General features: G+C 45.3%; 1 protein-coding gene across 1 annotated transcript; it reads right to left on the reverse strand.

Moving 5' to 3' along the window:
• Nucleotides 1–3415: 3415 nt before the first annotated feature.
• On the reverse strand, nt 3416–96490 carry DRC11 (dynein regulatory complex subunit 11; the record flags this gene model as incomplete). Its single annotated transcript, XM_080632072.1, has 22 exons — nt 3416–3514; nt 7403–7641; nt 11056–11233; nt 14161–14238; nt 22066–22265; nt 25800–25907; nt 27971–28053; nt 31232–31290; nt 36400–36495; nt 36704–36810; nt 40220–40295; nt 43804–43929; nt 49042–49126; nt 71215–71402; nt 81047–81118; nt 81811–81999; nt 84155–84268; nt 87719–88043; nt 93760–93814; nt 93954–94076; nt 95370–95535; nt 96485–96490. The coding sequence occupies 22 exons, from the start codon at nt 96488–96490 to the stop codon at nt 3416–3418; spliced, it is 2772 nt and encodes a 923-aa protein (XP_080488198.1).
• Nucleotides 96491–133483: the final 36993 nt, after the last annotated feature.

Here is a 133483-nt window from a genome sequence, read left to right on the forward strand (position 1 = left end):
TTGCCTCTAAGAGGGTGAAGTCACACTTTGCTCCCTCTTTCTCAGCTGTTCCTGAGTGTTTCAAAGGGGGGTTCCTGGTCAGTGTGGTTAAAGCAGGAGAATGGGGATGAGCACAAACACTTTTTAGAAGTCATGTCATATGTGGTTCTCCTGGGTTTGGAGGAAGCAATTAAGGCAATTAATTTATTGGTAAATTATCTTATGATGAAGTACAAAATAACTGCAGTGAAACGCTGACATTCACATTAATACCAAATTAGTTCCTGTATTATGACTGTTCTTACAATGAATGCCCAGTAATTTAATAGTAATGGGACATTTAAATAATTTAGCTTATAATTCTCTAGATCACTTACATATATAAATGAGTGTGACAGCTTCTTTCCCAACTTTGCTGGTGATGCTGGAAGCACAGCAGCCTGGCACCCCTCTCTGCTGCCCCTCCAAAACTCACCTTTTCCTGGTGAGTATGGGCTGGGATCCAACCTGGACTGTTCTGTGATTCCATATAGCCAAGGGGATTTTCTTCCCTCATCAGATTTTGGGATTGCTGTGGCTGGGCTTAGCAAAGAACACTATTTAGCCTCACAGTGGGATGGGTGTTGGAGATGCAGCCAGGGCTGCTGAACTGAGTAGCTCAGCCATTGACACTGAAATCACCGTGAGTTGGCTCTGCTTGATGCGTCACTTCACTTTCTGTAATAATAAACGGCATTAAAACTGCTCCTCATTCTATCCCCCCGATAAGGTTCTAAAGGAGAGCAAGGGCTTGGCAGCTACACAGGGCAGAGTTTGTCCACTCTATTGCCTCTTCCTACCCACAGAGCTGTTTGTAGATACACCAGCTGAGGCTTCCAGATCCCCATGGGGAAAAGCAAGTTTACGCTGAGTGCAGCCAGTGCTGCAAGCTACCCCTGAAGGATGAATTGCCCCAATGCCTTTTCCTATAGACTGGTGGATACTGGCATAAAACTGCAGGCTTCTGCCCTGCACGGCTGGGATGGGGAGAGGTCCCTGCATCCTCCCTGCACGGGGTTGGTGTGCCCTGGAGATGGATGTTGCCAGTCAGCGTGTTACTTTGCTACTGAGATTGCATTGAACCAGCTGAAATATGAGTTAATGGGCTTGCTTACGTCCAGCCTAAATGTGGTCTTTTCATCACGTTGTGTTCTGCTGTCAAACCTGTTGTGGAGAGGAGGATTCCACTGTCGGCAAGATTGAGGACAGAATTACCCAAATTAGTTTCCTTGCAGATGAGAGCAGAGATGAGGTTTTAACACAAGCCCTGCACCTCTGGGAGCCTGGCTCTTTTCTCCCAGGGTGAAGCTGAAAAGGACCTTTCCTAATGGGGATGTGCTGCCAAATCTATGAAGTCAGGTGCCTGCTGCAAGCAAAGAAAGGCCAAATAAAGTAAAGCTGGTTTGTAGCTGCTCTGTTGCAAGTGAATTAAATCCAGGGGCTGGCAGCTCATACTTGTGGTGACCCATGATGAGGGTCCAGCAGCTGGATCAGTCCTGGGGTGGCTTCGGGAAAGACTTGTGTCCATCAGGAATGTGCTGAGGTGTTACAAAGATGATGTCTACCACGTGCTCCCTTTGGCAGGGCTGGAGATGCTGCCTCAAGGTTGAAAGGCTGCAACCCAGGGGAGCCCTGTATCAGACAGTAGCACAGAAAGCCTGAGCTGGGGTGCTCTATAACCTGGGCTGTGATGGCATGGCAGCCTGTTCTTCCCTTGGGGAGAAAACTCACTTTAACCATAGCCAGCTCCCTCTGCTGTGCTCAATGATATGGATCATTTTCTGTGCAGTGAGTTGACTGTAGGAATCTGTCCAGGTTTTTGTACTCACCATCCAGGTGAAGTCACTTGCCACCATATTTTGGATGAAATAGCCCTGTTCTAGCAGGGGGGAGGAAAGGAATGGGATATTATAAAGATGCAGAAACATTTATAATGTGGTCAACTGTTTTTATGTAGAAGACACACAGGGAAGACCTCAATAATCAGTGAGCAGAGCTACACTTGGAGTGAATTGTAACTGGCAGGGTACGTGTGACGTTACCCTCACCCAAGGGCAGGTTGGCCTGGCCTGTGCTGGAGGAAACCTGAGCAGCTTCCTTCAGCAGTGCAGCCCTCCTTGTATCTCCCAGCCTGTCTATACCGAAGGTACAGAGAGGTCCTTTAGCTCCCTGGGGCTGATGTGCCCTGTGTTTCCAGTTAAGTAGGTATTGCGCGTTACCCGTTGTCAAGCCAACATAGGTATGCTGCAATTAGAGGTGAAAACAGGTAATTGTGGCTTTTATTTGCAGAAGAGCCTGGTGAATGAAATCCTATATGGGACTGCCCTGGTCCAAGTGCAGGACCTCGCACTTGGTCTTGTTGAACTCCGTGGTTCGCACGGTCCCACTTCTCCAGCCTGTCCAGGTTCCTCTGGATCCCATCCCTTCTCTCCAGTGTGTCACTGCACCACACAGCTCGTTGTCATCAGCAAACGTGCTGAGGGTGCCTCAGTCTCACTGTCTCTATTGCCAATAAAGATGCTGAACAGCACCGATCCCAATCCCGACCCCTGAGTAATGTCACTCAGAAGGTTTAGTTCTTGCTCTTGCTGTTTGTGATATCTGGGTAATAGGCCTAATGCTCTATTCTGCTGTATGTGTTGGGGGTTTCTTCAGCAACAGACATTGCTCTTTGTGTAAACAGGGTAACTGGGCATTGTTTTCAAGTGCAAAAGAGGTTCTTGGGGCACTGACCAAAATGAACCCCTCCTGGCTGCTTTGCTTTTGTTCTGCTTATTTGTGTTTTCTGCTAAGATCCACATAATAGGAATTCTTCCATGATAAGGTATCAGAAGGTGGAACAGTGCTGGTCCTCATGGGGCTGTGTAAATATTCAGCTTGTGGTACATTGCATTAAGTGTCTTATAATCCATCCCAATTAAAAAGCAGTCTTTATAGCTGTAATAGTTTTATTGAGGACTGTAACACATTAGACCTACAGATATATAAAGCAGTTAGTTTTATAAAGCATATAGGATATTAAAGTAATGAAAGACATTAATGTGACATCAATTTTTAAGGAGAGTTACTTGCTGAAATAAATGAGTACAGCCTAAAAGTTGATGACATGTTACAGTGCTGAGTAATGAACCCCTCTGCCCCCTAAAATCTCTGCAAATAAATAAGGCTCGAGCAAGCCAGTGGTCATTAACTCTTTACCCTCTGAGAGCTACATGTCACATTGATGTCTCAGCTGATGGGTTTTAGCTTTGTAAAACGCTTTCAGAAAGGAATTCTCTTTCTTGGAATACCTTTAACTTGGGGTGTATTATTCCGATGTGTTTGCTTTCCTCCCATCTTCCGTGCGGATGAAGCCGAGCTGTGACGGGTATTGCTAGCTGCAAAATCCTCGAGGATGCTACTTCTTCCCTTTACTTCCTTTCCCTTTTCCTGCTTTTGCGTTGCCTGCCAGGGCTCTGGTTCGTGCTCTGCCCAGCGGGGTCTTGGCATACCAAGCCTGAAGAGCCAAAACAGATGTGGACGTTTTAATAAACCTTGGAGGAGAAATAAAAGAGCACTTAAACTTTTTACTGGTACAATGGAGCATTCCTTTAAAAACACCAAACTCATAATCCTGGCTGGCTCGTGGAGAAGCAGAAACGAAATCCCTGTATCTCTTGAGAACGTTATTATAGCAAGAAGTATCACAATTGCTTGCTTGAGTTGTGCTTCATTAGCAGGAGTACTTAGCTGGGCCATTTGTGTTGCTATAGTTATGGATAATGTTAGAACTTCTACGATCAACCCTATTTCCAGGGTATACAGCTCTTGTCAAAACTCCCTCTGGTCTGAAACTTGGCAATAGACAAAGCATACACTTCTCCTGGCTCTGCAAATCAAACCAGACAGTTTTTACTTCAATGAGAGAGCTTCAGGAGCAAAGCAAACCCTGAACATTAAAAACCTGTTTATTGCTTTCAGATGCCTGTTCACAGTCCTGTGACTTGTAAATGATTTTGCTAGAGTCGCTCTGCGAGCTTGCCAAGCTCCTGGACTGTAATGTCAGCAAGGCAGTTCGAGGCCATGTGAAGATAATGTAAAGTGAAATGATTTAGTTAGAAGTAGGAGCTGCTCTTTCCCCATACATACATACAGGAACCTTTATCAGCAAAGTCCTGCCTACACCAGAGACTAAAATGCCACTAGGTGTTGACATGATTGATAAAATGCCTTCCTTGACCATATTCATTCATGTGCTGCCCCAGGAATGGATGTCTTTCCTCTGACCACAGAATGCTATTTAATGCTGCAGCCGTTGTCTTCTCTGCCCTCTGCTTGGGCCCCTGTCATCTTCAACCTTCCTACCAATGCAGCACCCTGTAAAGTCTGCCTTTTCCACAGGATCCATCCAAAATGCCACCTCCAGCTTGAGCCCTTAGAGTTCTACCTTGACCCGTTTCCCAGTATGTACAGGCAGCAGTAATTGAAGTAACTGGGAGAAAAGGTATTGGAAGCATATAAGGAGGAAAACCCCCTGTTGTTCCTTTCTTGGTCTCAGATGGTCCTTGGTGCCATGGTGCTTAAAAGCTTCCAGTGTCCCAGAAAAGGGCTGATGGCAGGCACCCAATGTGGATATCTTCTTGCAAATTAAATACTATCAGCAGGCAAATGAAGTCGGAGAGATGTCAAATGTCCAGCTGGGCAGCTTGATCACTGTGATCTCTGCTCCTATTGCCCTCCTTCAAGAACATGGACTTTGCTGACTAAAACATGATGCAATCTCTCCTGTATCTACATCTAGATGGTGTCATGGGAGGTGTTTGGGAGGAAGCCCTGTGCTCTCAGTGCAGCAGCCTCGGCAATTGCCTCAGGCCAAGCTATTCCTGTGTCATGGAGAACAGACATAGCTGATGCAGGAAGAGGTCTGGAGATGGCTGTTTCTGGTCCTTCACATGAGTGGGATAAGAAAGACACATGACTACATGTGATTAATGAAACCAGCTCCTCAGATACGGTTAAAAGAAAAGTAGAATTATCAGTAATGCCCCAGCATCTGAGCTGGGGATGTGAGTTACTGACAGTAAGTGACTGGTAGGAGTTAAAATGTTTGCTTGTTGGAGGAATGATGTCCAAATTCTTCGGTATGGGTTTTCTTACATGTTATAAGTATTCTGGCACAGTCACTGGCAGGCAGATCTAGTGTGCTTGTTGGACTGGCCTTTGCTCCCCTAGGATTAACGTTATTTCTGTGTCAGGATTTGTATCAATCACACTGGTGCAATAATTCATAATTTCACAAACTTGGATGTGTAATTGGGGCAGAAATTTGAGTGAATTGACTGAAGAAATCACATTATCACAACTTTTGCATTATTTATATTCATTTTAGAACACTGGCAGAATATAAATGTCAAACAGGGAGATTCATGCTTCCAGCAAAGGGAAATCAAAGATTCATCACAGCACTAATCTCCACTTTGAATACTGCATTTTAGCTGCCCCACTTCAGAAAAATCCAAAGCAACAGAAAAGGTCCGGCAATGGCAGTGATTAGAGGCTTAGAAAGAGAGGCTTCTGTGCAAGATGAAGATACTGGAGTTAATTAATGCACAAGGGCGTTTTACCAGCCCTCTTCCCCTGTGCCATATTACAGGTACTGGGGCAAGGTTCCATGACATTTAAGAGGAACAGATTTAAAACAGATAAAAGGAAATACTTTCTTAAGGGCTGTAATTAATGCAAGGAAATGATTGCCATGGGATGCTGAGGACAGGATCCTTTTAGCTGTGCTCAAAATGAAGTGCTGCCTGCATATTTTGTGCTGTGCAAGCCAGGCAAATTTATAGTAAGTGGAATAACATTTTCAAGTTGGGCTTCTACTAAATACTAGCTCTCATGTTTCAGGGTACAAATAGGTTACTGCTTGGAGCTGGGAATGATAGGGTTTTTTCCTTTGCTGCAACACTGAACCATTAGCCTTTCCCTGAGGAAAGATATTGGTTTAGATAGGGAGCATGAGGAAGAGAAGAGTAATTTGCCAAATATCACAAATGCTGCCTGTGTTGAGTGAGCCAAATGGCTCTAAATGGAAACTGGAAAGTATTCAAAAGGGCTGGGAGATATATGCACTATCATTAGGTTAGCAGTTGAAGACGACTTGGATGAAGTTGTTAGAAACAGCATCCTGTTTGTTGTGCAAGGAGCTGTGGGGATTCAAACCCAGAGGGGATTCGAAGAGCAGAATGAAATGGAAACCTTTCAGCTGGGAGAACTGGACAGTTAATAAGTGGGTCTGAGTAGAAGTTGTGTGGGATTCAGGGCTGAGAAAGCTCTTTAGGGGTCTTTTGGCTGCAGTACAGAAGTCCTATCCCATTTGGAGCCCCGGGTATGGGCTGCCTGCAGCTCCTTGGTACACAGCAGGGTTTCCTGTTTGGTGGCCAAGGCTTTCACCAGTGTTTAGTAGGCTTGAGGTGCCTTAGTCCAACGTTGTGCCATTCTTCTGGGGTGTCAGTACTGCTAAACCACAGTGTTGCACACTCTAGGTAGTTTGTGTCCAGCTCAGCTGTCCCTAAGCTACACTGAAGTCACTACAGTAAATAAGCTGCAGACCTGTACTTAAGCCTTATAAGCTGTTTCCATCAATAGGAAAACAAAAAGCAAGATGGTGAAAGCAGAATTAACCACTGAATAAAGATAATCCCAGTCCAGGGAAAGAAAGAGTAAATACTACTGAACTATGTGTGGGTAAAGTAGTTGTCTGCAGGGTGATCCATGTATATTTGAGGTACATGTTATGCATCTCAAATGCACTAGGTTTTGCTTTCAGGATTTTATAGCCTAGGGGGTGGGGAGATGGACGAAGTTTGAGGCAGAAACTAATTATTCTTTTAAACCCCAAAATGAAAACTCGTCTTACAAGAAAAATTACTGTTTGAAGTGGTTTAAACTAAGGACTTAGAACATGATACCTATGTGGAACACCCTGCAGACCCTGAATGTCCACTTTTTTTGCCTCCTCAAGATAACATAGCCAGGCTTGCTGAACGTGTCAGCTCTGAAAGAAAAAAGGACCAATGCGTTATACTAATGGCACCTGCATAATTTACCCATGCATGTGAAGACCATGTTCAACATGAGCTGGGTGCAGGCAGGAGGCTCAGTGAAGCACTATGCCAGGCTTGCTGCCTGTAATAATGACTGCTTGTCTGGCATGTCCAGCTGCCCAGCAGCATGGGCTGCCAAACAAATGGGGGCGATGGGTGTTTGATGCTGTTGAGCCATACATCATCATTTAAATAGTGATGTGGCAGCCCATGAGTGGAATTAGCAGGCCTCTAGATCAAATGGGCAAGGACATGGCAGGGGATGATGAAAGACAAGCAGTTAACATAGCTCTTAACGTCACCTTAAATACTTCCTCCTCCTCTCTGTACACTGGATCCTGTGTGGCCAGAAAACCTATGAACTCATCAGTCCTCAGCGGCTTCCTGCTCATCTGCAAGAGGCGCAGCTTGGTCAGCACAGCTTGCACTGCCCGGATGAGTTGTCCTGGGGTGAAACCATCAGAGACATTTGCCAGGCAGCTTATGTTCAGCAAGTTGGTGATCGCTCCCCCATTCTGCAGGATGATGTGTTTCCATAACACTGCTCATCAGGACACAAAAAAAGAGAGAATGCCAAAGACATGCATGAAGAGAAGCAGGAAAAATACATTTTGAAATTGAAACAGGAAAATAAGGGCTATCAGTCAGGAAAGCCAAGATTCCAATTCTTCTTGCTTGCTGTTTCTTTCATGTACAGATCTGTAGCAAAGTGGTCTTTAGGCACATCTGTTCTTAAACCATTAGTGATCTTTTGTTGGCTACCTGTAGGTACTTTTCAGAAAGTCATTAAGGGCACATATGTGCATATGTGTGTAAAAATGGCAAGAACTACTTAAATATGCTTGTGTGTACACAGAGGAAGAGAACCTGTCCAGAATGTTCCCATTTGGGTGTGTAGAGTTAAGTACTTCTATTAACAGGCTGTTTTTATTTCTGGGACCCTGATCACAGGTTCCTCCTGCTGAACTGAGGGCTGCTATGGGGCCTCAATGTCTGCTTTGGAAGCCAAAGGCTTCCAGCTATGCAGGCACATGTTGCAAAGGCCAGGTGTCGATTTCTGGGATTTGCTTCTTATTTAAATAGGAAACCTGTTTGTATCTTTTAGTTGTGGACCTCTGTGCTATGAAGATTTTCTTAATGTTTGTGAAGTGCCTGAGATTTTGCTTCCAAAAAGAAATTAATTGGAATTATAACATCTTTTGGTTTATCCTATGTAAAGTAACAGTCTGTCCAGGAGAAACTTGATAGAACTTCCATGCCATCTCACCATGCTTTCCTTTAGAGCCTTATATGAAACAAATTGGAAAGAAATGAAGTATTATGCACGGAGATTAGAAAGGTTCTTGAGTGAGACAGGCAATTTCTGATCCGAATGTCCTGTGTTTGAATGCTGACATGTAGTATGAAAGTATTGGGTGAAAATTAATGGTACCAAATGTTGGGGCAGTCATGTAATGGAGAAAACCTGCCTTACTCTTCCATCGATCGCAATGTCGATATCATGGACTTGTGCCCATAACTATTGACAACTTTGGACTACATTTTTCACTCAAGCAAACTGTGATCTTCCACTTGAATTATATCTCTGCTCAATAGTTATTGGCTGAATCACTAATTCATAACAAGGAATTGATGCACAAAAGGGCAAGCACAGCTATATATTGTGTGCGGCAGCTTCTGTTGCATGTAGGATCATGCGTGTTACAACGTACTAACTTGTGGGTGAATAATAGCAAGAAACCTGTATAGGATCATGAATCTTCCAGTTGAATGATTTTCTTTGTATGTTTCCTGTTCCCATCATGCATAGATTGGGATATGCTGCTTTGTGACATAAGGGAGGGTTGCAGCAGACAAGTAGCTGTGCGCTGTGGCTATGAATCTTTGTTACGTCATGGCTCTGCTGTCAAAACAAGTTTCTTTAGTTCTCAAATTGGGTGTCAGGCACTGAAAATTTTCAGCATTGGAAGGCGAGAGCTCTGCATGGTAAAAATCATCTTTTCGTTGAACTTTGGTTCAGGCTGGAGCTAAAGAACAAGCTAGGTGCTGTCGTAACTGTGACCATGTCAAAGTAGTAAAGCTACAAGTTTAATCTGCTTTAAAGTGTCCAGAGTTCACTTTCTGGGACATTCCTAAGTTTGCAGCTGAAATCCCTTCAGTTGGCCTTGTGTTTTGTTTTGTTTTTTGACTCCAAATTAGTGGTGAGAATCCCAGCAAATGACAGCTCAATCCCCAGGAGTGAGCACAACTAAATTCAGCTGCTATCACCTCCTTTCCCTAGGTCTTATTTGTGTTGCTTATCTGTTAGCAATTTATCAGAGCTGTAACGTAACATGAAACATGTGTTAGCTTGCTTAGAGACCATTTCCCATCCACACTATGAAAATTACTGAAGGTGGAAGAGATTTACAGTGTGCTAGGCAGTCAAAACCTGTCTTGAGCTTGCCGTAATGTGCATCATCTCAGTACCTTGGCTGCCCCTGTGAAAGGCAGCATGAAACTGGACTTCGCAACCCAGTTGCATGGTTTTTGTAATAAGGTGACTATGGAGGTAATGCTGTAGTCAAGGTACAATTTGTGTAGCCAGGTCCCTGAACTGAATGTGTTTCCTTTACTAATGTATTCTTCTGGGACATGGTCTATGAGAGATCAGTGGCACGAAGGGAGTCTGTTTTCCTTGGTGTAGTGATCAGTATATTTGTGCTGGTAGAAGCACACCACTGAGAGTCCTAACTTGAAGTGTTATTCAGAATTCAGCCATTCTGAGTAGCTCCAGACCTTTTTCTTCTATATTACCTTTAGACTGAACTTAAACAGACCTTTTGCTCATGGGACCACTGCATCCAGATTCCTTAATACCCAGAAAGTGTATTAAATCACATGATACCTGTGATTAAACCACAGGCAAAAAAGCCCCTATGGAATCAGAGAATGGTTTGGGTTGGAAGGACCTTAAAGCTCATCCAGTTCCAATCCCCTTGCCGTGGGCAGGGACACCTTCCACTAGAGCAGGGTGCTCCAAGCCCCTGTGTCCAACCTGGCCTTGAACACTGCCAGGGATGGGGCAGCCACAGCTTCTCTGGGCACCCTGTGCCAGCGCCTCAGCACTCTCATGGGGAAGAACTGCCTAAATCTAATCTAAATTTACCATCTTTCAGCTCAAAGCCCTTCTACCAAACACATCTGAAGGATGCAGAGACGCTGCCTTTTTTTCTTGTAGTAATTGATTCACATTATTAAGCTTAATTTAGAGCATTTCTTCCTAGTCAGTGCTGAGCTATTGCAGACTTCAAGGTGATTCAAATCTGAAACCAAACTTGCATTTCTGGAAGTTTGTCTTTTTCTAGCCATATAAATTGGTCTATGAAAAGACACTGTTTTCCTTACGAACTCTGAATCTCAGCATATGGGGCACTCAGTGAATTTGTCAGGCTTCGGGAGGGCCTGTCCATCACTGTAAACATTTGATAGACTAGACATGCCAAACCTTGGATGCCTAGACAATGACTCTCACGATCTCTAAGTAGAAAAGTGGAATTTGATAGTGACAAAACTAAGTCCTCCCAAGATGGTTTTGTTTATGGAGAGGCCCTAAAGTGTGTTGTTTGGGGTATGGAAACTGGAGAGGAATAGCAGAAATACAGAATCCTTATGTAAAAGCTTGAAATAGAAAATGTGCACTGACATTCTTTCATACAGGGGAAAACCAGCTTGGGCTGAACTTGGTGCACACTGAACTCATGACAAAATGTGCATCACTGAACAGTGTTTTAAACTCTTCTAAATTCCCCGTTGCTTATTTGATCTTTGGGGTAGCCTGTATCAGTATTAACCTAAATATCCAGGAAGCAAGATGGTACCCAGGCTATGAATTGAAAGTCAGTTCTGAGGCTAACCAGGCAATAAGCACAGATTTAAACCACCACTACCAGTCCGGATGACTTGGAATACTTGCCAAATCGGGAAGCGTAGTCAGGCCTAGGAATCACAATGATTTTCTGGTAGACTTTGCAGAAAGGTTTAAGGTTGGCGTCGAAGGGGCGGTTGGTGGTTCCCACGAGCAGCACTCTGTCCGGTGCTCTCAGAGCCTTCAGGAATTTGGGGAGCATCTTTTCCAGTCTTTTTGGGCCCGTCTTCAGCACATACATGTGAATACAAGGAGGAAAGAGTTGTTAAGGAAGTCAGGTGAATGCTCAGTTTCTGCTTTTGCATGTGTGGGTTTGTGCTAGTGCCTTTTGCTACTGAATTTGCTGATCCTGTTAGTGAACAGCAGGAAGGAAGCAACTCATTTAAAGGAGGAAATCCTGATTTCCAGTTCAAGGAGAAATATTGCTTGGAGCTGTGCACCTGATAAACCTTAACAGATAGAAATAATGCCAGGGTATGTAGCCTAGTCTGGAATCCTCCTTGCTCTTGCAGGTTACAGTCTACCAACTCCTACTCATGGTTTACATGTGAAAAATACACTCCTTAATTCTTGCTGTGATTTCTAGCTTGCTGAGGCTCTAACCTGAGAACACAAGCTCTTTGAACTCAGGGTTAATTCCTGAGTGGATGAACGAATGCAGTAATTTACTGAGTGAATTATGCAATAATTTACTATTTGACTTTCTAAGAAACACTTAACTACTATTTACAGAACAGATAAGTATTGGGCAAAACCTGTTATAGGGTACTTATGTTTGATGATGTCCAAGTGAATATTGACTGGAGAAGCTTAATCCAATTGTTGTGGTGTCACTCTGCTGTCAATAAAGCTATAAGTGAATAACTGGGTTAGGATAGTGTATCAAAGATGACTACCGAGTTGGAAGCCTCTTGTCAGAAATGATTGAGACTTTAACATCCAAGGCTCCAGCACTCACTCACTTGCAGGCTTTACTAAATAGTAGGAGCTCCCTGAAAAACTTGAGTTTCCACTTTGGATCAGCCTTCCTTAATGTCAATAAGGAAGAAACTATGTCCTGTAAACCTTCTCAGGTGAAGGGCAATAATAAACACCCATAGATCTCCATTGAACGTACCATCTTTCTGTTGTCTGCCATAGCAGACAGAAAGAAGACAAAGCTCTTCTTCAGAGCAAAAGCTACAGCAGAGAGGAAATGGGAAAATCAGTAAAAAATCCCAACAGTCACATAGTTGTTTTCTAGGTAAACTTAATTACAATATGTTGGTTTTCTCATTCTTTTTGTTCTCAGGGTCATACTGTGCATCTAAGTTTGCCAATTGCTTATCATGATAACAAGTTGAGTGTGTCTTAGCACTAGGGCTTAGGTTCCACTTTGGAGCATGGGCATGTTGCTTGTCAGGCTAGTACATCTCACTCCTGGTTTTGCTCTTGGATGAACTATTCCTATGGCCATCACTCAGTGCCAGCTGCCATCTTTTCATCACCTCCTTGTGCCCACGCACCCAACGCTCCCAAGAGAGCAGGATGCCTGCTTCACCCTCAAGGAGCGTGCCTTGTTATCACAGTGGGTCTGCCCTGCAGCAAAGGAGAAGTCTTTGCTGTTCTCTTGCTCAAAAGAAAGGGAACAGCAAGGACTGCTCTGTCCACACCCAAACACTATGTTTGCTGTGACTTCAAATCACAAGATCTTCTCTAACCTTTGCCATTGCCTTGCTGGGAAGCTTTTGGTAATGAACTTGGCTTCTCTGAGGATAAAACAAGCTGCTATTACATAGCTACCTTGGAAGTTTTAGCCAACATTGCCACTTTTGCTCTGCTAGGGAGATCTGGTCATGGCAATGGCTGAAATGTGGATTTACTTTTATGCTGGCTAGTTGCCCTCTGTGATGTATACATCTATTGCTACTCATAGGCTGCAAGCTTTCCTCCTCTTCTTGTGAAGTACACCTTCTTCTTGAAGGAAGTACAAATATTTTCCAGGATGCAATGTTTCTAGAAAAGTGAGAATTATCACATTATTTTAGGTTTGGAGGTAGGGGTGGTTGGGGAATTCCATCTCACTGAAATGACTGAGAGTAGATAGTGGTTGCTACAAGTGAGCGGAGATGAGTGATTTAAAGCCTGGAGCCATCCTTTCCCACCAACACAAGACCTTTAGTCAAATACCTGCAGGTCTCTGGATGCGAGAGCAGGCAAAGAGGTGGGAAGGACGAGAAGCTTTTCCACACCGGTGGCTATCAAAGCAGACAAGGATCATGAGCACCCCAGGCAATCTTTGGCCTTTAATCTTAATTTTAATCCCCACCTGCATTTGCTGTCAAGGTTCGAGCCCAAGAGAAAGGTTCCCTTTCGCTGTGGTGACCACTAGAGGGCATCAATCACTGCACATTCACCAGCTCACAGAAACAACAGCCTCATCCAAAGGGATGCTTCCATGGTCTTTTGAAATGCAGGCTTGTGTCTGTCCCACAGACTGCATGTACAGGGCTCACCTTAGAGAAACGAGGTTTAATTTTTCTCACACGGAGCTTTAAAAGTAACCTATTTCGCAAGCAACATGAGTCTGATGAGGGTTTCAGGTGAGTTGCTCTCTGCTCCAGGGGTTGAGTTGCTGTGCCTATTGAGCAGTGTTTGAATGTTCTTTCTATTGGGGAAGCTACACAAGAGAGGAAGGAATGGAAGCAGTGGAAGCCCCAAGAAAATAATCTGTAACTTATCTGTTTAACACAGGCTCTTTCTTTTCACTGTAGAAATTTACCCTTGTCACTTTATTGTTCACTTTGGCTCCATCCGATTGCTCACATTCATAGAGCTGAATGATTAAAGCTCAGCTTAACTTTTAGTTTCTTGCCTTGCGTTTTGAAAGCCTCCATTATTCTTTTCTACTTTCCAGTGCACTGAAAACTGGACTATTTTTATATAAAGCAAGTACAGGTGTAGGAGAGAAATGTGACCTCTTGGGGGCTCTGAAGAAGTCACAAGACTCTCTAAAAAGCAGAAAATGTTAGCGAGCAAGCTATTATCAAGGAAGCTTTGCCAAGTCCGGTCACACCGGTATGTGCTAAGCTGAGAAATACACTTGTTCCTTTATGTCTGTTGTAATGCAACAGAAGAAATTATCTGGAGTGAAATAGAAAGGGAGCACCTTACCTCTCTGTCAGCTGCTTTAGAGAATATCTTTTCTGTGTCTCCAATCCACACGACTGAAGGCTGCAATTGCTTGGCCACCTAAGAGAGAATGGGGAGAGAAGGCAAGAAGTTGATTAAAATGGCTACAATTTCATATAAATTATGCTTTTGAATCTGTGTTTCTGCTGTTAAAATGAGCCTGGGTTATTTGTCTTCCAGAAATGTTCAGCACTCATGGATAGCACTGGCTCTGCTTAGCAGCCTTGGCAAACTGAAGCGTTCCTAGTTGGGAATCTATCATTTAGAACCCAATCCAAATGGGATTGCTTTGACTGCTATGCTTATCTGTCATTTCTCAACCCAAATTCAGCTGCAGTTCTGCAAAAGGAAGCCTGGACTGGAAGTGCAATGGCAAGCAATGGACCACCACCAGCTTTAGACTGGTGGCCCTTGCCTGTAGGATCCCTCCCTGGTTTTCCAAGGGCGATAGAGATGGGGAGGCAGGCAAGACATGGCTGTCGCATGGGAAGGGATGGTACTAAGCTTTAAGCAAAATAGGCTGATGTGCAATCTTCTGGCTTACGAAATAGCATTTAATTTGCAGATAGCCCATGAATTTAAGCGGAAGCTGCTAAATCTGAAGGGGAAGTGTGTGTGTGTGTGTGTGTGTGTGTCTACATAAATGGACTTTCTGGTTCCAAAGTCAGAGGCACTATACCTCTGCTTCACAGCAGGATGGCAGCAATGCTACAGGCTTTTTCCCATCACTCTCCCTATTGCTATAGAAACGCCAGTGGGTTTAGACATTCTGCTGCCAAATTTTAATCACTTTCCAGTGGCTCTCGGAGCCGTGTTAGTTTGTTCAGCAACAAAAGTGATGGCTTGAGGAGTCAATGGGCATCGAGAGGCACAGCAGTCTTCTGTCCTGCTTTTTACCTCCTCACGTTGAAGCTGCTGCTTCTAGGAAGGATGCTTACAAAATCAATAGGTTGTACACATCAGAAGCGCAGTGTTTGATTGACAGTGCAGGAAGAATTAAGTCAGGAACATCTTTCTTCCAAGCAGCACAGTTCATTATTATAGACACACTTCCAAAGCACCAAGCTCGTGTGTGTGTCTGTAGTGTAGAAATGGACTGAAGACGAGGAAAAGAATAGTAGATGAGGGATGTCAAACTTGTTTGCTGTGCTGCTGATGGGGTGAAGTGGAAACAGTGCTGTCTTTGGCATGTGACACTTTATTTATGGTAACTCCTCAGTCCTATAATATGTCAAGTGGTACCTCCAAGTTCAGAACAGTTTAATGGGGGAAAGCTGAGCTTTTTCCTTCGGAAGGCAGGGATTTGAGTGTTTAGCTTTAATAATGGGGATTTAGAAAAGAAAAACTTCATATCATGAAAGATAATGTGAAAATCCTACAGAAACTGATATGCGGACCTAGGCAGTTATGTGGATGTTTATCTGCATGTACAACTTAAGGGGTGACTTTTCAGTCCAGCAGTGTATTGAGTATACAAGCGAGAATGACTTAACATATAAATTTGTACAGCAATAATAGCTGCAGTTTTAAGGGCAAATGCTTTATTTTATGCATCTCCTATTTGTCTATTTTCAGAGGTATGTCTGGCATATTCCTAGGGCTGCACGCACTCTGCAAGGTACACCTGAAGGGCAAGCTTGTGGCTCACAAAACTGAGCTGTACAGCAGCCTTGCATAGGGAGTTTCTGCTGAGTATCCTGCTAGTCAAGGGCTCAGACACCTGCAAAAGACACAAGTCAGTCCTACTCACTCACACTTGCAGGTGAATTCAGTTAGTGCCTGGGTGCCTGTAAATAGGCTCGGAGGCAAGAGGTGAAAGAAGCGTAAGGTGGTAGTGTGACCATGCAGCTGAGATGGGAGAACTGATGTTCTCTGTAACATTAAGACTTGGGAAGAAAAACAGAGGTGTGGTTTAAGTTGCTGAAAGAAACCCACAGCTTCTTAAAGAGCTGCTTTTGCATTCTGTGCACCCGCAACGGAATCTGCTGTGATGAGTGGAAGCTCTGAGTCGGAGACCCTTACCCAGCTCAGCACCGCTAATGAACGGATGATCAGCTGGGGCTTTCTGATGTTTGACTTTCACCTTCTGAAACCTAACAACCACTTTTCTCTCCTGCTCTGTGCATGCCTGGAGAGGGTGCCAGGAGGGAGATGAGGCAGTGGGTGGCTGTTTCCCTTGAAGCCTGCCTTTTCCTCCCGTGAAGCTTGAGCTGGTGGCATGCTGTCTGCTCAGGTTTACAGCCTGTGTGTGTGTGCACTACCACCCCAACAAGCCCTGTCACTGTAGGATCTATTATTCTTGTGCTTTTCTCCCCACTTTATCCTGATGAGGGTTGCTTCTCTTCTAATGCATGTGTTCATGTTGTTGCTTCCCAAGGAGAACAGTTCCCTTCTGATAGTGTGGATAATGCAGCTGTGTGGTGCCTGGGCAGCCACGTAGCTGTTCTGCAGTATACTCTCCATACCTGTGTGCCTGATGCTGCAGTGGGATGTGACGGGGGAATAAGGGTGGGGGAGGTTACAGAGGCTATAAAAGCTGTTGGCAGTGGTTGAACTCTGCTTGTGTACTTCAAAGGGAACCTGTGTTGCCCTTTCAGTGGGGCCAAAGCAGGCAGGGAGGTGCAGATCTTTCCCATTTGGCTGGGAGGTCACCTCTGTGGTTACCAGCCCTCTAAAATAGAACCTTAAGTTTTAAACCAGACTACACTTACATTTGAGCTCTTAAGGAAGAATGCTCACTGTTGTCGCATGTGTCATCTGGTGGTTTTTGTCCCTTTCATTTCCCCACCGAGGAGGTGGAAATACAATGAATAACCTCAGTTCTAGCACTTTCTTTGAGAGACTTTGCTGTGCTTTCTGTTTTGAGGTGATGCTCTAAACGTACAGAGCGGCCTGTGTATGTTGTTCTGGTGTTGATACGCACTGTGTGTATAGGCTTGGCTGTTTCTTTCCTGAAGACAGATCAGACACCCAGCATCCATCGGCGTCTCATTTAAATTGCTGGCAGAGCTGTAGCAGCCTGTCTATCCCCCGTGAAAGTGCTTCATTTGAATTATCCATGGGTAATTAAATGCACTGTACATAATTAATTTGTAATTGCAATGGTATGAACAATTTGCCGGAGCTGCCAGCAGATGGCTCCTTAACCCTTCTAATACCGCAGCGAGCCCGCGGCGCTCAATACCCTGCAGTTTATACTCACTGCATTGCTTCAGAGCAGCTTAAGCAGCAAGATGCTGAAAGGGCTGAATAGACCTTATCTGTGGGGGCCGTATAGGCAAATGCTCCAGTGATGATGCCACTGTATCCTGGTTTGTTAGGCAGAAAACAGCTATAAATACTGCCTTCCAACAGGATGCATTTCATTGTTTGACACCAGAGTAAATGTAGATTAAACTGATAGCGTAAAGCTGCTTTATCACAGAAATAACACTGTGTATTTGAGCACTGGTGTTATTTAACACTTCAAGGGTTTAGGCATCTAGCAGGCTGAACTGCGTCGAGAGGAAAGAATTGCTTTGGGATGCCTGGAAGAAAGGCGGACAGGACTGTTCCCAGATTTCAACTGTAATGGAAGAGTCTTGTGTGGCATGTTAATGCTAAATACACAGAGACTTCTGTCAATGTACTGAGGTAAACTGTACCTAGTTCTTCAGCCTGCCAGAAAAATTACCTTTCTGAAGGGACAACACAGCAGTGGTTATGGGTAAAGGAACCTGATTCAGTAGAAAAAGGTTAGTGACAGACTTCGAAATTGTATTGCCTCTGAATGCTGGGATTATATAAATTAATGTTAAATAAACTTCATTGCATTCCTTTGTTTGTATAACACTTTTATAGTCTTGCTAAATAGCATAATCAAATAGCCTGAGAGGAGTCTTCTAACAGTGACAGTGATTATTTCTGCAGCTTGCTGCCCTCTAAACCCCCTTGTTCAGTAGAAACAGCATAAACTGAGATGTTGATACACAGAGATGACTTCTCCGCTGGTATTTCCTCCTGGCCACCTCTTTCCCAACCTTTCAGCCTGGTCAGTGTTGCACTAATAACATGTTCCCATGTGTAGCTTTCTGTACAATGTGCTTTCTGTGTGCTGCTGCTGCTCTGGTAAAGGACCTGAGAGGGGTTGTCTCCCTCTGGTAGTGATTAACCTGATGGCTGCCTTATGGTTGCTAATGGAAGGCCAGTGCTTGTTGTTTTTATTGCCTTGGAGTTAAGCCTTATGAACTACCTGCATTTTCATACTTTCGTGTTGTGGAGTCGCGCATTATCCCTTTTCTCCTCAATCCTTTCTGGATTTAGTTTTGTTTCTATGCATCTTTCACTGTCCTTTATTATCCTTCATTATCCTTTTATTAGCATGTTTTATATAAGCTGTTGCACTATAGCAGTGGTTCGTGCCTTGATGGGAACACTGGCAAGCCAAGCCATTGGTTGGTATAAGCTGGCAGAGAGTTCAGGCTGGCTCAGTCCATGGAAAATGTGGTTTGATTGAAATATTCCAGCATATTCTGGCTCACACTTGAAGGATGAGTTTTGTTTTGGGGACTGCTGGGAAGTGCTTCTACATTAGAGACAGATTCTCTTTACCCTAAAGCAGAGCTGACCTGGCAGGCTGTGCTGTGTCTTTATGGAGAACACAAGTGCTCAGGCTTGGTGTTCACAGCTTTTTCCAATAGCGTTCCTATTTGATATTAATCTTCCTTACATTTCCTTTGAATAGGAGATTGAAACGTTGGTGTTTTCCTGTCCTAGTATGAGAAGTCATTTCCTCTGTATGACATTTAAAACGCCTGCTTTGAGTAACACGCAAGCCTCTCCTTTTGGATCAGGGCTGGTATGTCTCTTGGAAGTCTCCTCCCTAAATAAGGGAGGGGAAAAAGAAAGAACTTGGCTCTTGCATCTGAAACAAATTAAAGTTCCATTTCTTTCCATTGCTGTTCACTTGTTTAGGGTGTCTCCCACGAAACAACTGCCAGCAGCCAACGCTCGGTCATGGCCAGAAAGTTTCCTAATGGTCATTTTATGCTCTCCAGAGTTTCCTTTCATTACAGCAACTCTGTTTGCAGATGTGATAGGTAATTGGAAGTGCAAGGTTACTTCACCTTTATCACAGCACCATTAATTCTTAGATACTAAATGTAATTATATATTAAATCTTGGTGTTTAGCAATGGTCACATGGATCATAAGATAGCAGAATAAGAATGTTTCATTGTCATTCACTTACAACTATAAGTAGAAGTAGTGTATTCCGCTTGACTAACTCTATATAAAGGCACTTGTGAAAAGCTGATCGAAAGCTTGCTTGACAACAGGCACAGTTGCTGTTTGCAAAAACCATGACCAGAAGCATCTGATTATGGAGACGTGGTGAATCTTTCAGTGACCGTCTGCATGCAAGGTGTACTATGGTGTGTCAGATAGTAGACCGAGAGCATTAATAATACATGGCAGTGGCAAGATACCACTGGCTTTCATGGCATGTCTGCTCTATGTGCCTCTGTACACTGTAGCCTTACAATAGTGTCAGTGCCTATCTTGTTACAGGGTAGCAAAATACTGGACAGTGTCTGGCTGTGGTGTCATAAGTGCCAATTAGGATGGAATCAGTAATTGCTGTAAGAGGCCGGCTCTACTCCTGCTTATAGAGGCCAGCATTTGGCTGACTTCTTGCTGCATTGACAAGCTGTTGACTTGCATTCAACTTGCTGACCTTAAGAAGCCTCAGTACTTTCCTCCAAAGTCTAATTGGTGGGCTACAGCCCAGACCCCTTTGTGTTGTTGTGTTGGGGTTACTCCATCCCAGGTGCAGGACTAGGATACTGAATGGGAGCACTGGATGTGGTAAAGAAGCAGCAATCGTTGGTAGGACAAAGGCAGTGGATGACTGTGGCAAGGACTTCAGAGTCCCCAGTGACAGGGAAAATGAGACACATTCGGCACTGTTAAGAGCAAATAAAGACGGGTTGCAGCTGCAGAGGTGAGAGCCTGTGTGGCTGGAGGACTGCTTCCAGCCTGGCTCTGAGAACCCACAGAATCTGAGTCAAAATCAGCAGCACAAATCAATGGCTCAGCCCTGGGGACAAAAGGTGGCACAGAGAGGTGAAGCAACCAAAGGAATTAGGAAAGGAAATTGAACGCAGTTGATGTGAATGATGCTAAGGCAGGCTGGTGCTGTGTCAGCCTGAGTTCGCACAGAAATGAGCATGCAAGTGATGCATCCCTTGGAAAGAAATACTGTGCTGTGCTGTTTGCTCTGCGGTTAAAGGAGCAGAGTTTGAAACAGCACTGCTGGTGCAGTTGGAACACCTTTTGATCAGCAAGTGCTTGGATAGCCCTTATTCCACATGATTGCAAGCAACTTCCATCCTGGTAACTCATTGCTGCTTTTGTGAGAGCTACAGTAGACAGGTCAGCTTGGACTCATAATCCTGGGGGAGGTGCTGGGTAATAATTCAACATACTTTTAGGTAATGTGGAAAAATGTAAGGGGTTTTATATACCTATATCTGAACTTATGTGCATACGTGTGTGTATGTCTATACTTACATATCTAATGTGTATAGATGTACACACACATTTTATGTATGCTCTAGTTATTGTACATATTTTATATGTATGTATGTGCATGTATAAAAAAGCCTTAACTTCATCTGGAACATTCCTATAGGAGTAAAAATGCTGCCCTCTTTTCTCCGGTGTTTAAAGGCCTTGTGCTATAGCATGGACTAGATGATGGGAAGGATGGTGTGTGCACTGTGCCTGCAGCCAGACATGTGCTTTGCTACTGATGGAGGTAGAGAAACTAAGTGGAGTAGGGTGAAATGTGCAGAGAGGAGAAGGAGTATTAGCTCAGTCTAATGGCACTAGCTTGTGTCAGGGAGTGCTAGACCTAGTGTTAGTGTTGCAGCATCAAAGGTGCATGATCACAGCACCATCGCTTTTACTTAGGCACTGTTCTGACCAACTAGACTGGGGATTGCTTTGCTTCTCAGTGTGAAACCTGACTTTCCTGGTTTTCCATGGATGGAGGCACCTGTCACAAACCCGCTGCAATGCTGCATTTAATACAGTACATCTGATAACGCATCCCAGGGAAAGCCCATTTGAATTCAGTCTGTTAGTGGCACTGCAAAGCTATTTTACTTGGCTTTTTCTAGTGTATGTATTGCATTTTATCTTTCCAAGAGGATTCTGTCTGGAAATGTTTACCAGCTTCCTTCCTTAGCAGAAACACTGAGCACTGAGAATGTGGAAGGAATCCTGCCAGGAGAGTGTCTGTGTTTTCCTGAGGAGGGTTTGGGCTATGTCCTTCACAGTTCATACGCCTTCTTTCATTTCCAGGCTTCTCATACATTTCTGTTAATGTAATCCTGAACTAGGATTCCCTCTTTTGAAACACTTGCTGATAGGTAAACAGAGAGCAGTATAGGGGAAAGCTGGTTTACAGCAAGAGTCCCAGAGAGGAAATATCTGACCACCCCAGTGTAGTATCTGATTAAACGCTGCGTGGCAAGCATTCCTGACTGGTGTGCACATAAACAGAGAGCAGAATTCCCTTTATCTGTGATGCTTTTCATATTCAAGGTAATGCAAAACTTGCACAAACGTTAACATGAAAAATACAGCTCCTACAAGTGATTTCTCAAGAGGCATTAAGTCCTCTACAGCAAAGCACACATTGGCTGTCAGCACGTGGCTTTGAAAGCTGGGAGGGAGTTTCTATTTGGGTTAGCAGTCCTTTGGACCTGGGGCAGCTTTGCCTTTGTGTGACTGGTGTGCATGTTCCTCAGTGTGGAGGAACTATGATTCAGTGCCCAATTTGTTCCACAGAAGATGTGCTGAACTGAACTAACTCCGTAGAGAAGTACATGAAACACAGTACCTTGAGAACCATGTGAAGCATCATTTGCAGGCCACTCTTGCCTGGATACTTCCCAGTAATGCTGGAAGCAGATAAATTGAAGAGGTTGGCACCTGTTTCTGTGCAGATGGCATGGACCAACATCTTCTTCCCAACACCAGCAGGTCCAGCTAGTAACAAGGCTTTCACCAAAGGAGTCTTCTCATGGACTATTTGGGAACCTGTACAAAGTCATATGGCGTTATGATTGATTTAATTTAAGTCTGTCATAAAGGTAATGGAGTGATTCATCCACTGTCAATAATTTATAATGTGAATTATTTCCTAATACAGCACAAGTGCTCTTGAGCTCAGGTCTGTAGGAGTTACCACATTTGAGTTAACATCTCTGTTTGTAGCACAACCCGACCACCTTTATTTACACCTTCTGGTGGGCAAACTCCAGCTCTGAATCTATGTGAGCTCAAAGAGCAGTAACTCACTGATAAATGTTTGAGGATGGACACAGGATAAGAGAAGTGTAAAGGAGCTGATGCTGGTTGCTACGTGTACAGGCCCTGGTGCTCCTCATAGGGACTCGCTTTGTTACGCAGCAGTTGTCAGCTCCCTCCCTGAGCTGTCAGGCAGAGGCAGGGTTAGAGATGTACCTGTGGCTTTAAGCTTTGCATCTGTTTTGAGAGCAGGTCCTCACTTTCTGCAGCTGGACAAGGCCATAGACTCAAGTTGCACATAGGACAAAGAGAATTCCCTCCTTCTGCTGTCTGACAATTTCCAGCTTCCCATCTTGAAAGCAAACAAACTAATGGGACTGTCTGTTGGAGCTGTGTTTGTCAGTGATTCTGAAACCAGATGTTAACATGTGTTTTATTTTATCTCCTTTAACTGCTGCCTTTTCGGGGTAATTTTTCCTCTTAAATGTTATTGCTGTTCAGTGAGCATTGGAGACACTTGACTGCCTGTCACTGTGGCTAGCTGTACTCCAAACCCCTTTACTGCTGATCATAGCATCCCAGACTGGTTTGTGTTGGAAGGGACCTTGAAGCTCGTCCAGTTCCAACCCCCTGCTAGAGCAGGGACATCTTCCATTAGATGCATAGAGCAGGGTGCTCTAAGCCCTGTCCACTGGGAGCTGCTCTAACGTCTTCCCTTAGGGAGCCTGCTCTTCTCCAGGCAGAAACAGCCTGGCTCCCTCAGCCCAATAAGCCCTCTAAGTCTGCCTGTTGAGTGTGGTGTTAGCTCATCTGCAGAGGAGCTAATAGTATTCCCCAGTTTGGAACTCAGCAGCTGCATGTTGCAGAGCAGGTACAATATTATCTGCGAGGAGGAGGATCCTTTTCTGTTCCCTTCCTTTTATTCAGGTGAACAAATGCAAATGCCAGGGTTGCTTTGCTTTACTTGCTCTGCCAGCAGCAATGACTGCTCAGCATTTCTATATCTCTGCCTGTGGCAGCTCCAGGTAAATTCATTCTGGGCTGTAAGAAATACGTCCATCACCTGGGAAAGCCTGGAAGAAATATCTGTGTTGTGAAAACAGGACCACAGAAAGAATTAAGTGGCTGATGGTGATAGAACTCATCTTCCCTGCAGCTCTGTTCTTCTATGAATTAGGTACAAGTAAACCTCTAGAGATGGAGGTAGTAGGAAATGTTAAATGCTGTTATCTGTACATGGTGGTAGTTCTGTAACATCACTGCCTCGAAGCCTAAAACCATTCTGTGTGAGCAGTGGTGGCTGTTGCAAAGCCAGATTTGAATGTGTGTGAGCATCTGCCACTTCTGAAGGTCTTTGGGACTGGTGTCTATCAGACTATGGGACTAGTGGGGGAAACTGGCCCCAAAGGTGCTGGGCTGCAGAAGGGGCCTCTGGCTCAGCCTGGAAAAGTTCTCTGGGTTAAGGAGACAGCTAAACTCAAATCCAATCAGACTGCTTATTGTGTCCTAATGCTTTAACAACCCAAATAAATGACAATGAACCGAGTGCGAAGATGAATGCCATTATTTCAGGGCTGTGCAGGGTGTAGTGAAGTTGTCAGCCACCCAGGCTTTGTTAATATTTGGTGGTTCCATACCAATCTATTCCCATTACACATCAATTTATTATGAGGGGAGCAGCAGACTCCTCTGTGTTTAAAGATGAAATATAGAGGCTACTCTTATTTCTCCTTCAGCTGCTTATAATTTTCTCAATGCCATTTAAGCTGGGGCTTTCCTTGCCATCAGGTGATTATTATGAGAATAACTTTTACTTCCACACATACACCATTATGTGATTAACTAGTTCTGAGATGGATTAAGTGAAATGTCATCCATAACGTAGCACCCAAAAGGTGAAACCATTCCTGTGCCTCTTTTTGGCTCATGCAAGAGCTTTCTTTACTCAAAGGCATTTTAAAAATGCTACAGCAAATAGTTCTTGTTTGTTTAACAAGTCCAGGGGCTCTTCTCCCTGGAATTTTAAATGGCAGAAAATGCATGGATTCTCTTTCCTCCTCCCTCGGGGTGGTGTCTTGAGGCTTGATTTCAGTAGGTTTAGATAGCATTAAAACATAACCTTGGAGGAGTTACGTGATATATGAAATACCACATTACAGTCAGTGCAGACAGCAAGAACTGCAGACCTCTCTCAGCTGACTATGGTCAAACTTGCAGCCAGCCCCTGAGAGTTTAGCCGAAAACCAGCTGGGAGTGTTTTAGATAAGAAGAGCTCATATAGGCTGAAGGAAGGGGTGCTTGGAGCATCCTGTTTGTTAACCCGGTCTGCAGATAGAGCCTCCTGCTGTCCTACAGCTCAACCTGAGACCGAGAGGAAGCAGCCTTGTGCTCTACTGCACTGAGCTCTCTGCAGCACCTGCCCTCTGTGGGGACAGGGAGAGCCACGAAACGCCCGAGAAGAGCCTCAGAGCATGTACAGAGACCAGCCTGAGCACAGGTCTGTCTGGGAAGCGTGCAAAGGGGAGGGGAAAGCAGAAGCTCGGTGTCAGCTTTGCTCCATTTGCCAGAATGGCAAAAATAACATGTCTGTTAGTTTGCCCTATAAAGGGGCTCAGCAGGCAATGGCACAGCCTGGGGGAGGATATGCCGAATTAAAACCTCCCTGAAAGCCAATCAGGAATGGCAAAGGATGCAAGTGAAGTATGGGTAGAGGCCCTTGAGACAGGCAGGCACTTCTTGCAATCACTAGAGTCTGGCATATGCCATTCCCAACTAAAATATGGGATAGATTTTTCCATTAAAAGCATGCAACCCAACCCAGAAAAGCCTTGTTAGGCATTGGCGAAGTCTTAATGCAGACTGCAAAAGCATTTAAAAGTGTTCCCTCTGATGTACAAAATGTATCCAGACTAATTCCTTAAACGATTGCGTTGTTTAGTACTGAGTAACATTAGCCAGCTTGTAAAAGGTAAATTGCAACCTTAGCCCTTCCCTTAACTTGATTAATTTTGATCACTGGAGCTTGTTTTAGCTATTATCTTTCCCCAGTGATTTCCTTTTATGTGCTGCCATTCACAAACTGTTAACATGCAAACGGAGATGGTTTGGAAATGCAATACCTGACAATAGCATGTGCAAGCTCCTTTATGCACTATTAAATTGCTGCGGTCTTCACTCAGAAGGCTTAATTGAAAAACAATTATACTGCAAAATGCTTTAGATTACGATTAATCAAGCCTTGTCAAAGGCAGTAAAAATGCATGTTACTGACAGGAAGCAAAGCCATTGTATTTTGCCCTCTGGTAATTTCTGCTGTGCTCTTACCTAATGGCAGTATTCCATACAGTGCTATGAGCTGTCTGACATCTGCGAGAGAGGGCACTGGCTCTTTATCCGCCTGCCGAAGTGTGGTCCCCAGGTAGCTGTACTCGCCTGTAGGGAGAAAGCGTGGGCTTCATAAATGTGACAATGCATTGTTAGAGAAAGCATAACTCGAGTCCTGAAAAACTACCTTAGAATACCAACATAACGTGCTCTCAGCAAACCCAGGGGCAAGGATTCAAACAGGGCAATATTGGTGTGGAAGGTGGCCCTGAGCAATTGGGAAAGGTGAACTGCAGAGGAAGCTGAATTAAACACATTGTGGATTCCCCTTCCAGCCTGTGGAAGGGGTTCAGCAGAGCTGTCGGTCTCAAGTAACCTTTGAAAGAAACTTTGTGGAGAAGCATCATTAATAGCCCCATAAATTGCATTCGCTGGCAAAGGATTTCTAGCGTTGGGATTCTGCAGGGTTGGATCCCAGTGAAACATGCTCCATCAGAAGGATTTTAGAAAGGGGAAAAGCTGATTTAACAAGCGTTCTCCCGACTGCATCGCATCTCAGCCTCTCGCTGTGTTGGACATTGGAGTGTGTCACCTCATTTGGTGGGTTCTTTGCTTTGCACTTCATCTGTGTTTCTTCAAACAAAACAGCCCCAGACAACCAAAAATCCCTGACATGAACTGACTGAATCTTGCCTCAGCTCTTGTTACAGAGCCATAATCACACTGCTTGCACTGTCAAAGTCCATATACAAGACATGTTAGAGAACAAAGATTCAGCAGGATGGGCCACAAGCAGGAAAACTAGTTGTGATGATGTAGTCAGTGATCATTTTTTTAGCATCAATTGCATGTCATTATGGTGAATATATTGAAAAAGAATGAGTTTTATTGGAATGAAAAAGGGAGAGCGCTGGAGCTTTTTGGAGCAGGGGTAAGTTAGCAATGGTTAAGAGAGAAAGGGGAGTTGTAATTTGGGGGCAAAAAGGCAGCCAAGCCCTGGTGCAACTGCCCCCTCCCCTCTGAAGAACAGAATTCATTTCAGGTTTTATATTTTATTTAAGGAGAAATCAAAAGAACCAGATAGGAATTAATCTTCACAGATTTAATTAGAAGGCATCAAAGGGTTTAATTGCAACTGAACATAAATCATGGTGGATACTCGCTGACTAATTTAGATAAGGTCACCAAGAAAATTAGTTCAGTGATGTCGGTTTGTCATAGAGGGGGGACATTTCAGTGCCTTTACTTGCTGTGTAGCACAATTCCACTCTGTCCTTTTGCCAGGAACTGGGATGGAAGTGACCTTCCTTAGGCTTCAGCCCTGTAAGAGCTGAGCAGTTGAGGATTGCAGAAGAGCCACAGCTTCAAACTTCAGGGTCAAGGGAAGATAGCCCAAAGCCACCTCAGCCTGTTTCCAAGATTGATGTTACCATCTGTTAATCATTATCCACTGGCCAAGATGTGCTTTAAAAACATCCGTGGCAGGGAGTGTTTGTTAGACAAACGCAGCCTGGTTGGGTGAGCAAAGGAATGATGGAAACTTTCCATTACTTTGCTTCATGATCTTTTAATGAGCATAAAATGGGCAGAATACTTGTTAATTCAGCCTCCAATAGAGTGGTTTGGTTCCACCCCCTGTGTAAAGCATAGACAAGCGTGTCTGACTGCAGCTGCAGGTAACAGAAACTGAGCAAGAGGACTATGAAATGCAGAACTAGGCAGAGGCACATCTTAAATCAAGGGCCAGATATGCCTCAAAGCACTGCTCAAAGTTGATGGGCAGGCAGGGAGGTAAAGGTAAGGGGGTGAGCCTTCTCTGCTGACCAGACTCATGCTGAAGGCCAATGCCTGGCTAGTGCTGCCTAAAGGATGTCCTGGTTCCACCTCAGAGTGGCTTGTGACAGACAAAGCCATTCAAGGCTTCCAGGTGTTAGTGTTTGGAGCTAAGCATCAGCTTTACTAAGAGGCCCTTGGTTTCAGTAGCAGAAGTGGAAGGTAACAGACACCCTGCAGAAACAGGTTTAATCTGCACAGATATTCAAGTTTGAAAGTCCTGGAAGTGTAATTACTCTTGAGCTCCCTCTTGACTGGGAACAGGGGTCAGTGAACATTGAATGGCTGGAGGTTTGGTAGGATTAAACACCATGTGAGCTGTAATATATGTACTTTACCAACATAATCTGAGAGATTCACGGTCTTGGCTTTAATCAGTAATCCTTCTTCCACCAGTTCCTTGTACAGAGAATCGATGGTCCTATGGACAAGAGACATCGCTCAGAAATCCCAGGGTGCTGTCAGTAAAAGCTCAGTCCTTCAGTAACTGAACTAGCTTGAGAGTTATGTTTCCTCAGCTTTATAAATGCATTCTGTAGCTCAGAGGTAAAGGTGATTAGTGCCATTAATATGAAACCAATAAGTACAGCTTTCTGCATTATGGCAAGGAATCTCGGTGCCTCACACACCACATGGCTCCCTCTCATACTGATTCCATTACCCACTTCCAGGTGATGCAGGATCAGTTATGACTTGTGTAATAGACTTGTTCATTAATATCAATTACTGGCAGATTATTTTTAAATGATACAGTAATGGCAATCCTAGCACTACTATAGCTCTTCACTTAACTCTCCAATTAGTAGTAATTCATTAATTCTTCTTGGAATTTATTCTGTTTGCAATAGACAGTCTCATCTTGTCAGGAACATGATAGGAATGACTTGATCAGAGCAACCAGTGGTCCACCTACTGCAGTGTCAGGATCATGGTGGCCAGAGGAGAATCAGGGGGAAAACACACTGGAAATAGGCACAACTTCTCCAGTGGAAGAGTTTTTTCCTATCTCCATTAGTGACTGGAAATACCTCCCAGTAATTGAGGATTTAATACACTTAAACTTGTACCTGGTTGTCTATAGGTGTGGATGTTCTCCACACTCTCTCTTTTGGAGTTCTACCTAAGTATTAAATTCAATGACATTTTTGGCACTAGGTTCTACAGATGGATACTGCTTCAAGGATTATATAAAATGAATAAGCCTAGTGGAAACTCCTATATTGTTAGCATAAGCAATACTGATTTGAACTTTTATAGGTCTTTCACTATGCACTTCGCACATCCTCTTCCCTTTTTTTTGCCTTTGTCATCTATCTTAATTGGGATGTTCTGGTACGGCTACAACAAAAATATTCAACAGGGACTCTCAGCTGGCTAATAAAATATATCTAATTTGAGGCCTGCGGCCTTCTTCAGCTGGTGAGTTTCATGTTTATGCAGTGTTAGTTGCACAATTAGTATAGGAGCAGTAATAAGCAAATACAAATGGGAACTCACCTTCAACAGCGTTGATTTTTGCCTCTCTGACTCTTGTTCTCAGTGATTTACGTTGAGTATGCACCATAAAGCAAGCAGAAGGTAGAGTGGGACTAACCTGACACTTCCGTTGGGAGCATGACTTCTACTTTTCCTGTCTTATTATTTTTACTGTGCAAGCTTAATGATGCCTGCCCTGAGCCTCCTCCAAGTAAGTGTGATGTGATCAGTCTTTGTTGACTGAAGCCCCTTGCGCCCTGTTCTCCATGCCAAAACCAAGCTGAACTTCAGCTTCTCTTGGTTATTTCTGTAATGCTTCCTCCTTCCCTGCTCAGCAGGGAAGAGCAGCCCATGGAGCCAAAATGCCAGATAAACTCTGACTTAAGGCCACTACTACAAAGTTTGTGTTCTTAAAAGGCTGTGTGTTGTATTAAGTTTATATGTAAAGAAGCAGGTATGTGCGCGAGTGATTTTATAAGTGCAGAATATATGTGCCCTTGTTAGACTTTGGTGCTGTTTTTGTAGGAGAGGTCATGCTCTGTTATAATCTATGACACATTTACTCTAAATATTTGCTTGGAGAGGTTCTTTATTTTCAAGTAGGTAGAGAGATCACTGCCTGTGTAGTACCAGCCCCCTAAATGATCTAGTCCAGGTCTTGCTGAGCACGTCCTGTAAAAATGGATTTGTGGAGTGAATCCCGTGTGCTTCCCCCTGCAGTGATTGAGGGTGTTTGTCTTAATGCTGCTCTCTTGGGAGCTGGGTCTGCTTCTGCTGTGCACTGCTGTTGGGTCAGCAGGTCCCAGTGGTGCTATCTCTGTGTTTGTGTTATGTGTACAGGTGAAGAATAGCGGATTGTCAGTGAATCCATCACGCTGAAATGCACATCACTGAAAATGTAGTGTCACAAAAAAACCCCACTCAAATCCTTCAAATAAAATAGGGGTGCTTGAAAGAGCAAAGGTGCACAAGGAATTGCCAGGTCTACTCTGGCAGGGGGTTGGAACTGGATGATCTTAACCTGAACTATCCTATGATTTTACTCTAACTCTTAACTGATGAGGCTGAGAGACCTGGGCTGGTTCAGCCTGGAGAGAAGAACGCTTCTTAAGGGACCTGCTCTAAGGAGCAGCTCCAGTGCCTAAAGGGGCTACAGGAAACCTGGAGAGGGGCTTTGGACAAGGGCCGGTAGGGACAGGACAAGGGGAATGGCTTTAACCTGCCAGAGGGGAGACTGAGATGAGCTCTTAGGCAGAAGCTCTTCCCTGTGAGGGTGCTGAGGCGCTGGCACAGGGTGCCCAGAGAAGCTGTGGCTGCCCCATCCCTGGCAGTGTTCAAGGCCAGGTTGGACACAGGGGCTTGGAGCAAGCTGCTCCAGTGGAAGGTGTCCCTGCCCATGGCAGGGGTTAGAACTGGAAGAGCTTTAAGGTCCCTTCCAACCTAAACCATCCTATGATTCTATAATAAATAAGATTTATGGTATGTACATGAAGGGTGATTTATGGAGTACAGGGGGCCTGTCTACAGCCTCCCTTATCAGGTTTCAGCTGGAATGGAAAATCTGACACTCGACAGAGCTGCTCGGTGCTTTTGCACCTGCAGAGATGATGAGAAACAGGTAAATGGGGCCTACACCCCACCTAAATGTTGCATGTGCTTACCTTCGCATACTGGAATTAACCTGACTGAAGCTGATGGTGACTGGCCCTAGTGGTGTGGTGTTGCACAACGGGGATCTTAATCTGTGTGCACTGTTGAAGTTGGGGAAAACCAGGACCTGTGCTATGGAGCATGAAAGCAGTGTTCTGTTGGCCTGTTATGTGTCATGCTGTAAAGCTGTTGGTCAGGAAGGGGCTGTGTGTAGGTTGCTGTGTTCACTGGGAATGCAAAAATGGTTTTAGGTAAAGCATATGTGTTTGTAAAAGTGGGGGTTTTACCATCTAGGCTTTCTATGCATATTTATAACTGTTAGTAAAGAGGTTTTATGTATCATAAAGTTCCTGATGCTGTTAAGCATAGCAGTGTTGAGATGCACTTGGTGTAATTAGAAATTGAATGGGTTGATAGTATATCTAATGCAAAAAGGATGCACTCAGTCTCAAGTAAGCAGGTCCTCTCTTTACCTGTCAGGAGTTAGATCTTCTTCCAGCTCAGATACCTTCTTCCTTGTGGTTGTTTTCTTCTGAGGACCACAAAAACAGACAGGAATTAGCGACCTTAGCACAGAGATGTTGTTTTGAATGTATTGAAGCAAAGTGAGGGCCAGACTCAAATGCTTGTGTTTGAATATGGCCTTTGTCACTGAAGGAACCCGAAGGGAAAAATTGTATCCTTGAATGCCTAAAGGGAAAGGAAGTTATATCCCCATTTACAAAAGCACAAGAGATGTTCCTATCTATAGCTATCTGGTTATTATATCTATCTGAATATATTCCTGTCTGATGTTTTCACCATGCTTAAGCTACAGGAAGATTCTGACTTGTGTCTCGTTTTTCTACCTACTGCAAAAAGCCCATGGAAAACAGAAATAAGAAAGAGGTGAATCAGTAATGTCAGGCTCCTCCATTAATTACAGCTCACAAGCCATAAATGCAGTTAGGGATAATTAGTTGTGGAGAGGGCATCATTAATCCATGTTAGTGCCCACCACTCGTGTCCATACTTCAGTTCTGCAAAGCACTTTAGGATTACTTCATTGGAAATATTTACACAGCAGTGTTAGTGCACCATGGGATTACTTCCATGGCTTACATTTAAGCTCTGCAGAGCTCTAGAGGCTGTGTTGTTGAGTTAAAGAATCCTATCCCATCCTCTGGAAAATGCCGGGGGGTTTTGGTGTTGGTTTCTTTTGTGTTTGTCTTCCTAGAATGGATGAGCAGTGTTCACACACATCAAGTTTCCAAGGACATCACAATGTGAATGGGTTGGTGGCTGTTACTGTTTTCAATGCAACAGACATCATCTGGATGAAAAGCCAAACTAACCCCAGAACTATATGGATAAGCTAACAGGGAAATAGGGATGTTGTTATGTTTTGGATGGGAATAAAGCCAACAACCCTATCTGCAGAACTACACCTCAGGTTTCTCTACATAAATAAGCTTGGCAGTAAATACTCATTAGAATGCACCAGTGGGGCTTTGTTTTGCAGCAAAGGAATGGGAAGAACAAAGCATATGCCATGCTGGTTTAACAACTGAGGAAATAGACTGTCAGTGGTTTATTTCTGCTGTTCTCCAGCTTTGCCTCTTTAGCTTTCTCCCAACAAGCTAGAAATTACATATCATGGGGTCTGCCTGGAAGAAAAGCTCATTTCTACCTATATAAAGACACTAAACATATGTTGAATTTATTGTCCAACTGGTATTGTCCTCAAGGCAGCTTCACCAATAAAGTAACTCAAGAGCAACACAAAAATGACCTATGCAGGGGGAAAATGTGTTTTCCTAATTAACATAAATGGCATTTATGGGGAATTTGGCAAACACTGAGATGCCATAAGGGGAACTCTGAATTGTAGACAATGGCTCTCCTCCAAAATGCCTTATTGGGAACGGCTTTTATTTAGAAAATGATAATGTTTAATGAATGTGAACACGTTCATCATTTATAATGGAAATCTCCTTGTTTCTGTCTCCGAAACGCCAGCCTAGCTTCTGTGTAGCCATCCATTCACTTGGTTATTTTCTGCTTTGGGTAAGTCACATGTAGTGAACTGTATTAGCTATTAGTTGGCAGATGACAGCAGACTGACTTCTGTGCTCAGTGTAGTATCTCGTCTTACTGGGTAGGCTCATGAAAATGGTTTGAGTAGCTCAGAGGTTGCTATGAGCAAACACGGACCTCATTTCAGACCGGACTCCAGAGCAGTGTCTCTGGCACCAGAAAGCACAGGGTAGCCAAAATATCTCATTGAGGGAACTGTTCCACGTTGGAACTGCAGGAGCTGAGTCCTGCTGCCATCAGCTGTGAGCAGCTACTGCCACCAGGTCTGTGGGAAGGTACCAAGAGGAAAGTGCTCCTGTGGCTTTATGAAATGGTAGTGTGTAAGCAGCAGTGTGTGAAGTGAGTGGATTCCTTGGATCATGTGTGGTGCTTGTGGATGCACCTGCTTTGGTTTAAGTCTTTACTGCAATGCCAAGATAAAGACAGCAGCTTCTGATACTTGTACAGAAAAAGTCCTGGGACAAAGATGTTGGAACAGGTTGCTCTAGAAAGTTGTGAATGCTCCATTCAGGTTGGATGGGGCTTGGAGCAGCCTGGTCTAGTGCAATGTGTCTCTGCCCATGGCAGAGGGTTGGAAAACTGGGTGATCATTAGGTCCTTTCCAACCCAGACCATTCTATGATTCTATGTTCCCACTAATTATTAAGCTCTCACTAAATGAGGAGCTCTGAGCTGTGATCCCTGCTGGATTTAGCTGCAGCATCCAAAGAGGTTACAGCTTACAGCCGGCTGAGAGCTCTGGATACTAATCTCCATCAGATACAGAAAATCCAACAGCAGTTCTGAGTCACTGCCAGCCTTTCCTCAGTTTTGACCCAGCCTGTCTTTGGGCTTTATTCATTGTGGCTTTGCTCTTATCAGGTCTTTATACTAGGGTTGATATTCTTGTCATCGCTTTGCTTTTGTGGTTTTTCTTTGCTTCTGCCCAACTGCATCATTGATACCCAAAGCTGTACTGAGATGTTACCAAGGCCTATTTACACACTTAGGTTCCTATGTCCCCTCTTTCTGTTTTTCTCCCCCAGTGCTGACCATGCCTTTGTGTATGTGTGGTGTGCTCACTTGCAATGGGATGCTTTACCTGCGCTTGGATGGGAAACAAACCCTTGGGGGAGCAGAGCAGGAAAAGAGGCACAATGGGCTTAATAAAAAGCACTCTGATAAGCACTTAAACATAACTTCCAGGTCAGTAACTGCAGAGAGCTTATCTGCCAGCTCTGATGCTGGGTGGAAACCCAGTTTAAAGAAGCTAGGTCTGTTGTGGTTTACGTGGCTGCAGATTCCCACAGAAAGCACCATTGGCTGCTAAATCCTGTGCATACTATGGTGGGTACATGGCATCCATCTAGACAAAATACTTGTAAAGCTGGTGGGTTGTGCTGAGGTCGGGCTGTCAGCAGAAAGGGAAGGACTCAGAATAATGTATCAGTAAAAAGATTGCACTGAGACGAGGATGCCACCAACTTTTTAGACACTTAGGACTTTTTTTTAGGACTTAGACCTTCTGTTCAGGTTCGATAGAAGGCAGAAGCTCTTCCCTGTGAGGGTGCTGAGGCGCTGGCACAGGGTGCCCAGAGAAGCTGTGGCTGCCCCATCCCTGGCAGTGTTCAAGGCCAGGTTGGACACGGGCTTGGAGCAACCTGCCCTAGTGGAAGGGGTCCACTAGAGTGTTCCCTGACAACAAAAAGCACTGCAGTTCTATTGTGGTGTCTTTCTACAAAGAAAGGATAAGAAATCCCTCCTTAGCACACAGGGCATGGCCAAATGTAGCGTTGAGAAGCTGGGGGAACTGTCCCTAGACAGAAAATTCCAGTTATAAGAGTTCACTTAAAGAAATGACCCTTGCTGCCCACTGACAGTGCAGATAAGGTTTGATTTAGCTGAAAAAAGTTGAATCCTACTGAGAATGCTTTTACATTGTGCTCCAGACTTGTTCATGGCTACAATGAGAACCCAAACCCACTGTTACTTGCGCTTGTATTTGGGGGCAGAGGTATGGGTAACACATGCCTTGAGAACCTAGAGGATTTCTGCTGAGTAACAAACAAGCTGCTTCTAAAACTTTCCAGTTCGTATGATTCTGGTTATAGAGGTCAGATTTTCATACAGCAGATCTGAAGGCTGTGTGCAGAGGTATGCGCTGGTTTATGGACTGGGGTATTTCTGCAAATACTAATTAGAAATAAAGCCTTTGCCAATGCCAAATTCAAATGGTTCTGCACGAGGAAGATGTGTTTTGACTAAAACCGCATACCTCCTTCCATTCCCCACCCCAGGCAACTGCTTGGTTGCATCCGTGTCGTGTCCCCCCCCGGGAAAAGTCTTTAGGGAACTTGTATTACTCAATTAGTACTTTTCCCCCTGTCTTTTCCCACCTTGTTCACTCAGGCTACTGGCGCAAGTTGGGAGAAACAAGAGTTAAATAACCTCCCTCCACCCAAACTATTCCAATCCTATCTTCAAAGTTAAAAAACCTCAAACAACTCCTAACATAACAGTTGATAACTCTAGTGTGACAATCTGAGGCAGAGTTTAGCTGATCTAAATGCATCTGCCCATGATGACTTTGGAAGATGGTTGCAATGTTTTGTCTGTGTATCTTCAGCCTCCCTATTTTTGAAAGGGACTCAGCAACCCAGTTGGTATCTGCTTTCAGAGCTGCTTCAGTTTTGTGTTATTAAATTGCCCCTGTCAGATGAAAGAGCATTTTTAGAGATAATTTGAGCAGAAGTACAGCAACAGCAAGTATTTGCTTGCTAAAAGGATTATAGAAATGAAATACAACATGAGATTAGGGTTCGCTATTTGCCCTGAGGATTTGAAGTGCATCTGCTGATTGAATGGTGGGGTCTGTAAGCTCTGAGTTATTTTGCACTGACATGGTCTATAGTTTAAATGCTTGGGTAAGGAATTTAGGGAACCACAAGCTGTGGAATTCTGTGCATAGATGTGAACATGATATGTGCTGTGTTCCAGTGGGTAACTCATAGAACAGGTTAAAGACCTACATTATATTTAATTGGCTTAATTGTAAGTTCCCAAACCCTTCAATAGTAAATAGTAACATAATTAACGTGTACCTGCTGTAGGTGATCTATATGTTGTATGGATAAATGAAAGGTTACACAAAGCATTCAAAGTGCATTATTTTGCTGTGTGTTAATCAGTTCAGCAGCTGGAAAAATTCCTGGCGCCCAGATCTGTGCCTTCCTTGGAAAACTGTATTAATCGGAACATGTCACCTCCAAGAGAGGGATTGCTTGGTTTTTCCTGTTTGACTGCATTACAGGATTTCAATAGGGTGTGTATCCCTCTTGAAAATCTGATCTATTTTGCAATGATTTATGTCTGGAACAGTTCAGTTTGTCCTACTCAATGTTTGTAAAGGTTAAGGAATAATAATGGCTAAAGGAAAAGGCCCTGGAAAAAGACTTTTAAATGGTTCTGACTTGAGATTCAGTGAATGTTTAGGGTGTGTATTATGACACTGGCATCTGGGGTTTGCACTGAATACAGGGCAGAGAATTGAGATAGACTCTGAATTCTCTCAACTTGCTGCTCTTACCTGATCACTCTTTTTCCCTTTCTTGGGTTTGGAACTCTTCTCTCCATCCACAGCCAGCTTGAGATTCTCCAGTTTCTGCCGCATCAATGCATCAACCTATCAGAGAGACAGAGTTTAACCTAGGCCTGCTGTTCTGCCGTCACACCTCAGTCAAATGATCAGCTAAACAAGCATTAAAGCAAAGAACAGATCTCTGGGGCTCCAGAAGGAGCTAAGGTCTATGCCAGGGCCAGTTCTTACAGCTGTAGAGAGAGATACACAGGCAATGCACATTATTAGTGTCCTTGGACTATTGTAAGCACACCTGCACTCTGATCTCCTTCTCCACTTCTTCCCGTTTTTCTTCTTTCATCAGCTCCGGGTCGTGATCCTGGAGAAAATCCCATCCCTCGCCTCTGTTCTGCCAAACGGCTGTTATCCAAAAGGAAGCAAAAAGGAAAAGAAAGTTAAAGAAGCCATTGATTTCTCCAGCTGCTGCTGGGGGCAAAATATAGGTACTTGTCAGCAGCTTCTATTAAGGTACTAGCTGTATGAAAGTAGCAGGCTCTAGGGACCCTTCCCAAGCCCAGAGCCCTTTGTGTAGGATCCGTAAGTCTTGAGGGTAACTTTTTTCCTTGCCTTGGGCTGTAAATTGCTATGAGACTTCAGGAGGATAATGGGATGTAGAGGCTGTCATTTGGAGGTTGAGAAGCTGAATGCCTGGAGTGTTGTTCACCTTCAAAAGCAGGTACCACAGCATTGACCAAACCATATTGTGCCCAAATGTTGGCATTCTTCTCTCTGTTTAATAGCATAGTGCTTCAATCTTTACCATGAAGAGTCAAAAATTACTCCTGTCCTGAGGAATGTGCTCTCTGTGCATGTCTCTTGGCTGGCATAATGCAGGCTTGGAGACCAAAGGAAGGTGTTTAATTTAAAGCAGGAAGTTTCCCTGTTCCCTGCTGCTCAGTTATCTAATGCCAAGTTAAAGCTGAGGCGACCTTGTGAGTTAGCCTTTGTAGTAATTCACATGAGGCTGAAATATGGTCCAGGAGCATGGAGTAGGCTTAAGCTTGAACCTGCCAGAGGGGAGACTGAGATGAGCTCTTAGGCAGAAGCTCTTCCCTGTGAGGGTGCTGAGGCGCTGGCACAGGGTGCCCAGAGAAGCTGTGGCTGCCCTATCCCTGGCAGTGTTCAAGGCCAGGTTGGACACAGGGGCTTGGAGCAAGCTGCTCCAGTGGAAGGTGTCCCTGCCCATGGCAGGGGTTGGAGCTGGAGGAGCTTTAAGGTCCCTTCCAACACAGAGAAAGTTTTGCCTTCGGGGAGCTTAAAGCTTGATGCAGTAATTGAGAGGCAGATGAAGTCTTTCCCTAAGAAAGACAAGACCCACCCAATAGAGCAGCTCTATTTCTTAGTGCTCTGTAAAGGGTAAGTAATCAGGAGACCTAACAAAGGAAGCTTGTGCAAACTGATGATCATCTCCCCCCAAGCCTGTAACTTTACTTTTATGGAAGCAAATTGCAACTTGCTCTTTAGGAGGAAAACTAAATGATACCTGGCAAGCTTGGTGCATGTCTGAATTCTCCACTAATAGCAAAAGGTGCCTTTTTAATGGAAACGTCCTCTTTCGATGTTTTTTGAGCTAATTTAAAGGAAGACAATTCATACCTTGTATTTCCTTGCATTTTAAGTCCTGATAGTATCTTTATAAATGACAGCTAATCTCCAGCAGCATGTGCTAATTCAGTTTCCAGATGATTAAGAATTAAACTTTAAAACATAGGCTCCTTTATGAATCTGTTCTATAGAGGGTACTCTTCCCTCTACCCACTGTCATTTCTAAGGCACTGTAAATTCAGGAAGGTTTTCACAGTACCCATAGGAGACCATTCAAGTTTGAGCCCAGTTATTATAACACTGGCTGCTATTTCTATTCCCTATAAATTTTCAGAGCCCAATTATGTGCAGGGTATTTGTGACTTTACACATAGGGAATAGTTTTTGCAGGAGAGTATTCTGAGTTTCACAGGTGAAAAGGGTAGAGATGGAGAAGGATGCTGGATTTTCTTTGGTAATGAGGAAAGAAACTCAGAGGTATAGACGTTAATTTCTCTACGTTACTTGCAGGTCATCAGATGGCATGACAGATGTCATATAGGATGTTAAGAGGGAAAGCTGATTTGCCCTAGTTAAAAGGTACCTTTTCCAGGCTTGTCAGGCTGGAATTTCAGCCTTGGGGAAAGGGGATGTTACATGGGAGTTCTATGAGGTTTTAAACACTTTCCTTTCTGGGTCAACAAGTGCTGTTTCACAGAGGTACTGGGTTTAAAGGGATCCATAGATTCTTGTTCTGCGGGGTCTTTTTAATCGAAATTGTCTGTTGCTGTTTGTGACTTGATGAGTGGTTAATATTCACTGCAGGCAAGCCAGTGACATCCCCACAGGTTAGGCAGCTGCCTCTGACATTACGTGGCAGAGAGTTTTCCAGGTGCTGTATTAGCCACTAGGTTAGAGGCCCTCCACTTTAAAAGAAGCGATCAATAACTCCTAGGTGTTAGATGCTGCGTTCTTCTTTTATAGACCAACAGAATGCTTTAAGGTTTAGTTTAAAGCGAGGCCAGGAGGCTGAGGATGTTGTGTTTGCACTGGCTGGTCAGAAGAGCCTGGTATTCTGCTACAGACAGGGTCATCCAGCTGCAGGAGCTATTTATTGCATGCATGCATGTGTGTATGCAATGCAGTTTATACGACCTCTTCTAAAACAGCGTGTGCTTCTCTGTGGATTATTTCATATGCGTACCTCTAGCTCAGGACTCAAAAGCCAGCCCAGTGCACTAATGTGGCTGCTAAGCATGGCCATCTCAGCAGCATTAGCGTTCACTCTGCAGAGCAGTAGCTAATTCCAACATCCCTGAATTACAGGTAACAGCTTGTGACTGTTCATGGAAATAAATGTATCTGAAGCATGAAACCCTTCTTAAAAAGGTCATTTCCAACCTCCTGGCAAAAGGATTTCAACCTTGTGATGCCTGGTTACAAATATGTAATATCACTACACCTCAGAGTTTGGGCCATAGAGTAATTTGGGTTGAACTCAACTATCCTCTGCAACACTGAGCAAGTCCTAAGTATCAACTGGGCAGCTGTGTAATGGGGGAAATAGCATCTTGCTGCCTCATAGCACAAGGTACTTCAAAAACAAACCCCAGGAAGACGGAGGTAATGATTTAGGGTGCTTTAGACTTGCTCCGCTTAAACTCTTGCTGTTCCAGTGTGAAAGTAGGTGTCACACAACGGTTTCTAACAACAGTATCTAAAATAAGTGCTTTAGCTTGAGCTTGGCAAATGTAGTTCAGCAACTTGTAAAACTGCCCAGTACAGGTCTGGAGGAATAGTAGTGTTCATGAATTTCAGTGGTGTTTAGGTAGCTGTACTGTGTGTAGGTGAATGAATTCATGGGCAGAGGAAGGCAGAGTTACAGGAGCATGAAGACATTAATGCTGAGGCTTCATTTACAGTAGTGCTTCGGAATTATTTCGGATGTCACTTTTGTTGCCCTCAGAAAAGCCCTTGCACAAACATTACAGCACTTTGGTTCTAGTTTGGTTGCTTTGACTCATAGAAACGTGCCTTTCTGTATCATTAGATCAATGATTTTGAGAGACTTCTAGGAAGACTTGAGGTACTGACAGGCTCCTTTCCTAAGTACCTTTCAATCTAATGTCCTCATTTCTGTAATGTTCCACTACTTTGGGCAGCTGCCCAGCTTATAGGAATGACATTCAGATTAAGTTGAATTAGAAGAACATTCCAGCTGTAATTGTTATCTTTTTCTACTGACCTTTGTATTGAGTGTTTCCTTCCTCCATTATTGAAAGGAAATTACTCGGAGCCATTTTCCAGCCTTCATCCTTTTCCTAGATGGGGGAAGTGGAGGAGGTGGTGAAAAGTCAGAATATTTATATATTAGAAACCTTGCAAGTATGCAAGTGTGATAATTTTAGTTAGACTTTCAAATATTTGTTTTAATGTGAGCAGTAAGACAGCATCGTTCCATAGAACCATAGAATAGTCCTGTCCCTACAGGCCCTTGTCCAAAGCCCCTCTCCAGGTTTCCTGCAGCCCCTTTAGGCACTGGAGCTGCTCTAAGGTCTCCCCTTAAGGAGCCTTCTCTTCTCCAGGCTGACCCAGCCCAGCTCTCTCAGCCTGGCTCCAGAGCAGAGCTGATCCTGCCATTGCAGCATCTCCATGGCCTCCTCTGGACTCTTTTCCTTTGAGTCAGCTTGTGTATTTTGTTATGTTCAGTTGACTGATCCCATGCTTGTCCTGTGTTAAGTGCTCTAAGGCACCTTGAACCAACAGTGTACATTTCAGTCTAAGCAGAGATAGGGAAATAACAGTCTGACCATGTTTCTGCAGCTTTCCAAAGCCTGTCCCATGCTAGGTGGATCTCATTCAACAACAGGGAAACTTTTGACTCCATTGTGCACTTTTGGTGTGGAGATTTTGCTAATGGGTTTCACTAGGGACAAAGTATGTCTCGCTATTAAACATTTCTGGATGAATCTGGATGCACAGCCTTCCTCATGTTCAGTGAGGAAGACAGGTTGCAGCATGTTACTGGGTGAAGCAGGCCAGACTGGTCTAACGTGTGCTCTGCTATTGAAAAGAGGGATCATATGGTGCTGAAGCTGTGGGTTTTGTTTGTTTTCCTTCTTTGTGTGTGTGGTGGTGTTTTCTTCTTTTCTTAGGTGCCCAATGGGAAATCAAATCAGCACCTTACAGAGAAAAGCAGACAGAGTTACTTTGATATCACATCTGCTTCTTAAGAGATTGCTATCAGGCTGTTCAGAAATATTCAGGTTTCCTTCTGGGATCGAACTTTTGTTTTCTTTAAGAACTGAAGCCCCAAGTCAGGCTTTTTTCTGCCTGCATCACTGTGACTTCTAGCCTATACTTATTTTAATAAGTGTCCTGCTGCTAGAACTTTTCTCAGCTGGTTTTAGATGCTATTTCCCTCCACCCCTGTCAGAATTATAACCTTGGAGAGAATGTTCCCTTTGTTCTTTCTCAATGAACCATAGAGAACCTGATATAATGGCTCAGAATTTTCCTAGACAGGACTTGTGATGGCTAAAGAGAGGAGAACGGCATGAAGTTATAAAGCCCCAGAGCTCTATATTGTTATTTCACCCCATTCCAAAACAACTGTGAAGGGATTGAGATTCATTTTTGGTATCGCTGGTTCTTACCTACTGACATGTGCAAACCCGACAAAGAATCAAATTACCCTGTGACAGGCAGGTTTGTAAGCTGATGAGTGAGTTGCCATCTGGTTTCAGAGCTTGGGTTGGGTTTGACGTTTTCAGTGTGCCTGAACATTGATGTCTCATTTTGATTAAGACTTACATGTCTGAAACAGCCTTTTTCATTGCCTCTGCGAGACCAGAGGCATCACAAGGGTTTGTTCTGGGCCAGCTGAGTTGGGAAGGAGCAAGGACAAGGGCAAAGCTGCAGAAATCCATTAGAGGACACCCTCGTGAATGCTTCCAGAGGGAAATGGACTGTCTGAGATGCTAGAGTTCTATAACTATGTGTTACAATGGTCTTTAAACTCTCCAGTTTCAAAAGCTTTTCTAAGCTATTACTTCATATATAACCTTTTATCTGAGCTTTCCCATAGAGTTCTGCAGTGTATACACTGACTTAAGGGCTTCCACCTTGAAGTGGCACTGGTACAAGTCACCAGAAGTCTTACTGACAACAGTTTGCCATCAGTATTATTTGGCTTAGGTCTGCAGGTCCTATAGTCCTTTCTCCTCTGCTCCCACGGCTTTGCTCTGCTCTGCCACTAGGACACAATGAAGTGGTACCAGTAATTCTACCTTCCACTGCTGTGGTAGTGCACTCTGTGACAGTGTCACCCTGACGACAAACGACTGAAGACATGTGTGACCAGAGCCTAACAAATACCTGTTTGCATAGGAGCAGCCACCACCCTTCCTAGTTAGCAATGCAAGATCAGGCTTAAAGAGCTTGGAAACACATCTGTGTACGTGGCTCCTTCAGCCTGCTGTCCCTCCTCAATTACAGAGGGGAGAAAACCCCAACCCCAAAACCCCACACATAGTTTGATATGGCCCAAATAGCATTTGCAACCAGCAAAGATGCTGAGCTGCAAGTTAACACTTGGATTTCTACCTCCCGATTAGATAGACTGAGGCTTCCTAAGTTCACGTAGCTTAGATTCCTGGTTAGCTGTTATGGGAGCTTTGGCCAGATTAATGGCTGTTGTCCAAGAAAAGCATCTTTTCTTGTTAAATGGTTATTCTAGGGCTAGGACTTACAATGAATCTGTGTTAAACTTGTAGTGAGGAGTCAGTTTTGCTCACCCTTCTCCTCCACACACTCCTGGGGAGATTAATGACCCTTATTAATAAAACCCCATAAAATATTGTTTCAACTTTGTTTATGCAATAAAGTAGGTGGGAAACAAAAGTTGCTGCTTCAGCAAAAGCCTAGAATTCTTGTTGCATAGTTTGCTTTTGAAGATGCCCTTTGATCACTGCACTGTTTCATAGGTGCTTTCCTCAGTGAAGTTACTCCCAAAGCAATTCAGAAGCATACCTTCTGTGAAACCAGCCCTTAGTACATAGAGGACTTTGGGGAGTATATCCTTCTTTAAGTGGTGTCCACTGTGACTTACAGCAAAAGATAATTCATGTCCTAAGAATGTGGACTGAAAATGCATGACTGCTATTTACAGGCTTATAAAACACTGGCTTGCAGTACAAAAGACACAGCTGGCCAGGTAAGAACTGTACTTATAGATGAGATTGAAATGCATACAAGCTCTGAGGTGAGGAGCCAATTTGAGATTAAGCTTTGCACTCCAGCAGAATGGGTGTCCCATATGAGAAAGGTGTTGAAGAGCAATGTTGGTGCAGTGCTATGTTCTCCTTGCCATGCTTTTGGCAGCCCTGGGATGGCAGTAACTAACTTCTCTGTACCCCACATGGAAAGTGGTGATGCTTGGTTAGCTACCTGGGCCCCCTTTTGTTATATGCATGAAAAAAGAAGCAGCAATGCTGTGAAAAGAGTGTGCACGCTGTCCTGGCAATGATGTCAAAGCCCTAATGTGTATTTTTCCCTCATCTATGTCTTTGGCAGTCTGCACCTAACTCAGCTCTTCCCCTTGAGCGGAGCCATGCCATGCAAATGGCCATTCCTAAACATGAGAGGTACAAACCAGCTCCCCAGAATCATCAAGGTCACTGAAAGGCTGAGAGGAACTGGCCTCAGTTCTGTCTTCGGAACCCAGGCCTGAAGCCCTGGTGACCAGTCTAATCTGAGTTACTAGCGTCTGCCTACAGATGGCTGACTAGGCTGGACTTGGGCTCTGTTCTCACTGCAGGATGCCCTTACTTTCTTTTTAGTTTTCTTGTCTTTTTTGCCCTGAGATTTTTCTTTCTCTCCTCCTTTTTCTTTTTTGCCCTTCTGGTCCTTTTTCTCCAAAGCCTTCTCCATTTTGGCAGCCAGTTCTGCAGCAACCTGAAGGAGACAGAAAAACATGTGAAGAGCTGGTCAAATATTTTCACGTGTAAAGTGTATTATACATGTCCTGTAGGAGGTATGAACCAGTGTGTATCTTCCTCCTTCACTTTCAGCTTTCCAATACTATGGTAACATGACAATCAGTATGTCGCTTGGTGGTCCCCTATGAATTCCAGAGGGGTTGGCCACTATAGAGAAGTCCTTTGGATTTTTGCTGAGGGCACTCCCACCAGCACACTTCAGCACAGGCGCTGACTATCCCAATCTCCCATGGGGAAAGAAGCTATTTCTATGTCCCCAGCTGCAAGGGATAGTAAGACCAATTCCTGAAACCACCCAGGAGCACAGTATTCTAATGACATACAACCTGACGTTCCCTCTGGACTTGGAACTCCGATTATTAATTTGTCCCAGTGTTTCCAAGGCAGATTGATTTTATAGAGATGGATTTTGAGAGCTTGCCTCAAGGCATGTCTAATTTCAATATATGGCTAAAGACTGAAGCTGTTCTGGTGGCTGAGATATTAGAGATATCTGATAGATATCTCTATCAGATATCTATCTGATAGAGATATTGTGACAAACTCTGACAGATATACATGGATAGCCCAGCATCTTTATCCCTGCAAGCTACTACCAGCAGATAACTGGGTACAGCTACATCAATTTCCATAACTTTAGTTCTGGCCATTATACTTTATTATCTGAAAAAGGCAGAGGGTGAAATTTGCTTTTCCTACCATTATCTTTTTCCCAGGCACCTTTTATTGTGCTCTCTTGTCCCTGAGAGGAATCCTAGGATCACTTACTGATGAGTGTAAATCAGAAACGCTGTACTTATTGAAGTTTATTAATGGAACATTACTATTGGCAGTACCATGAAAGAGTAGAAAATGAAACATTTCTAATTGGAAGAGATGCTTCCTAGAACAGTAAAAATACTTGTTTTCTAAGGAATGCCTTTTAATGCATTGGAGCCTGGGCAGTGGAAGGGGACAATGACAGGGGCTACACTTTGCAGCCAGTGAAATTCATTAGTGGATTTCCCCAAGCATTTCAGTATCTTACATTTAATTAAATATGGTAATTTAAACCCCGAGCACCATTCAGTCATATCTTGCGGTGATAAGCAATGAAGCATTTCATTCCCTCAGATAGATTAACAGATTGACTGGAGTTCAAAATAGGTTTTTAGTGTCCCAACAGGCCTGTTGTATCCAAAACCAACAGAGCTACTCAAAGTGTATCCTTTATCCTAGCGCTAGTACTCTGCTAGAAATCCAACCTCGTTACATCCACCCTCTGCTATGACTGCCTACCAAAGGGTCACTGTGATGGTTTCTGGTATCTCAAGGGTGGGTTTTTCTACACACATATGTGCTTGAGAAAAGATTTTAATTTCAAGCAGTGTTTTTGAGTAAATACTGGTGATAGTGTGTGTGTATATATATATAAAAACATAATTTAATATATATAATATAATACATTTTTTTATCTATATATAATTTAAGTAAATCCAGACTCTGATTGGAATGATTTGCTTTCATGTTCTTATACAGATGAATGATACCCAAAGGGGTTATGTAGATTTTCTGTTCTCATGAACCTGCTATAACGGGACTTAATGGTTGAACTATCCTTATCCTTCTGTCTTGCCTTCATCTGTTCTGCAAGATGGCAAGACAAAAACATGTGTTTAGTATTTTCAGAGCTGCAATACAAGCTATGGTGTGAAGGCTTGAACTAAGTGCTCATATAGGGAATAGGAAAATGGTGCTTGCAATTAGCACTGAATGAAATGCGCAGGAACCCAAAAAGCCACATTTAGACAAAAGCTCAGTGACTGCAAGCAGAGATCTTGTGTGTTCAAATAACACCGGTACAGTCTCTTCCCTGGATGCTTTGGCAACATATGTGTAGTTGAGATGCCAAGTGGTTTTGGTGAAATCATGGGACACCCATCCCTGGCAGTGTTCAAGGCCAGGTTGGACACAGGGGCTTGGAGCAACCTGCTCTAGGGGAAGGTGTCCCTGCCCATGGCAGGGGTTGAAGCTGGATGAGTTTAAGGTCCCTTCTAACACAAACCAGTCTGGGGTTCTATGATTTGGGTTGGAAGGGACCTTAAAGATCATGCATGTGAAGCCTGACTTTTCTGAAGTGGCTCCCTGCTTCCCAGAAGGGAAGGACAGAGCAAATATATCTCTCCTTTTCTGTGTCAGATACACCTTCTCTGTGCTCTTTTGGTGCAGCTTCTCCAGCTCTGCTTTCACCTTTGCTCTCAGGAGCTCCATAATTGCAGAGGCCTGGGAGCTGGGGTGAAGCTGGCTGTGTATCTAACCTTGAATGGCTTGTACTCTTCTATACAGAGCAATTTTCCCTCCAGCTACAAGAAGATGCCTGAAAAATCTGACAAAAGAGCAGGAAAGAAAGGGAAGGGCAAGCAAAGGTTAGTTTGAGATATTAAGCAATTCACCCACATTATAATACCAAGGTTTTTTTTTTTTCCCCTGAAGAAAACTTCGTAGTGGAAATAAAAGCAGATGTCTTCCTAAATTATTTTAGACTGCCCTTTTCTTTGCAAGGTTGTCTCTTTTTGAAATGCTGCTGAAAGCCCTTATAAAGCTGTTAACACTGAGGAAGAGCATGTGCTTCAGTAAGAGCAGATGAATTTTAGCCTCCTCCCAGCCCCTGATGTAGGACTCCTGTTGAGGGATGACTCTTCTCCAGCAATATTTTCTTTTGAGGCTGAAAAGATGTTTTCCTCTAACCTGATAACCCCCAGAAGTCACATTGACTTTGCTATTCATACATTGGTTCAAGTGTGTTTCCAAACTTTCGCAGTGCAAAAGTGTGTGATTACTGCAGCATTTGATTGCATAGTAGTGTGTTACTGTCCCTACCTGGGAATAGTCAGGGTTGCTAATATTAGCCATCTTCTGGGGATCTCTTGCACTGCCATTTACTGATTACAGGGATTCATGGGGATCTTCAGCTGTTGGTAGTAATTACAGAGTATAGTGCCCAGAGTGCCAAGCCAGGATCAGAGGTCTGTGTTTGCGCAGCGGTTAACACATAGGGTTTTTTCCTCCCCCTCCTTCTCTAGATGCTGCTGGATCCAATGCTGTGATTACCATAATGTGGCAATGCAATCACATGTACAAGCAAACTCTTCATAAGCATCTCTTTTCCTGCTATGTTATTTAAGATTGGAAATGAGAGGGAGTTGGGAGAGGGGGAATGTGCCTGCTAAATGACAACTCTCTTAGCTTGTTTTCATGGTGATGAGACTTAATGAACTACAGGAAGAGATCATCATTTTGTTGGCAGCAGGATAAGGGCAAAGCTAAAAATTGTCACATCTGATGGGTATCTTTGGAGCAAACATGAAAACCCATTAGGGACAAACACCTGGAACAGATGCAGGAGACTACACTGATGTCTTAGAACATTAAATTTCTCTTGAAGAGTGTGTAGAGAGAAGCTTCTCTTCAGTCAAGAGAGAGCATGTATTTTCCTAACTAAACCAAGTACTTTGCATGGGGATCTCTTTGGCATCCCCTTTGGAAAGGTATTTGTAAAATGTCATGGAAGCAGCTTGTGCAGGAGGCCAGCTTCATTACAAAGTCAAGTAAGGTCAGAGTTGTCAAAGGATAAAGAAATATAGAATGTATAATAACGCAGCAATGGTTCGTGAAGTGATTAATTTGTATTTTATTTTCCCCAAAGTGTCTTTACCCAAGCCTTATAAAATGCCCACTTTTTAAATACACTTCAGTCTTGATTTTTCATGGAGTTTAACTGAGGAGCACCTAACCCATTCACAGAAGCTAATATATACAAGAGGTGAAATCCTGTCTCCCCTGAAGTCAAGGACAAAACTCCCATTAACTTCAATGGGGCCAGGATTTCATTTCCTATGTTGCCCAGTAGACCAGTGTGGAACAAACGCAGTTGCCTTAGGGATTTTTAATATGCAGCTGACTCAGTTGAACAAAAACTGTTTTACTTGTCTGACATTCAGGTAAAATCACGATCGCACTGAACTTTCTTTTGCCAGTGGTATTCTGGGTATCTGTTAAGGTTGTTGCATACATTCTGCTGTTGGTTGTGCTGGCTGAAAAAGAGAAAACCTTTGAAAAGTAGGTAATAGCTAGTGGAAATGTGTTGGGAAAACAGGCGTAGTTATTTTCTTCCAGGTATTTTTCATTCCTGCAGCGAAAACAGGCAGCAAAACCATCTCTTCAGACTTCTGCCTTCCTTTATTATGTTTTACGCAAAGAGACAGCAGATGCCCAAGAAAGATGGCAAAATAGTTGAAGATGGGAATTCAAAGCAAAGGAGGACTTTATTTCTCCATCATCTCCCACCACATCCGGTTGTGCTCGGTACAACTTTTAGCATTCTCCGAACTGTGTTTATCCCTGTTGGTAGCAGGTCTGATTAGCATCACGTTCCCCCAAGGCTTCTCCAGCAATAAGCCACACTTGCTGGGTGGCTCCCCTGCTGCTCAGAGCAGCCAACAAAGCCTTGTTGACTCTGGCATGTGTTTCTACTTTAGGAGCTGAAAACATAACCAGGAGGTCTCCTTCGCTCTGTCTGGGACTGAACAACAGAGAGGCTTAGAGGCTTGCAGGGTTGACCTTAGAATGCTCTGAACTTGGCTAAAACCAGGAGCATGCCCTGAGCTCACTTTTAGTAAGGCACAGAGAGCTGTTTGTAGCGGTTTTCCTGCCTATTTTTGTAAGCAAGGCAACTGATGGTTAGAGTATCCTGCTTTATGCTGGGCTAGTCTGTATTTACATCTGCTTAAACCACACAAAGGCTGCTTGTATACCCTGATGATTCCAAGAAGGACTGAATCCAAAATGCTGTTTTACCATGCCTGTGTTGGCCCATCTGTTGCAGGCAGCGGATGAACATGACACTGTCTCTCAACAGGGGAGCTTTAAGGACCACAGAGGTCATGAAGCCCACAACCAGCCACCGTACCTGGCTCACTCAGGAGTACCGGAGGCTGTTGGTATGAAAACTTGTTACTTAAACAGACCTATTTTGTGGCAATGCTTTCCCCGATCCCATCAACCTTCTTCATTGAGGGAGTGACAGTACCTGCTCTGGAGTATTCTGAGAAAGAATAGCCATTGACCCTCCTGCCTCTTCAGGGGGATAGTCAGGGAACCTGCCCACGATGTGCCTGTGTGAGAAACACAAGTGAGAAAGGAATTACAATCCATACTTTTCCATCGCGTTGGCCAAGTCGTTAGCTGGTGGGGAAGCACACCCTCCTGTTCAAACACACAGAGCAGAGCTGCTGCTCCTGACAGTGGCTTTTTTGGCGAGGAAATCCATTGAAACAGTTACAAACTCATGTCTTGTGTTCCGTGGCCCATCAAACACTGAGAGTTCACTCTATAGCAGAGCCTTAGCTTAAAGGGTTCCTGTTTGTAGCTCTACCTTCTGCTTTCAACATCCAGCTTTAAACAATAAATACTAATTTTATTTAAATTGGGTTTTAATCTATGAATTCCAGATTGTATTCCCATGGGAGGATCTCCACCCTCCACAATTCCAATATACTTGCACAATTTGGTGATGATGGAAGCTGGTGAGGAGGCTTCACTGATGGCATGGACAACATAGGGTGCTTCCAGATCCTTCAGAAAGAGACTAAAAGATATAAGCAGTAATAACAGTCTAAAGGCCATTTATATTGATAAGTCTTGAACTTTGTTCACTTCAACAGCTTTTTGGGTCATAGTAGGAAGATTTTCTGCCTGCTTGGCAATATCATCTTTATGGTGTTACCAAGCCCCATTCTGACACTGGAGGCAAATCCTTCCACTGCTTTCAAAGCGAATGGTAATGCTTCCTCTGAATGGAATGAAATTTCCCTGGAGAAGGAACCAGCTCAGAAAGGTCAATGTGATTCATAAAAATTGCTTTCTTTTCTCCTTTCTTAAACAACTGGTACCTTCAGGGGCTTTCCTAGCCTGCTGTTGAGCAGGAGACTCAATTTTCAACCAAGATCCTTGGAACACAGCATCTGTTATGTTCCTACAGCACCACGTGCAGGGTTTAGACCTCTAGCTAGTATTAATGTAACACCAATTATGGAAGAATAAACAAATATCCATCTGTGACCGTAATTGAACATTGCAAGTCAGTTGCATGTTCAACAGTTACTAGTTCTATATGCAAACAGATGCAAACCTGTGGTGACTGCATCCCCAGAAGCCAGAAATGAACAAAAGGCTCTTGTTGTTAGCATATTTTCTATTATCATTACTACTTTTACTCCAGTAAGAATAGGATTTTGGCCTCAAAACCCTGCATCATCCAGTTAACTTAGATCAGGGTTCATTTTTTACAAACACACAGAAAACAGCTCAGTTTTGTTTTAAATGCTGCTCCAGACCTGGCTTGCAGTAGCAAATTGCTCAAAATCTGATATTAAGATGGTTGCTACTTTACTAATGCCAGCTGGGGGGAAGGAAAGGCAATATTCACTGCGGGTGAAGAATCATTTTGGAGTCCATTGCCCACTGAATGCAGAATCAGTGCCAGCTTTCAATATTCATTAGTGCTATATTTGGTGTTTTGATTGGCTTTTTCGCTTCTAAATCATTTGCAGCTCTTGAGGACAGAAATCTTTGCCCTTTGGCTACAGTATGGTGAGTGTGCATCTGAGTGCTATAGAATTCAGTAGAACTTTGGATATTTGCAAGTGGGTTCCAGGTCCTGATCTGTATTTGCTGCTGAGCTCTTAGGCAGAAGCTCTTCCCTGTGAGGGTGCTGAGGCGCTGGCACAGGGTGCCCAGAGAAGCTGTGGCTGCCCCATCCCTGGCAGCGTTCAAGGCCTGGTTGGACACAGGGGCTTGGAGCAAGCTGCTCCAGTGGAAGGGGTCCCTGCCCATGGCAGGGGTTGGAACTGGATGAGCTTTAAGGTCCTTTCCAATTCAAACCAGTCTGGGGTTCTATGACTGGGTCTTCGGTTGAGGACAATGCAGAATCTAAGTTCCTGTGGATGTCAGTGACCCTGGGAGGAGATAACTACCATAGGTTTCAGTGGTAGTTCTCTTTTGGGACATGTGTTTTGTTTTTGTGGACTTCATCCTTTCCCGTGTGCCATTGCTTAGCAGATCAGTTGCTGCCTGGTTGTCAGGGAGCAGTATTCCTCAGTCCCATTTCCCTGTCTGACCTCTTGCAGGTTTTCCTCTTTTTCTTCGAGGTTTCAACAACTGCAACTGCAATCTTGTAATGCCTGGAAAGCATGCACATACGCGACCCTTGTAGACAAATTCCTCTCTTTATGATAGCCTCTGAGTTCAGAGGTTAAACCAGGGATTCATTTGGCTTGTAAATCCGCACAGAAAAATGCAGTCATTGATCTTCCTGGTCAAAAGTTCATTGGGAAATGTAATGAATCTCAATTTTCATTCTCCGCTCACTTTTTGGCAGCATTCTACTCAGAACCATCACAATAGGTTGTCTCACACATTTGTCATGAGATGCTAATTTGGATTCAACTAAGCTATTTTGTATCAGCTTGTTTTCTAGTGGTTGAGAATGACAAAATGCCAGGATAAAATGAGCAGCCAGCATGCATTCTATGAGCCAGCCAAGGCTATTCCTGTATCTTTGGTCCATCAGATAAGCTCCGTGTCTTCTATGGCTCAAGAGATTCCCACCAGGCATATCCCACAGGGAACAGCTCTTGAATGAGGAGGATCTCCCAAACATGTAGAATGCTTTTGAGCTTGCTTTGCACCAAGAATAGTTCAGATAATTTTAAACTGCCCTCCCCTTTTGAAACTTCCTAGAAACAATGAAGTATTCATGATTAGAATGAATGTTCTAAGGCAATCATACTGAAAGAAAATGAATCCAGATGGTACAAGACTTGCTCCATACTTGAGCCTCGCATGCTCTTTTGTTTTGCTGGAGAGATTTATGCTGGAAAATCCTTGGTTCCACCTATGTGGCACTGATGGCACAACTCAGCCTTTAAACCAAGTCATTAGAGAAGGTTGAGCTGCAGAGGGTTCCCATAGCCAGCAACCAGCTTGAAACTTGAACTGGGGAGTAGAAGAGCATCGCACCTGCATCTGCGTCTTGTGGTGACTCCAAAAGTTGAGTCAACCACAGCCACTGTAGGGCTTTAGCTCGCTGGAGATGTGTGAATTTCAGCCTGTTTGTTGCTTAGATTGCTCTCTTGGTTGAGTGAACTAAAACCCCCACTGCTTGGTCAGCATTTACTTTGATTTTCAGTTATTTATAGTACCCTGATGCTTTCTTTGCACATCAGTCACTGGGTCTGACACATCATCCACAGCTCACACACCCCGATGCTTTCTCTGCGTGTCACTGAGTGCTATCAAACTGAACTGGTGCTCAGGAAAGTCTGGCTGCATGTTGATAGGGAGAGGAGAACGCAGAAAGCTCATGCTCTTGATAAGAGTATTGCAGTGTGTAACGTATTTGAGGGATGTGGTACATGTCAGAAACACCTAGTTCTGAGGCAAGTCAAAACTCAATGAATCTGTTACTTATTATTGTCTCAACATTTGCGGGGGGGAAATGGTCTAATTGTGCTTTTCCAGCATGTCATAAAAACGTGTAAATGCCAGAGCTGGAAGAAGCAACTCCTATTTTCAATGCGATAGCTTCAGTGGGAGCGCTGATGCTGTGTTAAGGACTGCAAGCGAAAGCAGAAGCAAATCCCATTGGATTCATATGGAGGATGCAGTTCTAGTAAAACCGTTCACCTAAATGAACAACTGAAATTTGGGGGCAATCCCCAGCACAAACACAGGCTGGGAGAGAAATCTGTGTTTGGGAGCTTTGCTTGCACTGCTTCCAATCAAACTGATGAGTGCCAGAGTTCAAGATAGGCAAAACATCCTTCTCTGGGTCAGAGCCACTGCTTTAATAGAACTATAAAAGATTCTGTTCTGTGGAGGACACTGCTGAAGAAGGGACCTTTAGAAATTGGTATGTGAGAAACCCATTACTTTTCTGGAAAGCAGTGAAATCCTGTCAATGGGAGCATAGCATGGGTTTGGGAACAGCTTTATGGAAAAGCCATCTAATTGGAATGAATGGGGGCACTAAATCTGAATCAAAGCAGCTCAACTGGAAGAGTAAGGGGATGAACAAAGATGGAGGAGTGAAAAGAGACAACTTCCTTCTCCCAGCTAAAAAAGAGAAGGGTCTGATGAGGTTTTTGTGCTGTTTCTTGAGTTAAATTCTGTTTTCTGGTTCACTGTTATTGCTCTCCCCTTTCCCAAACCTATTCCTTTTATAATAACTTAGATCTGTCAAGTATAATTAAAAAGGAATGATCATCTCTGGTTTGCAATGCAAACCCTTCTGTCTCTGACTGTGTAGCACAGAGTTCTGGCAATTTGGGCTCAATTTCTGGTTTAGCACACAACCTGCATCCACGTCCAAGTTTTTAACTAGGTTAGAATGGTTCTTTAGCATCTCCAGATCAGCACCAGGCTTGGTGGGAGTCGCTGTTATTGATAGTCTCTGCTGAAGTCCTGCTCAACCCTGAATGCTGTGGCATCTCCTTTCTGACCCATCAAACCAATTCCTTGCCTGGAGGAAACCCCATGCTGTGCTTTACCCATCTGCTGCTCACTCCCCTCCTTGTTCCAGGAGCATCACTGTTGGCTTTTGCTTAAGTGTTTTCTCTCTGTTCTACATTGCTCAGGGATGGTTATAGTTAAGGCTAAATATTGCTGTTGATTTATGGGAACACACCATTGATTTAAACATTTTCTCCTGTAATAGACTCAACAAGTTACTACTTACTCTGTCCTCTGGCGTGATTTTACATGTGTTATTCTTTCTTTCTGGCCATGGTTTCTCCAGCTAATTGCATAAAAGGCCTTGTCAGGAGAAATAAAAAATTGCTCTTTGGAGGAAAAAGGAGCATTTAACTCTTTTCAGGGTAAAAAAAGATGTGGGCTGTGTGCAAGAAGCAAAGGGATGAATGAGGGCTGTATGCGGAGGGATAGCAGAGTGTTCTGCACAGAAAGGGACAAAAACAAAGGGTGGGGGAGCCCTTTAAAGAAATAAACCCCTTGTTATTTTGGAGTTCTTGCCTGTTTCTGTGATCTTTCCTGACGTGGGTTCTCTTAAATCGCGGCGTTGGTTTATTTGAGGTGTCTTTGCTGCAGCGTTTTCTTCCCTTTAGTCTGTGTGTGTTTTAGCCCTTTGAAAAACCACTTCCAGAAAAAACGGCCTACTCAAATACAGAATTACTTATAAAGCAAGGTTAATTTCCACAGGCTTCTTGTCATCTTTAATGGGTTTGGACAGAGACATATTCCAAGCGATGCTTTATCTGAGGTCCTGATCCTCCAAGCGTTTACTTGCATGTGCGATAGTCATGCATGGAAGTGATTCAGTGGAATGTCTCGCAGGGAGAAGTGTTTGGAGGTTTGGGAACTTTATTGTTCTGCATAAATATTCAGCTTTAAAAATGTAAGATCAAATGTTGTGGGGCCAACAGTGTGCAAGGAGAAACACTCCCATGGAGGAATGAGTGGGAAAGGTTTGTGGGGAAAGGTGATAGCCTTTATTACAGTAACTATAGTAATTAGATGGTCTTTTGGGTCCTCAATGCCTGCCTTAGATCTGAAATGATAGAAGTGAGCTTCAAAGCCAAGTAATAGTTGGGAACAGTTGTTGGAGAGGACAGACCTAAATGTGGGCTGTGGTAATTCTCTCTGATAGTTTTATTACACATAGCATTATTGGCCAGGAAAGGTAGACCTTTGGCTGACCTAGTACAGTTGTTCTTAAGCTTCTTGAGTTCTTACAGTGAAATGGTCTGTTCTGCTTTGTCATGAAGCTATTTTACCTTTTCAAGGATCCTCCTGGTCTTTTAAGGATAGCAATAGGTAATTAGTGTACAGGGAAAAGAAAAAGGGAATCTCTGTTTTCACCTTCAGGCAGACATGAGTCTGAGCCTTCTTTGCCAGGATTCCTGGCTATCCTGCTTCCTGCTGTAAAAACCATAAGGTGGAAAAGAGGAAAAAGAATTTTTTGATCTATTGTTACCTTTGAAACCCTGACAAATTATTCCTGGTTTAAAAACAGCAATAGGTTTTTCTTCTTGAAAAGAGTGGGAGATGTGGGAAGGCAGCACTGCAAATCACTGCTAAACTGTTGAATGACAACAAGAGGCAATATGGGCATGAATAACGCCAAGGAGAAACCAAATGATTTAATAGTTCCTATACTGGCTTCAATTAAAAAATAAAAGGGAAAACTCGGCACAAACATTTGGCAATATCACCACTCACACAATGTTCTGGTGCTCTGATTTTACATGGCCCTCCCTACCCTCAAAGAGTATTGCCAAAAGCTTTCTCAGAGCTCAAATCTGAATTAACTCAGCACTGGGAGAAATTGCTTTCTGAACTCCTTTGCAAGAGCTAGTACCATCCAACCTATGCTGAAAGCTCAGAAGAACCTAAAGAAGACAAGTATTAAGCTTACCCACTATGGTATGGAAATGAAAGTAAGATTAAAGGGACTGGAAAGCAGATTGTTATAAGGTTACTTGGTGGTTTTTGGCTTGACTGCTGCCATGCAGAACAGCTTCGGCCAGAGCTGCTGGTAAGGCTGGTGTGAGGCTCTCTGCAGTCACAGTGGGAGCATCTCCTGGTAGATCCAAGGACACCTGGATGTTCCATCCCTGCCCTTGGAGGGCATGGTTTCTGAACTAAGAGCGAGGCATGTTGTGGTGTCACACAGCAGCCTCAAGTAGCTGTTGGCCTTGTTACTGAGGAATTCATCAGACTGACTGTATGTTCTTGTGTTGGGGTAAAATCTCTGCTTACCAGAAACAGGCCTGAGAAAAACAGAAATCCTGCTGGTTTGCTTCTCTGCAGAGAAGATCTGACATTGAACGCTGCACCCATGCTTTGTTTCCTAGGTCTAAGCTTCTTTTCCTGCCTTTCCTTCTCTTTTGGACTGGTTTATCATTCCATGTTTACTGGAGCTGTGAAGCCAAGGGGCTGTCTCACAGGTGAAAGGCTGCTCCCCCTCTTTCATTGTCAGACTGTCTCCAGGCTTATTTCCAGTGTTAGCTTCCTGTTGACTGTCTACAGCCTTTGGAGGAATTCAATGCAGCTGGAAGGACAGTGGGTTGAGCAATCCTTCCTGCAGAGGAAGAACTCCCCTCAGGGCCCAGCACCACGAATGGAAGACTTGGCTGATGGAGTAATGGGTATTCTGGAGCACACAACTCTCGTTAAACACTCACTTGTTTTGACTTTCTTCTATCTTTCCCTTCTCTTTAGAGCAAGGTCAGAAATACAGAAGCTGGCTCAAAAAAAGGCCAGGTCAAATTCTCCTTGTGTTTACTGAATTCCTTACCTCTGGTCAGCTTATCCTGCCTTCACAGGATACCAAGTCCTGATTCGAATTGGCAGTGCTTCCTGTGCTTAGCATTAGACTTAAGAGGCTGAAACAATTATGGCCAGTTTTAAGCAAGATTATTTCAGCTCAGACTAGAAGCTTTGTGAGAATAGCTTTCCTGCAGAGTCAGCCAGAAGGAATCAACAGTACTTTATTAACACAAGATGAATTCTGTAAAGAGGAAAATAAAGCATGCGATTTTCATAGCAAAGCCAGCCAAAAGAAATAACTTGCCCTCCAACATCACAAGTTTCTTTGGGGTTTGGAATGCAGCAGAGAGAGCATTTTGTCCTGTGGGAGTTGTTTATGAGAAATCTGAGCAATTGCTTTTGCTTCTTAGAAGTCAAGGTGTTAGCTGAACAAAATGTGTCTCTGGATGGGAAAGAAGGCTGTACAACTGGCCATGGCTGCTTTAAAGTGTTTTGCCCTGGTCCATCCCTTGAACTTGAAGATAAGGCTTTGGGGAGGGTTGGGAAATGGTGCCCTGGGCAGGTTGAGCACTTGGAGAAGTGTCACTTGCACCCAGGCTCTGTGTCGGCTGTCTCAGGAACCCTTCTCCTTGTTCTGCTATGGTTGTGCTGGTGCTGTATTCCTTCTGCCACCACCTGACTGTGAAAGGTACTTGAAGGGTTTCAAGGGTATTAGCACTCTCTGAAATGACTGCGCTCTCCCTGAACCTATGGCTTATGTGCTGGATGGATAGCTGTGTGCATGCATAATAAATTCAATGCACTCAGGGCATGCCAAACTCCCTGCACGTGCTATGCAGCATTTGCACCCTTTATGTCTGTCAGGAAAACTGGGGACTAAAAGCCTGAAAATGAACAAAGAAGCCTTGTGCTTTGATCTAACCTTATTGAAATACTAGGGTAAATATGGCATGTAAGAGTAATACATAACCTTGATGGGATTTTTACCTGGTTTATAACCACTTGCATCATTTCACAGCATGATAAAGATGGATAAATCTGAGGTGATATTGAAGGTGGCACCAGGCACATTTTAGTAGTTAGAACTCTAAATCTGCCTTAGGTCTATGGTATCAGTGCAGCAATACGGCCCAGTCTGCCGTAAGTCTAACTTGCCTTGTTTTTTGCCTCCCTGGATGAAAATGATCTGGATGTGCATACTGTCCTCTCCAACCACTATATCATGGCTGTCCCATTCATGGTTCACTGTTCCCCTGACCTGCTGCCTGGCCATGACTTGACTTTAAGCATTTGTAAAGGACAATGTGTAATCAGCATCTGTCAGGCATCACATTAACTGCTTGGGAGAGTGGCTTGCTACTTCATTTGAGACCAATACTGTAGTGCTGGGCTAACGGCTCTGCACTTCATTGGAAAGCACTTGTGGTGCAGAAGAAAAACTTCAGTGGCGAATAAGAAGCTGAAAATGACACATAGAATGGTCCTAAGTTGTAAAGAAGGCAATCAAACATGGTGATACCTTTTGCTGCTGCCTTTTGCTTGTCCACCCCAAGAGATCTGGTTCTCTGATGTTTGCACAAGTGTTTAAATGAACAATTCCATTATAAATCTGTGGCAATTGCATGCATATGAAAGCAGTCACAGTGCATGAGTTTTCAATGTCCATCCCAATTGGCCTGTGCAGCCTTATCTGAATAAATGACAGTCAGGTGTACACAGTGTAAAACCAGGGAAAAATGGGATTGATATGGGAGAACATTGTAGAGAGTCTGTATGTAGAGTTACACATGTTTACAGACTCATGTTCAATGCTAACCACCAAACAGCTCAGTAGTAAGAAGAATAGTTTAGAATCTCTGCTTTGGTGATTTAAAAAAGTGTGAAGAAAATATAGGAAAATTAGGGATAATCTTGGAGCCCCATCTAGAATTGAATACCTTTTGTAGGGCTCCAGCCGTGCCCAAGTGACCGAATTCTTCTGCACGTCCTACACAGTGGGATGCACTCAAATTTAATCAGTTATAAGCACAAAATGGAGCTTTTTTTATTGTTATTGCTCATTTACATGATGGTTTAGTAATGTGCTTTTTAAGCATTTCTTTGGTAGGGAGGGCCTACAGGCATAGGAATGTCCTTTGGGAATTTGGAGCTGGACTTGCAGCCCATACTTGCGGTAGAAGCAAAGCGCCTGAATATCAGTAACTTCCTTCTACCAAAGTGGTGCAAGAGGTAAGGTGGTGTGGGAAGTGCAATTTGAAGGGCAGGTTTACTCCCTTACTGCATCTTACACTACTTTTGTATGTGTTTTTGCAGTACTGGAGATTTAAATGCATTGTTTCACAGGCCTGTATAGAGGATCAGTTGTCTGGAAAGGCTTTATTATAGGATAGCAGAGCTCCCTCAGGCAAAGAATGTAAAGATTAGGTTTTGACAGGGATGAAATACAGGCACATACGTGGGAGAGGCTACAATCAGCTGCTCCCACCTTCATTCCCACTGGTTCCCAGGCCTCCTGCAACTGCAAACCTTGCAATACATGAAGAATAAACCCATGATTATACGTGATTTCCCAGAAGAGGATCAAGGTGAAATATTTTGGGCATAGCATTACCCCCTCTGTTGCAGCTTAGAGCTGAACCCATGATGGGAAGCACATGTATGCAATAGAAAAGATGGCAGAGCTCCGGCTATGGAATTTGCTCCCTTGGAGCAATTGTATTTTGACTTGGAATACGGTGAGGACTCCTGCAGCTACACAGGCTGCAGCCTTTAACTTATAGCCATGCTTTAAACCAGTATCTTCAGAAGTGGCTGCTGGATTAGAATGCTTTCTAGAAAAATCTGTGGGAAAGAGGCAGTCTCCCTGTGTGATGGGGAGCACAAAACAAGAGCAAACTTCCTGTCCAACCACCAAAGGATTACTGAGTCAGTGAGATGCTCTATGAAGAGGGAGGAGAGTATCTGAACAGATTTTAGTTGAGGGTAATGCAGTTTCCTGGGTTAGGTAAATACCTCAGTAAAAATCCTGAACCAGCTCTTTTATGGTTCTACACCTTTTGCCCAAGTCAAACAATATTGTATTTGGTATGGGCTCTTACTGAATAGTACTGTGTTGATGTAGTTATTCTGTACAAGTAGAGCCTAAGGAGAACTAGCAGCCCTCCTGATGGGCACTGTTAAATGTCTCTTATTCAGCCTAGGATGGTAACTTGGAATAATGCTCTTGCTTAAGCCCTAAGGATGCCTGACACAGCAGACAAAACACAGCTAGTTTGTGGTGCTAATAGCTGGGCGAGTGTAAAGTCATGTAGTATAAATAGTTATAGTTTGTGTTGTGTCTGCACAGGGCTGAAATGCACCACGACTTCAAAGCCCTGGGCTCTGACCTGGGTAATAAACCCAACCTATTCGATGGAGTCTGACTGATCTTTCCCTGTGCTGAAACACATTGACTCTGGAAGAAATGGATGAGCCTCGGGTTCCAGGCAAGCTCCTGTTCTGCCCATAGAAATGCTACCTTCCAATCTTGTCAGCGCTAAGGCATGATTCAGTCCAAGGATAGGATACGGTCAGATGAACTTTAAGGCTAACTTTGTATTGAGAAGAGTTTGCCTAGATGCTTACCAGCCCATGCGGCACACTGCCCACCTGACAAAGTGCTAGTGCTCTCAGGGGAGATAATCAGCTCAAAGAAGAACAGAAGTCATGCTTCATGTGCCCTTGACGTGCTTGACGATGCCCCAAACTGAAGGGCATAAGTTCATTCTATTTAAATGCCTCTGGATGTTTTATTAACCACCCAAGAACCCACTTTCACTGAAGTTGTGCTCTCGATCTTAGCGGTACCTTGTGGCAGCTGAATTTGAGTCTAATTGTGTATTTGATGGTTGACTCAAAAAGAGATGAGCTGTTTCGTCCAAGGTGAAGGTGATAGAGGGCAAGGAGAAAGGAGACTGGAGGGAAGTGCTCTTAGAGGTGTGCCTGATGTTAGCCCCATTTCCAATGTAAGCCTGGATTTCCTATGCTAGATGATGCAGGTCTCTACATGCGGAATTCACTTGGAATTCAGCACTTAAGTAACTTGTCAACAGCTTGTTAAAGATGTTGGCGTACTGATGCCAGAACGCCCTGAATCAGCCTTTCTGCTGCTATGGTCCCCAGTGTGTAAACTCTGAAAACCCCACTGCCAGTGAGAACAGTGAAACAACTGGATTTCAGAAGCAAATCTATTTTCTCTTCAGAGAAAGAATAACAGGCTGCCATTCCCAGCCACTTGCATGCCTCCATCCTCTCTGCACTCCACCACGACTCCCTTACAACCCAGTCTTTTTCCAGACACCCACCTGAGCTTGCTTGCTGCCGTACACATTTGGGTGCTGCTCTTTTTTGTTTGCCTTGGACACACTTCATGTTTTTTATCAATTTTTGGTTCTAACTGTCCCTATTTTTCCCTCCCCTCGGTTCTATGCCTCTTTCATCCCTCCATTTCCAGTTCTGCCTCTCCAGCTCCTCGTGCCTGTTTCTGCTACCCCTTTGCTCTGCTTGTGTCAGCCCATGGCCCCTTTCTTCACTGCATTCTGCAGAGCCAAGGCTGAAAATGTCTTTTTACCTCCTTTGCTTGCTTCTCCAAAGAGATCATTCTGTGGAGCAAGGGCTGCAGCTTGGGAGCCACTGCTCTGTGCCTCTTGTTCATTTTTATTCTCCTTACTTCTAAGCTTTTCCTTAGTCTTTCTCTTCCCAGAATATCCCTCAAACACCTCTCCTCTGCCAGCCACTGGCTTGTCAGTGCCTTTCTGTCCTTCTACCAGGCACCAGTGGGACTCCTGGTTCTTTTTTCTCTGCCTGTTTCTTGTTCCTGTATTCCAGCAGATCTTCATTCGCTTTGCTTGTTGGAAATGGGGAAAACTGGTTCTTCTACCTGCTCTGTATTAACTTGCTGGGGAATACACCTCTCCCTGTCACAGTGGAGTGAAAAAAACACCTGGGCTGGGTCTCTTCCTTTTCGCCTTGGGATTCATCCACTTCTTTCCTTCTTATTGATTAGGACTGTGTTATGCTGATCAAACCAAGCACAGATCAGAAGGTGGAGCGGGCGCCTCTGGCCAAGCACAGTAGGTATCTAGCTGGATTACTGGAGCAGAAACCAGCTCTGAGGTGAAAATCAGGCCCTAGCTATCAGCTATACCCCATTTGTCTGTTTCTGCCTGTGGTAGGACTCTGCTCGAGACAGGGATAAAGGAAGTGCAGTGTGGGAGAACTGGAACCAAGCACCTCCATTGAACAGGGCACACTGCTGCAGCATTTGCCAGCAACAGCCCAGTCTGTTCTTTAGGATGTGTAGAGCTTATTGCTGCTGGCAAGTGAGAGTCCCGGAATGCAACTGTTTGTGTCTGTGTGAGTATCTATGACAACAAACAAACCACGTTTGGGAAGTGTCCTTGAGGGTATCAGTGGGGGGGTTGCTGCATTATGTTGGTAACACTTAGCGTTTCCAGACTCTTAATCCCCAAGTATTACTACAGATGGGTACGAGTACTTGAGCAGAAAGAACTAATTAGTTACAAGACTGTTTTTCCTTGTTTGCAAATGGGACCAACTCAGAGTAATGCTATTTACTTTAGCTGATTCCAGACTTCCAGATAGACAAAGGAGTGAATATTTTTAGGAGCTTTAATGCTAAGCAGGAGGCTCAGGCTCAAGGCCAAGGGACTGTGGGTATCTGTGGGTCACTTTCAGCCACGTGAAGGCAGCAGAAAAGGGAATCTAACCTGAGCTTGTTGTAACAGTCAGTGTTGCTTCTGCAGTGCTGCAAATCACAAAGCAGGCAGCAAATGAAGCAAGGAATTCATCCTACAGAACAGTGGTCAGGATGGGCAAGAATAGAGCTAGAAGGGCCAGCAGGATAGGACAGAGGAACTTGTCCTTGTACTAACATTGAGGTTTTGGTCCTCTGATTTCTTCTTGCTGAGCGGCAGCTGTACCCCCAAATGCCTGTGCTGAGGCTTAGTGCTTTGGCCTTACTTGCTGCATCCAATCACTCCCATGTCCCATACTGTGCTCTGGTGAGTGACAGAGGGAGAATAAAGAGGTGTCCTGTTTGTATGTGCAGAACTCCACCTATGGCTGTCTACACAGCACACTGCCTAACCTGCTGGAACTGGGCCTGTGATGGGGAGGCTGTGGATGCCTATAAAATACCTGGAAAAGATATGCATCAAAAGAGGGACTTGGAAAGCCCAATGACTGGGCATGGGGGGGAAGGTCATGCAAGACCTGCTTCCTGTCATCTATTGGTGGCTTTTCTGGAGCTTCCTGGGGAATGTCTCTCAAGTATTCTAACCCCTGATGAGTAACCTCATCTGGGTTCTTCTCTCTGTGAGCAGCTGTGCACTGCAGTGCACTGGGCAGCAACTGACAGCACCAAAACAGCTGGAGTCATGTTCCACCTCTGGTTTTAGCGCTTCCCCAGTGTCCCTGCTTGACACTATCCATTACAAAGCTCTGGTTCTCAGCTGGTCACAGGTTTGTCAAGCTATTAACTATTTGGACTGAAAGCTTAGATGTTTGGTGTTCAGTTTACAATATATATGTCTGAAAATAAGGGCTCAAATGGATCCGGTTTTCCCAGGATGGAGACAGGTTAAAGGCATAATTCTGCTTATGCTAAATACAAGAAAATGTCTAAATAAAGCTCCTTTTGCTCCCAAGATTTAGAACGTAGAGTTTTTTCTTGCCCTGTGGAACAGCAATGTCCTTGCCGTCCCTATAAAAGTCCTGCTTTCACAGGCTGAGCAAGTAGGCTCTGAACAATCCTGCTCTTGGTCCACAGCCACTGGAGTGTTCAGGGCTTTAGAGCTGGAAACTGCAGAGACAGAAACTGGGGCTGAAATGGAGTGGGCAAAAGGTTAAGTCCTTCTGGGCAAAGTGATTTAGAAGCAAGCAGGTTGAGAAGTGGAGGAGGACAGACTGGTCTGGAGAAGAACCATGGTCATTATGGCTTTGCTAATGTGTGACTGTTCAGATCTGAATGAGCTTTTAATGTTGCTAATGCATAATTTATATGCAAGCATGGCAAGACGTGTGCAATGCAAGTCATGCCTGATGAAGAGATGAAGATGTGCTTGCAGATGCTTGAAGTTCTGAGCATTCCTCAGGATGCTGAGGAAATCACAAAGCCCAAAGTGCCATGGCACTGAAATAGTTTATGCCCATATTGCACTGGTGCTGACCTGCCTGGAGAGCAAGAATATGTGTTTCTGCCTGTGACACCCTTGAGAAAGCCCTGATATTGATAAAATTCCTCAGAAACAAGTGTCTTATTCTATGAATCCTCCTGGAAGGTGATGGGAATCTGCTTAGAATGAGGCCTTAGCTGTGTTAAACAGTATCAGGACCTGACCCTATTTTCAGCAACAAAGTCAGGAAGCCAACTATCATGGAAAAGAGAGATCATCCAGGGAAGATCACTAATGACTTTAGGACTTGAGATATCTGCATATTAATCTGGAAGGGAATAGTAGCGTTTGGAAAGCTGATGAAGAGTGCGCTTATGCAGCATCAGTGCACTTGGTGATTAGATGAGGATGACTTCTTATGTTGAAAACTCCCTGAGAAAGTTGTTTTTCACCTGTGATATATTAAGAATCTTCTTTTTGTTCCTTCATTATGTCAAACTTTGACCGTTCAATGCACGAAGTTAAGGGTCCGCAGCAGTCCTTTGCATGTGGTTTTAATCGAAGTGTAAATGTAAGGAGCCTTACAGAACTGGAAAGCCAACACGTTTCAGAGTTTATGGTGATTTAGGAAGCAGATCTTGTGATCAATGCCTCTCTGGAGGCATGACACCAGGGTTCAACTGGTCTTACTGTTTCAGATACCTGCCACTGAGATTTATATGTGCTTCACTAAGTATGAGAATATATGAATCCAGGGGCTTCTGGCTGATCCCCCCCTTCAAGCCATCAACCTGCCTCCATTCATGGCAGCACACTTGTAAATTTATAGCATGCACTGAGTTAGGCAACTTTGGCCACTGCACAGAAGCTTCCAGAGGTGTCCCCTGTCTCCTGTAAATCCTTAGGCACCCAATGAAGTAGATTAACTGCAGATGGATGTAGGAAGTTGTCCCTCCTTTGGAATTCGAGGCTTTCACACTTTTTAAGAGGACAGTGTGATGTTCCCATAGGCAACAAAGAAGGACTGAAGGTGCGCTGTTTGTTTGCTGTTGAATGTAGCTAGATGATGCCAAACAATGGGAAAACAGGTTGAAGAAATGTGGGCTCCTTTCTCTCCTGCCATATACAAACCATCCTTCTGCTTATGATAACTTATTTTCCCTCTGTTTAAAGAAACCTGGTGGGCTATTTGCTCTGGTACTCCTCCGGTAAGCCCAGTGATGCTTTTACATTCCATTCTGTTGCTTGCTCCAGCCCTGAAGATGTCTGCCAAAATGAGTCAATAGAGAAGTACTGAGTGGAAGCTTTAAGAATGTGTTAGGAAAGGCTTGAACACTACCCGTTAATGTTTACAGCTCCTAATTATGTTAATTAATCAGTCCTGGAGGTTGTCTCACCCAGGAGCCCAAAGGCAGGGGTTTAGTTCCCACAGATGTACTTGAACTCATCAGCGTGGCTGCTTGCAGCGAGGAGCTCAGCATGACCAAGCTGCCAGAGCACTGATGATGGTCCTGGGCAGGTTTTGCCATGTGCTGTCACGGCTCTGTTGGATTTTGAAGCTAGCTTTGACTGTGTACACGAGGTACAGTCCAACATCTGGGAGCAGGCTTTAGCCATGGTCAGGGAGATGGATGTTAAATGTAAGCTGTTTCTGCACAATGGCCTGTCGGCTTTCGGAGAGCACTTTGTAGCAGCACTGACTGCTAGGATATGGAGATTGCTGCCTTTGCAGAATCTGAAGTTGTTGGCTCTGTCAGGAAACAGAGATGAAATGACTGATAGACAAAATGGACGTTGTCTCCTATTAATGTATCTGTAATTTTGCAGGAAGACCAAGTATTTAGGCAGAGGAAGACAGCCATGCCTGTGCCATCCTCTTTCAGAGCTTTGTGTCCCACAATTCAGGGCTTGTCTTCACTTCCAAGGAAAACGAGAAGACTCAGAGAAGAGACACAACCCAGACTGGCTGTAAGTGTTTCAGAAAGAGCTTGTTTTGTGCTGTTCCCTGAAGAACTTGGTTTGTGTAGGCTTTCAGTGCACAAAGTACAAGAGGACAGGAGAAGACATATTCAAGCCCAGTGAACAGGTAAGGACAGGAGAAAACCATGGTGCAGATAGACCTCTTTCTACTTTAGTTCTGCTCATCCTCCTCAGATGGCATTTCAGACAACCACTTCTCCCCATTTGCAGAATATCCTGATCTTTACGTTGAGCTCGCAGCTGCTTCTGGCAAGTAGTTTCAGCTCCAAGTGGGACACCACTTACAAGTGGCTTGTGAGTGTGTGACAATCCTTTAATGATGACAGGGAGAACAAGTAATGACAATATGGATTAGGTGAAAGAGAGTGGTTCATCATCCATCTACAAATGTCTCCTGTGGGCAGTAACTCCTGTCTGTGCTGAATATAAAGTACCAGACATCAGAGAGGTATTTCTGGTAGGTTCCTACAGAAGAAATGCCCTTGCTGGAGTGGCAGAGAGGAAGGGAATGCACTTTCCAGAGTAACAGGGCATCGTATGGGAAAAGAACTGTGATTAAGGGACTGTGATGTCTCTGGTTGTGTTCCAAGGATTTCCAGACTGGAGCTTGCTCTTTAAGAGACCTGTCTGCCACAGTGCTTCACTGCACTAAACCTGGTTATTAAGCAATTTTCCTATCAGCTGTTTTGTGAGCTGTTGCCATACTGCATAGAGACTGCAATCCGTGTTACTTGGAAAGCACTTCTGGCAGGCTGAGGGCATGAACGATGAGCCAGATGGGACTGAAAAACAACACGGGTCCAGATGGACTTGGAGTGACAATTCCCTCAGAACCAGAGCTGCGTGGGGAGGGCTGGCACTGCTTGGCACTGCCGAGGTTCATCTGTCTCTGTCCTGTTGGCAAGACTTCAGCTGCTGATGGATTGCCTGGCACCTTCTCATGCACGTTAACATTAACTTCATCAAGAGCAGTGCGTACAGAGTGTGAAATGTGATACAGGCAGTACCTGACACAAATGAATACTTGCCCTATTCTGGGGAGTTTCAGTGCAAAACCTCTCTCCCCATTCATCTTCCTCCCGTCTGCCCCTTCCCCACCCTCTGCTACCTAGGGACTCCCATGGACAGGCATATTGGCAGTAAACTCAGCTCAACAAAACAGCCTTGTGGAAAAGGGAAATATAACACGATCACTTCCTATTTCTTTCCCCTTTCCTCTGCATCAAAGCCTGGGCTGGCTGTCAGGAATGTTCCAAATGAATAAATAAAGCGCAGGAACCCCCTGCTTCAGAAGGAGCCTCATTGACTCACCATGAAGCTGGGCCAATTCTTTTCCTGACAGTACTCAAGTCAGCAGGCAGAGCGAGAAGATCATTCAAAGCTAATCAGTAAAGTGTAAACCTATTATGAAAGCACATTTACCCCTCGCCTCCTCCTTCCTCCAGAAAACCAATCCCCAAATCTGTGGGAATAACGCATAACGTACATAAAAGTCGCTATTACTTAGATCCCCTGTTATTAGGTCAGCGATGCCACTGATGCAATGCTCCCCAGAGCACTGAGCATTGGCATATAAATCCTCCAAGAAATCCACAGCGTAATTTGTTACAGCTAGAGGGCATAAGACACATTAGAGCAAAGCCTGTGTATTAGGCTCTCCCCTGTGATTCTTGAGGCTATCTCTGGTAATAAAAACCTCATCTTGATTTCTTATCCTTCGTATTGATTTCTGTCAGAGAAGACTTTTCTTAGACAAAGATGCTACTGTATCTCTCTGTATAACAAGGGGATCCTTCTCTCCTTTTCTCTTCACCCCTTTTAAGATTCATTTTAGGGATGACTCAGAGGAAGATGTGTGATTTGGGAACTGTTGGTAGGTAAAGAGTGGTGAATACTATGATGATGGATTTAGTGTATGCAGTGCAAACCTCAAAATGGGGAACTAGAGAAAAATGGGTTAGGTCTGCAATGGCACAGGAAATTGAAACGAAAACCCCAGCTATGCAACTGCTGTAGCTTAATACAAAACTCTGTTCTTAATGGACGGAATCTGTGGGAATCAAGTGATTGAAATCCAGGCTGAGATGTATATAATCATGGCAACTGTTAATTCTGGAACGCTTGTACTGCAGTATTCATATGGTGCAAAGGGACAAGGCCAAAGAGGAATCTAGAAGGCTTTATGTGAATAATCTGCAAGGCAAATAAGAGCTCCACAGCAGTCAACACAGATAAACTGATGTACGGCAAGGCTGCAAAATGCACAGCGTTCTATCCAAGATAGTTTGTTTTCTCTATAGTAGGATTGCTATAAGCAACTGGAACACTTTCATTTATCTGTTCCTCTGGGTCTTGCTTTATTTTGCTCCTTTAGAACCTATCCTCATAAGAAGCTGTTTGGCTCTTGAAATGACTGAAGACATGCCTGTTCCCTTGTGCAAAGAAGGTGGTAAATCTTTACAGCAGTTCTTACAAGTAGAGAAGTTTAATATGTGCTCATTGCTTTTGTAATCTAAGAGCAGCTGTGCTGAAAGACAATACTTGCTAATTGCATTTCCTAGCACATCCCTTTCCAGTTGGAGGATAAAATATGGAAGTTTGGGTTTATTTTTTTAGTACATACAGCAAAATCTATTCAAAAGAATCTTTGTTCCCCCTGAACTATTTGTTTATTTAATAGAGGATGGAAAATGGGAGACTCTGTCAAAAGGCCTAGTTACAAGAATAATTTATAAGCTACATTTAGCTGTTGATCTGGCAGCCTGGCTTAGTGCAGAGCCAGAATACATCCTGGCAGGTAATAATGTAAATCTGCAGCTCCGGCCCACTCTCCAGCAGGCAGGAGCAGGATACAACTCCTGCTAGTTCTGCAGTGTCTCTGGCAGGTGCCACACAGAACGCTTGGCTCTGCCTGACAAACATGCTGCCATGGGGAGAAATTTGCTGGTTTTAGTAATTCTTTTTAACCTATTTTGGATGCAAGTGGATGTGTCTGCAGGGAAAACGATTCTGGTCACTTAAACAGAAGCCTCCTGGGAAGAGCTCGATGGCAGGGAGCTCACTCTGACTCCTCTCAGCCCTGTAACTCACTGCATCACTCAGCTGGATTCCAATGAACTAAGCTACTGGGTGATGTCCAGCCTTTGCTGAAGCTGATGGCAGCTCTCCCACTGGCTTCACTGGGCGCAGGGTTTTATCTACCACACTGCTACATCATCACAATGGCCTTTATCAATGCGATCTGTCTAGCTTTGGCTTGCTGATTTTGAGAGATCATGATGGACAGTTAGTTTAAAAGGAGAGAGAAACAGTGAGTGTGATCAAACACTGCTCTCACAGCAACAAGTCTGTTATGCCTCTGTGCTATCAGAGATGTTGCTGCACTTGGGCATTCCACATAACTGCATCTGCAGCATCTCTTAAACTGTTTTCTATCAAAATGGTCTGATTTAGCTTAAAACTGCTTTCTGGTTAGCTTTTAATATAGACTGTTTCTGATGGTTGGGTAGAGAAGCAGCTCTGTCTGTGGTTGTTAGACTGAGAAAACAGCTCCCCTCCAGCCTTGTCAATCTCATATGCAGCAGCAAAGCATGTCTGCACAAAGGCTTGTCTGTAAGCAGGGGTGTCCTTGATTAACTCTGTGTGTATATTTTAGTCCCATTTAATACAATCAGTTCCTTGGGAAAAGCACATCTGTAAAGTTATCCAAGGTCAGGTAATGTAGTGCTTATATTCAAACGTCTACTTTAATCTTTGTTAATTTTCAAGTCTAGATGAGATTCAAGACTGCTGAACCTGACAAGACCGGACCAGACAACTTAAAGGTTAGCTAAAGAACTCCTTATAACTTGTTTAATCACATATTTATATGCTGGGATACTGACTATGTCTGCCTATAACTCTGAAGTCTCACATAAAGTTGGGCCCCTGGGCACATGTGGGATATAAATGCAGCAACGAGGTCCCATTTCACTTATAAGGGCTACTGAATAAGAAAGCTCAGCATTTACACTCCACCTGACATCTTCAGAGTCTTTTGTAGGTACATGAGACCAAGGCGGTTTATACATTAGGTAGCAAGGGTTTTGATGAACTGCTCATTCAGCCATCCCTCTCCACCTCCCGTGATTTGAACGATGGCTTCAGCTTCCACCAAATGATCCTCTGGATTGGTTAGGCTTTTGGATGGCTCTGCTGTTACATGTCTCCATGGAATGGATTTTACTTTCAATAATGTCTCATAACTGTCTTTAAAGAGGTTTATGGCTCAGCCTTATTCTCTGGGACACTGACTGTTCTCTGCTAATCTCCTGTAGAAACACAGTTATGGATTCACACTGTCAGTCAGTTCTCCTCAAGCTCTAGAGTTAATTGGACACAATTGACCTGTGTTAGAGAATTGCTATTAGATGAGTAATATTTAGCAAAGGAAATAAGATCTTTCTATTCCTCAGAACATGCTGGGAGTTGTGGGGAGCGGCAGGAAATGGCAGCTCAAGAACTGTGCAGACCCGGCCCTAGGAACAGGGTTGATTTAGGGACTGGGGAAGTGCTTTGTGATAACTGAGATTTGTAAAATCACAGTTCTTGCTAAAGGAGAGCTAGACTGGGAAAAAACATGCTGGAGTTCTGAATGTTAAAAGAGGCAAAAGTGCAAGACAGAAGAGAAACAGCTTTTATAGAAATATAGTGGCAGATCTGTAATAGTTATGTTTGATGGCTTTTTTTCTTAGCAAACACTATATTGTCATATAACCACTAAAACCTGATTAAAGCAGGCTAGTGATAAATAGGGCAGGATCTCATCAGAGCGCGCTCGTGTTTCCAACTGGAAGCTTGCATGCTGAAGGCACATCCAGTACATCAAATGATTAATGGACATGACACTAGTCCACAAGACAAAACCAAGGTCTGTAACATTACCAAGCAGCTAAAGCCACAGAAGCACTGGAATTGTTTTTGCAGAGCAGTTTTATGCAGAGCAGCTGAAATGTTGCTGCTAAATCCTGGAACTTTCTCAACTTACTTTCAGATACCAACCTTCTTGATGGGGTAAATCCTGGAGAAAAACGCTTATATCATAAAACCAGCCTATTAGTACAAGGCTCTATATACTTCAGCGCAAGTACTGCCGTATTAAAATTGCCAGTCTTAAAACTTCTTTGGGTAAAGTAAACTTCCTGAGAGAACTATAGGAGTCAGCACTCGGTTTAAAATGTGTCTGTGCCTAACTCAACTGAGACGTGAAGTTTCACTGAGATCAGCAGCACTACTTAAGTAAAGGTACGTTTGGAGGAGTGTCTTGAAGGTCAGGCCTCAAGTACTTCAGATTCATATTGGCTTGCTGGATAATACCAGCAGCAGGCATCTGGATTGCAGAACCAGTGACATGATGTGATTCGCTATGGCGAATAATTATACTTCTACCTCATGGAAGACTGTGCTCTCTTAAACCTTATGTGTTCAGATAGAGTGTTCCTCAACTTTAAGTATGTTTCTTGTAATTCCAAGCACTTTAATGCCTGTGGACCTGATTCTACAGTCAGACTTTCAAGATGAACCTCTGGTCCTTGCTGGACTGTGCTAGGAGTGTATCACTGCTCTGGTTTCCCCAGTTAGGAATCCTGCTGCTCAGGAACTAGCTCTTCATCTGGGACCAGTATCGCCACCTTAACATGGATTTTGCAATTGGCAAGAAGTGCAAAATCAGGCTCTTTGGGGCAAATGGGCTTAGGAAGGGGCAAGTGTCTATCTCTGCTCACCGGCACTCAATGAAACACTGGCCAATCTGATCCTGGAGAGTTTCCTTGATGCTGAGCCCCTCCGTTTCTCTCAGCTTGTTTTTGATGGGTATCTCATCATCTCTCTCCTGGATCTCACCTTGCAGGCCGTTTACTTGCCCAGCATCCATCTGCAGAATACTCATTGCCTTTAACTGAGGAGGTAGGCTCTGAAAACAACAAGAGGAGAAAATAGAATAGATTAATTAAAAGAAACTTAGTATGAACTGGAAAGCCAGGCTGACAGCAAACCTAAGCTTAAGCCTTAATTTCTTTGCAGTAAGCCAGGAAAAATCCTTGTACTCATGAAACTTGCCAGGATGCACACAATGGTCTATTGTTAGTGTTTCAGCATTAATTAACAACACTGCAATGTACAAAGCCAACCCTTCCAGCGTGGGATCCTAGGATCTCAATGAGACAGGTGAGAAAGCTGCTGTTCTGCAAATGCCAACTTTATCCATGTCAGAAGGGTGCCAGAGGGTTTTTAATTGAATTTCCAAATGTTTGGACTTCCCATTGGTACGTTTTAATTAGCCAGCATTGTGTTTAATTTGTTCACTTCGATTTTTATATGCACTGCTTGGTCACTGGTTTCCTGGTATTTTGTTGCAGCTGGTCCTATTCCTGTAGGAAATCAACTTCCCTTGAGGAACAACAACCACCAAAAAGCAAAAATAACCCCCCGAACACTGTAATAAAAATCACAGCTCCCCAAGTTTCCCATGATTTGATAACCTTAGTAAGAAATGCTCCTGAGCCAGCTTCAAGTCTTTCATTGACTTCTGCTTTGTGATTGCTTTTACATGTGTAGTTTGGGAGAGGAAAATGAAAGTCTTGCTGGTATGCAAATACAGAAGCATGAAAAATCCCACCTGTGTGGGTGGTCGGAACCTTGCATTTTTAGTTTGCAGTGGTTGATAAAGCTGAGATGCTCCCAGTGTTTTACGAGCTGTTTCTACCTTGGCAGTATAGAGAATAATCTCTCCTAAAAATTGACTTGTAAATTAGCTTTGGGGTTTTATTTGCAATTCCAGAAGGAAGTTTTTCCCACATAGTTGGGAAGTTCTAATCATAGCCTGATAGTATATGTCAGCTTTAAGACTGGAACAGATGATAACCTGGTTTTGTAATACGGTGCAGTTTACTCTTCAAAGCTGGTGACTGACATATAGGTGGCAGCATATGTGAACAAAAGCCTCAGACTGTTGCTTTGCATAAAACCTCTGTACAGTTCTGCTCTTGCCTTCCACCTTTGGAATGTACAGAACTGGTCCTTAATCAGCACATCGCAGCCTAACTTAGGAATGCGTTCTTCTTGCTCTGGTGATGTATTTTCTAGTGTGTTCCAAGCCCTAATTCCAGAGGTCTCCTGCAAAGACGAAAAAGCTTCCATCAAAGGCTGGGCCAGCTTACATTTAAGATCTTTCTCTGTGCTTCAACCAGGTTCCAAAAATCACTAACAAGTGCCAAGCAAGTTTGGTTTTGGAAAGCACACAGTGGGATTGCACACTGTCCAAAGTAAGCGCAGAGGCCTCGTGCAGGAAGGCAATTTACTGCTTTCCCTGCATTTGTAATGTGTGACTTGTCAGGGCCACCAGGGAGAAGAGATTCAGGAGGTCAAAAGAGGAGCAGCACGCTTCTGAAAGGCAGCTCCATGTGCTCTTTTCCTGAATACATCATAGAATCATAGGGACCTTAAAGCTCATCCTGCCATGGGCAGGGACACCTTCCACTAGAGCAGCTTGCTCCAAGCCCCTGTGTCCAACCTGGCCTTGAACACTGCCAGGGATGGGGCAGCCACAGCTTCTCTGGGCACCCTGTGCCAGTGCCTCAGCACCCTATGACCCAAAACGTTGCCTTTCACCCTGAGATGTCACCTTCAGTCAACTCCCATTTTCCATGAAAGTTGTTTCCGATCTTCACCTTCACCAGCACCTATTTTTACTCTTCCTTTGTTTTTCAGCATCCTCTCCCTCACTAATGTCAAATGAACCTCAGAATAGCCAGATGTGACGATGCTTTCTCAGGGCTCATTTGGAAACCAGAGGAGCACCCACGAGGCCTGCTTCCCAGACTGAGATCTAGAAACAAGATCCCTTTTCCTCTAGGCAGTTTCCTATGCAACCATTTGTTTCACTGCAGCAATGCTCAAGGGAACTGCTTCTTAGAGAAGTTCCCATCAGTACTACTGCCTAGAGGTATTGGTAGCAGTGCTGCTACTGAAGACATGAGCCAGCACAACTCTTCCATGTCTCTGTATACTGCCTTATGTCTGCACTTGAGTCATGAAGCTGGTGTGGACACAGGTAGTTCTAAACCAGCTGGCTTGGATGCTGATAGGAACAAGGCTATAGAACACGCTCTGGTTGGCAAAATCCAGCCAAGCCCTGAGTAAATACTTGTGCAGCACCTGCCTGAGCACCACACAGTTATCAGTTTATCTCCTGATATACTGAGCTGCACTCAAAGCCCTAAGGCTGAAGTACAGACATAACCTTGTAGAACAGCTTATGAAAAGAGCTCTGTTGTATTTGCCCTTCATGTTTTTGTCATTTTCTTTTCCAAAAGCTGCTTTCCTACAAGAAAATAAAAGGAACAGGAACCACTCCTACCAACAAGAGTCCAGCTGCCCACCTTTGACAACTCACTGAAGGAAGTACTGAATGGGAACAGGGAAAACTGGTAAGATTGTATTCTCTTTTGGCCATCTTTTTTTCTAATCCTATTCATCTTTATGTTATTAATATTTTCCCAAATGAAGGTACATGGAAAAGGGTTTATTTGCATGGAGGAGAAGGCATTCACATGGCTAATGTGAAATGTGCTGTTCCTTGATTGTTTCCATCGTTGGGAAAGCAGAGCTGGCTCAGACCTAGACAGGCAGATAAACTGGGGAGGAGGATAAAGTGTTTGAGAGGAGCCAACAAGATAAGATGATGGAGCAGGTATGAAAGGACACTTGATCTGAGCAGCAGTTGGCATTGCCAGGCACGCTGTTGCAATGAGTAGCAGAGAGATGCATTACCAGCAAATGACATCCTCTGAAGCTGGTGGGGAGAGCTGCCAAACATAGGGCTCCTCCTGTAGTGGAAAAGCTTTGGCAATAAGATGCTCCAGCTCAGATGCGTGAGGGAGAGCATGAACTGAAGAGCAGAGCTGGCAGTGATAAATGAGTCCTGAAGGATCTGTGGCTGTCTAATGTGGAACATACGCACCGCAGCCTGTTCTTGAGTGAAGGCCAGGAGGCTGACGCATGTCAGGAGCCAAACACTGGCTCCTGTTCTGGGGGAGGAAGAGGAGGCAAGCACTCAACAGCAGTGAGGAAATGCTGCCATGAGGAGGCAAGGTCAAAACCTGGGACTAAGGTCTTCAAGCACTTTTGCATCTTCAGAGACAGCATCTATATGACAGCCTCGGTGGAGCGTTTGTTCTCTTGTCAAGGAGCAGACATCAGAAGAAAAGGATGTCTGAAAAAGCTTTGGCCACCTTAGGATGCAAGAGAAAACAGGCAGCGGAATGGCAGGAGGCGTGCCAAGGCAGATGGACAGTGTGAGACGATGGTTTCAAACAGCTCCAGCAGGAATGCCTCCGCTCTGGCTAGTCTATGACCCATGCTTTCCAGTGTTGTAGTGCTGCACATCAACTTTCCATGCGTCCACATGCTTGTTCTGGAGAGTTATACTGAGACAGCATGATGAGTGCTGCTTTCATAGCCCTCTACACTTAACATGCACGTTAAGGAAGACAAAAGCCAGTTTATTTCTAACATCACTTCTCTCAGCGCCTCTGATGTTTCTGCTTCTGAATCAAAAGGAGGTATTTGACAGTGTAAGCCACTAATAAATAGCTTTTCCTTGGGGGAAGAAGCATTTTCCCATCTTTAAGACATTTCTTTGGCCATGTGAAATTCAAATTTGTTAACTTGCCCCACAAACAGCAACTCATTTAGAAACAAATTACAAATATTAAATGGAGACAGTGAACTTGATAATGCAATGCTGCCCCATCAGTTGTAGAATAATGCATCTTAATGAAGGCTTCCCATGTGAATAAACCATTATATTTACAAGCTTTTCACAGTTAATGACCCAGAACTGGATAACGAAACTCACATTTTTAGTGTGGTCTTCTGTCAGCAAAAGTATACATATTAATAATTGATGTTGCTGTAGAAATGGGGCATAATGTGAAGATCCCTGAGTTTGTGGGAAAATAGGACTACATGGTCCATTAACTTAAAATGCTTATCTAATGTTTGATAGGCTTTGTCTTTAAAATCCTTGTTTAAATTAATAAGGCAAAATGGACATTTGTCTAAAGCAGAGTTTTATTCTAACTCATCAGTCACAAGTATGCTGAAGGGAGTGCTGCAAGATTCTTCTGCTCCTTCCTCCCTCCCCCCCTGTCCTCCACACAAAGAATTTAGGTTTCCTGAAAGCAAAAGACCCACCAGTAGAAGCATGGGAGAGGTTCCCCCCACCTCCCAGGTAAGCTGATGTGATGGAAGTCCCTGTGGATATCCCTTTTGACTTAGGAACCCAGTTGCACAGACCTCTCTCCTAGCCTGTCTTCCTGCTTAGTCAGCTCAACAGCTCTTTCCAACACAGACTGCTTTATTGTTCATTATAAAGCACTTAGAGGTGTGCAGCCTAGCTAAACATGCTTAAGGCTACAGTTCTGCATATAGCAGGTCCCATGCTGTGGAACTAACTGCTCTTCAATTGTTCCATTACGACTGCACTTACAAGGAAAGATGGTCTTCATTTCAGTGAAATAAATACATTTCATTTTACTTCACGTTTTAAGGCTAGCATTCATATTATGTCTGAAAGGTAGATTTACTGCAGCTTTTATTACTGGGTACTTAATTTAGGGCAGTGTCTTGTCTTAGCCCTGTAACAGCACAGCTAAAACACACGCTGCATGGTTTTATGGGGCTTCTTCAGTAAATGTTCTGCTACAGAGAGGATTGTCCATGATCTTTTGAAAGATATACTAGTTGTGTAGCATTTTGCTATAGTTTTTCAGTACTATAGTACAGTTTGCTTATCTGAAGGACTTTATTTCCTAAGCAAAGTAAGTAGTTTTAAAGTAACTGGTTTTAGTGGTCACTTCCACCAGTAGTAAACATGAGCAAGTAAATCCTTACTAGTCGACTACAAGAACTTGTCACCTAAGCAACTGGGGTGCTGTTACTTATCACTGTTATTCTACTGGCTTTTAAAGTGTGATGCAAATTATCTTTGCAAGTTTGGTTCTTGCTTTTCTCCATGTATTTTGTCTGGCTGTGGGAAGGAATGTGTTTTAAAGAGGTCTCTTGTCTTCTGAGGACTGTATTCATCTAAGTGCCATGGTACACAAATGGTGATAGCCACATCAATTATATGGCTGAATTCCTAAATTAGGCACAAAAAAAGGCACAACTAAGCAAAATGTATTGCATTCATTAAAGCTTCTCTACTATATGATTCACTTCAATAGGCTTTGCCAATTAAAGTGTCATATGCATTCAAACAAAGCATTAGTAGGGGAGGCCTTACTGGAAAAAAATATTAAAAATGGCTGTTTTGTATAATATATATTTATAAAACTATTGACACGCAACACTTTCTATTAAGATAAAGTGAAGCTGAAGTGAAGAAAACACATTCATGACTGTGTAAGTTTATATAATGTTGGTTATGTTTATTTCTGATATTATACCTGGCCGTGCTGTTAAACTTCTATTAACAATGGCAAGCATGCTTTGGACACTGCCAGGCAGTGATTTCATTCTTAGTGTGACTCCAGCCAATGAAAGCCAAATTATGTAGCAGCCCAGAGTCCTCCTATTTCCAAAATAAGTAGGTTTAAAATGTCTATTGAAAACAGGACAGATTGGTTATCACTATGTATATACGCATTTATGCCTGGTGAAATAATAGTAACTTTGTGCTGACATCTGAAACGTCATCCAGGTTGCAAGTAAAACAAAAGTCAATCTTCTGCTTCATAAAAGCAGGCCTGGTGTGGACCACTGCTGGAACTGCCCATTTTCAAGAGCAGAAGAAACCTTTTCAATGTCACTCACTCGTGGAGTTAGCAGTTGGTTAAACCCCATCTAGTATTTATGTAGCTGCAGTCCGTGGTGTTTACACAGAAGGCTATTCTGGGAAATGCTGATTTTCTTCCCTGACTGGATGAAATGAATTATATTTATCAGGAATTCAAAGCACAAGGAGTGTTTGGTAGACTGTTTTCTCAGATATAAATAAAAGCATTATGCCTAAATTAGGGTATGTTTAAAAGAGGTAAGAAGGAGAGAACAGGGGGTTGTTTTTGAGACCACATAGATCCTTTCATGTGAAAAGGATTATAGAGTAAGGAAGAATGAATGGTGGAAATACTACGTGGGAAAATCAGAAACTGCAGGTATTGTGCCACTAACTCTTTGGTAAGGTCTGAAATCACTGAATAGAGCAGTGTGAGAGGTGTGTTAACTATAAATCAATAGCTGCATCTGTGAGACAAGAAGGCCCTTATGTGTGTGTGTGTGTGTGTCCAAAGCACGCAGGGCTCATTCCTATGAATTGTTTAAGTATGTAGATCACTCGGCTCCAATGGGATTGATTACTTGTGCTCATTAAGAGAAAATGAGCAAGGGGGTATCCAGGCCTTTGGACTACTCTTGTCTCAGAGTTGTAACAGTAGGTTAAGCCCCTAAATAGGGATGGATTTCGTGTTGTCATCTTGTATTCCTTGTTCCTAGGCTCCTCCTACCCTTCCATAAATCAGTCTGACCAAAAACTGCTTATCCTAACATTTTACGTTACAAACAGCTACTCCTCTTCCCAGTAGGCTGTGTTCTGAGATTATAAGTGTAACTTCCTGCAGGGGCTATTCTGTTAGTAGAGTGTTAGGGTGAGTGCTGAGTGTAGATCCACTATTAGGCTCGGGCTGTTTTGCAGCACGTTGAGACAAAGCAGTTGCCAAAATCCAGTTCGCACATCCAGTTACACCAAGCTGATAGCTAGTTTGCACCACAGCAACGTGAACCCATCATAGCAACCTCTGACTGGGGTGTTTAGTGATGGAGAACTTATAAATGCCAGAAACAGACAAGTGGAAGTATGCCCCGGTTTATAAACTGCAACAATGGTATGTTGTAACTGACCTTTCAGGGTAAAATAGAGCAAGGAAATATGGGGTTTTGAACAGCACAAGCATGTTTTCAAGATGATTTAATGTGTTGTCTTGCAATGTCAGTGTGGCTTAAACACAGCCCTATGCCTGGAACTGTGGTTACGGTGGTCATGCTGGAGCTGGTAGTAAACAGCATCGTGGCAGCAATGTGAGGAAGATCAGGAAACAGTTATCAAGATCTATGTGCTCTTAGTGAGGCTCGCTTCTCTTTACAAATTAAACCAGTATTGCAAATTGTGATTTATTGGGGATTTAGGAAAACATGTGCTGAGGGAATCATGCTGTTTCTGCAATTAAGCTTTAATAAATAATAATAATAATGAAGCTTTACTTCTGAGCCAAGAAAAACCTCTGGAACATAGGCTTCTACTCTGTCATCAAGCAAAGGATGAAATAGAATCAAATTCCAGAAAAGACACATAATCTTTTCTGAAGCAAGTAGACAGCAAAGAAAATAATACTGAATTAAGCAAGAGACTTGAGCAATTCTTGGTGTTTCCATGTATTTCCATGGTTTTAGGTCTACACAACTGAAGTTTTCTAGATAGGATTATTTGGAACTTCAAATGGACTCTTTTTGCAAAGTAGTCTTTGTATGAAAGTAACACAGACATTCTTAAACCAGCTATAATTATAAGAGAAATGATACTTATTGCAGTAAAAGTCAAGTCTCCTTTGGGATGGGCCTGGAATAATGGATGGCTGGGTCTTCTCATTTATCTAAGTCGTGCAGCATTAGAAAAGCAAATTGAACATATTTACACATGAAGATCTGTGGTCATTTTTTAGAGGCCTGACGTGATCATACATCAAAGGGACTTGACCTTTGGAGCTTGCTGCCTATCTATCAGTGTGAACCGGTGTCTGCCTGCCACCCGCTTCCTTTGGACACCACAGAAGGGAATGCAGCATGGAAAGTAAAAGGGAAACCCAAATGGAGGATATAAAAACACTGGTAAGAGGAACAGATTCTTTTTATTCACAGGTATAAATTTTTTTCCCTATATTCTTTGATTATTCACTTGATAAAGAGGAATGAGTCAAAACGCAGAGCTGCAAACATCAATTCTCTTGCTCCTGAATGGAGGTCAGGAAATGAAGACATTATACATGTTTTGTTTTAATTCCCTTCATCCCTATGATCATATAGGTTTCCTCCTCAAACCAGGCTATTTACATTCTACTAAGCAGTTACTCCTACTATCGGCCACCATGAAAAGAGTGCTTGGCTGTGAACCCTCCAATAACTGACACCAGACTTAGATTTCCTTCCTAAGACTCTAGTTTTAAGATTCAGCAGAAACTGTAATGGGATTTGCCAGGAAACAATCCCTTGTTTTGCTAAAGATGTGATTTCTAATTCACTTTCAGTACATCCCAAATATTTACCATTTTAGGTCTGTGCTAGTTAAAATCTCTGGGAATCTTCTTTGTCTTACACAGAGAAGGTAGCCAAAGCTCTGTTCAGCTATGCTGGCCACAGTTACTGTTAATGACCAGCAGATACTAAAGACAATAATCCATAAGGTGTTATCTGTATTAAACATGGCAAAGCTTAGGTTAATGTACATGTTACTTCCTGAAGTTAAGATTTTAAGGTCATTCTTAACTGATGATACATATTTGTCAGATGTATGCTATAGGTACAATTAGTTGTCATAAGCCTATAATGTAGTTAAGGGCAATTCCATTGCTGGGCAAGAAAATAATACAAATAGTCTGGGAGAAGCAGTAACCATGTTTTAATTCAAAATTAAGTTATTAGTTTAATAATTTAAGAACTGCAGAACATGGAGGTATAAATACATATACCAAAAATAGAGCAGTGATAAATGTTTCTGTAACGTGGTGCTGTGAAGCAGCTTTACTAGAGCCCTTGTAGGGCTACTGGAGTTGGAGAGCTGTGAGGCTTGACACACATTAGTGCCTAAAGAAGGCAGTGGTAGCAAAAGAAAACAACTGTGAAGAGTTTATCCTCTTTCTCAGGTACTTGCTAGGAAGGAATATGTTGGTGGGAGGAGGAGATGTGCCTTCTCCAAGAGGTTCCTTCTGTAAAGGATGCTTTTTGATTTCTTTCACCCCATGCAATCTAACTGACCATGGAGAGCTGTTCACTTCCCTGTGCTTTTGCAGTATGAACATCAGGAATATTTTGATGGACTTCTGGAGATACTGCTATATTAATATGGCAGTTCTTAGGTCCCTTTTCCCTGCTCTTGATGTACATATGCAGTGGCTTGCAAAAAGGTCGAAGAAGATTTTGTTGCTTTAATTCTACTCCAGAAATAAGACAGCTCAAGTGTATTGGAATTCTGACTTAAAAAATGACTAATCAAATAGCCTTGCTCTGTGTTCAGTTCCCTAGAACCTGGGGCAGATTCTACACTGCCTGTTTTCGCATCTGCCATATACATTGGAGCATGTGTATATAGCACAAAAGCATGCAGCGTAAGACAAATAGCGCTACGTCTGTGCCATCCATCATCTCAGTTTAGTTCTGTATTCCTTAGAGATGCCTTTAAAAATAGGAAGAATCTTAAAACTTAATTTCTCATCTTCTGCTCAATTATAGAAGCCTGAAGAGCAGACAGACTGTGTCAGTTTGTGTTCTCCGGGCAGCACTACTCACCATCCCCAGAAACACCATTTCCTCCTCTCTCAGGTTCTCTGTTTTCTTGCGCTGGACACATCCACGCCAAACCTGAGTTGTAAACAAAGCTCTAATGAGATAAATGGGTCTTGTCACAGCTTCCGTTACTGTGGCAGCCACAGGAAAAAACAAATAGAGGAAGGAAAGGCACAATATACAATTGAAACTATTGCTCTTTAACAGGTTGCCATCTGCTATTTCTTTTTTAACCAAACCCTGAGGTTTGTTATCCCCTTACTCTGGTGGATGTAGGTTTTTAAACACAAAGTGTTGAGACTTAAGATTTAGACTGAGCTCCTCTTCTCTCTGACTGAGCTGAATTACTCGTGTAAGGACTCTGAATTCAACAGTGATCTCCTTTTGCCATCTTTTCCAGGTATGGAATGAAGTCTTTCCCCAGAGATCACAGGAAAAGGCATGAATTCTCTGAGACGCACTGGATTGCAAGGGGGATGCCAGAAGGAGCAACTGAGGTCATAAAAATCAGAATGGGAAACCAACATCTAGGTTATAAAGTCATCGTGCATTGCCAGGGTAGGACTGTTTCTATTTGGTCTCCCATCTAGAGACCTGTCTCGTTTTGTGAAGCAGTTTAAGCGATGTATGTCACCTTGCTAGGCACCCTGGAAGCTCTCATTACGGAATGCTTTCAATCCTGTGAGCTGTGTTTCTGTCTACTGCTCTTCTGAGCAAAACCTTGTCACTTGGTTCTGCCAGAACACTTGTTAAATCAGAGATTTCACCTTTTGAATGCGAGTGGCAGCATCATCTGGACTCAGACCTGTCTTGATCTCAACTTTAGGTTGTTTTGCCCTCTTCTCTGCAAGGTAAATTCGCTTCATGTACGCTGCTCGACAGCGGCCTTGGCGAGCCCGTTCTGCAACCTGGATAACTTTAATGGCTTCTTCAAATGTCATGGCCTCGACGGGTTCCTTCAACAGCACAGCCAAAAAGGAATGGTCAAAGACAAGCATTAGAGTTGTGTGTTCTCTTAATTTCAGTTAGCAAAGGAAAGAATAAATGACATCTCTCGTGGAAATGCTCTAAGACAACAGAACAACCATCTATCACAAACAGCAGTGATTCCTGTCCTAGTGTTTTCCTAAAATACCTTTGAAGTTTGCTATCTTGAGATATGTTTTTTCTGAGGACCTTTAGGAGAAAGTGAGCTTGATGAGTTGATGCGTGACAAGGAAAGCCTGATGCTATACTGGGAAGCAAGAATGGCTTTGTATGCTTTATGTATCCTGCTCAACTTTATCCATTTGAGAAGAAAAGACACAAAGAACATTAGGTCTTTCTCCCGTTAAAAGGAGAAATTCTTGGGCTATGGGATATCTTCCTTACACTTCTCTAAAGGGATGGGTCACTGGGTGTGCGGCTGGGACCCCAGCTCTCTTGCTGAACAGGACAGGCTGTCCTGATCCAGCCCAGGCCTGGGCAGCCTAACCTAAGTAGAAAAGGTCTGGGGTAAAATAGAACAGCGCAGCTGGAGAGAGGGACTCCCCCTTCTCAATCCTCAGTATCTTGTTAACCCCTCATGCTTCCCATGAAGCAGCTGATTATTGTCCTTTCTTGACATTAATCCCCCAGTTGGAGTCAGTTCAGATTTAATGCTTCTCTATATATTGTGTGGTGCTCACTGTGCTATACTTTCAGCAGGGCTTTCTGAAAGAGAATTACATAGAAGCAAAAGTGACCTGCAGAGCAAACTCCTCTGATGAACTCAGCTGTGTTCAGTTTATGTTTGACTGCTTGTAACAGCACTGCCATGGACACTGAAGAATACCATGGTCTGTTACGCAGTTCTTAGGAGTTCCTGAGTGCTTGTGGCTTGCTATGGTGCATGCAGAAGTGCTGACAGCCCTCCAGCAGTCCCAGTGGTGACTGGCCTGGAAGGGCAGCACAGGACACTGGACCCACACTGTGTGAGATTAGCTGTGTTTATTGAATCCTGTGTCTCTTGGGGCATCTTGGCAAGGGAGCCTCGTGCTCCCAGGTGAGCTGGCTGCACATCAGATAGTCTCATCTGTATTGGATGCTATGCTGAAAAGGGGTGAGAGCAGAACTGTGGGAAACAGAAAGGCTTCCAGATGTAATGTGCTGGAACAGAGGATCTCCACAGGCCATCAGGCTACTAAAAGAGCAGAGACTTTACCCAGAGATTTACTGTGGAGGCCAAGAGGACTGCAACTGCCCATTAAAGTAATCTAGCAGAGAGCCTGTGCTGTCTCTGCAGCCTGCCTCTGTCTGACTGATGCTGTTTCCTTCCCTGGGAACCTTCTCTCCATTGCTTTGTGGGATCAATCCATAGACTTTCACCACCAGCACAGTTACTGGTGGAGAATTCACTGGTTGGGGCAGTGCAGCAATTCGACCAAGTGGTCTGATCAGGGACTGCCTCTTATGGCTGTAACATCTATGAATCAAAGCTGCCGAGACCTGTAGGCACAGTTGTTTATTTTGAGGGGTTAGCCCTGACTGCTCGTAGGCAATGTGCTATTTCCAGAAGGTCAGAAGTATATCAAATCCAGAACAGTCTCCACCAGAGCACTTGTGTACTTCTATGTAATGGCTTTTGCTCTGCCAAAGCTCAATCTTTTACTCCTCCTAGCAGCTGCAGCTCTGTAGCTGTACAGAAGAGACTGGAGTCATTGTTCAGAGGTTATAAACAACCGAATGCTAACACTTACGCTGACCTGAACTCCGAGTTCTGCCTGTTCCAGTCAGGAATCCTGGTTCAGTCAAACTTAAGCCCAACTTGACTTCAGTAGAACTTAATTACACGATGACAGCTACACAAATAAAGCACCTACTAAACTTGGTCCAACTGCTGCCCTTTCTCTGACACTCTCACACACATAAAGCAGAGTTGATTCAGTCTTAACCAGAGTCAAGATGTGAATGGATATTATTAGACAGGAAAAGTAAATGTGATTTTGGATTTGTGCCTTACCTGTAAACAGATTTTTACTTCCTAACTGCTATAAAAGTACTTTTAATGTCAGTGGTTTGTGTGTTCAGGCATGTGTAGCTATGAACTAAAACAGCGAAGCAGGTTAACAGGTAGGTATGTGCTATGCTTACCTCTGCTTGCAATCCAGCCTCAAGCAAAATCTGATCCAGGATTTTCTCCCTCTGCTGCAAGACTTCCAGCTGCTCTTTAATGAAATACCTTGGGATGGGTACTTCTAGATCTTCCTAGAGGAAGAAATGGTAATGAGATGTTTTTGAGAGCTGCATCAAAATCACATTACTTATTAATTAAACACCTTTACAAAGCAATGAAATTGGATTGAAATTGTGGAATATTTTGGAGTGTTGGGAATTTGACCTCTGGAACAGCTGCTGAGCTGTTACTTTGCAATTACTTAAGACCTAATTCAACCAAACAAATAAATCAACCCAGTTTCTGAGCCACAGGAGCGCAGAAATCTTTCTTCTTATAATGGCTCATTACATTATCAAACTGTTAAAATATTTGGCAAGGTGGACGGAAATTTCAACATGATTCCCACCAAATGGAATACCTCTGGTTCTGTGATCATCCCACTTCTTTTTTTAATCAACATGAACAATAGATCTATTCTCTTGCCTTTTTCTTTTAACCATTACAAGGAACTAAAGCACAATCCTATTTGTCTGCAGGTATTTCTCTGTCTGTGACTGTGATGTCTGTGACTTCTCCAAATAAGGTGTGATCAGAAGTGGCTTTTACTCATTTCCAGCATTAAAAAGCTGTAACTGATTCACATTTCTACTGATCCTTTCCCGGCAGAGCTTCACTCTTGCTGAGAAATGAAAGAAGACACAGGCAGCCAGCCTCCCCCAGCAGTGAAGATGCTGCAGTGACATAACCTGTTCTTTGTGTTGCATCGAAGACTGGAGGCAAATCTTCAAGAACAGTTACTGGCAAGTATATTTCTTTGAGGGTGGAGTGTGTCTTCATAGGTCTGGTTCATACTCATACCCTGTTCTCTATACACTGTTTCAGGAGCATTCACAATATCTCCTCAAGCAAATTATTTATTATAAGGAGGGATGAGGAGACAGGCAGTGGTTTCCCTGTGATGCTACTCATGAGGAGCTGCGCAGTCAAGTTACACAATGATTTGTCCACAGGTATATGTGAACACTTGGTCTTTTGCCCAAGGAGCCTAAGACAGGTACAGGACTTGATGCTGTGCCATCAGTGCTCTCTGTTCTGTCTGCTGTGGAAACTGATGGGCTTTGACCTGCTCAGGGAGACCTCTGACTTGCTCCTTTGCAGCCTCAATGCTTTGGTGTGGACAGATATGGACGAGGAAAGCGCTGGCTGTAAAGGAAAAGCACGGCTCCTGCCTTGACACAGCCACATGGTAAATGTGCTGCCTGTGAACTCCAATCTAGAGCAAGAATGTGCAGGGAAGACTGTGGCCAATGCAAACAGCCTCTGTGAACTGCCAACTTAGAGATCTCATTACCAGCTCCTTCAGTTGCACACTGTGCAGACCAGTACATCCCTGTTATGGCAGCATAAGAAAGCTTCCAAGTGGGACTGTGTTTATCCCTGTTGATTTCAACAATGCAGAGGTCTGGTTTGCTGATGTTTCTGAATGTTTGCCTCGTTAAGCTCTCTGTTTGCACCTTCTGACATCCTTGATTGTTGATGGAAATTATTATACCTTGTACTTTAACAGTGCAAATCACTCTGTGATGGATTACAAACCAGGCATAAGAAATGAAGCGGTTTGTCTAGACACCCTCACATGGGGAGAGAGGGCTTTTACACTGCTGGGCAGCAGTGTGTGACGATTATCTCTGACATCTAACCTGGGCTTTAACTACAAGTGATCCCAGACTGAGACTTTTACTGACTCTAAAGATGAGATCAAAGCCACAAGCCTGGCGCTGGAAGCGGTGGGAGTGCTTCTCTTCATAGCCTCTCCTTGGGGCCCAGCATAGAAAAGTGAGGCTTGTGGTGTTTATCCTCAAGTCAAATTTGCAGCATTTTAGCCACTCCTGGCTCCACGTGGGATTTGGGTATCCAAATATCTTTACAGTTTCCCCAGGAAATGGAATGACCGGGTGTTGGGAGGCAACTGTACAATAACATGAGGCACAGAACTAAACAAAGCTGAAGCTTGGCTTTACACTGACATAGTAAAAAGTGGGCTGTATCACTGCACAAGATATAAAATGAGACTACTCTGTTGTGTTCTCTGCCCACAGTCACGCTGGATTTTAGCCCAAGATAATACAGTGAAAGGAAGGATCAGAGATATTCTTTCTGGGCAGATTCTTCAAAAGAAACAGAAGTTATTTGTCAAACACTGGCCAGTAATTTTGGGTTTTAACCAATAATATATGATTATTTTATGGAAAAACCCCCATGTAAATCTCTATTCCCATCTACTATGGAATAACGTTTGGAAAAGCCTCAAATCTCTCCAGTGACCCTGTTTTTTTGGTAGGAGACAGGTTATAACAGATGTCAAACATGACTTTTCGACTTGCCCATCTTTGTTCTGCAGGGGGATTTAATGCTATGTCATGAAAACAAAGGGAAAGAACTTGCAAAAACTCATGGCAATGTCTGTCTGTCTCTATTTGCAGTGCAATAGGGATGCGGTTGCAAACAGAAACATGTCTGCAAGTCTCAAACCAATGTTATAATGATACTGGGCATTCATCTCGCGTTATAACCGGGATCTGGAAAAAAGCTAAAATTCAAGCTCCGACCCTGATTTTAAGAAAGCGGCGGTACCTGAATGTGACAATAGATGGAGCTGTCTGCGAGAGAAGCAACCTCCCTTTTGCTGCTGCTCTTTACTACTGCATTTAGAGCACAGCTTCAAACCTTTAGCCTTATTGGCATCCTCGTCTGGTTTAGCGGGATGGCTGTCAAGGGCCTGGACACTGAACATGCCCTCAGCTCCTGCCTCCTTAGCAATGAGAGACTTAGCTCAGGTTTCTCATGTTAGTGGTTTGTGGTACTATGAACTTGTAGCATTACCTGTAACCTCTGGAAGATGCCTGGGGCCAGGCTGATTTTACAGTGATGCAAAAGAGCAGACCGAAGTGGACTGTACCTTCCTTATCAATTCCCCATCTTTTACATAATCCCACATCCAAATCAGGCAGAGCCAAACTGCTGATGTTAACAGTGAAGCTGTCTAAGTTCATACAACATCATAGAATGGTTTGGGTTGGAAGGGACCTTAAAGCTCCTCCAGTTCCAGCTGCCTGCCACAGGGAGGGACCCCTTCCACTGGAGCAGGTTGCTCCAAGCCCCTGTGTCCAACCTGGCCTTGAACACTGCCAGGGATGGAGCAGCCACAGCTTCTCTGGGCACCCTGTGCCAGCGCCTCAGCACCCTCATATTGGGACAGATGCAAGAGAAAGATCTACAGAGCCTGTGCTGTTATGGAGAAGCTGAAATGCAACACATTCGCCAGGCAGATCAGCTTTTAAAATCTTGCTCCAATATATAATGCTCATCATAGACCAAATATGCTTTGATGTTTAACAGAAAGGCCATAATTCCTGATCACCCAGTACATCACTACATCACTTGGTGGGACTTCACAGACTGCAGGTAAACGTGACTATCTTTAACATACAGGCTAGGCAAAGTCCCTGTGAATTTGCCTGTTAACAGAGCAGACCTACCGGGAGAAGCTTTAGATCTTCCAGGATATTATCAATGTAATGAAACTCTGATTTCTCCAGATCCACCATCTCTTTTTTCAGCTCCAGGATCCGGCCGATCACACCATCCAGCACTTGCCGAATCAACGCCCGCTTCTGCTGGTGAAGGAGTTGGTTGTGGGCTGTCTCCAGGGTGCGGAAGATTTGCATGTACTTGATGTAGGAAGTGGCTAGCATCCCGAATACTTTCACGAGGTCCTGCTCTGGCTGGAGGAACTCTTCTCTTTCTCTCTGGAGCTGGATGTCGAGGTCTTTCTGGGCATCTCTCCACATCTTATTGTAAGTGCTAATGGAAAAGAAGAGACTAAGTTAACCTGACATGAAAGCAAGAGTCAGCACACAACGGTGCCAGGGCTTGCAAAAAAGCAAGCTGGAAATGTGAGCCATTACATTTATAAAAAGATTCTGACTACAATGTATTTAAAAAGAAAGCCTCAGCAGAAGTGTCTGGTTTTGATTGTTTTCAAAATAGGAATCTTAAAATGCTGTTTTATTAATGGGAGCTTAAAAGTTAAAAGCTTTTCATCTTCACCCTTAATGTGCTCAAAGCATCCTTCGAATGCTTGAAGCTACATCCCCCTATAGTGCCATGAGTTTCATTCCATTGTGCTAATAGAGAGGATGGTTTCATGGAAAAGGGGTGTCCCCTCAAAGTCCTTATGATGGGGGAAGGTCTGGTTTAGGTCCCTGCATATGTGGGATGAGGACCAGTTGATGTTTCTGAAGCATGTGTTGCTTTTCTGCCTTTCTGAAGTGGTTCTCAGGGCTCATTGTAGGGTAAGTGCTGTGTTGGTGCCACTGTTAGAGTGGAGCTGTGGGTGTTATTTCAAATGTGAAGTGAGGAAAGTTATTTCTTTGGTAGCCACTGCTGCACTCCAAGCAATTGCTGAATGTCTGGTCCAGTGGCTAGAGGACTATTTGAGGTCTGTCACCTACCTTTGTTACCAGTGTCACTTCCAGAAGTGATAATGCTGTTTATTTGGTAGTTTTGGCAGGAATTTAGTAGGAAAATTCTTCCCTGTGAGGGTGCTGAGGCGCTGGCACAGGGTGCCCGGAGAAGCTGTGGCTGCCCCATCCCTGGCAGTGTTCAAGGCCAGGCTGGACACAGGGGTTGAAGCAACCTGCTCTAGTGGAAGGTGAAGGGAGTTGGAACTGGATCAGCTTTAAGGTCCCTTCAATCCAAAGAGTTCTGTGATTCTATGAACAGGTGGAGCTCTGATGTGATGAGCATGCACTGTGGCTTGTCATGGTAAAAGCAGACCAAGTGTAGAATATAATGGGAAATCATCCTAAAGAGGCAAGAAACGAACTCTGGGCAAAAGAGGGTTTTATTCATAGAAGAACTCAAGCAGCAGATTTGTCACTGATAGGTGCTAACATCTGTGACAGTGAAAGACACTGTTAGATCCTGTTTTACTTCTGGCCAGGTAAAGGCTCTCTCTTGGGAGTGACAGACATCAACAACATCTATCTTACACCTTTGGCAATGTTTCTCTGATAGCAAAGCTGAGAAGTTTGTTCTGCACTGAGCATCAGTGATGCTGGGAGAAGTTGATTCATGCTGTCAGGTTTGCAGGACGAGGGGAAAACAGTGGGCTAAGGTAACAGGGAAAGGTGACTTCTCTTTCTTACACCTAGAAATAAAGGCTGCTGGCCTCAGTGGTGCAATGCAGACTCATCCACCAAACTATTGCTTGGTGTTCTTAGAGCCTGTCAAAGACGGATGAAGACTAAAAGGCTCTGCCTCCATTAGATGAGCTTTTACAGCAGCCCTCTTGCTGGTCTGAGCAGCACTGAGCAAGTGCTTGTGTATTAATTCTGACAAGAAATCTGGGCAGCTGTTAACATTGCTTATGCTAGATTGTAATTGCCTAAGTGGGAGCTCTGTCAGCTGATCTTATCATTCCCAGCCTCAGAGAACAGAGTGACCCTTGTGCTGCAGGAGGGACCAGTGCGATGGATGGGAGGACAAACTCCAGCCCACAAGTGCCCTGAGTCGGGTGTATGCAGCGCATCCAGGATGCTGATGGGGCTGTTGGGACTCCCTGAAGCCGTCAGCAGAACCACCACCAACCTGAACCCTGCTATTGAATCTGCACTGTTAACATTAAAGTGCACATTATACTTTTCAGCTGACTTGGGTTTCTGCAGGATGCAGCTGGTCCTGCTTTTCCTAATGCCTCTGCAGCCCACCCAGCTCTTTCCCCTTCCTTTTTCCCTATTTCGTTGACATCCCTTTGCACCACCCAAATGATTAAATTGCAGCAATTAACCCAGGTGCAGGAGATACACAACTTAAAACCAGCAGCGTGGAGAGGGTTGGCACAAACATGACCAGTGTTAGCTTTGACCTAACAGCTCTGTCAGTGAATCAATGGCAGGTTTGTCCACTTCCTCTGCAGTCAGGACGCGGAAGAACGTCTACTGGTATGAGGTTCAGGGGGTTTTCCAGCACAGAAGGAAACAACGTGGTATTGTACTTACGTAGCTGTGCCTGCTCACAGGCCATTTGGCAATAGGGAGGCTGTAAATCTTGGGGGAAGCCTAGCCCTGCACGTTTACAAACAGCAGGTATGCACAGGTTGAAGTGTTCTGAATGCAGGTTATTGCATGGCGACAACAGATTGTACAAGAACCAATTCCATGATTGTCCACTCCAATTTACAATAATCTCCCTTTCTGCCTCCTCTGGCTGAGGAATGTCAAGTGGTTCCTCCTGCTGAGCCAGCTAATATCCAGTTTCTTTTTATATTTCAATGAGTTTTTGAGGGAGGAGGGAGACAGAGTGCTCCAGCCTTCAGAGTGTGTTAACATCAGGCAGTATAGATGGAACATAATTGTTTCCATAACGCATTAGTTTATCGGATAAGCATTAAGATGATTGCAAGCACGTTGCTGTGGGTCAGATGTTAAGACTATGGATATTGTGGTATGTTTGGAGCTCTTGCAGCAGTGATGTTCAGTGTAAATGAGGGTAAAAGAAGGGACAGGCCCACTGGAAAATGAAGTACTGACAGAAAAGAGTTATGAGGAGCTGCTAGATTTTCCCATGTACCTGTTGCAGTCAGAGTGACTGACACCTGGGGGGGACGTGGCCCTACTGCTTCTGTTTGTTAGGCATGTAATGGGAAACAGCAGATACTTGATAACTGGGAACAGATAAGTGCAAGCAGCAATGTGATTTGAGTGTTCCTGTGGCTCTCCCTGATTAAAAACCAGAGGACACATGCACAGCCCTTTGCTTCCCCTCCCAGAACTGGATTAAAATCATTATTTCAGACTTCACTGGTATCTAAATGAGAATCCTTCAGGACTAGCCTGAAGGACTGGATGTGCTTGGTGTTTATAGCCCTTTCTGGCAGAGCTGCTGTAATCCTGAGGAGCCCTTCAGCTTTAGAGACAACCGTGTTCAAAGGGTAGTCAGGAGGAGTAACCTGTCTTCAAGGTTACATGTCAAAAGCAGAGAACAGGACTGATGCTCTGTGCCTGTCAATCAGACAGCGTGTGACCTCCAAGTCCTTACTTGTATTTTTGCCTATTTGCTCAGTCCCCCTTTGCATTAAGCTGTAAACTCCCTCAAAATTGCTTCCACACGCTGAAGGGGGAGTACAGAACAGCCTTGAGCACACTGGCTTTTCATTTACTGTTACTGATTCATCTAGTAGGCTCGTTCCTGTTCTGTAATGGGTAGGGTGTGAGCTGTATCTGTGCCTGAGGATGATGCTGCATCAGAATTAGATTGGATTAAAGCATCCAACTAGCCTGTAGTGCTGACAACCAGCACCACTGAGCATAATTTTCCTTCTCATGGCATAAGATGATTAAATCCTGGGAAAGAAGGATGTCTGTCTCAATCTTTGCACGTGTATAGCAGTGTAAGTAATGCCGCAAATTGTCATAGCAACTACAAAATAGGAGTGTTATGGGGAAAATAAGCAATGCTGTAATGGGATGAGTTAAGAACACATAAAGTGACTTAACTCCAGAGCCCCTAGAGTGCTTTCTGGCAGCTTAAGGCTTGGAGGGAAGGTCAAGGCTTTAACTCTTAAAAAAAAAACTCCCTTCTCTTCACTCCCATGAAGTAGAAACTGGGTCTAAAACAAGGGCTGAAGAAGACTCTTGCCATAGCAGGTTTCAGGTTTGAATCTCACTTTTACTTCTCAAAATAAAGCCTGATCTCTTTATTTAGAGTGAAGCTTTTAGGAATGGTTTTTTCCTGCTCCAGTTATAAAAAGCTGTTTAAAATCCTGCCAAATTATACATTGCCTCTTTTAGTATTCCAGGGCCCTCTAACTCTGCACTTTTGTTTGACCCATCCATCTCTTTTACGCTTACTAAAATGGTCCTGAGGTCCAGCTGAGGTTACCCTGCCTACTTGTGCTGAACTGGTTTTGACACTTAAGCATGCTCTGCTTGAAAGGGTTTGTGCTGAGCATGCAGACTGTCCCTCAGACTACTCAGGAGCCAGTACTGGAGCCTGGCACCAGTGAGGTTACCTTTGTGCCTGTGTGGTTTTCCTTCCCCCTTCTCCCCACAGTGTCTCGGTGTTTTTACTTGGCTGCCAAAGGGAGCTATTCCTGTTATTTCAGGACATGGCACAGTTTGCATTCCAAGTTGTGTCTGTCTCTGGGTTTGTCTATGGACTGAACCCAGGCTGCTTTGATGCTTGTTTTTTCTGGGCTGTCCCCTGAGGACAGAAATATCTCTCACTTTCATATGCCAAGCATGTAAATGCAGAGCGTAGCACTGCATGTGCCCTACTGCTTTGCCTGCTGGATGTAAAGAGATGGAAGGGAAAGCATCTGACTGACGTGGGTCATCTCTCTTCACCTAACATGGAAACTCCCATTTGATTAAATGAGCTCTAAATCGTGTTTTAACACATTTCTGGAGCATTTATGCAAACTACCTGCGTTTCTGAGGAGATTGGGCTGTGTTAAGCCATAGAATAGGGTACAGAGAAAGCACTGGTAGGGCTTGTGAGAACAAGGGAGTGTGGAGCAGGGATCTGCATGCTGGAGCAGGGCTTCCGAGGGCACAAGGAGCAGAGGGACTGAGACGTGGGTCTGGCAATGAGGAAGTGCGTGTATGGGCCAGTCCTTAGGGAATCCTCTAGATCCTCTGGGCTTGACAGGTCAGCCATTGTGCTAAACCCTGGGCAAACAGAGGGGAGGGAAACCCTGCCCTGCAGCCTCTGTGAAATAAAGAACCAAGAGACAAAGGTTGGGAGGGGAAAGTGAGGCCCCAGGGGAAAAGGGGCTGCACAAACGCTGCTGCTTTGCTTTGGTTCTTTCTTCTCTTTCTAAAGATCACCACACTTAAGATGACTGCTGGCTTGTTGGGGTCAGCAGTTACCTGTTCCCCTGCTACAACCTGCTCAGGTATTGCACTGCGGGACTAAATATATGATGGGAGTAGCCTTCTCTTTTTTTTTAATCTTATTATAGACAAAGCTTCTCTTGGCATGGAGAGGTGTAGACACAAAGACTGGTGTGGCCTTACAACATCAGTGACTGAAAGGTGGTCTGAATGAATTCCTGATGTAAAAGCCTTTAGCGTGGACTTCGAAGCAGTGCAGACTCGTGGTTCTGAGCTTGGTCAGGCTTACAGCTATGCCAAACTTCTTAGCTGGTGGTGAAGGTAGGGCTGTCAGATGACTTTTTAAGCAAGCTTGCTCTAGCCATGATGTTTTACAGAGTTGGAAGTACTTGGGGTAAAGAAAAGGCTTTGTTTGTGACAGGGGAAGAAAACATACAGCCTGGTGGCATTGTTAATGTGACCAGCTCTGTGCTTCTGTCATCTCCAAGTTCAGTCTGTGGTGCTATGACAGAAAGCGAATAGGGGATAAAAGGTTTTATGTGGCATAAATGTGCTGGGACACTGCAGGGAAGGTGAGGGATGGCAATGCCAAACCCAGCAGGTCTCAAGCACCTTCTCTGGCCAAACTCATGGCTGTTTTGTTACAGGAAGACCTTGCAAAGTGATTAAGTGACATTACTCACGGCTGAGCTTTGGTGTAGCCTGTGCCGAGGGCCATCCCTCTGTCAGGCTGCCCTTCTGTGGAGGTAAGGAGGAGAACAGCAGCCTCCTGTCCTCTGCACGAAACACGAAAGGATGGGGAAAGAGAGCTTTGGTAACTCATGCAGCCCTTGTGTAGTGCTACTGCAGCAGATGCTGTGCTTGGGTGCTGCTCTACCTCTGCTAGGATCAAGCTTGAAGCTCAAAGTTAACATGGTCTGTTCAGTTTCTTGAGAACTGTAGCTGCTTCTTTCACTGTTTTCCAGCAGAAATGCTGCTGGGATATTTCCACTGGCAATGCCTGACGGAGACAATGTACAAGTAAATGCACAAGATCCTTCCCTACCTGCTCATTAAGGATGAAGGGAGGCATGAGAGGGAGTTGCAGCTTTAGGTCTTAGTTGTGATCATTTGGATTCTGCCTCTGTTTTCCTGCTTTAACATAAGCAAGACGACATGCTAATGCTTACCAGGGGTGGGAAGAGGGGCAAAGATGAATCCATGAATGCTTGAGAGATGTATGAGAGAGAACATGCTCGGAATGCCCAGGAGGAAGCTAATAATTGTGGCGTTTGGATGGAATTTGAAGAATATGGCCTGGGGCCAGACCCTGAATGAGGGGATAAAAAGAAATATTCAGCAACAGCCCAATAGCTGAATGAGGCTGGGGCCCCATGGGAAGAAAATAGGATGTGATCACAACGTAAGAAACTGCATCGTAATGCAGCCACGAAAAGTGGGGGAGAGAAGAGGGGATTAAAGTTGGATTGGCATTTTCTTACACTGTGGTTTTGCAACCTCATTTTGTTCATCAGAGCTTTGAGCATGCAATACAAAATGCACAGGTCTCCTTTGGCTGCTTCTGTCAGAAGCAGAAAGGGAGATGCTAAAGATCTTGTCTTAGGTCGATATTTAACCACAGAAAGTTCTATTTGTGACATGAGGTGGAATTTTAAAGCGCTTTGATTGTTTAAAGCCCCTTGGTGGCAGTGGCAAACATCCTGTAGCTGGTTAAAACCTGGTACTAGTGGTAGCAGCACCAAGGCTCAGCTTTAATGTGGCTGGAGTAGGACTGTGAGGGCAAGTTAAGAAATCACTGTTCCTACAGGTCAAGTAAATGGTAAACAGATTCATAGAGGAAACACAGCAGGAACACATAAATGCAAAGCCATCTCTGTAAATCTCCTGCTCAGTGTCCGGAACAGAGTGTACATCTGTATGCAAATGCTGGGGTTTGAGTGCTTTAGGAAGTGTGCTACGTCCAGCACTTCTTAATGAACCTCACAGCAAATGTAAGGGGTACTACAACTGTCCTCAGAACATGTCAAGCATGTCTGAATGCTGAGTTCTCCTGTGGCTGGCTGCTGGAGCTTACTGACCCTAAGAGAATATAACTGAGTGCTCCGAGTGTCCTGCCTCTGCCTTAATGCAAAGCTATAGCAGTGGAATAACACTCTTCTGTGAGCTTCAGACCACAGGGCCCTGAGGACAATGAACATAAGCCGGTTGGAAATACTGATATCCTAGCCATGTAGACTCACGTGTAGTGTGACTCAGTGCTGCAGAAGATGCCAGTATGACCACTCTGACTTACAGTGCGTGAGACAACCACCCCGCACGCACACTGAGTACATTTGTATGTCCAACCGGCTGCAGGAGATGCAGGCAATTTCTCTGTGGTAGCAGCTGTTCTTCCAGATGTCTAAAAAGCAGCTGTTTACCTCAAGCTCAGAACAAGAGCTATGTGCTGTGTCGCAGTTCTACGCAGTACACAGGATGTGACTGTACAGCATTGAGAAATCACTGCTACAGACTCGACTGGGACTTACTGATGTGCCTTTCTATAGCATGAAGTCTGTCTGCCATATGACATGGCAACATACAGTCATGTTGGACTAGATGACCTCTGAAGGTCCCTTCCAACCCAAACTATTCTATGAGCCTATGGAACAGTACCATCAGTAAATTACTTGAGAACCGATTCAGCTGAGTCTTGTACTAAACTATCTTGCTCTGCAAAAGGAAAGAGAGGTCCTATTTGGTAACTACTGGTATTGATTACAACTCAGCTCTGTGCTGGGGAGGAATGCACAAGGCTCTGAACAGTAAAAGGATAACTTTTCTAATGCATTTGCCAGCACTGTCAGCCAGAACCATTTAAAAACCAGGAGAGGATATTGAGATTAGACAGTTAGGAAGAAGTTCTTCCCTGTCCTAACTATGAGAGTGGTGAGGTGCCTGTGGCAGGGGGTTGGAATTGGATGAGCTTTAAGGTCCCTTCCAACCCAAACCTCTCTGGGATTCCATGAAGTTAAGGCTGTCTATATTTAGGTAAGAATTTTCTACTTTTTATTTTCCTGATGGTTTGTGACCATTTTTTATTACATTTTACTCTTGGGTTTTCTTAATATTTATTAATTCCAGATTCTCAGGTGGTAAAGCCTGAATCCAGCATGGGGCAATAAGTAACAGCACAAACTGTCCAGCAAACTTGGTATGCTGAGGTACAGAACACTGCAAACAAACCAGTCCAGCCTGTTGCTCCACTCAGGCTCTATAGAAGCAGAGATTGATGAACTGGTGTATATTCAGACATGTATTTATGAAGGGCAGGATTAGCCCAGCTATAAATGTCGTGCTGTGCACAGCTATAGAGTGATTCCAGTTAAGTGAGCCAAGTAGCATCAATGTCAACTCGGAGTCCCTTACCGGCATTACTACCTCGTTTGGAAGCAGAACTGTGTATAGTTTAGTCATGTGGTGAGGAGATGTGTATCATGTCTGCATGGGTTTGCTGTTTAGCACTAGCAGTGCTGCAGGAAATGCTGAAGAGCCCTGTCTATTAAACTGAGTTAACAATGAAGACAGGGTGAGAGAGTTGGGCTTGTTCTGCTGGACATGGAGGCAGCAAACTGCAGAATACTGAGGGATAATGCCATAAAGGATGCTCACAGTTAGGTTCCCAACTTTGTAGTGCAATAGTAACGTAGGAAGCAATAGCAATTCTTAATAAGGAGGCTGGGTGTCTTAGTAGTGTTTCTGGAGAGATGAGCATGGCTCCCTGCAGTCACTTTGATCCAATGCCATCATCAGGGTCTGCTTATTGCAAATAAACTTTTAAGACTTGTACTGTGCTGACAGCATAAGGAATTCATTACAGGGCGAAAAAACCCCACTTTATTCAAGTTTTCGTCTGGGAAAGGGGAAAAAGTGGTGCTTTTGCAAGCAGAGAAGGGCAGAGTGGGTAGGAAAGGTACGAACAGCGCCCTAAACACCGCCGAGGTGAGCCGATGCCTTGGAGCGGCTGAATATCCCCTCGTGGGAACCCGCGGGCTGGCCGCGGCCGCGCCCCACCGGACACGGCGCGGCGGAACCGGTTACACGGCGTTCGCACCGGCGGAGCTGCGCGGAGGGTTAAGGGGATATGTGTGTGTGTGTGTGTGTGTGTGTGTGTGTGTGTGTGTATTAGCCCCTTCAGCCGGGTTCCGCCCGGGCACCTGCGGCCCCTTGCCCCGCGACCCGCGCTACTCACGCCTGAGACATGGCGACGCGGAGCCAGCACCGGTCCCCGAGGCCGCCGCGGAGCCCACACCGGTGCCGAGGCCGCCCGGAGCCGCTCCGGCCTGGCCCCGGCTGGCAGCGGCTTGTCCGAGGCCCGGGCAACCGGACGCCCTGCGCGGGCCCCGCCGTTACCGCGGAGACGGGGCCACGAGGTGCGTGCGCGTTATCCCCTCGCGGTGCTGCTGCACGGTGTGAGTAAGGATGGTCCCCGTTTCATCGCGTTTTGTCTCTACTTTTTCTTCTCCGAGCACCCACAGAGACAAGTTTTTAGTGGTTTTCCATCCCCTACTGCCTAAAAGCCCGGTTTCTTATTGTTTGTGGGTTTTTTCCCCCTTGCAACAGCTGGAAACCTGCCTCGTGTTCTGTATTTCGTCTCCCAGTTTCATCCCCGAACTGAGCACATCTGGATGCCAGGGGCGGCTGGGCAGTGACCGCCGAGACGTGTGTCTCCATTCCACCTATGGGTACTTCACCCTCCTAGCTGGATGTGCTCCGGGTTTGGGTTTTACAAATATTAGCAATGGGGGAATGGGAGCGTGCTGTAAAGCAGTGTGTAAATCACAGCCATCGCTTCCGAGCCTGGGTTTGATGGGGGGTCATAGAGCTGGTTTGCTTCTCTATAAATGCTGGCAGTGAAGCTGGAGTTGTTTTAAACACTAATTGTTTTAATTCATTGTTTGTGTGCTGGGTGAGAAGCATCTGTTGTAGGGCATTAAAAGGCTCCTTATTGAAAAAAGGGAAAATCAAAGCTAGTGAGACAGGATTACAGCACATTACAGGGGTTTGGGGGGGTAAAATGCACTCCTCCGAAGCACGAGTGGGGAAGGGGGAAATGGAGCAGTGTGGGACAATGAGTGCTCTGCCAGCAGTCACATTTTAGCTATAAATCTCAGGATGTCTGCATTCCTTTGCTGGTTTTATTTATTTATCCCCCCCCCCCCCCCCCCCCCCCCTTGAAGCCCCATCTCACATAATTAAGTGAGAGTCTTGGCTATCAGCTTCTCAAATCAAGTTCCTAGCCCCCATGGCTTTGGAGGAGAAGGTTTCACACTGAAAACGTGAACCTTGAAGGACCAAGACCATAACAAAAAGCATCTGAGGCGTATTATTTTCTGAGCCATGTCATGGTCATGCCTGTTGCACAATTGCTTTTGGTGTATTGGATTGGTTGGGTTTTGTTAGGAGTAAGTGAGCTTTGAGGACTTGTTGCTTTTTCTTTTGGAGGGGTGTAAAGTCAGCTTGTAATTAGCGGTGTTAATGTGAAAGTGTTTCTTCGTGCTGCTGTGGTTTACATCAGAAACTTGCCTGCTTCCTTTCAATGCCTGAAGATCCATCTGCAGGTTAGGGGGGCTCTCAAGCAGTAACTAACTTGTGTTTCGTTCATATTTAATACCTTAACTGAGTCTTTGCAGCTCAGAGGGGAACATCGCATTTGTATTTTCATTAATATGGGCATTTATGCATCACTTTTTCTGCTGAACTATTCCTTTTCCAGCCAGAGTTCTACCCGCAGAGTCCCAGCAGTGCTGTTTCCATCAGCGTGTGCGGTTTTAAGGACCGATTTGGCCGTAACCCCTAAGCAATATACCCTTTCCCATAGACCTTAAGCTATCGTTCCCAAATCTCCAAGAGAAAGGGAGTAACTCTTGTGATTCAACAAGTAAATTCAGGAATTGGAGTCAGAATAGAAAATGGCTTTGTTTCTCTTATTCTGGAATGCATCAATCAAAAGTAGCTTCTAAAATTAATAGCTAAGCAATATTTGAGACAGTGAGAAGCTTTCTGAAGCAGTTGAAGTCAGAGCAACAAGATTGCTTGATACGATGTGGATGTTAATTATTAATCTGAGTGTATTGCCCTGTGTTAGTACCTCATTGTCACAGTGCAATGGATGGTCTTTATTGCGTTAGAAACTGTATTAAAGATGGAATGCCCACTGCTGACTTCCACCCCCCCAAAAAAGCAAACATCTTCCTTGAAAAGATGGAAAATTAAGCTACAAAAAAAGTGATGCAGTAGAATTAATTATGAAGTAAGCAGAGTTGATGTTTTTGCTTGTTTTCCATGGGAAAGGAGCCTGCTTTGTAGCCAAAATGGGAGTAGCGTATGACTGAGAATAGTTAGCTTAGCCTAAGAAAATAGACACCTATAAATGGAGTAACTGGGGAGTGTGAGAGATCCTGGTTTCCTGTAGGTTTCCAGTTGAATCCTTGAGTTTGAAGTGAGAGGATGCTTGTCTGCCTGGGCAGTTTGGACAGTGCTATCCTCAAAGGACTGCCCTGTGATGTATTTTCTATCGTGGCTGCACCTTGTGCTTCAGGTTTGGCACAGCGGCTCTCCATCCCCATCTCCAGCTTTCTGCTTCTTTATCTCCCTTCTCATCTCTTCCCCTGGAGCACTGAATTGCAGTTGAGGTCCAGGAGGCCATTGGTCAGGCAGTACCATGAAGCATCTCAGTCTTTCCAGTCCAGGATCACATATCTTCTGTAATCCCTACAGGCACCAACCATCTGAGATCTCTAGGTACCAGCAGAGATTAAAGGATTTGTAGCTGTTATTCCACTCATTGTATGTTTCTGTATAGCACTGATAGCGACTTCCTTGTCCAGATTGTGTGGCATTAATAGAACTGTGTTATTTAATCTATCCAGCAGGAATAGGTGATGGGTTTTATACAGCTTGTTCCTTCTGGCATCTGTAATTCCTTAGGCTCTTGCAAACACGAGCTTTAAAGTTCTGCTGCCTTGGAAACTAGGTGCCATCATTTTAAAGAAGTCTTTTATTAAGAGCTTAAGAGGCAACTAGTGAGCTTCCAAAGCGAGAATGTATGAAACTGGAGGGCCTTGTTCCTCTAGACGCAAGTCCCTGGCAAAGAGCTTAGTGCACCTGTCTCTTATTGAGTAAGGGCTTAAGTAAAGCGAGGAACATAATAGGAAAAACATTCTGCCTTTGCAACTCGTATTTCAAAGCACTCGCAAAGGTCTGGATTGTCCTTCAAGGCACAGGAGTGGGGTTTTTTGTGTGCATTGCTGGCCCAAAGAGCATGCAGCGGGAGAGGTTGCGTGGTCAGGGTTTTCTCCATCACACGGGATGGATGACTTGAGGCTTTGGGGGTAAAGGATCCTGTTGCTTCTTTGGCCGTAGGGGCAGACATGGGATATCTGTGCTGCGCCTTGCTGAGGCGTAGGCTGTGATGTGCTCTATGAGGCATCTCCTGCTGACATGAGGGGTCGCTGAAGGGGCCTGTTTGCATGCTACCAATGAGCTGGGTGAAATGGGTTGTGAAGAAGTGCCAGGAGGGTGGGTTTTCCTGGATATCTCACACTGAAAAGCCACCTTGCTCCGTAGACCTACCCCAGAGTGCTGCTGTCCCTCTCGTCCTGTAGGACTCGACAGAGAACCTCTCCTGGAAAGGATGGAGGCTGTAACAGCAGGGCAACTGGTCCCGACATAAGATCTGGTTACAGTTGAGTTGCACAGGAAAGTGAGGGGTAGGAGCTCTGATGGGCAAGTCTGAGGAGATGCTGCTCAGGGCTTTGTTGCAGATGGGCATTTGTTTTACCTTTAGGCTTGGATTAAAGTGTGTAAAGGAGCTTTGGGCAGCTTTTTGCTGCAAGCTTGGGACCTAGGTCTGCCATGTGGCTTCAGTGCTGGCTACCAGCTCATGCTGACAGCCAGGAGGGATGGCTCTGCCAGCTGGGCTGTGCTGACCAGTTCATTTAGCCTTGCAATCCACCATTGAGCTATTTTTCCAGCTAACATTAACTACTGGATATACAGGAGGTTTGCTGCTTACTTCAAGGCTAAGTGAAGGGGATTTGTCGGCAGTCAGGTCTGTTAGGCTTTGATACAGCACCAGCATGTTCATCAGGGCCGAGTGTGGTACATGGAGGAGGAGGATTGGAGCAGAATTAGAAGGTACAAAGTTCAGGTCTAATTTGAAGAATTTTCTCTCTATCACTTAAATGTGGGAAATGTTCCTGTGGTTTCAGGTATAAAATGTCACACTTCATAAGGAGCGTGCGTTTTAAATCTCAGCCAGATATTAAATGCCATGCCGCACTCCACTTCTCTCTTTGTTAGAAAGTAAAACCCCAAATCATCTGTCCTGAAAGAATGTTGTTTGAGAAAATTAAAGCTTTCAAAAGAAGCTGGTTCAGACAGCACTGGCTGTCCATCATTAGGAAACATCTGGGACTGTATTGATTTGATTCTGTATTGACAAGTGTTCATCAGCGTTCAGCAGTTTAATTATCTAGGATGCTGTTCTTAAAGCTGCCTGCTAGCACAGATCTAGCAGTCCGTCCGGACTGATAATTAACATGCACCAGATGGGGTTTTTGGTGAGAAAGAGACAAAAAAAGGGATCAGGATCAGGCTTCTGGCCACTATCCAAGCCATTTGTCAGTGGAGGTTTTAGAAAAGTGGTTGGCTTGAACATTTGGCTTCAGCTAGGAAATTTGTGATAAATGAACACAAACACAGTGTCAGGCTTTAGTCACTTCAGGGGCAAAGGTTGCTTCGATATTATTCTGCAAAGCAAATGCTGGAAATAAGTAGCATTTCTTTTGCTTGTGTAATGTGAAGATGCATTCAGTATCGCGTGTGAAATGGCACTTTGGGACAGACCCATCTCAGTTCTTTTAAGATGCACAGATTCTCTAACCATTTACTCACTTTATAGGCCCACCAGGCAGCAATCTGAGATGTTGTGTATAGTTCTCTCATGATTTTGATAGAAAAATGAGAAGAATTTTGACTGTTAATCCTGGCTACGTGTGCCCATGAATGCCTGAAAACATCCCAAATTGTCATGGTTTTAAGCAAAGAGGAAATGCTACACAACATAAGCTTCTATCTATTCCCTTCAATGGCAGTGGGTTTGAGCTGACCTGAACCCCCTTGTCTCATGTCATGGTAAACAGGCAGGTTTACTGGGGAGCCGTGGGTGGGTGAGAGCTCAAAACAGCACAGTGCCACTTGCTCTGGGGATGCAGCCCAATGCTGTTCTGGGCTCAAGTGCACACTGAAGCTGGGTCATGAAGAATCTCTCTTACTCTGCTGCTCCAACTGGAAGTGCTGAAGGCTAAGATGGATGAGCAATTTCCACAATCCCTCCCCTATAATTGCCTAGCTCTTTGTGCTTAGGCTCTGGGAAAATCATATCCGCTATGTGGCAGCTCAGTTTATATCCAGAGCATCCCAGACTGAATTAGGTTTAACTGACATGGTTGCATCAAGGAAGCAAAAGCAACAGCTCCTGCTCAGCTGATTCTTCCCAGCCAGAGCTCAAGGGTTAATAGCATCCCACCTCGAGCTGAAGGAACAATGCAGGCCAGGCGCTGTCCATGCCTTCCACATTGCATGTGCGTCACTCCTGCGTGGAAACCAGTGTTAAAACTACTCTGCTGTTTTTCCTCCTCCCGGTCCGGCTTCTTGTGCTATAAATAAGTGGCGCAGTGTGAGAGAAAAGTGAGTAACAAGGAGCTGTGGTTGTTTAGGTGCCTGTGGCAGGATGTTTTCTTGATTATCCTGTTTCTTGTAAACACAGCGATGGCTTTTGTAGCCCAGATGTAGAGGCAGCCTGCGCTCATTGTTCCAGCACCTGCTGGCCTTTCACATGGACCCAGGGCAGCCCATTGATAAAACCAGGCTCAGAGACCTGCAGCACCAGGCTGAGCTCCCCTAGACAGCTCGGAAAAACACTCCGTGAGGATCTGACATCCGGCCTCTCTGTGGGGTTTTTTTCTCCATTATATTTGATTGAGAGGGAAAGGGAAGCTCAAGGTGATTTTGTTCCCCTGCTCTTGTTCTCACAATAGGGATAAAAACAATGCTCCCTAGCTCGGAGGTGGTAAACAGTGAGAAATAACAACTCCAGCTCCCTGTGCAAGCGTGCAGCCTAGTTTATGAATGAAACTGATGCCTGTAATTCAGTTTCAGGCCTGTTGCTGCTTTTGGTGTGATGAAATTAAAAAGATCGGGGGAGAAACAGCTTGTAACCATTGCAGGGTTATAGCTGGGAGTGAGCACAGGGAAGATGTTATCTGCACAGGGGGGTTTCTGCTTCCTGCATCAAAATCAAAGCAAGAAACAGGCAATTTGATCAGTCAAACGGGGGGGGGGGGGGGGGAGTGCAGCGTTTTCTGTATCTGACACTAGTGTATGGTGATGTGGCACCTTTGAGGCTGCGTGCCCAGGTTGGCTACGCAGGGTAAGTGAAGTCCCCTTGATGAGACAGGACTGCTTTGCAAGGGTCACAGTAATGCCACGAGCTCTTGGAAGAAAGGGGTAAAATTCAGACCAAAGGCAGTTATGGGTCAGTTATGCACCTTTTATGCACCTCAGTGTTTCTTTGGTTGGAACTGAAGGGCTAAAACCTCCTTTTTTTGTGTTGAGGAGACACTCCAAGGCTCTGGAGGGAGAGCTGGGGTGCTCAGTTTGGGCCATGTGTGGTTTAGCAGCCTCTTCTCAGGTAGGAGACTTGTTTCCCATGGTGGTGTTCAGAGCAGGAGGGGTTTTGCTTGTGTTGAGGTCTCTTTAGGACTCCCTTGCTCCTCATGTGTCCCCCACCTGTGCCTTTGGCTGCCCGAGCAGAGGAGACGTGCTGAGATTTATTTACTGCTGCTTTGAGCAGGGAATTGGACCAGATGGCCTCCAAAGGTCCCTTCCAACCTAAATGACTGTGTGTTTATCTCACTGAGAGAGTCAGATGCCAACAGTGAGTCCTTTACAAAGGCACTTAATGAGTCAAAGGCTTTCTTCCCCCATTTTCTCTCTGACAATGAGCTCTGGCACTGTAAAGGAAGCAGTCCAGCCCCAGAGTAATAATTCTGCCTGAGACAGGTGAAATGAGGTGGCCAGACCTGCATGTGCTGTGGCTTCATCCTGCTTGAACACCCGTGGCCAGCCCCTTGGCAGCCCCCGATGCTGTGCAAAGCAGAGGGTAGGATGTCCTTGCTTGGAGCATCCCATGTGTCCTGCACTCCCTGGGCTGTCCGAGGTGTCCTTAAAGGGGACCCTGCTCCTCCACCTGTGGAATGAAGCCATGGAGGGACTCGGAGGCTGTTGTGGAGTCACCCCTCCTCCTGCTCTCACTCCTCAGCCTGTGAGTGTGGGGTCCCAGGGAGGGAAGCACCTAAGGATACACATTTGTGCAGACCTCACTTTGTGCGTGCCTCTAATTAAAGCCCCATAGAAACAGAAGGCAGAGGAGGGTGTTGGTGTGTGTTGAGACCCATGTGTGAGAGCAGCATGTGCTGTCTCTGGGCTGTGGAGCAGGAGCACGTAGCATGTGGTGGTGTCTGGCTGCAGGATGGTGCCACTGCGTAGGCACCATAGGCAGGAGAGCTGGCACGAGCTGCCCTTTGCAGGAGCATGGGACGTGCATGAGGACCCTCCCTGGCTGGAGGTGGGACACGGTAACATCCCAGCAGCCAGCACCCGGCAGGAATTTGGCTCTTAAATCCAGTTGTATTTCCAGACTGAGCTCCTGTGCTCGTTTCAGGACGTGGCTCGGTCAATGTGAGCTCCTGCGTGCGCAGCCTTTCCTTTTGCTCAGTTCTGTTGGTTGGCTTGAACTTTCCTTTTAATGGCTGTGTTTAAGAGCGGGGTAGGAAGGAGCTGGAAGGTGCTCAGCATCCTCAGCTTGCTTCTGGATTCCTGTTGAGACACATGGCTGTTTGCTGCTGTCATCTCGTGTGGCTCCATGTCACAGTATTGTTGCTCTGACCACATGAAATGCTTACAGGGACGATTCTGGCTCGCACAGGGGTTGTTCTTGATGCCCTTTCATGGTAATTACAGCAGGAGAAGTTAGCCCCAGGCAGGAAAGCCTCTCTGGAGGTCCTCAGCCTTGCCACTCAGTTGTTTTGGGTTTCTCCTTCCACGTTCTCTGCAAAGCAGCATTGTGGCCACTAACGTCTGCCTTTTCCCTTCAGAACTATCAGTTGCTATTGGAGGTAGTAGAAGCTGCTGGGGGTTGTCACAAACAAACCAAACGAGGTTTTAAGGAAGGTTTTACGTTTCCTATTGACGTTTTGCTCTTAGACCCTGCCCTCCAGAAACCCTCTTTACCCCCGAAAACCAGAGCCCATCAGACTAGTGTTTCTTTAAACCAGGTGAGAGATGGAGGATTTACTCCTGTGAGTGGCAGGTTTCCTTTCAAGCTGTTCTGAGTGAGAATGAAGCCCTTTAGAAGTGGTTTACTGCAGTCGTAGTTCGCCTTGCTTCATGTTTGTGCTTTCAGCGGTTCATTTCTTGGGCACACCTCCTGTCACGTTGTGTGTGGGTACAGGCATGGGGGAAGTTGGGCAGCAAAAGGCAAGTGAGCTTTAAAACCTTACTTGTTTCTTTTTAGAATGCTGTTAATGAGACAGTGCATTTGATTCCTTCCTGCCATCAAGGCGCAGTATCTCCTCCAGCATCAGCACCAATGGAGGCATGGAGAGGTATGAAAGAAGCAGGGATGGGAGATGCCATGCTGGATGAGTCTCCAGTTAGGGGTCCAGACTGTGAGCAGTGTCAAAAAGCTTTGTTTAGTCTGCAGTCAGTAGCTGGTGGTTGCTTTTAGTATGGGCACTGAGCTGGGAAGCAGGGTGTCCTCCTTCTCAGGCTGGTCTGATCTGCAGTGTTGGGATGTATCTCTAGTGCATGGAGCCGAAACAGAGGGAAACGTGTTGGAGAGCTTGTCTCAGTGCCAGAGGGTGAGGTGTGAAGGCAAAGCTGCACCTTCCCCATACTCATGCTTGCAGGGACATTGCTCTTGATAGAATCACAGCCTGTTTTGGGTTGCAAGGGACCCTAAAGCTCATCCAGTTCTTCCCTGTGAGGGTGCTGAGATGCTGGCACAGGGTGCCCAGAGAAGCTGTGGCTGCCCCATCCCTGGCAGTGTTCAAGGCCAGGTTGGACACAGGGGCTTGGAGCAAGCTGCTCTAGTGGAAGGTGTCCCTGCCTGTGGCAGGGGTTAGAGCTGGATGAGCTTTAAGGTCCCTTCCAACACAAACCATTCTGTGATGTGGGCACATCGAAGTCATGCAAAGCACGCTGTGAGGCAGTGATCTGCCAGCTCCCTTTCATATCCTTGTGTGCTCACAGAGTCACGGCAGTGGTGATGGTCTCACACTGGCCTCACGTTGCCCTGCGTGGCTGCAGCTGGGACATATACCTTCTGGCAAAGCTCCTTGGTCAGGTCTTCACCCTCTCACGGCAGAGTACCTTGGTCCTGGGCATGTGCAGTGTGTGGACATCTCAGTCCTGTGCTTATGGGGGGTAGGTCCCATAACGAGAGGAGGAGGAACCACAAGAAATGGCACATGTGTACATTTTGGGTGCTGTATGACAGAGAAGGCAGGGCAGGCTGGGACGGTTGTGTATTCCTCTTGATATGTGAAACGTGGCAGGTTTGCATCAGTAGCGTGGGTTTCTAGCTGTTTTGAGCTTTGGCTTGTTTAGATGTGGTTCCCTCACTGAATCTCCTGTCTCTTGAGCAAGGGCCTGGGTTTAATTAAAGCCTTAGTTTAGTTTTGAAAATGGACTGATGCAGAGCAGCCTTGATGTTGTATTCTCATTAGCTTGTGATGTTGAATGCTGTTTCCATGCGGATGGTACCTCCAGGCTCTGATACGAGGTGCTCTTCTGTCCCAGCATGAGAGGACTCTTGTGTCCTGAAGGACTCGTGCATTAAGCAGGTGGGCTTTGGCTCCAAATGTGGAGGTCAGCAAAGAGCATATGGTCCTTAAGAGGTGCAGCTCGTATTGCTAAAGATGCTTGGAAAACTGCATAGCAGCTTCTCCCTTTTCCTGGAGCCTGGCCTGAGGAGGAGCAGGTAGTTCAATGTCAGCATGTGCTTAAGTGTTGTCCTGCCTGCAGACCATCCTGAGCTTTACTGACCCAGGGCCAGCTGGCTGTAGAAGCTGCTTCTTGTTGTTTCTACCCTGTGTACATCATTGTGGTTCTATGGCTATTTACTGCAAGAAGAAAATTACTTTCTTTAGTTGCAGCTACCTAAGTAACTGGGAGCAGGTGAGTTAGGAGAGTCACACATGAGCTGGGAGCGAGACATCTGAGCTGGTCTCTTGTCTGCCTTGTTTCTATGATCCTAATTCTGCTCTAAATTAATTCCTTTGTTTAGCTGCTGGTTTCCCCCACTCCTTTTTGTTCTCACATGAATGCTTGTCTCTATATTTAGGTCTGCCGGGGCGGGATGTTATGAATAATTGTTGATTGATATTATTAAACACTACCACGCTTGGCTGTGTTGCACTAATGATGGTGCTTTGGGGATATGCAAATCCATTAATTGCAGTAATTGCAGTAATAGCTGGTTTGGAGGATGCTGTTGAAGAGCCCTTGGGTGGGCGGACAAAGAAGGAGACATTTGGAAGTGCAAAGGAGAAGGGGCACTTGAGAGTCAATGGAGATGCTTCATTCAAGCTGCTGATTTGTGAAGTTGGGTTTGTTTTGCTCTCCAGACCCCCCTCACACAACATTGACTCTTGCTTTGTTTCAGAGCTACCCTAGTGTGGCTGCTCCTGGGCTTTTCCCAGGGCCCGGAGCTGGAGAAGGAAGCTCACAGATGAGACAGTGTTTTCCAGGTAACTTTTGCCTTAGAAAGCTGGGAGACCTCCTTGGAAAACACCCAAGGAAAAACAGTATTTCCAATACTAGACCTCTGTGTTACCTCGCACTGATCTGGTTTGGGTTGCCAGCTGATTCTCATTCATGACAAAGCTTTCTATCCCCTTCTGTGACAACATCATGGGGCCTCACACTGGGTGCAGAATGGACGTGAGGTGCCTCAGGATCCATTGTGGGGAGGCTGTGAAGGGAATGGGATTTCAGGTATTGAGAGGATGGGGAGGAAAAGGTCTCTTCTGGCTTCTTCCCCATCCTATGTGTGCTGTCCCTGCCTTTGTGTGTTATTGTATATTCTTTTGTTTGGGTTTCCACGTGCAACGTGCTGTAGCCTCTGCGCTCTGGGGTGGGTGTTCAATGTGGTGCACAGATGGTGCTCCCAGAAATCCCCTTGCTTGCTAATGAGATTTTGTGCAAAGCATTTCCACTGCTCTTTGCAGGAGTCTCTGTGTTTGTGTAAATACCCCCAGCCACTGAGAGCACCGCTTTATTTGTCATTTATCTGCAGTGTTTTAAGCCCCTCAGACCAGCTTCTGTTGCAGCACTGGAGTCTGCACCTCCACATGGTGAAGGAGGGTCAATCCCCACCAGCTCTTCCAGGTGTCACAGCCCTCCCAGGTTGGTTGGGGCACTCCACTCATGCCTTTGTTTCCTTGCTGGTGGACCTGCCCTTACATTTTGCACTGAAGTATGGCTGAGAGATCCTTCTCTCTTCAGCAGCTTCCCCCTGGGTCCTGCGACATTGCTGTAGTGCAGTGTTCTGTTCTGTAGCTATTCCCTTCTGTGCCCTTCGTTCTCCAAGTAGTGCTAGAATTCATGCTGCAAATAGCAAAAGCCTGGAATATGTTGCTTTCATTACTAGAGGCCTCTCACAATGGGTTAGATGTGTGCCTGACAAGGGTGACGCAGCGCTGACTCTTCCTCGGGGCGCAGGGCTGGACTGGTTGACCTCCCAAGGTCTTTTCCAGCCCTTCTCTTTCCATCGCTGCGTGACAGTGGCTGCTGGTGTTGAAAGCAGTAAGTGGAGCTTTGCTTTGCGTCACGCTCGCTGGAGGGAGGTCAGGTTGTGACTAACAGACAGTTGCACAGGGCTGTGTGTCAGGAAGTTCCCTGTCTGTCTGCACGCTCGTACGCTCCTCATCCTGCTGAACGTTCTCAGGCTCTTCTGCGATGGGAAGGTGAGTCACGCGAGGGCAGAGGCTCTCCATTAGCTGGCCAGGGGCTCCACGTGGTTCCTCTGGAAGTGACCTTAAGCAGCCCTGGTTCAGAAAGCACAGGCAGCTCAAGGCAGGAAACCTGCTGAAGACTGTTCCCGTTATGGTGGCATTGAGCTGGCTGAGCTGGGATCAGGGGCTTGCTGATAGGGCAGAGGAGAACCAGCTGCAGGGTACGGCTACATGCAAGTAGAGGGTTGATGCTTACAGCCCCACTGTGCTCTCTGAACATCCAGGACTGCGTTGTCATCTAAAGCAGGGTTCTGCTCTCAGAAACACCTCATCTCCAGCTCTGTGCCTGTGCCCAGGTCCAGCTCTTAGCTGGGGAGGTGTGCAAACAAAATAAGGCTTGCGATCAGCTCAGTACCTGGGTCTTGTTTGGGTTGTTAAGCATCTGGGTGATGCGGTGTCAGTCCATGTGCAGTGGGTTTGTGAGCCCTTTGTCCAAGGTTTAGGAACCGCAGGGCGTCCTGGAACACAGCCCTCTGTGTCTCATACCCTTCTTCCAGCGGTACAGCTTGGGAAACAATGGGGTTTAGGTCTTGCAAAAGATGGCAGAGAACCTGCACAGCCACTGATCTTCAGCAGTGCCCACTGTGATGTGATGTTCTCGGTGGGGTGGGATCTCTGTGGGAAAAGAGCTCTTTGGAGGTGTTTGCTTTCTGTGCCCATCACAAAATACTTCCCGGCCTTGTGTTTCTGTAGCCTCTCAGTTTTGCTCATTTTCTCACCCTGCTGATAAAGGTGATTAGATCTGATTTGTTTGAATTAACAGCCTGACAGCTTTCAGCTCACACAGACACAACACTGTGCTGTGCTGGGTTCACACTGGCTTGCATACAGGGGAAGTGAGGGGAGAGCCTTTCTCCTCCTCTGATAATAGCTAGCAGATGTGATATCATTACCAGGTCAAGGATCTGAAAGCATCAAGCAGCAGGAAAAGGCTGCACTCGGATGGCACTTTAAAGCTGTAAAGAGGAGGCTGTGGCAGAGACTGGATCATCCCGTGCTCAGCAGCAGGTCTCTGCAAGCTTTCACAAGCTGTGGTATATTTAAGTAGCCTGGTTTGGTGGGTTGGCCCCAGGAGCTATTTCTTTATGACTGTACTAAGCCATTACTGGTTTCTTCATCAGAAATCAAGGATGCCCATTGCTCATTTGTGTCTTGAGAGCTGTGTGCAGCCGGTTTGTTAATGAATGAGTTGTTTTCCTGGACATGCGATGCCCATTTTTCCCCCTTTTCAGAGGCTCTGGACCACTAGAAAGACCTCCCCCCTCTAGCCAGGGTTTGTTCAAGACTGGGGAGCTCCTGCAAGCCAGACCCTGATGTACACAGGGTTAAAACCTGGCTCTTCTGTGCTTTTGGGAGTGGTTGGTTTTTGATGGGGTTGATTTTCATGAAGCCCTTGCAGTAGCTTTCCAGGGTAGTTAAATGTGGGTCAGGTCAGACTGCAGGTTATTCCTGTGCCCTTATGACTTTGTCCTTTGATCTAGTGGCTGGAAATCTGGAATAAGATGTGATCCAGCTGTGCATCTGGTGCCATTTCGGGCTCTGCGAGGAGGCTGAGTTCTGCCTGGGCTTGGCTGGGTTCATCCCTGAGTCTTGCCCCCCTCACCCTGCCCGTCCCCTCTGCCAAGTGATTTAAATAGGGTCATAGAATCCCAGACTGGTTTGTGTTGGAAGGGACCTCAAAGCTCCCCCAGTTCCAACCCCTGCCACGGGCAGGGACACCTTCCACTGGAGCAGCTTGCTCCAAGCCCCTGTGTCCAACCTGGCCTTGAACACTGCCAGGGATGGGGCAGCCACAGCTTCTCTGGGCACCCTGTGCCAGCATCTCAGCACCCTCACAGGGAAGAGCTTCTGCCTAAGAGCTCATCTCAGTCTCCCCTCTGGCAGGTTCAAGCCATTCCCCTTGTCCTGTCCCTACAGGCCCTTGTCCAAAGCCCCTCTCCAGGGTTCCTGCAGCCCCTTTAGGCACTGGAGCTGCTCTCAGGTCTCCCCTTCAGGAGCCTTCTCTTCTCCAGGCTGACCCAGCCCAGCTCTCTCAGCCTGGCTCCAGAGCAGAGCTGCTCCAGCCCTTGCAGCATCTCTGTGGCCTCCTCTGGACTTGCTCCAACAGCTCCACGTCCCTCTGGTGCTGGGGGCTTCAGAGCTGGACGCAGTATAAGATCCTTGTAGGATTCCCATTTAGGGAACAGGCTCTGCTTTAGCTTCAGCTAATGGTCTCAGTGAAAATAGTATGCTTGAAAAGCCATGTCACAGTCCTTGAATACAGCCACTGGTAAAAGAGCTTCCCAGGTTCTGGCCAAATGTGATCATCAGAGAGTCAGTGGTTGCTCCTGGCATGAAGCTGGAGAGTTGCAGGAGTGTTAAGGAGAGAACAGAGTGTGCCTACAGCATACCAACAGTGATCAGAATACCTGAAGGTCTTGAGGAGCTGCTGTGGGTAAAGAGAGGACTGAGATGGGTGAGCTGCATCTTTGGGGGCTTCCATGGGGAAGAGGTATGGGAATGGGCTGGAAGAGAGGATTTGTCAACTTCATCGTAACATGGAGGTGCGTGTTAGGGAGAAATGGCTCAACATAGGCTGAGCTTTCGTTACTGCTATGCTCTAGTGGTGGCTTCATGGTAAAAGACTTGTCCCTTTCCCATCCCTTTGCTTCCCCCCGTCTGCCCCCTTCACCTCCAGCAAGGTGCCCTCCAGGTCAACTTTAGGGTGAAGGAAGTGGATGTGTTTTAACTCAGTGGCTGGTTTCAGTACCTGCTGTGTGAATGCAAAGCAAGGGTTTTGCAGCCCAGAAAATCCCGTGGGGACACAAGTGTGTGTATGTGTGTTGGTAGAGGCTGTAAATAGCATAGAGATATGCACTACATTACATTGTATTTTGCTGTTCTCTTATGCTGATGGCATGTTTTCTGACAGCACAGATGACAGGCCCTTCCAGGTGGTAATTGCCAATATTTAGAGCACTTGTGAACTCTTAGGCTGCTGCTATTTGATGTCCTATGGCCATTGGAAGAAAACCGCAACACTTGCAGTGCACTTGCTCTCTCCCACCTCCCCCCTGGCTGATTTGACCACATCACTCCCCATCTTTGATTCTTTCCTCTTATTTAAAGACCTCCTGTGGCTGCATTGTCTGGAAAAGCTCTGGTAGAGGCTTCAGAGCCGTACTTCCACCTAACTAGAGAACACGCTCTCATTAACAGCCCTCGAGGAGGATGAATATCGCTGCTACCTCCAAGGAGAGGTACAGAGGAAACTCCTGGCCCTCAGTTGGACGGAGCTCTGCTGAAGACATCGACAAGATCACAACGTCAGCTGGTGCGAACAGGAGCGATGTAGGTGTTCCTCTGTGACGCAGGAGTTGTGGTGGCTTTGTGGTCCCTGGAGACACGAGGTGAGCTGTCTTTAACTGGCTTTGGTACTGATCAGGGGGCAGCAGTCACTCGGGTGAATGGCCCACCTACCTGCCCAAGCCTATCTGAGCACCTCTGCCAGGCCTCCGTCTCCTTCCTCAGAGTTGCACCTCTGTGGATGAGCTCCAGATGGTTGAGTGGGAGCCATGCCAAGCATGGAGGGCGATCAGCATGTTATGGATGACTGTAGACTTCCTACTGGGAAGCGTGTAAAGATCTGTTGGCTTCTTATTTTAGTCCCCTAAAAGAGCACCCTCGTAACTGCTTTTGGCTTTCCTTTTAGCCTAATGAGTTCTTCTCTCTTTTCCAAGAAGTCTGATGCGAGTCAATCCTAAGCAATCCACAGCATCTATGTGTCTGATTTCCCCCTTCTCTGGAAGCATAGCCAATGAGTGCAGTGGGGTGGAGGTAGGTTGGACTTCAGCCATCCTTTGGCTCCTGCCATGAGTGCATAGACTTTTATTTATGGGAGGAGGGGAAATAAGGAAAATAACCCACAAAGAACTGCATTAAAACACACAAAACCCCAGTACACTTTCTGTTCTTTGAAACTTGAATCTTATCTCCCCCTGTCAAGGTTAATTGTTCCTGGGTTCAAACCATGGACAAGCTTTCATTGTGATTGGATTTCTAAGGCATGGCTGGGCTAGGTTCATCTGCTGGGTGATGTGTAGCAGGGTTGAATTTGGTCAAGTCTGTTAAGGAAGCGATTTCATCTGTCACTGCGCATTTCGTTGTATTTGTGGATTTAAATCCGGCCTTCAGTGTTTCAGGGTAATCATCTGTGGAGCTATTTTAAAGGCAGTCTCTTCATTTCTTTCTGTATTGCATTGAAGACTACGGTATGGTCAGAACTGGAAAGCTTAGAAGCTTTAGAAGGTCCGCTAACATAAGAGACCCTTCTAGCTTACGTGGTGGGGAACAAACAGCCTACTTGTGAGCAGGTCCTCCCCATTTCGCAGTTAATGAACCTATCAAGAGGCAAAGACTGGTTTTCCTTTGACCACCGCAGAGTTGCTGAGTGTTCAGGATCCCAGCTCTTCCAATTCTACTTTTCAGTCCTGTAGCTCGTGTTCTCTTGAAGGCGTGCTTGGAAGAGTTGGGTTATTAAAAGCATGAACAATGGAAAAATACGAAACTACATTACAGTATTAAAAAGACATTAATGAAATGGGCATAATGAGTATCTGAGAGTTTTATACCCCCTTGAGCAAGGAAGTATACGTATACTAAATGACACAGAGTTGTATTTTCAGCTGGCTAGATTAGTTTGGGACACAGTATTTCACATGCAGATAAGTTTGGGTTATGGTTCTGCTTGGGTAAATCACAGACAGTGTTCAGTTCCTCAGTTTACTCAACCTGAAAAGGGGGTCATTGGCATTCTCTTCATCTCTGCACTGTCTCCTGAGATCCTTAAGCACAAAGGCAGGCTGGGCTGGTATTAGAGGAAGAGAACTCATTTTCTCCCTTCCAGCCATTTTTATGAGGTGGGTGAGGGAGCTGCTTCTGTCAGTGCTGGAATCTTTCCTAGAGGTTGTGCTAGAACTAGCAAAGGAGCTTGTAACCTTGTAGACCATCCTTTAAAGTGCTGGTTTTACAGCACTGAGCCTTCAGTGGTTTCTAGGTTCTCCTGATGCAAAGCAGTGCAACTGCGGAGCTATGGAATGTGTAGTCATGGCTGCTGATGCCTCAAAGGAGCCTGTGCCCAGCGAAAGAGCTGCAGGACTGGGCATGCAGGATTCTTCCTTTGCTACAGAGGTGCTGTTTTGACAGGAGGAACCCTCAGACATGGCCAATGGGATGTGGCCAGCCATGGCTTGACATGGCTGCTTAGCATTATATCTGCATCTTTTCTCCCAGCCCACTTCTTTGCTGTGGCTGTTTTCATTTCATTGCTAATTCAAGCATGGCTGATGGTAGCATGAGGAATTCTTGTCAAGGTGATCTGACTGAAACTGTACTTTGCAGGTGACATTCATGTGTACAGGTGGGAGTGTAGGACAACAGGCAGGTCATGGAGATGGGAACTGTAAGAGATGCTGTTGTAGATGGGGCAGTCTGGAAAGGTGAAATGCATAAGAATAACTTGCAGCAGTGGGTAAAACGAGGTCAAAAGACTTGTGAATGGGCACAGATGGGTGCAATCCGTGGGGATTTGTGTTGTCAGAGGAAGGTGAGTGCCTGGTCCCTGGCTGTGGGCACCAGCCTCTGTTACTGTGCACCATCACATGCTGTCCTTGGCCAACGCAGAAGTGCTGGTGATAAGAGGTATCCCTGGCTGGCATGTGGAAAGAGGAGGCAGCTTTCCTTGCAGTGCTTTCCCCAACGACAGCTTCAGTCCTTGCATGTGTGAGGCTTAGCCCACTCATTGCTGTGAGTTACAGAAACCAGACCTCTCCTTTTCCTATGGACTATATCCACAGGCAACTGGGTGGTGCTGGCATTTGATATGAGCTGGGAACCTGGGCAGGAAGCCTTGTTACCTACATACATCCTGCTTGATCTGTCTGCTTCACCCACTTACACATGCCCCAGCAGTACACGGGGATAGGTGTGAGCTCCTGTAGCACAGGGGCCAACGCAGTGCCAACCTATAGGAACTTCCCTGATGGGTCTCACTTTGGGCAGTCTGAGCTCAGGATCATTTCTATGGAGCTGGAGAATCAGAGAATCAACCAGGTTGGAAAAGACCTTTAAGATCATCCAGTCCAAGCACTCCCCAGCACTGCCAAGGCCACCACTGAAAATGGGAAGATGTACAATTTACTCGAGATGATGCTCAGAGAGCTCAGAGCTGTAGCTTTTACATTTCTTGTGAGTTTATTTTTTATGGGGAAAACAAAACCGAATCCTGTGTTTCCTCCATTAAGGGACAGTATTTACTTTAGGTACAGCAGAAGTCTGATGGTGAACATCAAATGAAGTAAATCTCCATAGTGCCTCTGATTCCAAATCTGTTCGTGGTACGTTTAGGCTCCATGTCCGTGTTGGAGACTTAAAGCTCAGCAGCCTGAGCTCAGACCTAGCAGCAAGGGATCTAAGCCTTGGTCTGACTTTTAGGCTTTATTAAAGGCTGGTGCCATAGAGGGGTGCAAAAAGCTTTTTATGTGGCCAGAGGAGGACCCTCCAAAGACAGCCAGAGGCTAATGTTGGTGGAGGAAAGCCTATAAGCAAGGTGAAGACAGGAATCCAGCTAGTTAGAGGCACCAGCTAAGGTTTCACTTCTCTTGGTTCCTTTGCTCTAAAGCAAACTACACCTTGGTTTGACTTTATTGTTCATTTGTTTTTTTCTTTCTCTGGCAATGTATTGCTTTATCATGATTGTCACCACTGCCATCATTCTGCAGTGTGTTATGCGTGGTGCCCTTCACTGTACCCAGCACCAGAGGCACAGAAAAGCTGTTTCACGTTTGTGCTTGCTGGATCAGAACCACAGCACTTGGCGTTTTGCAGCATGGGGTATGAGGGTGCTGCTCACCCTGCTCTCTAGTTTATTAGCAGTCTCTCAGTCATGACTTTTAAAGGAGAGATGGCACTTCTCTCCCTTGTGCTTTGTAGGCTTTGGGTCCAGCTCAGTGTGACTGTGCCTTGCAGTAAGGATTGTTATCATGTAATGGAATCAGGTGAAGCCTCTGGACTTGCTTTTGATTTGTGCAGTGTCAAATGAGTACTGTCAGGCTCTCCCTCTTGTCCAGAGGATCTCAAGACGAGACAGGTTAATAGCAACCATGAAGATCTGTCCTATCTTCTTCCCTAGCACTTGTAGTAGGGTGGATGCACCGTTTGTACAAGAGGGGAGTGCAATTGCTGTCTACTTGCCCAAGCACTTTTGGCTCTGGCATAGCCTTTTGCAGTATTCTAGTGCTGGTATTAGATTAACTAGAATTGGTAATAATAGAACCGAATAATCAGCCAAAAGTAAGCTCAGCAATTTAAAAAACCAAACCCAGCCAAAAGCCCCAGGAGACATTGGCATCTCCCCATCCTTCGCAGTGTTCACAGTGTCAGAAAGCCTTCAGTATACTGTGGGCTTTGGGAAAATACATTAGCAAATGCATACTGCTGCTGTTAGACTGTGCAGGGACTTGAAAGCAGATGCCATGGGTGATGGTCATGAGGAGCTCTTCCCTTTGCTGTCGTGTGTGGAAGCCTCTGTGCAGTCATCTTCGCATCCTGGAATAATGAGGCAGGTTCCTGCCTAAACTTTACCCACTTTACCCACACATCTCTGCCAGGCAAACCCCACCCTGAAGTGACAGGCACTAGGAAAAGCAAAGCTAATTCACTGCCTTACCTCCAGTGTGCTGTATAATTGATCTCATCAAATAAAACCTGTGTAATAAAGCTCTGGAAGTTAAGGGAAAGCTACAACTTAATGGTGGTTCAGGCAAGGATTGATTCCTCATTTTCTTTCTTGGCTGTTGACGGTTGCTGCTTGTTGCTGAGGCCAGAGAGGATGGAGATGTTCCACACGCTGACATCCTCTGTGTCACTGGTGTTTCACATCCAGGCTAAAGAAGAAAGGAAAATATTGCAGCTATTTTTTCCTCTGGATCAGCCACAGCAGGGAAATGTCTGGGTCACAGCAGTCACCCAGCAGTGAAGAGCTTCACCCCTGCATGAAACTGAATCCATTTTTCAGCTGTAAAGTTTTGGTTTAGTTCTTCCTGTAGTTTCCCCTGAACACAGAGTTAGGGAAGAAATGGATTAGGAGCAGCTTTTTTTATGTGTCTCCATTTCAGAGATGCAATAAAACTTCAAAGCACAGTAAGAAGTGGGAGCCTCAGCCCTCTTTTGCTGAGTTAAAGATGTTTAGGAGCTGCTTTGGCTCAAACCTCAGCAGTGAAACCCTGTGGTCATTCAGGCTGATACATATTTTGCTTCACTTTGGTTTCAGTTCAGACTAAGTGCCATATCCAGGAGGAAAAAGGAAGGATAGGACCATTCCAGGATGCCTGGGTAGCTGAAGGAGTGATGGATGGATTAGGTGAACTGCTATTACATAGGCATAAATTGTCTGTGAAAATATATGCTATAGGAGTCCAGCCTATCCAAAATGCAACACGTAATTTATTCTCTAGATGAAACTGTTTGCCTTCTGGGTGCTTCTTTAGGCATGGCTTGACCCTATCCAGTGGTTAGGTGTCAGCTGCAGCTCCTGAAAACTTTCCAAGGCTGATTCTTGTAGAAAACTCCATTCTACTTCATCTCTCTCCATTTGTTGCTGCTTTTCATGGTTGTAAGATGCAAGATATGTTTTGGCCACATAATGAGCCTTAGGCTTTTCAGAGGAAGAGGCTGAGGGGAGTGGTGAAGTGAGAACTGGCATTTCCTCTCCCTGATCTTGTCAGCCTTGGGATTTCAACGTGGGCTGAGTGAGAGGTGGCTGCTTAAATGGAAGCAGCATCTCGATTTGGATGTATGTCTTGCTGGGGCACTACTTCCTATTCAGGTAGGTTGAATGTGCCGGATGCAGTAGCTTGGATTCAGGAGGGTGTTCTTAAAAGCATATCATTGCAGGCTTTTTATTCTGGGGATGTCCCTGTTTGTGTCTGCACAGATCAGGAAGTGTCAGGAATGGAAGCAGCAGGGAAAATCTGCCTTGTTCTTGAGCTGCCCTCCAGTGCTGCAGAGCTGGGCTTCACCAGCGATGCTGCTCCTCACTCGCTTTGCTTACACAGCTGGCTTTTAAGTACACTCTGGAAAAACATGCACTGAGTACAAATATTATCCCTATATGTCCTGCCCCTGTTATTTCTTGTGTGCAGGACCAGCAGTTTGCAGCATGTACCTCGAATCCCTGAAGAGGCTGGAGCTACCCTGAGAAACATCGCCTTGAAAGCAGCCCTTCACCAGGCCAGCTACGAGGGAATGCCAGCAGTGACCGAAAGGTGCAGTGTCCCTGGGATGGGCTGTGTCCAACCAGGTCATACAAAGGTGGTGGATCCCAAGGAGGTTTTGGTCTGTGGGAGAGAATTGTGAGGTGTGAGCTGGCTCCGTGCAGCCCATTCCGCTCTTGTTGTTGGCTTTGAAATGCTCTCTCTGTTGCTGAGAGAGAGCAGGTTTGCTTCTACTGAAAACATAGGGGTGGGTTTTGGTTTCTCTTGCGCCAGGGTGTGTAACTTTAGACGCCGGCTCTGTGCCTGCTCGCCTCCGAGATTTCCTTTTCACTGCCATTCACCTTGACAAGCTACAAAGACGTAAAGACTACAGTGGCTTGCTGCGTCTTGACTAGTGCCTTGCTTTGATAGGAATCCTCAGGGTAAACCTTGTGCAGCAAAGGCTGAAGTAGCTTTCATGAGGCAGGCTCAGTTCCCCTGGAGGAGCTGACATCCCTGGGTTTGAGGCCTAATTGCATGAAGCCTCCTCTGATAATTTGAGTGATGAAAAGCGGCTGGAGCCAGCCTCCAGCATTGAGGTACGACCCCAGAGGGTCGTGTAGCATCTTGATAGGGCAACAAAGAGATCCACAGACTTGGACAACAGTGATCCTGTCGGATGGCGTTAAAGCCTTTTTTCATCCATTGCTAACACAGATTCCTCAGGTTGAGCGATATGAAAGCACTTCACTTAAACATGCATCCCCTTTGCAACTTGTAATGATACTCTCTTGATAAAAGAATGCTCTGATATTAAGTTACTGGTTTTGAGTGGAGGCGGTGCTTGTAAGAGTCATTGGTCTGACTGGGCTGATGGTGTCAGCTTGGCCACGCAGGGCTATTGCAAATACCCATGAGCAGCATCTGCCTTTGTGCTATTCAGGAACTGCAATCCAGGCTCCCTGATGCTACCAAATCCACAGCAGCAACCTGCAGGTATTGTGTTACTGGCTCCTTCCTTCACTCCATCCTGCAGGATCACCCAACCCTGTGCTTCCTTACCTGCGTGTTGTCCCGCACCAGGGGGAACCGGCTGTGCCTGGGGCTGTTGTCATGTCCCTTTGCTCTCTGCTTTGCTGGTGGTGCAGTGTCATGACCCGCTGGCTCAGCTTGTAGCAGTGTGTGGGGTATTGATTCCTGTTTCACAAAATGATAGCCTTCAAAGGCTGGCTGGGCATAATGAGTTGGGCAGCTGCCAATAGCTCCGTGTCACCAAAAGCCGTAGCTCTCTGTGTATTAAAGCCTTTTTGCTCCTCAGTAGTTCAGATGGCTTTGTGTCTGTAAGAGCAGGCACAATTTCCCAGGTTCTTGGGGTGTGCCTTCATATTCTGAACCCTTTTTGAAGCTCCTTCTGTGTTTGATTTGGCAGCCTGAAGCCCTCAGAAGGGAAGAACATAGCTGGTTTGTAGGCATGCGACCCCTGCGTTTAACTTGGACATCATAGCCTGCTCATAAACCCCGTTACCCTCAGTAACAGCGGTTTTGAAAGCCCTCGCAGTATTGATTTATATTTTTCTGCAGCATCAGCATCACTTTAAGGATCAGGGGATTTTATAAAGCGGTTGTAAATGATTCCTATAAGTATCTTAAGTGCCTCATGGGAGTGCACGATCACTTGAGATGCTGCGTAACATAGTTCGTATGTTTTTCAGCTGAGCAATAAACCACTTGTAAATACCCAGGAATGAGGGTCCTAACAGATGGCACTGATGTGCACCAGGCCAGCATGAAAGCCCTTGCATCATCTGCAGGAAGGAGAAAAGGAAGATAGGAAAGTTTCCTGAACCTATGTGGCGAGTGTGTGTCACTGAAGGTTATAACCATGGTAATTTTGCTTCTTGAATCCTCTTCCCATTGGAATCTCCCTGTGCTGATTGTGAGCTGTGGCTCATGCTCTGAAGTCAGCTGCTTTCCTGACCAGGCGAAGGTAAACGCTGGTTAAAGTCTTACAAGGGTGTGTTCTTGAGCCGCAAGGTTGCTGTTTAGTCAGCAAACATAGAGAAGCAGTCTTGATTTATGGCTGGATGTTGGCATTTCCAACTGCTTCTCCAGGCGCGCTTACTGAGCGCCAGCGCATTCTTGTAGGTAAGTCAGGGCATGGTGCTCCTTTGACAAAACAGATCTTGAGGGGTTGAGATACCATCAGCCTACCCCCTGCCCGCTCGTATTAGCTGATGCAGAACTAGTAGTGGTTGTATCGCTCAGGGCATAAAACAAATACCAGTCACAGCGGAACATTGATCTCTGTAGCAAAGGAATTGTTCGTGGCGTGTTGACCTGCCCTGAACTCCTGGGCAATCACAAAGTATTACTGACAGTTCCAGCACAGATGCAGTCAGCAGCACCTTTTGCTCTGTGCAAATGTAGTGTGCATGCTTGAGAGAGCAAGTGTAAGTCTCAGTGACTGCCCTAAATTCATTCTCATTTTGTGTATGACCGCCCAGCACGTCCTCCCTCTCTCAAGAAGTTGTTCTGGCCATGGGCTCCAGATGTTTGCCCCACTGTGGCTGGCTGTCCCCGCTAATGCATGGTTCATGGCCAAATCTGACAGAATAAACCAAAATGCCTGCCTTGAAAAACCAGGAAAGCCCCAAAAGCTTTGTGTAATGTCTGATTCACAAGAGCAATCATCCTTGGTGTGTGGGCTTCTTGCCTTGAACAATTAACTGCTCAGTGAAGATCTTGCAGACCTATTGGAAGTGCCTTTTGACCTTGCTTTCATCCATCTGGCCGTTAATGGCTTGTTCAGGGATCCAGAGGACATAGAGTGACTGGCAGAGATTGTAGCTGGCGTGGTGACAATCCTGCTGCTCGCAGCGCTGTCTCCTGGCTCCATGGGCAAGCGATACATAACCCTGCCTTGCTTCAGGAGCCAGCCGTGGGTGTGTGCTCATTACACGGCTATGGTTGTCATCAGCATCTGAGCTCTCATCATTGGCTTGAAAACAAATGTCTCTTTCCTCTTTTGTGTGAAGAACACGATTAACTCCTCCTGTTTCTGTGCACGAAAGGCAATGGGCCTCTGCAAGGAAAGAGTAATCCTCCTGGAACAGCTGCCTCCGTTCTCCTCTGGCTGGACTGTGAGGGATACAGGAGGGATGCCAGCGAAGCAATGTCTCCCCTGGGAGAGAGTTGGATGATTCATGTTAACAGAGCTCACCCACAAGGGGTGGGGAGTAGCAGCTGATCTAGACTAAATGATGACTTAACCTTGCCTGACAGTGAAAGATGTCGTTCCTTCAGGTTTTGTTCTTCTGGAGGACTGACATGTTGCCATGAAAACAAACATTTATTTTCTGCAGAAACCTTTTTTTCCCTCTCTGCCCTTTGGGAAGCTCCCCCCTCCCCACCAGCACTATTGGTGGGCCAGGGAATTGGCCAGGACGAGCCTGAAATTTCCATTAGGCAACAAAAGGCGTTTTTTGCTTGTTTATTTGTTTGCCTTTTAATCGAGCCAAGCAAAACAACTGCTGGTGAGAACTTGAGTACCTGATTCCTCCTTATAAAATGCTCTGCAGGGTGAGAAGGCATTTTCCAAGCTATCTTGCTCTTAAGACTGAATTTTCCCTAATACTACAAGCAGGAGTTAAAACAGTGGTTTAGGTGTTTGTTTCATTTTGGGTGCTGAATTGGTTCTTGGTTTGCTTCAGATGAGGCAGGTTACATTTATCCCATCGCACTGTAAATACATCTTCCCATCTCTTAAACAGCCTCCCTGTGCTTTCAACCATGCTTTTTGGTTCACCTTCCTGGTGTCCAGTTTTAAGTAAGTATTTGAAACTTGGAGGAGCACAGTTCCCTGCTTCCTGCTTCTCTGGCTCCCTTGAGGACAGCGAGCGCTCCATTGATTTACACTGGTGGACTTGAGAGCAGCTCCAGATTCCTTTCTAGCCTTTCATTTGAAAGCTATTTAGAGAGTGGAAAGGAGCCTGGGGGAATCTCCTTTTTCTCCTTGACAAGTGCCAGTACTGGCGTGCTTGGCAAACAATCACTTTTCTCTGTCTTCTCTACCTTGTGGGCTTGGTGCAGGTGATGGAGCAGAGCCTGGCAATGCAAAGTCCTGCAGAAGGAGGAGAGGATGGGCCCTCCTGCCTGAACAGGGTGGAGTGGGGTGGGCTCCTTGGCCCTCCACTAAGTTGTGTGTAAGTCACCACCCCTCAGGTTCTGTGAATGACTTCAGACTGGCTGGGGGTGGAACAACCCCAGGGGATGATATTTTACTTGCATTTCCAAAGCTGTAGGCAGCGTCGGCTCCATGTCTGATTGGTGACACGTCAGCCGGTAACTGAGCTCCTAGCTTCTGATGTCTTTAAGAGGGAATGCTGGGCTTTCACTGCTTCACTAGAGGTTTCTCCATGTGCTTTGAAATGTGACTGTGAAGCAGTTTTCTCCACCCCCCTTTCCTTAGTGCCTGCCTTTGCTTGGATTTCTTGTCCTGCTTCAGGCTTAATCACACTGGTAAGGAGAGACAGTTGAAATGGCCACAGCTTTAAGTTGAACACTTTTGCTGTGTTAAAAGAATCCTCTTCATCAAGCTTACAATATTAATCATAGAATCCCAGACTGGTTTGGTTAGGAAGAGCTTCTGCCTAAGAGCTCATCTCAGTCTCCCCTCTGGCAGGTTAAAGCCATTCCCCCTTGTCCTGTCCCTACAGGCCCTTGTCACAAGCCCCTCTCCAGGTTTCCTGCAGCTCCTTTAGGCACTGGAGCTGCTCTGAGGTCTCCCCTTAAGGAGCCTTCTCCAGGCTGCTGCCTGCCACGCTGTGCAGAAAGACACTTTGGCTGCAGTGCACTTGGTACCAGAGCAGAGAAGAGGCAGGTAATGGACAGAAGACTGTGCAGGTCTGCTCCTCACTGTGACCGCTGCTGATGGGTGGAAAGTCTCTAGGATTGGTTTTCCTCATGTTTTTGCTGGAACTGACTTTGAAAAAGGAGGGTTCAGTTGGTCTCAGGGAAGACAGGGGGTGAGAAATAGAGCTGCTGCTGTGATGACGGAGACTTTCTGTGAAGGAAAGATGTGTCCATTAACAAACACTTGGACTTCTCTGTGTACAACCCCTGGGCCAGTCCTGACAGAGCAATCCCCACTGCACTGGAGGTTAGGTGAGAAGTGATTGTCTCAGAGCTCCCTGAGAGGACCAGTGTTTGGGCACTACCTGTAAAGCCACTGCAGGGAGACTGATCCATACATTCTCTCATTCCTGATGCGGAGGATGGACGTGTGCTGGGAAGGTCTTTACTAGAGAGTTGAAGTTAGATGGTGTTGGTTGGCTGTGAATATTCATGGGTGACTTGTTTCTGGAGCAAAAGCGTGAACAGGCGATTGCAATTGAAAGTGTTAATTTTCACACAGTGCTCAAAGAAATCCCAGTTTTGTGAAGATTTCACTGGAGCCAGGGGTGAGGCTCCTGACAGATTTAATGGGTGCAGATGTGAAATGCTCAGTTTGGATATTAAGTCCCTGTTTAAGTACTTCATTTCATCTGAAACATTCCCAGGCTCTCTCAGTGTGTTACTTTGTCAAACTCACCTTTCCTTTCCCCCTGGAGAGGTTGGAGTCTCGACTCGCTATTCAGCTTTCTATTGCAGCTTTGTTTAGAGGAGTTTATGCGTTCTTACATCAAACATTATACAGTCTGACCAGGAATCGTGCAATCACAGTGGGAGATGGGAAGAAGCAGCATAATTTGCTCTATAAACAAAGGGATCTTGTACATTAGAGCACAAGTTGGTTAATAAAGTGGGGTTTAGTGAAATAACAGAATAAATATGCACTTTTCCCTGGGCTGTGTTTAGAAATAGTTGCACTCAAATGGGGAATTTGGTGCTCATGTCTTACCACAGAGACTGCCTTTATCTCCTGAAAGCAGCTTCCCTGGGCTGATGGGTCCTCAGTGAAGCTGCTATTGTGCTTTGACTGCTGGGTGGACAGAGGATCCTCCAGAGCATTGGCTGGACAACCAGCCACGTTGAGAAGCTGGGAGAGGTCTTGAGTAGGGTATGTGCTATTGGGTATGGGCAAAGAGCTGGTGAGTCAAAGTGCTGCTTCTGGATCTGAGGTCTGCGAAGGAGGAGAGTCAGGAGGGGATTTTCTACTTATTTCTGTGGATATCAGATGATATCCTGAGGATATTTGATGATCGGAGAGCTGGATCAGCTCTGCTCTGGAGCCAGGCTGAGAGAGCTGGGCTGGGTCAGCCTGGAGAAGAGAAGGCTCCTGAAGGGGAGACCTTAGAGCAGCTCCAGTGCCTAAAGGGGCTGCAGGAAACCTGGAGAGGGGCTTGGGACAAGGGCCTGTAGGGACAGGCCAAGGGGAATGGCTTGAACCTGCCAGAGGGGAGACTGAGATGAGCTCTTAGGCAGAAGCTCTTCCCTGTGAGGGTGCTGAGGCGCTGGCCCAGGGTGCCCAGAGAAGCTGTGGCTGCCCCATCCCTGGCAGTGTTCAAGGCCAGGTTGGACACAGGGGCTTGGAGCAACCTGCTCCAGTGGAAGGTGTCCCTGCCCGTGGCAGGGGTTGGAGCTGGATGAGCTTTGAGGTCCCTTCAACCCAAACCAGTCCATGACACTATGATATACTGCAGCTTGGGTAAAGGAGTGTCTCTGTGGCTCCCTGCAATACAGACCTGGGAAGTATTGTTTTATCCAACAATTAAAATAAGGCTCCTGGAGGAGGAGAAAGGCTTCAGTGGAGTTCATGGTACAACTCCCCTTAGCATGAGCCAGGAGCAGGGTTTCAGCTTGGAGCTGCAGTGAGTACAACTCACATTCCTCCTGGACCATAAAGCTAAAGTTGCTGAGAGTTATTATGCACACGTGCACACAATAGCGCTCAGAGCCCATCCGCCGAGATCCTTCCTTGGGGATCCATATAAAATACCTCTCACAAAAGCTGCCCTGTGTGTGAGCAGAGGAACTCCATCTAGTGATGCTAGGCAAGAAAAAAAGCCCACAAACCCTTTTTCACACACAAATGCAGTCACGTACCTCTTATCTTTCTGCTATTCTGAGGAAGATAGCAGCACGGCTAAACAGCACACACTTGCTGTATGAGGAACTAAAAATGCTCTCTGGAAAGCGCTTTCAGTCCCTGCTCTGCATTCTGCCAATGAGAAAAATGCCCCTTTGTCCTGGTGGTGAATGAATTTTCTTGTTCCCCTTTCTCCTTGGATTTATGTTAGCCCTGAGTTTCAGCCGAGTTTGATCTCCTCACTTTATTGTATTGCAAACAGTAGTCAATGGCTCTTCAGCTTGAGATTGGCTGGATTTATTTTCAGGTCAAGTCAATTCTCCTTGACCCAAGTCTGAACCAAAATACATTCCCAGAAGATTCCCCCACAGGATATTGGATCCAAAGACAGAGTGACATTGTAATGAGTTCAAGGCTTCAGCTCAGCACAGCGCAGTCCCTGCTGGCGTGAGGAAGGCAACTGAACCATCCTTCTTACTTCAGAGCTGGGATCTTAAAGCTCATCCAGCTCCAACCCCCTGCCATAGGCAGGGACAGCTTCCACTAGAGCAGATTACTCCAAGCCCCATTGCATTCCTAGTGTTTGTGGTCTGAAGGGAAGCTGGTCCTAGCTCCTTATGTGTTTGCATGGCTCTAGCATGCATACATGGAATTTGGTGTGCAGGCTTTAAGCAGCTGATGAGATCATCTGCATTTTTCATTCTTCTTTAAGGAAAAGTAGGATCTCTTTTGGGAACTGCCTGGCACAGTGGCAGAGCCAACTGATATTGCATCCTGAAGTAAAACCACCGCTTCGAAGACGTGGGACAAAAATGGGATGAAGTAATGAATTTATCCTGGATAATACATCTCCCTTCAAAAGAAGGCAGCCTTATGGTTAGTACAGAAGGGTGTTTATTTTTTCTATGGAAAAAAAAGAAGTGGTGTAATCAGATAGGATTAACTTTCCAGGGGCCCTGGAAAGAAGCTAAAGCACAAACTGCCTCCTTCTTGTGCTCGCACTGGGTAACCTGAGTTAGTCTAAAACCTCTTTGGCTTCCTATGGCATTGGGCAGTGAGCTGCTGCCAATGTGTCTTGCACACCTAAAGCCAGTATTAAGGACCCGAGCAACAAGTGTTCCTGCAGGACCTAAAGTTGTCCAAGTGTTTGGCTGCTGTTAACTTCTTGTCTCAAGTGGGAGCCTGGCCCAGGTATGGAGTAAAACCCAGTGTTATTGGTGTTTTTCCAGGTAGCTGAATACACTTATGGCAAATACATAAATAACATACAACTGACTTAATGTTGCATTAAGAGACTTTGTGGTTTGTGTGCGCTGACTTTGTTGTTTTGACTGTTCACGGTTAACGCTTCATCAGCTCTCATTTATCTGGTTACTTAATTGCCTAGGAGCAGGCTTGGGTGCAGTTCTGTCAGTGGGACCAATAGTGCTTCCAATTTCATACCTCATTGAGATGGACAGGAAGGTTTTCAGCAAGAAAGGTGGGTCAGCAAAAGGTAGGAGCAGAAGAAGTCCAGCTGCAGTTTGCATGCATGTGCTCTCCTGTGCAATCCAGATGATGAGCAAATCCCATCTTTTCTGATGTTGTCCGTGTGTTAATCGGGTGACTAAGAGTGTGACGTGGTTGGACTGGTGTTAAGTTGTATTAAGGTGCAGGAGCTGCTCAGCAGTTACTGTTATCTTGTGTGGTAAGCTTAAGCTGTCTCCCCCCCTTGTTCCTCTGGAACAGGCTACTTTGGATCCCAAATTATCAGATGAAAGATACAGTTGTGACCAGTTATTGTCCAGTAACATGTATGTTTCCTGAAGACCTTCCCGTAACTATTGTAAGAGCAGTCATATAGCAGAACAGCACTTGTGGGATGATGGAGATAACCAGAGAAGCTGTGGCTGCCCCATCCCTGGCAGTGCTCAAGGCCAGGTTGGACACAGGGACTTGGAGCAACCTGCTCTAGTGGAAGGTGTCAGGGGTTGGAACTGGAGGAGCTTTAAGGTCCCTTCCAACACAAACCAGTCTATGATGCTATGATTGGAATTGTGCTTATGGTGCTGTGCGAAGCTGATCTGAGCTCAGGTCTGCGTGTGTTTCTGTCTATGATCTACAGCCTTCTCCTGCAGGAAGATATGTTCCAGGAGCTTGTTGGGAACTTGTGCATGGGATGAGTATCTGGAAAACATACAGGGTGGGCAGGAGTTACTTCCCAATGTCCTCCATATCTGGAGCCAAGCTGAAGGAGATTTGAACGTACATCACGTGTGGGGCTATGCTGGCCACCATGCTGAAGGTATGGATGGAGAAAAAGGGGAAAGGATGCTCCTATTTCAAATTAATAGTTTTATGGGGTCAGGAAGGAGGTGGGAAACCAAAGGTGGAGTGTGGCTGTGAAAGGGGACTATGAGACCAGTCCCACCTCAGCATTGTGCCTGTTGTGAGGAGACCATGTCCAAACGCTGTAGCTGGCTGTGTGCAGGGTGCTCATCAAGTGACTGTCAGATATTGTCCCTCAGGGAAGAGGAGGTATTTACTGTCCTCAATCTGATGGCAGCTTGGGCAGGAGATCAGTGTCAGTCTGGTGCAGACACCTCTGGGCATGTGCCACAGTAGGCATGGACAGAAACCAGGCACACAGGGGGCCTAGATTCAGCAGCAACCAAAGAAGGGCTTTGGTGAGCCCGTGTTTTGCAGCTGGGTGCCTGGTTCTACCTAAATCCTGAGTATCGGCTGGACTGAGAGCCAGGAGAGCTCAGCAATTTCCACTGCTGAGCCAGAGACAATCCAGAAGGAGATGGCCATGTAGTTCCCAACCAGTAACCACCAAACTGAATGCAACTGTAATGTCTTTTTCTTCTCACCTCTGTCAGTGTTTGCTGGTGGGCAAACAGTGGCTGTTCACAACGGGCCCAGTGAAAAATTACCCTTTGTGTTCATTTACTTAACATTTTCAAGGAGGTGTAGCTAAATGGAGGTGACCTTCGTTCTCAGCTCCCATCTTGGGCTTAGCTCCAACAGCTTCAGTCAAGCTATGCGGACTTTCGGCAGCTGGGGCTTGGGCCCTGCTTTTAATGTCCCTTACTTGGTGCTCATGCAGTCAGTGTTCCTTGCCAAGGTTATATTTGCTTTCCTTCCTAAAGGACTGCTCTAAGTATCATACTTTAACACAATATGTCTTTTTCCTCTGCAGAGAACAATATGATATGCCACTGTTGAATCCATATGTTCATGTAAAACGAATATGATCTCCCCAGTAGATCCCCTTTCCAAAAGATTTATGATTTAATGAATTTTTTATTCCTTACTGCCATGTCGTATTTAGTTGTTTTACACCTAGCAGGACTCTTTCACATGGAAGCAAGTGAAGGCGGGGGGGATCCCATCATCCTAATTCAAACTCCTTTCTTCCCTCTCTGTCCCTGGCATGCCACTTGTAAGCTTTGCTGCTGATGCAAGGTTGGAGTGCAGCTTTCTATAGCATGGCTTCTGTCAGAACCTACCCATGTTAATGTCACCGTGCTCATTTGAGGCAGGACTGTGCAGGAAAGGAGTAGTTTAAGAATAGCTTTTATGTAAAAATCAGTGCCTCTGAACAACCTCCGCTGCTGCCTGGCTGCTCCAGGCAGGGTTTCTGGCTCAGGGTCCTGGTTCATCTTCCTTGTGGTCATGCTCAAGCACACTCTCAAATAAATGGCAATAATGCCTATGTCAGTAGCTTATGAAGCTGCAAATAACATCCATAGGTAACACCTTCTTTACTGGAAGAGTAAGGTGGGAATGAACTGTGAAGGAGAAAAGCATCTGCGATAATTAGTAGCTATATGGATAATATTCCTAATAACGCCACCAACTGATTTGTCCCAAAAGCTCTCATTCCCTTGAAAATAGTAAGTTTGCCAGCCCTTTCCTTGTCAGATCCTGCAGGGATGCTTGCTGTACTGTTGCTTGGCTGGGGTTGACAGAAGGTGCCCTGCCACGTGTTAACCTCTCCTGCTGCATCTTTGGAAGAGGGAGAAGACAAAGAGCATTTAAAATCCTGGGTGGCCCCGTTGATGAAGACCCACATGAAGTGTTGTGTGCTTTGTGTTGTCTCTCTGCATCAGCGCTGTTCAGCATCACTTGTCAAGAGGTGAATGCTGACGCAGTGTCCCTGGGCTGGACAGTGCCTGGAAAACACGGATCACCTCTTCAAAAGGCTCCGGTGTGTGGTGCCTCAAACCACAGGTGCTGGAGGCCTGTGGCATCCCAAGGAGCTCAGCTTTCCTGCTCTAAAATCTTCCTCTTAAATTTGGTCCCTGTTGTAGTGGTGGGGGAGTTTAAAATACAGCTTTGGAGCTACAGCAGAGATGGGAACCAGCTCCCAAGGGGCTTTCTGCAAAGGAACCCTCACCAATAATTCTCATGAACCTTTAAACCAACAAGTGGAGTGGTGTGGAGGGGAAAGGGAAGTCCTGCACTGTGATTTCTCTTTTATTGCTTGGTTTAGTGCTTTAGGCAAGGCTCAGGGAAGTGGGAACCCTGCTCTAGGATGGTTTGTGGTAACACCTGGGTTGGGGCAATCTCAAGCACAAACACAGGCTGGGGGAGAATGGATGGAGCAGCCTGAGGACAAGGACTTGGGGGTGTCCCCATGACCCGGCTTCAGTGTGCACTTGAGCCCAGAGGCAGAGAAGGATACTGGTCTCCTTGGAGCTGCCTGTGAGTGCCTTTCCTGTGCTGCTGCAAGCACAAATAGTGCCTCTCTGCAGCAGAGCACTTCTCCTTGCTCTCTTCCCTTTGGTGTCCTCATCTTGTTTCTTTTCCAAACAGGAGAGGATGGAGCGGGACAGGAGAGCAGCCTGTGCCTGTCCTAGGGGCTGCTGACGCTGCTGTAGGCATGGCTTGGCGCTCAATGACTCGATTGTTTGCTGTTGGTAGGGGAAATGAGGCTGGGCAGTGCTGCAGCGGCTGCCTGCTTGAAATCACTGCTCGCTTCCTTTCTGCCTCCAATCTCAGAGGTGACTCCTCATGTAGTCATCTATTTATTCCTTTTGTTAGGCTGGTAGCTTCTTCCTCCATCCATCATCTGACCGATGCAGCGAGGAACGTGATCGGGAAAGGACAGAGAACTGGCTGTCTTGGAAGAGGGAGAAAATGAGCACTGCGTTTTCATCCAGCAGCCCTTTGGCGCTGGCTCCCAGGACTGCAGGAAGCTCTTTTTTACCTTCATGAACTTCATGGATCACAGCCTGATTTCCTTCAGGGCTTGCTCTGGCTCTCTCCTCTCCGTGTGGGTGTTTGCAGTGCTGGCCGGTGCGTTGTTCCCTGCCTCTGCATCAGGCTGCTGCTGTTGGATGACCGCTCGGTGCTGCTGCTCCCACCTCGCTCTTGTTGCCCGCAGATCCTCTCCTGCGCAATAGGGAAGTGTTTCCCTGTGTCCCTCTTTGATTCCCGCTGTGCTGTTCCAGTGCTCCACACCCAACACACATACGCACTTTGCCTTATTGCCTTTGTATCTCTTATCCCCCACCCAGATCTTCCTTAGCACTCGAAGCTGCCAACTTGTTTAATTGTTGGATTTGTTGGCTCGAACAGGCAGGGCTCGGTGTTAGCTTCCATCTGCTTCCCACTTGCAAAGGGAAATCTGAAGAGAAAATGAGGATGCTTCCAGCCCACGTTCCCTGTGCCAGCTGGGAACGGCTGCGTGGGCCCTGAGAAATTCCCACTTTTTCTCTCTCCCTTCCCTCTCTCCCCCCTTTAGTAGAAAATTATGCTTTCGGAGAAAGAATAATACACTGCTGTACTCAGGCAGTTAATGTATGAATGCAAAACCTTTGAATAAGCAGTTAAAGCTTTTCAGTGCCACATTTTGCCCAACACCCTGTGCCTGCTCCTCCTGCCGTACCTATCTCTGTGGGTCGGAACTCAGCCTTAGGTGTGTTTATCTGCAGTGCTGAGCACGGTGGAGTCTTGACCTCATGCAGGGCCCCATGAAGGAGACCTGTCCCTCCCTGCTGTGTTACCACAGACTCCTCCATAGTGGGGTGAAGAGCTGCAGAGCTTTGCTTTCCCCCTTTCCTGAATCATAGAATGGATTGGGTTGGAAGGGTCTTTAAAGCTCATCCAGTTCTGACCCCATCCAACCTGGCCTTGAACACTGCCAGGGATGGGGCAGCCACAGCTTCTCTGGGCACCCTGTGCCAGCGCCTCAGCACCCTCACAGGGAAGAGCTTCTGCCTAAGAGCTCATCTCAATCTCTCCTGTTCTGGCAGGTTCAAGCCATTCCCCTTTTCCTGTCCCTGCAGGCGCTTGTCCAAAGCCCCTCTCCAGGTTTCCTGCAGCCCCTTTAGGCACTGGAGCTGCTCTAAGGCTCCTTAATGGGGAGACCTTCTCTTCTCCAGGCTGAACCAACCCAGCTCTCTTAGCCTGTGTCATTTGAATGAGCGATGGATTGCTTGCCTGCATAGCTGCATCTACAAGGAGTTTCTGGTCACAAGACTCTGAGCTCCTGTCTCTTGAGACACCTGCTTGGACTGGCAGCAGATACCAACAGGCAGGTAGCATCTCAACCCTCTGCTGATCGTACCTGGAGTGTCCAGCTCTGCTTGCTGTGTTTTAGGGAGGTAGTTTCACATCGCGTGGGTTTTTCATGCCTGAGCATGAAGCAAAATCTGGCTTTCATAATGGAAAGGGAATGGGCTCTGTCTCCTGCGTGAGGAGCGTGCTCCCAGTAAAAAAGATAGCTGGAGGGAGGAACATAGAAATGGGAGTGAGGGCTCTGCTCTCAGTGAATGCAAGAGAGGGGAAGGTTGCCTGTGACTCCTGGACAGCTATAGCAGCTTTGCGGTTGCAGGTGCTGGCTGGTGGTTTTGGAGAGCTTTGGAAGGAATCGTACTACTTGATGTTAGTTTCTGGCACACCAGATAAGGAAAGCCCACTCTGCTGACTTGTTTGGCTAAGGGATTTTGGAGTTCTGCTGGAGTGCCTTTATTTTGGTATGGCTTTTCCCCTAGGATTTTCAGAGCCCGATTTAGCCCTGTGCTTCAGTACATGTTTATTTTTAACCCTAATCCTGTCATTGCCTGAATTCACCATGCCTTAATTCCACCAACATCCACGGACTTGGGCGAGCACTTGGAATTTAGGCAGATACCGGAATGCTTTGCTCACCATCAGCTGTGAAGTTTGGAGGACCTCATTTAAGGAGAGCGGGACACAAGGTACCTTACATCCCCCCCTCTCCATCCATGGGATGGCAAGAGACTCATTCCTCTGTCCTTCTCCTTCTCTGCAGTACTGTGAGGATGGTAGTGGATGGAGTGGTGCGGATGGCCTGCTTGGTGGCCTCTTGCTGCAGGGTGGCACTTTGAGCCAGTGTCAGCCCACACCCTGGTGATGACCGGGCTTCAGTGTGTGCTTGGTGCTGCAAGAGGAGTAATACCTGCAGTTGAATCTTCCCTTTGCTGGCAGCAATGCTGAAGATGATTGTGCTTTCAGAGCCATATGTCAGCAGAGCTGTCAGTGCCCTTGTTAGCCTTCTGCAAGTTGTATGGTGTGGCTGTTGTGTTGGCAGGTAGATTGTCATCTAATCCTACCATCTTCCCTGGGACAGACAGGCTGACCCTGCTGAGGCCAAATACAGACCTACCCCTTCCCCTCCAGGGCTACTTTAATTGGCTGCTTTTCTTGTGCTGAGGAGGAGCGTCATGAAATGGTTTTTCCCTGCCCTTGGCAGGGAGTTGGACCTGACTGATCTTTAAGGTCCCTCCCAAGCCAAACCAGTCTGTGATTGATTCTGTGAATCTCAGGTTTAGTTAGCAAGGTTCTGGCTTCCTGCCACTTTCCTTGGCATTCATTTTTCTTGCCCTGGGTGTGAGGGAGTAGAGCTGAGAATTCCCTGCCTCCCCTTACTTTGGGTTCTCAATATTACATATTCTATAGAACATAGAGTATCTTATATCAGAGAATATTCAATCTTCTCAATATTCTATTTCCCTGTTTTCTATAGGGAGAAACAAAACAATCCCGAAAACAGCTCGAAACTTGCTTTACATTCCCT

This window comes from Psittacula echo (assembly GCF_963264785.1).
Source record: "Psittacula echo genome assembly, chromosome: 20".
Classification (NCBI taxonomy): Eukaryota; Metazoa; Chordata; class Aves; order Psittaciformes; family Psittacidae; genus Psittacula; species Psittacula echo.